A 139,338-nucleotide genomic window follows, 5' to 3' on the forward strand; every position below is an offset into this window, starting at 1 on the left:
CCTAGGAGGCCTTTGGTTGCTGGCACAATGGGACATGGGCACAGGATGGTCAGTGTCTCACTGAACCCAGGAGCCTGGCGATGAGATCACTGCTTCTCTGGCAGTGATGCCTTTGACCTGGATCTGTTTTTAATCTACACTTGGACAGCAGCAGTTGTATTCACACTGAAGATCCGAATGGGGCTGATGCTCTTCGTGTCATAGCCATCTCAATGTAGTTCCATTCCCACTCATCTGATGCAGCATTACAGCACAACATGCAGGTGGAATTGGACTGCAACTACCATGGGCTGGCATAGACTTTCATTTCAGAGATTTTGTTGGTTTTTAAGGAGATGCATGCCAAACGTGTGGTCTTACCCCCTCCCCCCATGATTTGTAATATACATTTTATGACTGGAAACTTTTGTACAACACTCCCAATAAACATTTTGATTTTAAGTTTATCTCCAACGAGTTCTTATGTCCAGTGCAGCCTCCTGAGTGCGTGACGTGACCAGTTCCGCCCGACTCGTCTGACTACAGGGCGGGCTGTAGGCATACCTGGCTCTTTGTGCGCATGCGCTGAAGGGCCTGCAGGACGAGCCAAGAACCGCCACAGTGAGCTGATCACTGTCTGTCCCCGGCAAGCCACACGGTAAACAAGCTTCTGGCGGCAACTGGCTCGTCTGCGCACGAGTCGGGGCTGCGCGCACGGCCTTGTGGGAGTTGCGGTTCGGCTGCCTGGATTACGTTTCCCGTAGTGCTTCGGTAGGCTTGCTTCCGGTGCAGCTACGGGTCGGTGCGCGTGGCCTTGGCACTGTTGACTTTGCGGAGCCATGGAGGGCAGCTTCGGCTCGGATTTCGGGGGCTCCGGCAGCGGGAAGCTGGACCCGGGGCTCATCATGGAGCAGGTGAAGGTGCAGATTGCCGTGGCCAACGCGCAGGAGCTGCTGCAGGTGCGGGGCGGGGCTGGCCGGGCCGGGGGCGCCCCTGTGGGCAGGCGGGCATCGTGGCTGAGGCCTTGCGTGTCTCCACAGAGAATGACGGACAAGTGTTTCCGGAAGTGCATCGGAAAGCCAGGGGGCTCCCTGGACAACTCTGAACAGGTGAGTCCCGCGGGGGTCAGGGCCGTGGGGTCTCGCGGGCTGCGGTTTGGGGCGTCTGCGCGTGCGCAGACTAACGGGACGTCGGGGCGTTGGGGAGATGGCCGCTGTGCGAGCGCTGTCTGCAGCCCGGAGGGCGCGAACTGGGTACACCGGTGGGCGTAGGGGGTTTGGGGGCATGGTGGGCCTTAGCTGAACCGTCCGTGCCCCCTCCCTGCCCCCAGAAGTGTATCGCCATGTGCATGGACCGCTACATGGACGCCTGGAACACCGTGTCCCGTGCCTACAACTCTCGGCTGCAGCGGGAGCGGGCCAACATGTGAGTGGGAGACGGTGCTACCGCCGGGCCGCTCCCACTTCACTGCGTTTAAGTGGACGTGCCTGGTGGGGCGGGGCCCACGCGCGCGTACTGTCTGCCTGTGGTGACACCATGGGGGTGGAACCGCTGCCTCTGCTGGGACAGATGGGACTGTGTCCTCCTACCCACCCACCCACCCCGGCCTCTGCCAGCGAGTGCAGTCTGGGTCTTGAGGCGTCTGTGCCTTTCCAAAATACTGGCCGCCCGGTGACACCTCCTTCAGACCTGATGGGCCCAGGTCAGTCTCATGTCCTAGGCAGACCTTGTTTGGACCTTGGAGTGGGGAGTGGTCAGACCCTACTTGAGCTGTGACCTCCTGAGGACCGACAAATAAATTGCTGGGGGAAGGGCAGAAAGAGCCCTGTGCTTTTTCCTTCCTGGGAGGAGGTGCAGTGTGTTCCTAAACCCCAGCCCAGACTGGGCCTCAGCCTCCCCTGGGTGGAGAGTCCATCTTTCACCTTTGTGGTTCTGAGTCAGGGGTATTGTCTTCTTCAGCACGGAAGGGGGCCTTGAAGGTGAGGCTGATGAGACCCTCCCCCAGAGATTAAGGAGAACAGCCCTACCCCTGAGGTAGGGGCTTGTTTTTCCCCATCTTCCTTATATCTTTGCCCCGGAGGAAGGACAGGTAAGTGGTCTTTGTGGGGCCATGGAGCTCCTGAGGCAACCAGCAAGCTAGGGTGCAGGGCTGTTTATTGGAAGAAAGTTTGCAGTCAAACCACAGTTTGTTGCCCACAGCCCCCCACCCTCCCACTGCCTGCCACCTGGATGCTCCTCCTTGAATTGGGTAGCCTGTGTTTCGTGCTGCCTTCAGTCTGGCATCTGGGCCAGGGCAGGCACATGGCAGTCACTCCTGGATGTTCTGCCCTATCCAGCCTCTCACAGCCGATACCCGAGTGTAGACACCAGGGAAGTGGGGCCGGCCACAGCCATAGCCCCAGCTGGTGACCCCAGTTAGCACCCACCGTCCAGAGGGCTCCCTGCAGGCCAGGGGTCCCCCAGCATCACCCTAAGATGGGAGGGAAAAAAGGGCACTCAGAGAAGGCCAATGCCTGTCCCACAGCAGCCCTTGGGCCTGAGGGGGAGAGGCTGGCCTGACCTTTGCACCCCAGGTCCCAGGCCACTACGGGGGTGACCTCTGTGAATGGCTTTCCTTGTGGGCCTCACTTTTATTATCTGGGAAATGAGTTCATTCATGCTGCTGTCAGACATTTATGGAAACCCCCCATGTGTTCTCCAGGGTTCAGGGGTAGAGTGCAGCTTTCTGGGAACTGGCTTATGGGTGCCCAGTAAACAGTTGTGGATTGAAAATTCCTCCAGAACCTGGTGGCGCCCATGCTCAGTGGGTAGGACGCCAGCCACATACACCAAGGCTAGCAGGTTCAAACCTGACCCAGGCCAGCTAAACAACAATGACAACTGCAACAAAAAAATAGCTGGGTGCTGTGGCGGGCGCCTATTGTCCCAGCTACTTGGGAGGCTGAGGCAAGAGAATTGCTTAAGCCTAAGAGTTTGAGCTTGCTGTGAGCTGTGACACCATGGCACTACCCATGGTGACAGCTTGAGACTCTTGTCTCAAAAAAAGAGTGATAATTTGAGAGATGTTTCAAATTCGGCCTGGGAAGTGTGCGCCTGTGGGTTAGTACCTGGCCAGAGGGGTTCAGAATCCCATTTCTTGTCCTGGGGCTGGGGGGTTGGGGCTCACCGAGCAGCTGTCCACACCACCCTGCGGGAAGCCCGCACACAGCATACGGCTGCTGATTTGCACAGGGTAGAAGCGGCGGCATGTCTGTTCGCTGAGGAGGCGCACTGCCGCCTTCTGTAGCTGCCGCGCCATGGAGCCTGCAGGTGAGACCAGCCATTGGGGCTGTGCCCCTGTCCTATGCCTGGGGACCCTGGCCTGAAGGTCTGTCTCACCACCCCTCCCGTGGCACTGGGCGTGCCTACCTCCTTCTCGCACAGAGCCCCAGCCAGTGATAACACAGTGTGCCCCATCCGGAGGCCGTGGCGCTGGCTCAGGCAGGCAGATGGGCCGCACCAGATGGCTACGGTGCACGGGCCCGGCCAGCTCGAGCAGTGCCACGTCGTAGTCCAGCGTGTAGAGGTTGTAGAACGGGTGCTTGTATATACGTGTCACACGCTCCAGCTGCCCCTCAGCAATGCTCAGGAATGGTGTGCCCAGGAAGGCTGCCCACTGCTTGGGGTCCCCGTAGCTGTGGGGAGGTGGAGGGAGACAGGTGTCAGTAGAATCCACATGGCTTCTGCCTGCTGGGACTTCCCTGGCCCCTGACCTTGGGACCTTGGGCAGAGATCTTGACCTCTCAGCCTTGGGCTGTTGATTTGGAAATGGTCTAGGAGTTACCCCTTTTCTCCAACCGCAGGGAAGGTGAACCACGGGGCACTGAGATTACACCACAGGCTGTATTTGCACTTACTATCAGTGCTCTACAAAAGGAGGCTCTTGTGGCCATGAGGGTCCCTGCTGCCTCCTGCCTATACCCTCTGACTCTGAGCCCTGCCAGGCTTTGGGGTATGCACCCAGAGCAAGGTGTCTGCAGGTCCTCTGGCCTGGTCCAGCTTCTTGAGTGCCCTATCAGGCTGTGGGGAGAGGGCTGGAGCCAAGTCCTAGCAGAGAGGGTTGGTGTGACTCCATGTACCCTGAGGGTCTGCCCAAGAACTGGGAGAGGCTTCAGCCCAGGGTTAGACCCTCCCCAGCCCTAGGCAGTGTGGGGAGGGCTGCCTAAAGAAGGGGCGACCTGGGGCAGTGGGAGCTGGTGGCTGTGGAGGACATTCCTGTAAAGGAGGGGAGGTACAATGAGTTTTCGAGAAACATTTCAGATCTAGATCAACTATAGACATGGGATGGGGCATTGGGGGACTCACATGTCGAAGCAGTGCGCTGCTGACAGCAGCCACTTCTCTGCTACCAGCACAGCCCCACAACGGTGCTCCCGGCGCCGTAGCCACAGGCTCACTTGCCATGGCCATTCCCCGAGGCTTGCGGCACTGCCACCCACGATCCTGGTCAGTGCCATGGCCGGCGCTAGGCCACAGTCTGTGGGGACCCAGGCAGGTGGACAAGTTGACCAGGGGCACTTCCACAGAACCCACCAGGCATCACACTCTGTGTATCCCCGCATAGGAACTCAGAAGATGGATGGGGGAACCTGACCCTGAAAACTGCAGAAAAGGACATTGGGCCTGGCGCTCGGCCCTGCAAATAAGCTCTCTGGGATTTCTGCAGTTCATTTGTTTCCTGTGACCTCAGCCTGGGGGCTGTACCTCCTCCCCTGCTAGTGACAAGGCCACCATCCCCTCCTACATCACCACCCCTGGGCATCTCTCAGTCTTCCAGGAGCTGAGTCTGGCCCGTTGTAGAGCCTCTGGACATGGGTGCCTTCCCTGGCCCTCTTTATCTAGATTCTTTTTGTTTTTTGAGACAGTCTCACTCCTGGTCTAGCCTAGAGTGCCATTGTGTCAGCCTAGCTTACAGCAACCTCAGCTCAAGTGATCCTCCTGCCTCAGCCTCCCAAGTAGCTGGGACTACAGGCACTTGCCACCACACCTGGCTAATTTTATTTTTAGTAGAGATGAGGTCTTGAACTCTTGTGCTCAAATGATCCTCCTGCTTTTGCCTTGCAAAGTGTTAGGATTACAGGCGTGAGGCACTGAACCTGGCCTGATCCTTTTTTTTTTTTCTAATTTTTCTATTTTCTATTTTAGAGACAGGGTCTTGCTCTGTCATCTAACATAGTTCACTGTAGCCTACACCTTCTGGATTCAAATGATCCTCCTGCCTCTGCTTCCCAAGGTGCTGGGGTCATAGGCATGAGTCTCCCCCCACTTGCCTAGATCCTTTCCTGTTACTGCCTCTAGGCAAGTTCTCAACCTTCCTAATGCCGAGATGTATTTTCATTGTTACAAAGGGGTCACGACCCACAGGTTGAGAACTGCTGCTGTAGGCTATGATGCCTCCCCTAAAGCAGGTCACTCCCCAAGTGATGCCCCACTCAAAGCACTTCTTAGAACACAGTTGGAGAAAGATAAGTGGTTTCCAGAGGTGCTTCAGGGCCCACTTGTACCCCCCATGGAGGAGGCTCTGGTAACTCTTGAGGGGCATTTTCCTCCTTGAGAGTTTGGGAGATGCCCCCCTGCCCAGGACCTCAGCTACAGAGGTTTCAAGGAAAAGAAGGGGCTCAGTGTCTCATACAGGAGAGGAGGGGAAGGTCCCAGAGGCTGCTGCTACATTCCCACCAGCCCTGCTGTGCCCAGAGCCTAGCACCCCTGAACAGACGGGGGCCTCGTGGCACCATCTGACCCTCAAGTCCAGGTGGCCTTAGTGAATCCGACAGAAGCTATAGACCCTGTTCTTGGAAACACTAGCTGCCTCCACGCATATCCCTGCCTGTGTCTCAGGGGCCTTCGCCACCTGTTTTGGGCCTCAAGTTTAGAGCTTCCAGGGCATAGCTGGTGAAAAGTAAAAATCAACTCAGCCTGGGAAAGTAAGCATGGAGTCATGTAACTCACTCTGGGAGGCCAGACCTGGTGAGTCCAGATACAGGAAACACTCTCCCAGGACACCACCTTCTCTGTGCTGTCACTGATTTCTACCTTACTAAGAAACCAGACTGTCAGAAACTTTACTGTTAGAAGTCATATATCAGTTTGAAATGTTACTCTGGCCTGGAGGGTGGCAGGCACGGAGCATCTGTCTCTGTTTTCCTGCTGGCTGCAGAGCTTCCTATAAGAGGTTTCTGGACTGGTGCTCCACAGCTTCCTGTGTGTGTGTGTAGCTGATTGCAAGCGAAGGGGTGAGGCTACAGGAGGAACCAGCCCTGAGGGCACCTTGATCCCAGACTTCTGGCCTCCAGGAAAATAAACACCTTTTGTTTAGGTCACCTGGTCCATTGTGTTTGGCACAGGTAGCATGAGCAGACTAGCAACACACACGTGGGTCCTCCATTTCTCACAATACCTGGTAGCTGAGAGTGCATGGTGGTCTCAGGGGCATCTGGCCGTGGCGTGTGTTCCCTAGCAGTGGCGCTCATGGTGGATACAGTCACATTGGCAGGTTGGCTGGTGGTAACCACTGGGACTGTGAAGCCAGCCACTGTTCTGGAGGGATGGCTGGAGGGGACTGGTGCCCTTGTGGTCAAGGGAAGAGACACAGGGAAGGGACGGGAAGACATAGTTTCCAGGATCCAGCCCTTCAGCCTAGTGATCCGCACGTACACACCAGGTTTCTTGGCCTGTGCACAGCCAATCCCCCAGCTCACGATCCCCGCCAGGTAGAACACGCCAGGGGTCTCCTCGCAGGCCAGGGGGCCCCCAGAGTCACCCTGGAAAAGGACAGAGTACTGGTTGACTATCTGGATGCCTTTTCCACAGGGCAGTGCCAGGCCCTCCCGAGTTCCCACTAGTGGGTGAGATCGGACAGGGGAGCAGGATATAGCTCAGGGACTTGGGAGACCTGGCTTCACACCCATGCTTGGTTGTGTGACCTCGAGCAAGTCACTTCTCTCTGAGCCTCCGTCGTTCTCACTTTTGTTTTGGAGGTGTAAAACAGTGCAGAAAACTCTAAAGAAAAAAATAACAGTCATGGATAGTCCCATGACCTGGAATGAATGACTGCTTATTAGTTGCCAGTCATTGGGCTGTATTTCAAGAGAATTACACCATAACATACTACTTTTTAAAAAATTCTCGAATGTTACAAATAAAGCATAGGCTATGTAGCAGATAGTGTTTTCCAAAGATGGCTATAACAGTATCTCAGATACTCTTTGATGAAATGAGCCCTTGACACTCCCATTGAATGTGGGGGTGTCTGTGTCCTTCCCTATGCCTGCCTTCACCAACAGAGTTTGGGAACAGAGGTTCAAGGTAATTTCCAGTTAGGTCATAAAAATGCCCTGTGTTTCCTCCTTTAATAGGGCTGCTATTTTCTTTTTCTTTTCTTTTTTTTTAGAGACAGTCTCACTTTATCATCCTCGGTAGAGTGCTGTGGTATCACAGTTCACAGCAACCTCAAACTCTTGGGCCTAGACGATTCTCTTGCTTCAGCCTCCCGAGCAACTGGGACTACAGGCGCCCGCCACAATGCTTGGCTATTTTTTTGTTGCAGTTTGGCCGGAGCCGGGCTCAAACCCACCACCCTTGGTATATGGTGCTGGCACCCTACCCACTGAGCCACAGGTGCTGCCCTTTTTTTTTTTTTTTTGAGACAGAGTCTCAAGCTGTCACCCAGGATAGAGTGCTATGGTATCATAGCTCACAGCAACCTCCAACTCTTAGGGTCAGCCATCCTCTTGCCTCAGTTTTTGAGGTGTGAGCTACCTTGCCTGGCCAGGGCTGCTACTTCTTAGGAATCAGCTGCCATATTGTAAGGAAGCCCAAACTAGCCCAGGTGGACCCCTGGAGAGGCCATGTATAGCAAGTAGCTGAAATCCTCCAAAAGCCAACACCAGGCATGCCAGTGAGATGCCTCCTTGCCCACCGGTCTTTGATTTACTCCCTGCCTTTCATTCTTCTCAGCTGTGGCCTCAGACATTATGTGGCACAGACAAGTCAGCCCCACTGTGCCCTGCCTGAATTCTCATCCCATGAAATCTGTGATCTGAATAAAATTGTGGTTTACTCACTGGTAAGCATTGAGGTGTTTTGTGACAGCAGTAGGGACTGATTCAGCCCTATCTCTGATCCCAATCCCTCACCTTCCCAGGAGTAAACAGTTTAGGGATTTGGTGTGCTTTCTTCTAGGCCTTTCCCCCCACTATGTCTTTACATTTATATTTTTAGAAAATACAATATATAATGTTATCTTAAATTGATATAAATGTGTCACATGTAACATTTTGGAACTTTATTCACTCAACATTGTTTCAGGATAACAAGCTAACTATTGTCTCGGCACCTTAGCACGGTGGTTACAGCGCCAACCACATACAGTGAAGTTGGCAGGTTTGAACTCAGCCCGGGCCAGCTTAAACAATGACAACTGCAACAAAAAAAAATAGTTGGGCATTGTGGCGGGTGTCTGTAGTCGCAGCTACTTGGAAGGCTGAGGCAAGAGAATTGCTTAAGCCCAAGAGTTTGAGGTTGCTGTGAACTGTGATGCCACGGTACTCTACCAAGGGTGACATAGTGGGACTCTTGTCTCAAAAAAAGAAAAAAAAAAAGCTAACTATTATGAATTGGCCATTTATATATAGAGTAAACAAAAAGAATAATAGCTATTTGTATTTGTCTTTATTGTTAGATATACAGAATAAATATAATTAAAATGTAGGAAAAAAAGAATCTGCAAGGCGCCATTCCCACAGCAGTCTTAGAAGATATGTATTGCTGTAGTTTCCACTTTACATAAGAGGATCAGAGGCCCAGAGAGGTTGAGTAACTTGCCTGAGTTTACACAGCCAGGATTTGAATCCAGGAATCTGGTTCCAGAAATAGAGCTGGTTAGTTAAATTCCCATTGTATTTTCTTTTTCTTTCTTTCTTTCTTTTTTTTTTTTTTTGTTTTTAGAGACAGGTTTCTGCTATGTTGCTCAGGCTTGTCACCAACTCTTGGCCTCAAGTGATCTCCTGCCTCAGCCTCCCAGAGTGCTGGGATTACAGGCATGAGCCACTGCACCTGGCCAACTTTTCAGTTAATGTATACTATACATCTTTTAAAATTCGTATATGTGTATTTTGTATAGATCTACTACATACTTTTTTTTTGGGGGGGTGGGGAGACAGAGTCTCAAGCTGTTACCCTGGGTAGAGTGTCGTGGCACCATACCTCACAGCAATCTCCAACTCAGGCTGAAGCAATCCTCTTGCCTCAGTTTTTCTATTTTTAGTAGAGATGGGGTTTTGCTTTTGCTCAGGCTGATTTTGAACCCATGATTTCAAGCAATCCACCCACCTTGGCCTCCCGGAGTGCTAGCATTACAGGCGTGAGCCACCGTGCCTGGCCCTGTGGCATACTTTCTAACTCCTATCTAATCTGTTTAGACATAGGATCCTTTAAGATGTCTTCCAATCATGGGCATTCCAGGTTTTCCTTTCTCAAATTCTGCTGCTCTGAAAATTCATTTACTTCTGTCTTTGCATATAGGTTGAGTACTCCAGAAATCTAGACCCATATGTAGGCTTGCCAGGGGAAAGGATGTTTTATTTCACCTAAAACCACCCAATTTCCTCCTTTGAATACTTACCTGGCAGGAGTCAATTCTGCCTTCCAGAAACCCAGCACAGATCATCCGGTCTGTGAGGGAGAAGTTGTAGAGCACACTGCACATCTTCTGGTCAATGATTCCCACAGACGCCTTCTGCAGAAGGTCAGGCTTAGTAGCTGCCAGGAAAGGAGAGCCCCAAAGGGCACTTACAGAGTGATCATCACCAAACTATGTTCCATTTAGCTCTGCTAAATACCCTGACAGTGAGGCCTATCCCTGTCCTGCAGATGAAGACATGGAGGCTCACAGAGTTGCAGGAAAGCTGCAAGGGCAAGGAGTCCAACCCCATGCGGGCTCACAGCTTCCCAACTCGGAGCCAGTGTCCCCACAGGGCTGCTGCCCAGCATCTAGGTGCCCTGGAGGAAGGTTATTCTGAGGTTTTGAAGGAAATGTTAACTGTTGGGGTGGGAAGGAATCTCTGGACAGCAGAGCATGAGGGTCAGCAAACATTTTCTATGAAGAGCCACAGAGTACATATTTTCAGGTTTCTAGCCCTGATGGTCTCTATCGTGACTGTTCAATTCTGCTGTTGTAGCAGGAAGGCAGCCATGATCAGTAAATGAATAAGTAAGTGAGTGTGGCATGTGCCAATAAAACTTTATTTATATACACAGGCCACATTGCATCCCCTGGTGTAAGGAAGAGAGGAGTGGTTTGCAGGACCAAAGACAACCAGGTCTGCAGCAGAGGTTCCCGGCCTAGCTAAGAACCCTGGAGGATGAGGCCACTTCTCCCCTTGATGGGACTCACCATTTCCTTCTTGTGTGTTACCCCACCCGGAGATCATGCACTTGCGGCCCACAGGGAACTTCTGAATGGCCAGGGGCAGGCAGAGCGGCTGGATGTACTTGTTGAAGACCACAGGGCTGGCCAGCTCCAGCACAGCCAGGTCGAAGTCCAGGGTGCTGGGGTTGTACAGTGGGTGCAGCACCACCCTCTGCAGCCCAAGCTTCACTGGGCTGCCTCCCAGGCCCAGGAGGGACGCTGTGCCCAGGTGAGCCTGCACCAGCTCCACCTTGGTGCTGTGAGACAGGGGCCCTCAGACATGCCACCTGCTACCCCTTAGGGGTGGGCCACCCTTCAGACCCAGACTCCAGGGAGGGGCAGCAGGACTGCTCCTGAGAAGGGTCCCAACTGGGTGACTGTGGGCAAGTCAGAAAACCTGTGTGGCTTCATTATCTATATCTATGACAAAGATCCGTCTGTTCAGCTTTGTGAATCTTTTTTTTTTTTTTTTTTTTATAGAGACAGTCTCATTTTATCACCCTCGGTAGAGTGCCGTGGCATCACACAGCTCACAGCAACCTCCAACTCCTGGGCTTAGGTGATTCTCTTGCCTTAGCCTCCCAAATAGCTGGAACTACAGGCATCCGCCACAACGCCCAGCTATTTTTTTTGTTGTTGCAGTTCGGCAGGGCTGGGTTTGAACCTACTACCCTCGGTATATGGGGCCGGCGCCCTACAAACTGAGCCACAGGCACCGCCCCCAGCTTTGTGACGGATGCAGCCCAGGTATCAGGCAATGACAATGCGCCTCCCCCTTCTCTGGCCAGGCGCCAGCTCTCAGGGACCCCTGCTTCTCCTTGGCAGCCCCAGCGCGGTGTGACTGACAGAGCAGGAGGAGGGGAGGCTGGGCAGCCCTCTTTGGGGAGGCGGGCCTTACTGGTTGAAGCAGTGGGCAGCAGACAGCAGCCAGCGGTCCCCCACCACAGTGGCTCCACAGAAGTGCCGGGAACTCTCCTTCAAGCTGACCTGCCAGGGCACCTCCCCAGAAGCAGCTCCGAACCCACCCACGATCCGAGTGGGCTTCTCCATCGCGGGTCTGGCCCCGCAGTCTGTGAAGGGACAAGTGGGAAGGGTCTGGGCATTGTGGTTTGCTCAGTAGTCAAGCATCCTGGACCCCAGAAGTGGTCTGAGAATGAGGGAATGAATCTCCTGGCTCCATCCCGGCCCAGGTATGCAGAAAATCTGCCTCAATTTACAGCCCGGTGCAGAGCTTTGAGAAGGGGCTTCTGGACGCAATACTGTACATCTTTTTTTTTTTTTTTTGAGTCAGTCTCACTTGGTCACCCTTGGTAGAGTATGAAGGCGTCTTAGCTCACAGCAGCCTCAAACTCTTGGGTTCAAGTGATCCTCTTTCCTCTTGCCTCAGCCTCCCAAGCAGCTGGGACTACAGGCACTAGCCACAACGCCTGGTTATTTTTTAGAGACGAGGTCTTGCTCTGGCTAAAGCTGGTCTTGAACCTGTGAGCTCAGGCAATCCACCCGCCTCCGCCTCCCAAGTGCTGGGATTACAGGCATGAGCCACTGTGCCTGGACCCCCTGTTTTTTTGTTGTTGTTGTTGTTTTGAGATAGAGTCTCACTTTGTTGCGCTTGGTAGAGTGCTGTGCCATCGTAGCTCACAGCAATCTCAAACTCTTGGGCTCACGCAATTCTCTTGCCTCAGCCTCCAAAGTAGCTGTAACTACTGGCACTCACCACAATGCCCAGCTATTTTTTAGAGACAAGAGTCTTGCTCAGGCTGGTTTTGGACTCCTAAGCTCAAGCAATCCACCCTGCCTTGGCCTCCCAGAGTGCTAAGATTACAGGCGTGAGCCACCATGCCCTGCCAATACTATACATCTTAACTTTGTGGTTCAGATGTGCAGTCCAGACCTGATGTTGACCCCTTCACAGGAGGCTCTGCTTGGCTTTAATCCAATGGACCATGCTTCATTTCAATTTTACCTTTGTCCCACCCTGTCCCCAAATTCAATAGCCCAACTCTTTCTTCTCTGTGAGCCATGCCATAGGTGCTTCACAGGACATCTTTGAGAAAGTGAAAAGAAGCTGGGCTCGATGGCTCAAACCTGAAATCTCAGCACTTTAGGAGGCTGAGGCAGGTAGATCACCCAAGCACAGGAGTTCAAGACCAGCCTGGGCAATATAGCAAGACCCACTTAAAATTAAAAAATTAGCTGGATGTGGTGTCATACACCTGGAGTCACAGCTACTCAAAAGCCTGAAGCAGGGCGGGTGGCACCTGTGGCTCAGTGAGTAGGGCACTGGCCCCATATTCTGAGGGTGGCGGTTCGAACCCAGCCCCAGCCAAACTGCTACAAAAAAATAACTGGGCATTGTGGTGGGCGCCTGTAGTCCCAGCTACTCGGGAGGCTGAGGCAAGAGAATCATCGAAGCCCACAGCACTCTACTGAGGGCAATAAGGTAAGACTCCATCTCTAAAAAAAAAAAAAAAGAGGTTGAAGCAGGAGGAATTGCTTAAGTCCAGAAGTTGGAGAATACAGTAAGCTATGATGACACTATTGCACTCCAGGCTGGGTGACAGAGTGAGACACAAAGTGTCTCACAAAAAAAAAAAAAAAAACTAAACTAAAAAATATAAACCTGAAGGATGGCTAATCTGTGACCTTCCTCTATACCTACGCTCTAGGAAGACATTGCTTAATCAATCATCAGTCTCTTTCCTACTGAGTGCTTTGGAAAACCAGTACCAATCAATTTGGCCCTGTATGGGGTTGTAGGAGGGGCACCTATTCTTACCTGTCTGCCTGGAAAATACCTTGTGGCTTAGGAGCAGTGACTGGATCTAAAGGCACAGTGCTAGGGGTCAGTGTGGGTTTGGTGGGGGTGTTGACCACAGGGCTTTCCGGGCTGGTGGGCCCACTAGGGGTGACAGGAGCAAGAGCCACTGTGGGGGCCAGAGGCAGCCTTGTCATGGTAGTCGCCTCCAGGATCCAGTCCCGCAGCTGAGTGACTCGGGCATAGACCCCTGGACGCCGGGCTTCTGCACAGCCGATTCCCCAGCTCACGATGCCAGCCAGAAAGAACCTGCCGGAGGGCTCCTCACAGACCAGGGGGCCTCCTGAGTCACCCTAGGGAGCAAAAGCACAGCCTTAGGATGGGCTGGGGCTCTGCAGCAGCAGCCAGTACAAAAGCCAACAAGAGCTGCAAAGCCAAAAAAGGAGCCCCAGATGGGGACTGCTGAGATCTCTCTCCACATGAGCTTGCAGTGCAAAGGCAGGCTGATAATTCCCATAAGAACCTCAGTTTCTCCGTCTTTTGAGGGAAAAAGAGAACCTGAGACAGTTGGACAGTGGAGTCTGTAAAGCTCTCTTTCAGATTGATGACTGGCAGTCTAAAACCTGACCCAAATAAACAACATCTCCTTCCCTCCCTAACCCAGTAGATCTTTGATGATGTCACCACTTGCTTAGGCTGACGACAGTGCAGCTGCCTTGCTAGTAGACACCTCACTGGTAACTGCAGCATTTCTCCCAAAGTGTTTGATCTGCTCTCTCATCCTGTATTCTCACTATCCTTTGCCTCTCTTGGTTTTCAGCTCACCTTGGCTCTTACATTCTTTTTTTCTTTTTTTGAGACAGTCTCACTCTGTTGCCCTTGGTAGAGAAACTCTTGGGTTCAAGCAATTCTCTTGCCTCAGCCTCCCAAGTAGCTGGGACTATAGGCGTCTACCGCAAAGCGCAGCTAAGGATTACAGCCATGAGCCACAACACCCGGCCTACTACTCTTACATTTTTTTTTTTTTTAAGACAGAGTCTCATTATGTCGCCCTCCGTAGAGTGCTGTGGCATCACAGCTCACAGCAACCTCAAACTCTTGGGCTTAAATGATTCTCTTGCCTCAGCCTCCCAAAAAGCTGGGACTACAGGCACCTGCCACAACACTCAGCTATTTTTTTGTTGCAGTTGTCATTGTTTAGCTGGCCTGGGCTGGGTTTGAACCTGCCAGCCTGGGTGTATGTGGCTGGCGCCCTACCCACTGAGCTACAGTATGGGCGCCATACCCTACTCTTACATTCTTTTTTTTTTTTTGTAGAGACAGAGTCTCACTTTACCACCCTCGGGTAGAGTGCCATGACATCATAGGACTCACAGCAACCTCCAGCTCTTGGGCTTTCGCGATTCTCCTGCCTCAGCCTCCTGAGCAGCTGGGACTACAGGTGCCCGCCACAACGCCTGGCTGTTTTTTGGTTGCAGTTCAGCCAGGGCTGGGTTTGAACCCGCCACCCTTGGTATATGGGGCCGGCGCCCTACTCACTGAGCCACAGGTGCCACCCTACTCTTACATTCTTAAACGCAAGCTCCCTCTTATTTCCCAACATTTTCTCCATGTTCTGGTTTTAGTATGGTAACCTAAGCCAATGTAATCATGTCTCCTTGCCTTTTCCTCACACGCCTGGCCTTAGAAATGAGAGCAAAGATTTAAATGAAAAACAAGGGACTCAAGAGACGTGCTTCTTAGTGATGGACCAAAAACCATAAGACTCATGAGAGGCCAACAGAAGGAAGTGGCAGCCCAACTTGTATATTGATGCCCAAGAGAGAAGAGAAAGCTTTCTCGAGAGGACTGGTGTTGGCTGGCATAGAAAAAGGGATTTGGGCAACAGCAAAGGGTCAGGGAGATAGGGAGGTCTTTGATTCCTGGAAAAGAAACATCCAATCCTGGAACACAAACTGCCAGTGTCCCCATCCAGAGAAAATGGACAGCAAACATGAGATCACATCAAGAATTAAGCAATAGGGCGGCGCCTGTGGCTCAGTCCGTAAGGCGCCGGCCCCATATACCGAGGGTGGAGGGTTCAAACCCGGCCCCAGCTGAACTGCAACCAAAAAATAGCTGGGCGTCATGGCGGGCGCCTGTAGTCCCAGCTACACGGGAGGCTGAGGCAAGAGAATCACTTAAGCCCAGGAGTTGGAGGTTGCTGTGAGCTGTGTGATGCCATGGCACTCTACCGAGGGCCATAAAGTGAGACTGTCTCTACAACAACAACAACAACAAAAAAGAATCAAGCAACACTTGAGGGACATCAATATCCATGTGATAAAGAATAACTGTGTTTGCCTGAAATATAGTTAACCACAAGTATAGAGTCTGGAATGACCACCACATGATTAAATTGTGGTCCTCTGAGAAAAAAGAAGTGGTATCCACACAACAAGAATAGGAAATGGCAAAACAAGAACAAAGAGCAGTGAGCCTTCTTTTTTTTTTGTGAGACAGAGTCTCACTTTGTCACCCTCAGTAGAGTGCTGTGACGTCATAGCTCACAGCAACCTCAAACTCTTGGGCCCAAGTAGTTCTCTTGCCTCAGCCTCCTGAGTAGCTGGGACTACTGGTGCCTGCCACAATGCCAAGCTATTTTTTTTTTTTTAGAGATGGGGTCTCGCTCTATCTCAGGCAGGTCTCGAACTTGTGAGCTCAGGGTGATCCACCCACCTTGGCCTCCCAAGTGCTGGGACTACACGTGTGAGCCACCTTGCCTGGCCCAAGACTTCTTGAAAACAAAAATTATAATTGTTGATATAAAATCCAAACGGGAGCTGAATAGCAGAATAGATATCACTAAAGAGTTAGAAGATGTTAGAGGGGAAAAAAGAGGTCTTACCCTCAACAGTGACAAAAAGCTATGAAGCACCTAGAAATAAACCCAACAATTTCTCTTTCTTTGTTTAGTCTCTGAAGACTATGTTTTGAAATGTGGTTCCAGACACTTGAGGTCAAGTGTTTGGGTTTGGGGTTTCTCCGCTCTGTGTTGGTTTTCTTTACAGTTCTATAAAACCAAGATTGTTCTTTAAAGAAAGGGGCACATTCATCTCAAATTCATGTCAGGACCACTGCTGTCCTCTGAATCGGTGCTACCTACTCTATGATGAAGTCACTCACTCTCCTGCCTGTCACTGGAGTTCTGGAGTTGGCCATGTTACATAGTCATGGTCATGCTCTGAAAAGGGGGAGAAGAGAGTAGGCACAGTGGCTCACGCCTGTAATCCTAGCACTCTGGGAGGCCTAGGTGGGTGGATTGCTTGAGCTCCAGAGTTCAAGACCAGCCTGAACAAGAGTGAGACACTGCCTATACTAAAAATATAAAAACTAGGCTCCACACCCATAGCACAGTGGTTATGTGCTATGGCACCAGCCACATGCACCAAGGGTTACGGGTTTGAACCCAGCCCAGACCAGCTAAACAACAATAACAACTGCAACAAAAAAAATAGCTGGGCGTTGTGGTGGGCACCTGTAGTCCCGACTACATGGGAGGCTGAGGCAAGAGAATTGCTTAAGCCCAAGAGTTTGAGGTTGCTGTGAGCTGTGATGCAATGGCACTCTACTGAGGGCAACATAGTGAGACTCTTGTCTCAAAAAAAAAAAAAAAGAAAGAAAAGAAAAACTAGCCAGGCATTGTGGCAGGACCTTGTAGGCCCAGCTACTCAGGAGGCTGAGGCAGGAGGATCACTTGAGCCCAAGAGTTGGAAGTCATTGTAAGCTCTGATGATGGCACAGCATTCTATCCAGGGAGACAGAGTGAGACTGTTTCAAAAAAAGGGGAGGAAGCAGAAGCAAAGTGCATCAGTTTTGCATCAGTTTCCTATCACTGCTGTAAAAAAGCATCACAAAGTTAATGGCTTAAAAAAACATAAATTTATTTTGCAACAGTTCTGGAAGGCAGAAGCCTAAAATCAAGGTGTGGCAGTGCATGGCCCTCCTGAGGAGGGAAAAGGGGAGGACCCATCTCCCGCCTTTTCCAGAGTCTAGACGTCTCAGGGGTCTTCAAACTGTGGCCCGTGGGCCACATGAGGTGGTGTGATTGTATTTGTTCCCATTTTGTTTTTTTACTTCAAAATAAGATATGTGCATGTGCATAGGAATTTGTTCATAGTTTTTTTTTTTTTAAACTATAGTCTGGCCTTCCAGCGGTCTGAGGGACAGTGAACTGGTCCCCTGTTTAAAAAGTTTGAGGACCCCTGGTAGAGGCTGCCCACATCCCTTGGCTTGGGGCCCCTTCCTTTACCTTTAGAGCCAGCAGCACAGCATCTTCCAATCTCTCTCTGCCTTTGACCCTCCTGCCTCTTCATATGAGGACCCTGTGAGGACACTGGGCCCCCTGTATCATCCATTGTGACCTTTCTGTCTTAAAATCAGCTGCTTTGATACTTTAATTCCACCTGCAACCTTAATTCTCCTCTGCCATGCAATCTGATGTAGTCACAGGCTCCAAGGATGAAGTCATGGACATCTTTGTGGGGGGCTGTTAATCTGTCCACCATAACTAGGCAAGATGGACTCAAAGAAGCACCTCAGGTCTGGAGTCTGGGAGAATCAGCAACACCGTCTTTGAAAATCGGGGTCACTTCAAAAGGACACCTCCTTTCTCCTGCTGCAGCTAGTCCAAGCTGCCTCTGTTGGATGTCTGGAACCTTCCCAAGATGAGCCAACTGCTCACTCATGGCTGACTGATTGTCAGGGCTAAGAGACTATAGACCAACCAGCCATTTCCCCCAACAGATGGGGAATCTGTGGCCCAGACATTGGGTCCCTTGGTGGCAGTGTCCCTGCCCTTACACAGGTCCTGGATTAGAGAGGGAGTTATGCAGTAACCCCATCTTAGGCTGTCTTTGTGGCACCTGGGGCCTATGGAGACAGAACAGGGAGGCCCATCACAGAGTGGCACTTATTTGGAGCTTTTGTAAGACCATCAAGGCACCACCTGGTGCTCAGTCTTAACTGCTTTAAAATCCCCCCAGGACAGGGGTCCAAACATCTGTGCATCCCTCAGCATCTGAACATTCTTGTGTCCATTCACGCATTTTTCTAGGGAGAGAGGCCATGGGGGGAGGGATGGGGAAGAAACCCAGGAGCCATCCCCAGTTGGTCTTGGGCACCACAGGCTCACCTGGCAGGAATCCACCTTCCCGTCCAGATAGCCGGCACACACCATCCTGTCCGTGAGTGAGTGACCGTACAGGTCAGCACATAGGGTCTGGTCCAGCAGCTCCACAGTGGCTTTCTGCAGCACCTCTGGCTTGACCACTGCCCCAGTAGGGAGAGAGGAGCAGAGTAAGAGTGCCAGAGCCCTGGCAGCCACCCTGAGCCAGAAGGCTAAAGAGTGCATTCTCTCTGAGCCTCAGTTTCCCCAGCTGCAAGCCTGGCTGCTAGCAGCACCTGTCTGAGAAACCAGCAAAAGGTAAATACCCCACAGATGCCTCTGATAACATCTCAGGGGGTCCCAGATGCTTCCACCCAGGGGCTCAGACCCCAAACTCCAAGACAGCCTCAAGTCTTCTCTCCATCCCAACCTCCCTCTCTGAGTCATTCTTCTTGGCTCAACTATATCTAATACCTGCCCCCATCTCTCCCATCAGTCCTGCCTGGGTCATCCCATTCATTTCTTACCCACTTCTGCAGCTAGTCTGGTGCAGCCCTGCCAGATCCCTTCCTAACCAAGTAGTTGAATCAGATCTTGTCAACTCCAGCCTCCCCAGGGCCTTTGCACTTCTGCCCCACAGAATGTGCCCTACTTCCTCCTTTGTCTCTTCTCTCTGTGGACCCCTGTCGCTGCCTGAGAACCCCTTACTGGGTTCCTCCCCCTCTGATGCTTTATTGTGGATCATCTTATGCAATGCAGTAGCCACCAGCCACATGTGACTATTCAGGTGTAGATTGGAATGTATTAAAATGAAATACACATTAAAACTCAGTTTCTCGGGGCAGTGCCTGGCTCAGTGAGTAGGGTACCGGCCCCATATACCAAGGGGGGTAGGTTCAAACCCGGCCCCAGCCAAACTGCAACAAAAAAAATAGCCAGGTGTTGTGACTGGCGCCTGTTGTCCCAGCTACTTGGGAGGCTGAGGCAAGAGAATCGCCTAAGCCAAAGAGCTGGAGGTTGCTGAGAGCTGTGTGACGCCACAACACTCTCCCGAGGGCAGCAAAGTAAAACTCTGTCTCTAAAAAATAAATAAATAAAAATAAAACTCAGTTTCTCTAGGCTGAGCACGGTGGCTCACGCCTGTAATCCTAGCACTCTGGGAGGCTGAAGTAGTTTGATAGCCTGAGCTACAGCAAGATCCCCTCTCTAAAAATAGCCGGGTGGTGTGGCAGGTGTCTGTTGTCACAGCTACTTGAGAGGCTGAGGCAGGAGGATCGCTTGAGCCCAAGAATTCGAGGTAGCTGTGAGCTATGATGTCACAGCACTACTGAGGGTGACAAAGTGAGACTCTGTCTCAAAAAAAAAAATTGTACCCCATGATTGCATTAACGTACACAGCTATGATTTAATAAAAAAAAAAAAAAACTCAGTTTCTCTAACTGGCCACATCCCAAATGCATAGTAGCCAGCTGTGGCCAGGGTTTCCACTGTAAATTTCTGTCCGTTTTACTTTCTGCTCACCCCCTGAAATAGTGGGGGTGGCCCAGAGGAGCTCCAGTGGTTATTGATCAACTAGAATCATCATCAACTTTCTTTCCTCATTAGATCCTGCTGGAAAATATGTTTCATTCTTGCAAGGTGGAAACATTTTTTCTCAGGCACAGACCTGAGAAAACCTGAAGCAAAGCCCAACAGGACCTGCTAGGGAGTCGCAGACCCTGACAGAGTCATGACAGGTACCATGTATGAAAACCTGTAGATCGGCTGAGATAGCCTGTGCTTCATGGCTACTATATTGGATACAGTATTGGAGCCCTGGAATGTTCTAGACCAGGGCTTCCCAGTAGCAATCCCTGTGATAGTGGGAATGTTTTATTCCGTGTTGTCCACTCTTTCTAGAATGTGCCAGGCCCTCGCTGCCTCTCTGAGCTCACCCTTCCTGCCCTCATTGCAGGATGCCCTCCCCACCCCATGACGCCTTGTACATCTACCTGCCAGCCTCGCCTTCCAAGAACCCTGTCCTGCGTGCTGTTCCCCCAACTCATTTTTCTTGCAGCATCATGTGGATTTCCTTCCCAGAGTTAAAACCATCAAAGCACAGTCGATTCCCATTATTCACAGCAGTTCTGTTCCATAAACTCTCTGCGAACACTGAGTCAGTGAGTAATGAGTGAGTCCTGAGCCTCTGCTCCTAGAGGAAGCACAGGGGTAGGTTTCTGCCAGCCTGTGGTCATGTTTTATCAACTGATCAGTACAGAACCTCGCCTTATGTGTGTTTCTATTTAAAGATGCCTCATTGGGCCAGGTGGAGTGACTCACACCTATAATTCATAGCATTTTGGGAGGCCAAGACAGGAGGATCACTTGAGGCCAGGAGTTTGAAATCAGCCTGGGCAATATAGCAAGATGCCATCTCTACAAAAAAAAAAAAAAAAACAAAATTGAAAATTAGCCAGGCAGCCAGGCACAGTGGCTCACAGCTATAATCCTAGTACTTTGGGAAGCTGAGGCAGGTGGATTGCTTGAGCTCAGGAGTTCAAGACAGCCCGAGCAAGAGCAAGACCCTCTCTCTACTAAAAATAGAAAAGCTGGGTGAGGGGCTCTTCTACAAATGGAACTTTGTCCTCGAAGTGAGAACAATGTAACCTAAATATTGTACCCTGATATTAATTTGAATAAAAATTTTAAAAAACAAACAAAAAAATAAAAATAGAAAAACTAACCAAGTATGGTGGTGGGTGCCTATAGTCCCAGCTACTTGGGAGGCTGAGGCAAGAGGATTTCTTGAGCTCAAGAATTTGAGATTGCTGTGAGCTATGATGCCACTGCACTCTGCCCAGGGCAACAAAGTGAGGCTTTGTCTAAAAAAAAAAAAATTTAGCCAGCCATGGTGGCACATGCCTGTAGTCCTAGCTACTCAGGAGGATGAGGTGGGAGGAAGGCTTGACCCTTAGGAGTTAGAGGCTACAGTAAGCTGTGACTGTACTACTGCACTTTGGCCTGGGAAACAAAGTGAGACTCTGTCTCTAAAAAATTTTAAAAGGCACCTTATTCAATATAGAAAGGATGCCAAAAAAAGTATACACATTTTGAGAAAGAAAAAACTATATTAAAATTATAATAATAGGCCAGCAAGGTGGCTCACACCTGTAATCCTAGCACTCTGGGAGGCCAAGGCAGGAGGATTGCTTGAGCTCATGGATTCGAGACCAGCCTGAGCTAGACCAAGACCCCATCTCCATAAAAATAGAAAAACTGGGTGGTTTCTTTGGCTCAAAGGAGTAGGGCACCGGCCCCATATACCAGAGGTGGCGGGTTCAAACCCAGCCCCGGCCAAAAAAAGAAAAACTGAGGCAAGAAGATCATTTGAGCCAAGAGTTGGAGGTTGCTGTGAGCTATGATGCTATAGCACTCTACCCAGGGCATTAGCTTAAGAGTCTATCTCAAAAAAATAAATAAAATTCTAATAATATATACCAATAACAAAAGATAAATAATACAAGTCATGTTGAGCACCTCTTGTAATTGCAGAAATCAAATATAACTTGAGTATGACAAATTTAGTACAGTTTTTTCCTTTCTTAAAATGTGTATGCATTTTTGGCACCTTCTGTATATACAGTTGATTTATTAATAGAAGGCACTATCACTCCTGCTTGAGGGAAGCGTCTCTGACACATGGATTTTCTCATCAAGGCTCAGCACAGCCTCTTTGCACTGAGGACTGCCACCCGGCACTTCAGTACACTCCGTAGACATTCTAAACAATGACAGGCCAACAATAAAAAAAACAAAAACGCAAAAAAACATGGCTCTCAGAAGCCCTCAAAGACACTGTTCACAGAATGAGCTAAAACAAGAAGGTGAAATGTGGCCTCGTCTGAGTTCAGCTGGGACTGTGCCCATCGGGCAACTCAAATTGTCCACTGTTTTGTGTGTGTCTACGAAAGACCACAAAAGTCCCATGTGTCTCAATGCTGAGTTACAAATAAATCTCAGCAAGTAGTCAAATTCAAGAACACAGAATCAGAGACTAATGAGGATCGACTGTGCATTGCTTGCCACCTTCTTTGGCCACTGCCTGCCTGGGGTGGGGGAAGATGCTTACGGAAGTCCTCCTTGAGGTAGCCCCAGCCCGAGATCAGACACTTCTTGCTGGGTGGGAAGATGTGCGTGGCCGCGGGGAGGCACACGGGCTGGATGTACCTGCCCAAAGGCAGAGGGCGGCTCAGCTCCAGCACCGCCACGTCGAAGTCAGCCGTGTCTGAGTTGTAGAGAGGGTGCTTGATGATCCGCGCCACCCGGGCCCTCACGGTGCTGGCCTCAGAGCCACTGAGGTAGGTCGTGCCCGCATAGGCAACCCACTCCCTTGGGTCTTGAAATCTGCAGGGGCAAACCCCAGCTCAGAGGCCACCCGGCAGCACACTCACCTTGGGCAAAAAAATTTAAGGCAGTGCCAAAAATCTCAGTTGTCAAGATAAAGAATATTGTGATGTAGTATTTTGAAAAATCAAAAATGGATGCCAGAAATACCCACGGTGAACAAAACATCAATTATTAGTAGTCATCAGAGAAACTGCAAATCAAAGCCACCATGAAATACCGCTTCACACTCATTAGGGTGGCTGTCCTCAAAAGAATAAAAAATAATGAGTGTCAACAGGATATGGAGAAATTGGAACACCCGTACATTGCGGTGAGGATGTAAAATGGTGCAGACATTATGGAAAATAGTCTGGTGTCGTCCCCCAAAATTAAAGACAAAGTTACCATGTAAACCAGCAATTCCAATCCTGGATATCTACCCAAAGGAACTTGGGTAGATACTTGCACAGATACTGGCATATAAGATTTGAACAGATATTTGTACACCCATGTTCACAGCATCACTCTTCATGACAGTCAAAATGTGGGAGCAACCCAAATGTTCATAGACAGATCATGGATAAACACAATGTGGTCCATCCAAATGGTGGAACATGATTCAGCCTTAAAAAGGAAGGAGATTATTGGTTTTGGTTTTTGATTTATTTTGAGACAGTCTCATTCTGTCACTCTGGGTAGAGTGCTGTGGCATCATAGCTCACAGCAACCTCAAACTCCTGGGCTTAAGCGATTCATTTGCCTCAGCCTCCCAAGTAGCTGGGACTACAGGCACCTGTCATAATGTCTCTGTTTTTTAGAGATGGGGTCTCGCTCTTGATCAGGCTGATCTTGAACCTGTGGGCTCAAGCAATCTACCTGGCTCGGCCTCCCAGAGTGCTAGGATTACAGGTATGAGCCACCCACCTGGCCCTAGTTTTTCTATTTTTAATAGAGACGGGGTCTCACTCTTGCTCACTTGCTCAGTCTGGTCTCAAACTCGTGAGCTAAAGCAGTCCACCTACCTTGGCCTCCCAGAGTGCTGAGATTACAGGAGTAAGCCACTACACCCAGCCCAAAAGGAAGATTTTGACACAGGCTCCAACATGGATGAACCTCGGACATTATGCTCAGTGAAATAAGCCAGTTGCAAAAGGACAAATCTGTATGACTCCACTCATGAAGTCCCAAGAGCCATCAGATTCAAAGACAAAAAGTAGAATGGTGGGTGCCAGGGGCTGCAGAGGGGATGGAAGTTAGTGTTTCACAGGGACAGAGTTCAGTCTGGGAAGTTGAGAAAGTTCTGGTGGCTCAGTGCCTGTGGCTCAAGCAGCTAAGACGCCAGCCACATACATCTGAGCTGGCGGATTCGAATCCAGCCCAGGCCCGCCAAACAACAATGATGACTGCAACCAAAAAATAGCCAGGTGTTGTGGCAGGCACCTGTAATCCCAGCTACTTGGGAGGCGGAGGCAGGAGAATTGCTTGAGCCCAGGAAATGGAGGTGGTTGTGAGCTGTGATGCCATGGCAGTCTACCCAGGGTGACAGCTTAAGGCTCTGTCTCAAAAAAAAAAAAAAAAAAGAAAGTTCTGGAGATAGAGGGTAGTGATGGCTATATTGTGAATGTGCTTAATATTGCTGAACTATAATGGTTAAATGGTAAATTATGTCATATATAACTTACCACAATTAAAAAAATAAATTAGGCTTGGCACCCATAGCACAGTGGTTACCACGGCAGCCACATACACCAAGACTGGCAGGTTCAAAGCCAGCCTGGGCTAGCTAAACAACAATGACAACTGCAACAAAAAAATTATCAAGGGGTTGTGGCCGGCACCTGTAGGCCCAGCTACTTGGGAGGCTGAGGCAAGAGAATTGCTTAAGCCCAAGAGTTTTAGGTTGGGGCGGTGCTTGTGGCTCAAGGAGTAGGGTGCCAGTCCCATATGCCGGAGGTGGTGGGTTCAAACCCAGCCCTGGCCAAGAAACCACAAAAGAAAAAAAAAAAAAAAGAGTTTTAGGTTGCTATGAGCTGTGACACCACAGCACTCTACCAAGTGTGACAGTGAGACTCTATCTTAAATAATAATAATAAAATTTAAAATTAATTAATTAAAACAATAATATGTTCAGATTCAGCAAGAAAGCAGAAAGCACAGGAGAGAGAGAGAAAGAAAATAAAAAAGAGGGCCAGGTTTGGTGGTTCATGCTGTAATCCTAGCACTCTGGAAGGCCAAAGCAGGTGGATCATTTGAGCTTAGGAGTTCAAGACCAGCCTGAGCAAGAGTGTCTCTGCTAAAAAAAAAAAGAAAAGAAAAGAAATAGCCGGGCATCATGGCAGGTGCCTATCCTAGCTACTCAGGAGGCTGAGGAAAGAGGACCTCGTGAGCCCTAGAGTTTAAGGTTGCTATAATCTACAACATCATGGCACTCTACCTAGGGCAAGAGGGTGAGACTCTGTCTCAAACAAAAACAAAGTTTCAAGGGAAATGCTTTGAGGAATCTCAGGAGCCATGTGACCTCCAGAGCAGGAGGGAGATGGGGGAAAGACAGAAGTATCAGGTTTGGATCTGAGCCCACAGGAACACGGGGTTACAGGCCATGGGTGGGACTTACTCATTGAAGCAGTGGGCGGCAGACACCAGCCATTGGGCACTGATGATGGTGGCCCCACAGAAGTGCTCCTTATTTTCTCGAAGGCTGACTTGCCAAGGGAACTCCCCTGGGGATGCTTCCACACCGCCCACAATCCTGCCGGCTGTCTTCCAGGCAGGCTGCAAACCACAGTCTGCAAGATAGAAGGTTACCAGCCAGGACCCCAAGAAAGTAGGACCTCAGGCCAATCTCCCCAGAACATCTGCTCCAAGTCTCTCATCTACGGCCCCCAGTTCAAAGAGATGCTCAGGTGTCCCCCCTCCCTCCCCACCACACATACTCCTTTGGGGTCTCCCCATTCCTCCCGCCTCAGCATCTCCATCTGGCCTATCCTGGCACACAGGTCAAATGCCCAAAGTCACATGCACCAACTAGGGGCTGAGAAAGGTCTCTATCCAGGGATCTTTTCTCTGCCCCAATGCAAAAGCCATGCAGCCTTCCCTCTGCCACATCGCACGTTGTCATACTGTTGACATACTGTTGACAGGTACAGGGTGGGAACTTCACAAACACTTCTGAATTGAATGTGGGCCGTACTGACTCATAAACCAGAGTTGAGTCCTTGCTTGCTTTCATTTCTATCTGCCTGGTGGACAATTTCTTCCTCTTCCTCCCTTCACTGAACCTTCCTTCTGACCTCCCAACTTCCACTAACATTGCTGTGCAGTATGGGTTAACTCAGCAGGCCTGCATTGTCCAAATCCTACACATCTCAAAGAAAGGTCTGGTCCTTGATCAACTTCTTGAGGGGAGGTAATCTTTTTTTTTTTTCTTTTCTGAGACAGTCTCACTATGTTGCCCTCAGTAGAGTGCTGTGGCATCACAGCTCACAGCAACCTCAAACTCTTGGGCTTAAGCAGTTCTCTTGCCTCAGCCTCCCCAAGTAGCTGGGACTACAGGCGCCCACCACAACAGTTGGCCTATTTTTTTTTTTTTTATTGTTGCAGTTGTCATTGTTATTTTAGCTGGCCCAGGCGGGGTTCTAACCTGCCACTCTCAGTGTATGTGGCTGGCACTCCACCCACTGAGCTACGGGTGCTGCCGGGAGGTAATATTTAAGACCTTAAATTATCTAGCCTGAAAATAGTGTTTTGTTTACCTGGGGTCTTGGACCACTCCAGAGAGTTCGAAGTTTATGGTGACCATCTGACTTATAATGGGGACCTTGGGCTGTGTTGGCATCCAGAGGGGTTGGGAAACTAAATGTTCTGTTTTTTGTTTTATTTTGGTTTTTTTTTTGAGACAGATTCTCACTCAGTAGCCTTGAGTAGAGTGCCATGGCATTATCTGAGCTCACAGCAACCTCAAATTCTTGGTCGCAAGTCATCCCCTTGTCTCAGCCTCCTGAGTGGCTGGGACTACAGATGCCTGCCACAACACCTGGCTAGTTTTTCTATTTTTAGTAGAGATGAGGTCTCTCACTTTGCTCAGGCTTGTGTCAAACTCCTGAGCTCAGACAATCCACCTACCTCAGCCTCTCAGAGTGCTAAGATTAAAGGCATGAGCCATCATGCCTGGCCGAATGTCATGGATTGAATTTTATCTCTCCCCCTAAATCCTAACCCCCAGAACTTGTGAATGTGACCTTGTTTGGAAATAGGATCATTGCAGATATAATTAGTTTAGATGAGGTCCTACTGAAGTAGAGTGGGCCCTGATCCAATGGCTGGTGTCCTTACAAAAAGGGAATATTTGGACACAGACATGCACACAGGGAGAAGGCCAAAGAATGCTGAAGATAGCCAATGACCACCAGAAGCCACGAGAGACCTGGGATAGATCCTCCCTCACAGACTCAGGAAGAACCAGTCCTGCTGACACTTTAGTCTTAGACTTCTGGCCTCCAGAACTGGCAGTCAATAAATGTCATTTATTTAAGCCACCCCATCTTTGTATTTTTTTTTTTTGAGACAGAGTCTCATTATGTCACCCTCAGTAGAGTGTTGTGCTGTCACAGCTCACAGTAACCTCCAACTCTTGGGCTCAAGCGATTCTCTTCCCTCAGCCTCCCAAGTAGCTGGGACTACAGGCATCTGCCACAATGCCTGGCTATTTTTTGGTAGCAGTTGTCATTATTGTTTAGCAGGTCCGGGCTGGGCTTGAACCTGCCAGCCTTGGTGTATGTGGCCCTACTCATTGAGCGCTATGGCGCTGAGCCCCATCTTTGTATTTTGTCACAGCAGCCCTAGCAAGCACATACCCTGAAGGGGTCTCTGCAAGCACTAGGTGCCCCAGTAAAAACTCTGGACACTGAGGCTCAGATGAGCTCTCTAGTGAGCAGCTTTGTGTATGTTGTCAGGTTGTCACCAGGATAACTAAGTGCTGTCCATGCTGGGAGAGGATGCCCGGAAGTCCCTGCCTGGTTTCTCCAAGACTTTGCCTGATGTTTCTTTTTTCCTTTGCTGACTTTCCTTTCTTTTCCTTTCACTGGTATTTCACTATTCCTGGTATTCGTGATGTCCCTTTCAATGTAAGAAGCTAGAAGCATGAGTATAACAGCTTTTCTGAATTCCATGAGTACTTTTAGTGAATCACTGAACCTGAGGGTGGTCTTTGGGATTCCCCAGCCGTAGTGGCCAATTTCAGTTAGCCTCATGAAGTTTGGACACCTGTATGTCTCCTTGCCATAGTCATCCTCCACTTCCAAGTACTAGATTCTATAAGTGTTCCTTTCACCGTTTTGCAAGTTTCAAAATTATTATTTATTTTTATTTTTATTTTTATTTTTTGCAGTTTTTGGCCGGGGCTGGGTTTGAACCCGCCACCTCCAGCATATGGAGCCGGTGCCCTACCCTTCTGAGCCACAGGCGCCGCCCAAGTTTCAAAATTATTATACAGGAGTCCGCCTTATCCTGGAGGAGTATGTTCCAAAACCCTCAAAGGATGCCTCAGACTGTGTATAATATGAAGCCCTATATATACTGTTTTCTCCTGTACTACACAGCTACGATAAAATTATACATTTGGCATAGTAAGACATTAACAACGATAACTAATTTAAAAAGAGGACAATTACAGCTGAGCATGGTGGTGCATGTCTATAGTCACAGATACTCAGGAGGCTGAGGTGGGAGGATCTGTTGAGTCCAGAAGTTTAAGACCAGCTGGGGCAATATAGGGAGATCCTGTCTCATTAAAAAACTGAGGAGATGCAGGTGGCACTTGTAGTTCAAGGAGTAGGGCACTGGCCCCATGTACCAGAGGTGGCAGGTTCAAACCTGGCCCCAGCCAAAAACTGGAAAAAAAAAAAAAAAGAAGAAGAATTTTATATATATATATATATATATGTCTTATATATATATATATAAGTCTGAGGAAATGCTCAGTGCCCGTAGCACAGTGGTTATGGCACCAGCCATATACACCGAGGGTGGTGGGTTCGAACCCGGCCTGGACCAGCTGAACAACTGCAACCAAAAAATAGCCAGGCATTGTGGTGAGCGCCTATAGTCCCAGCTACTTGGGAGGCTGAGGTGAGGGAATCACTTAAGCCCAAGAGTTGGAGGTTGCTGTGAGCTGTGATGCCATGGCACTCTACCAAGGGTGACAAAGTGAGACTCTGTCTCAAAAAAATAAAAAATAAATAAATAAATACTATATAAAACAGTAGCTTATTTTTGTATTGATATATATCTTATCTTCCCCTCCTGATTATTGACTACGTGTGTGTGTGACAGGATCTTGTTCTGTGGCCCTAGGAAGAGAGCAGTGGCTCACTGCACCCATCAACTCCTGGGTTCAAGAGACCCTCTTGCCTCAGCCTCCTGTGTAGCTGGCACACGTCACCATGCCCAGCTAAATTTTTCTACTTTGAGTACAGACGGGATCTCACTCTGGTCTTGAACTCCTGAACTTAACCAATCTACCCACCCCAACCTCCCAGAGTGCTAGGTTTACAGGCACGAGCCACTGCGCCCAGCCTTCTTACAGCATTTTACCTGTTAACATCTGTTCTTTACATCCCTCTGGTAACCCCTGCACTGCTGACAGGACAGAGCTCCAGTTCTTGATATTCAAGACTTCTCACGGTCTGGCTGGAGACTATCTTTTCAGGCTGATACCTTCTCCTTGCTCACCCCAGGAGTCTCCACTTCACACACTTGGGTTTTTCCTTTTCTGTGCCTTTTGCTCATGTCTTGCCCTGTACCGTGGTAGCCCCTCCCTTTTCTCTCCTCAGCTCCTATGGATGCCAGGCCCGTGTGCCCATGTGTGCAGTGAGCCAGGGAGCAAAGCCGATAGCTGACCATGGAAGGGGACGTGGCCCAGAGAGCAGGCCAGATAAGCAGACTGACCACAGTGCGCCTCATCAGATCCATCGGCGCAGTCTACTCTGTCATCACACTCTGGGTTCACTTGGGTCACACACTGGCTATTCTGGCAGGAAAAGGAGCTCCCTGGACAGAGGCCTGAGGACAGAGAAGAGGCAAGTTCCTGACCTCGCTCTACTTCTGACTCCAGCGAGGTACCGCTGTCCACATGGAAACTCCAGAGTGTGGAAAACATCTCTTATCCGTTCATACATCTCTAAATATTTCAGAAATAATTATCTTGGAATAAGTACAGAGAATAATAACAGAAGAACACCAGTCAGTGCCAAGGCTGGGGCTGCATAGCAGAAACATATGTGAGCCTCATGTGAACGCTCAGATTTTCTAGTAGCTACAAATTTAAAAAAGTAAGAAACAGGTTAAATTCAAATTTCAAAAACCGTGGGAAAGTACATATCACATAAAAGATGTCTAACCAAAAAGACATGCATTTAACCAAAGATGTGAGATGAGCATGTTTCGGATCTGGCAATTCAACTTTCAGTACTTTATAATTGAGGATTTTTCTAAATTGATTTTTCTTTTTTAACAACAAGCTTCCACCTCTTTTTTAAAAACAGACAAACCAATATTTTTTTCTCATTACCATGAATGGCCATATACAATTCAAAGTGCCTCCTCTTTAAACACTTTGCTCACACAGGGCCATGAATCTGTCTCCTCCATAGGAAGCTGGGAAACCAGCCCCAAACCAGCATTTACAATGTTCCAGGAGCTTATTTTGCTTACTTTTTTTTTTTTTGAGACAGAGCCCCAAGCTATCGCCCTGGGTAGAGTGCTATGGCATCACAGCTCACAGCAGCCTCAAACTCCTGGACTTAAGCGATTCTCTTGCCTTAGCCTCCCAAGTAGCTGGGACTACAGGCGCCTGCCACAACACCCAGCTAATTTTGTTGTTGTTGTCATGGTTGTTTGGTGGGCCCAGGCTGGATTCGAACCTGCCAGCTCTGGTGTATGTGGCTGGCGCCTTAGCTGCTTGAGCTACAGGCACTACCGTTATTTTGTTTACTTGAAAGAAGTCTTAGGAAAGCTCTGCAGGTACCTGCAAACAGAGGAAATGACAGAGAAAAAAATATACCTGATTTTAGGTCTTTTTCTGCCAGTGGCCTCTCATGGCTTCCTGTAGCAAACAGAGCAGATATAAGCTCATTCAGTGAACGGTGAAATTCTGTGAAAACATCTAACTGTAGATGGCTCAATAAGACCTCAACCAGCATGTGGGGTTTGGTAGGGAAGGAACCATAAATGGGGCAAATCATAAAGCTGTACCTTCTCCCATCGGGGTCACTTAATGACTTCAATAAATGGAGATTTTTTTTTTTTTTTTGTAGAGACAGAGTCTCACTTTATGGCCCTCGGTAGAGTGCCGTGGCATCACACAGCTCACAGCAACCTCCAACTCCTGGGCTTAAGGGATTTTCTTGCCTCAGCCTCCCGAGCAGCTGGGACTACAGGCGCCCGCCACAACGCCCGGCTATTTTTTGGTTGCAGTTTGGCCGGGGCTGGGCTTGAACCCGCCACCCTCGGTATATGGGGCCGGCGCCTTACCGACTAAGCCACAGGCGCCGCCCGAGATTTTTTTTTTTTTTGAGACTGAGTCTCACTTTATGGCCCTCGGTAGAGTGCCGTGGCATCACACAGCTCACAGCAACCTCCAACTCCTGGGCTTTAAGCGATTCTCTTGCCTCAGCCTCCCGAGTAGCTGGGACTACAGGCACCCGCCACAACACCAGGCTAGATTTTTTTTTTTTTTTTAAACAGAGCCTCAAGCTGTCACCCTGGATAGAGTATGTGGCGTCACAGCTGACAGCAACTTCTAACTCCTGGGCTTAAGCAATTCTCTTGCCTCAGACTCCCAAGTGGCTGGGACTACAGGCGCTCGCCACACTGCCTGGCTATTTTTTGGTTGTAGTTGTTATTGTTGTTTGGCAGGCCCAGGCTGGATTGGAACCCGCCCACTCTGGTGCATGTGGCTGGTGCCTTAGCTGCTTGAGCTACAGGTGCCAAGCCAATCAATGGAGATTTAATAAAACCTACTATTTCTCAGTCTCATAGCACTCAGTAGCCACAATAGCTGGTGGTCCCCACATCAGGAGGCACAGACAGGGAACATTTCCATGACCAAGGGAAGTTCTTTCTATGAGATAGCCCTGGGGCAGAGGTCACTAGTACCTCAATCAGCATGTCAGGCTTGGTGGGGAGGGAACCATAAACGTCCTGCACAGAAAGGTGAAAGGGACAAATCTGTAAACCTAACAACACTCTGGTGTCTGGCTCTCCAGTTGCGACCTGCTGCACTGGACAATTTTAGAGCATAGCATTTGCTCTTATTTCTGTAGCAAGAGTTGGCCAACTACTGCGATGGGCCAAATCCGGCCCACTGCTTGTTATTATAAATAAAGTTTTATCAGCACACAGCCACACTCATTGTTTTATGTATTGTCACAGGCTGTGCTTGTGCTACAATATAGAATTGGGTAGTTGTCACAGTACCCAAATAATTACACCCTGGTCCTTTACAGAAAGAGGTTGCTGACTCCTGGTCTATACCACTGAGGCGAAAGCAAGGTGGGTGTGTTTTGTTTTCATGGGATGGGGTGATGATTAAAAAGCTAAAATGGCATGCAATTTGCTATGGCTTCCCTCCCACAGCAGCCAACACCAGCCTTCTCCTGATGGTGTCTGGTCTTTATTGCCTGCTTACCCATGAGCTCTGCTGACACAATGGTGCCATAGGCAGCCAGGGGGATGTCCTGTTCTTGCAGCCTCGCCTGGATCCCCTGCTGTAGTAGCTCTTCCTCCACACCCCTGCTCAGGGGCAGGAGGACTCGTAGCTGGAAGTGCAGCTGGAAATGCACGAGGACACTGGTGTTCCCGTCCCTACAGGGAGGAGAAGAGGCCCTTGGAGAGAGAGGGACTCCTCCCTGCTGGGATCTTCTAGAATCTTCTGAAATTCTCCAGAATCTCCCAGAAGTCCAGTAAGTTTCCTTCACTAAGTAGAGGCTCCAACTCACCTGTAACCCAGCACTGTGCAGCCCACGCAGCTCGACTCTAACTCTGTCTTCTGAAAGCTACTTACAAACTGCAATGGAGACACCAGCAAATGTTGAGTCCCATGGCACCAGCACCCTGCCACCAGGGAGCCTGTCATGCTCAAGGAACCTGGAGAGGCGGTCAGTTCCATGGGAAAGTATCTCCTTCTAAACTCGGTAAATGGAGAAGGTTGGCAGAGCCATGTGAATGACAGGAAGGGGCATTCTGAAGTTATTCACATAAAAATATTGCTCCATTAACAGACAGATGGTTAATACAATGGGATACAGTCAGTCATAAAAAAGGAATAAATTCCACTTCTGGGGACAGATCCAAAAGAAATGAAGGCAGGATTGAAGAGACACCCGCACACCAATGTTCACAATGGCAAAGGTGGAAACAACACAAGCAGGTCTATCAAGAAATAAATGAATAAAAACAATATGGTCCAGCCACGGTTGGTCTGAAGGTACTGACTTATCTCACATGATTGTTCCAATGTGAACCATCCACTGGAATAACACTCAGCCATGAAAAGGAAGGAGGCTCTGACAGGCTACAGCGTGGATGGACCTTGAGGACATCGTGCTCAGTGAGAGAAGCAGACACAGAAGGACACACAGTGTGAGATTCTATTTATGTGAAATGTCCAGAACAGGAAGATCTACAGAGTTGGGAAATGGATTCATGGTTGTCAAGGGTTGGGGGAGGAGATGGAGGTGGTGAGTGACTGCTGCTGAGGATGGGACTTCCTTTTGGGGTGATGAGAATGTTCTGGAATTAGAGGTGATGACTGCACAACATTGTGAATATATTAAATGCCACTGAATTGTATCCTTTTTTGTGTGTGATGAAGTCTCACTATAAGAGTGCAGTGGCATCACAGCTCACAGCAACCTCCAACTCTTGGGCTTTAGCGATTCTCTTGCCTCAGCTTCCCAAGTAGCTGGGACTGTAAGTGCCCATCACAATGTCTGGCTATTTTTTTTTGTTGCAGTTGCCATTGTTGTTTAGCAGGCCCAGGCTGGGTTCGAACCTGCCAGCCTTGGTGTATGTGGCCAATGCTGTAACCACTGTGCTACAGGCACTGAGCCTGAATTGTATACTTAAAAAAAAATTAATTTTATGTTATATGAATTTTATACTTTAATAAAATCTTGTGGCTGAGCCAACCCTGTTAACACAAGTGCAAACAAAGGCTCTTAGGAATCTTCTTGTCCTTCCTATGCTATGTGAGCAACCAACTGCCCAGCATTCCTGAGATGATCCAAGTTCTAATACAGATAGTCCTAGGAACCCCAGCAGTCGTAGGCAAACTGGGCAGTTTTCACTCTAGATGTTATCCCCAGCACAGCCCGGCACTCAGGTCCCACAGCCCCACTCCTGTACCTGGGCCTGCTGTCCTTGGCCGATTCTTTCTCGCCTCTTCCCTGCTGAGTTTGGCAGCCACCCCTTGTGGGATAAATGAGGACCCTGGAAGTCACGTCTACCTGGCACCGCAGAAGAGGACCTTACTTAGAAACAGGATCTTTGAGGGTGTAATTAGTCAAGGAGTAGGGCGGGCCCTGAGGCAATGGCTGGTGTCCTAAGAAGACAGAGAGAGACACAGAGCCCCACAGAGACAGAGAGAGGTGGCCACCTGATGGGGGGGGGGGCGAGGGGGCAGAGACTGGAGAGATGCAGCCACAGCTGGGGACTGCTGGCCAGCACCAGGACTGGGGAGAGGAGGGAAGGTCCCCTGACTGGTGCCTTCCGAGGGAGCATGGCCCTGCCCACACCTTGACTTTAGGCTCCTGGAACTCCAGGAGTGGGGGACCATAAATTCCTACTGGTGTGAGTCACACAGTTTCTGATAATTTGTCACAGCAGCCCCAGGAAACCAAGAAGGCAGACAGCCAGATGGCCAGTGTCCCAGGTTACCTGCCCTCCCAATGTCATTACTAATAGTGTCCCTTTAGCTGTAAGAAGTGTCCTCACTTAGGCCCTAAGTTCTATGGTCACCACGAACATGTGTGATAAATCATATGCCATGAACACATGTGACACACTACCATGCCATGAATACACGTAATACATGATCATGCCTGTATTCCACCTCCTACAACCCCCTCGCCAATCTGCTTCTCCTAATCCCACCCCCCAAATCCATGGTACATAGAACTCCCTGTAAATTTCTAGTATACTTCTACATCTGTTTTGTCCATATGATGGCCACCAGCCAACACAGGGGGTGGTGAAATATCACTGCTGCCAACAAAGAACTGATTCTTTTTTTTTGAGACAGAGTCTTACTTTGTCACCCTCGGTAGAGTGCCGTGGCATCATAGCTCACAGCAACCTCAAACTCTTGGGCTCAAGTCATTCTCTTGCCTTAGCCTCCCAGGTAGCTGGAACTACAGGCACCTGCCACAACACCTGGCTATTTTTAGAGACGAGTTCTCGCTCTGGCTCAGACTGATGTCAAACCTGTAAGCTCAGGCACTCCACCCACCTCGGACTTCCAGAGTGTTAGGATTACAGGCGTGAGCCACTGCGCCTGCCCAAGAAACTGATTCTTAATTAATTTATGTTTAAAATTTTAAACTGGCACTCTGGGAGGCTGAGGCAGGTAGAACGCCTGAGTTCAGGAGTTCGAGAACAGTCTGAGCAAGAGTAAAAACCCCTCTCTACCAAAAATACAAAAACTAGCCAAGTGTTGTGGCAGACACCTGTAGTCCCAGCTACTCGGGAGGCTAAAGCAAGAGAATCTCTTGAGCCCAAGAATTTGAGGTTGCTGTGAGCTGTGACACCAGGGCATTCAACCCAGGGGAACAGAGTGAGACTTTGTGTTTAAATAAATAAATGAATAGAAATTAAAAAAATAAAATTAAAAACTGATACTCCATTTGGTTACTGAAAAACTCTTAGGTTTTCTGTTTGGAACAATCTGGATATGTAAATGTTATGGAATATAAATATGGACCAAATATTCCTGATGAAAATTCAGCATCCAAACTGAGATGTGTTGCAACTGTAAAATACATACTGGGTTTGGAAGAGTCAATAGAAAGAGAAGATTGTAAAATATCTCATTATACTCATTTTATATTGATGATGTTGCAGTGGTAGTATTTTGGATATCCTGGGTTCAATAAAATAAGATTACTAAAATTAATTCTACCTATTTCTTGTTAATTAAAAAAAATATGATTACCAAATGGGCAGTGCCTGTAGCTCAGTGGGTAGGGCACCGGCCATATACACCAGCCTGGGCCAGCTAAAACAACAATGACAACTGCAACAACAACAACAAAAATAGCCAGGCATTGTGGCAGGCGCCTATACTTGGGAGGCTGAGGCAAGAGAATCACTTAAGCCCAAGAGTTTGAGGTTGCTGTGAGCTGGGACACCATGGCACTTTACCCAGGGGAACAACTTGAGACTCTGTCTCAAAAAAAAAAAAGTATGACTACCAGAAAATTGACATTTTTGGGCTTTCATTATAGTTCCACTGGACAGAGCTACATTAGGGTTCAGGTTTGAGCTTAGCAAACTACCAACTGCAGGCCACGTTAGAACCATTGCCTGATTTTGTACAATTCACAAACTAAAATTGCTTTTTACATTTGTTTGATGGTTGGAGAAAATCAGAAGATAATATTTCATAATGCATGAAAGTTTATGAATTGCAAATGTCAGTATCTATAAATAAAGTTTTATTGGCACATGGCTACTCTCATTCACTTACGTGTTGTGTATGGCAGCTTTTGAGCATAGTAGTCATGACAGACATGTCTGAAAATATTGGCTCTCTCTTCATAGGAGAACTTTGCTGACCCCTGGTCTAGATGCTGCTGACTCATAATTTGTCCCTTTTTTCTCTAAGGTCTTCTCAACACTCTCCATGAGGCAGGCAGAGTACTTTTCTCAAAACATGGATTCTGATGTGGTCTCCCTTCCATTTCGCTTAGAATAAAGTGGAAAACTTTTTTCATTGAGATGTAATCTACCTATTTACCTTGTAAAAGTATACAATTGAATGGATTTTAGTAGATTCATAGCTTGGCATCACCACAATCAATGTTAAAACATTCCTTCATCCCCAAAAGAAGCCCTGTCCCCATCAGAAGTTGCTCCCCAGCCCCTGACCCCCACACAAATCCACATCCCATCCCTATGGATCTGCCTTGCCTGTTCTGGACATTTCATATAAATGGAATCTCACATCCTTCTGTGTCTGACTTCCCTCACTGAGCATGATGTCCTCAAGATCCGTCCATGCTGTAGCCTGTGTCAGAGCCTCGTTCCTTTTCCTGGCTGAGTGACATTCCAATGTGTGGATGGGCCCTATGTACTTATGGCCTTATGTACTTGCTTACTGATGAATATTTGGGTTTCCACCTGTTGGCTGGTACTGCATATGAATCAACTATAGGAACATTTATGCAGAAGTTACTGTGTGGACAGATGTGTTCATTTCTCTTGAACGGATCCCTAGGAGTGGAATGTGGATCATATATTTAGCTTTCTGAGGAACCACCAGCTTGTTATCACAGCAACTATACCATTTTATGCTCCTACCAGCTCAAGTCAGTCCTGATTCTTCCACTAGAATAAGATACACAGTGGTCTACATGGCCTGCAGGAGTTGGCTCCCACTGGGTGCAGCTCTGCCCCCCATGCTTGGCCCCCCCACCCTGCCTCGTCCCATGCACACCAGGGGCCTGGCCACCACCTTGCCTCCAGGCCCTGGAGGCAGGCCACCCTCACCAGTGCTTCCAGTGCGGGTGTCAGTGCACGGTAGTAATCCGAGGCCTCCTGCTGCAAGCTCCTGGCCCAGCGGATGCCCTGTAGCCTGGCCGTGTGGTCCATGTGGACACTCTGCATGGAGAGGAAGGCTGGGGACAAGACCAGGGTCCGTAAGAGAGCCCAGTTCAAATGAGCCCACCACCACAGACTTTGCCTGCTCTGCCCCTGCACTACCTAGGAAGGTCACTCCTGACACAGAGGATGGCTGGTGCCCTGTGGTTGTCCTGAACAGCAATCCACTGTGCAGAGCATCTGGTCTGGTGACAAATTCTATAGCCACCCAACCAAAGGTCCAAAGGCACAGCTGCCCCAGGTGTCCCCAGGTTTTCCTGAAGAACAGGAATTGTTTGGCTCATGCTTATCTCCCCTGAAGTGTCCAGCCCAGGCCTGATGACCTCAGGACATAATGGCAGAAAGGTGCTCAGTAGACCTTGGTACAACAGTCCTCCCTCCTCCCCAGGAAGAGGAACCCCAAATACGCAGGGCTCCGAGCACAACAGAGGGACATCAGCATCCTCAGGCCATAATCCTGTGCAGATACTGTCCAAAAAGACACAGGACATTGTGCCCAGAGTAGATGGTGGCCAAGAATAATAATCATAAGACATTTCTTTTGCAGTTTTTGACCGGGGCTGGGTTTGAACCCGCCACCTCTAGCATATGGGGCTGGTGCCCTACTCCTTTGAGCTATAGGTGCTGCCCAATCATAAGACATTTCTAAATAAAGCCTATGACAGACACCACATAAACCATGAAAACAAGAGTATGATTATGGAAAGTGCATAGTAACAAAAAAAAAGTTTGTAATCATGAAATTTAAAAAATGAAAATGGCAACCACATAAACCATGAAAGCTGGGCCCTAGTTCTATTTCTCCTAAATGGATAGATATTCTAGACAAGATGTTCATCTATTCAACAGATAGAATAAATATTCTTTTTATTTATTTATTTATTTTGAGACAGAGTCTCACTATGTCACCCTTGGTAGAGTGCCATGGCATCACAGCTCACAGCAACCTTAAACTCTTGGGTTTAAATGATTCTCATGCCTCAGCCTCCCAAGTAGCTGGGACTACAGGTGCCCGCCACAACGCCTGGCTATTTTTTTGTTGTAGTTGTCATTGTTCGGGTTCAAACCCTCCAGCCCCGGGTGTACATGGCCAGCGCCCTAACCACTGAGCTACAGGTGCTAAGTCAGAATAAATATTCTAAACCAATCCTAAGAACAGTTTGTTTTCTTCAAGAAACAAAAAATAAAGAAAACAAGCACACTGGTGTGTAGAATAAACATCCCAGGCTCTGTATCCCAACTAATTCTTTACATTTTTATTTTAAAATAACTATAGACTCACAGGGAGTTGTGGAAATAATCCAGAGAGGTCCTTCCCCTATCCTCTCCCATCACCCTCCACCTAAAGTTTTGAGCTATGAAGGGGTTGAAATTTCACTTTCATTAATTTTTTTTTAATTTTAAGTGCTGTTTAACACTTCCCGTGGTTTCTGGGGATCCTTCTGGAGGTTATATTTGTCTGTTGTTCCCAAAATGTATCTGTGTTTCTAAAATGCAGGTGTGAAACTGCCCTGGTCCTGCCTCTCATTAGTGCAAGGTTGCACGTGACAAGCACACAGGGAGCCCAAATCGTTTTGTATTTGGCATCTGTTGCCACTAGAGGGCACTAGTCAAATGTGTCAGGCTATGGGATGTTCCAGAAGTTCACAGAAATTAAAAAAAAAAAAAAAAAGGCTGGGCGTGGTGGCTCATGCCTGTAGTCCCAGCGCTATGGGAAGCCGAAGCGGGTGGATTGCCTGAGCTCAGAGGTTCGAGACCAGTATGAGCAGCAGTGAGCCAAAGTAAGACTCCATATCTACTAACATCAAAAACAGCTGGACGTTGTGGTGGGCATCTGTAATCCCAGCTACTGGGGAGGCAACAGGAAAGAGAATCGCCAAAGGAAGAACATTAAAAAAAAAGAAGAAAATGGGGCGGCGCCTGTGGCTCAATGGAGTAGAGCACTGGCCCCATGTGCTGGAGGTGGCAGGTTCAAACCCAGCCCCAGCCAAAAACTGCAAAAAAAAAAAAAAAAAAAAAAAAAAGAAGAAGAAGAAGAAAATGAACAACAAAAAAAAGTACTTCAAACGAAGAAGAATGAACAAGCAAGCTGAAATTAAAAAAAGGACCCATAGGGCGGTGCCTGTGGCTCAAGGAGTAGGGCACCGGTCCCATATGCCGGAGGTGGCGGGTTCAAACCCAGCCCCAGCCAAAAAAAAAAAAAGGACCCATATAGGATTTCCAGCTTACTGTTTTGCTGCATAAGAGCATTTCCCCCCACAATGTTATTTACTATCAAAATTTCATAGAAGAAAGGTGACTTTAAGATCCCCAAATAAGACCACAGGCAGCCTATCATTGCAGAGTGAGCCAGATGGGATTTCCACTGTCCAAGAGAAATGTTCTGCAATGATAGAATGTTCTAGATAGCACTGTCTAATGCAGTCCTCACGAGCAAGCTGCATTTGGTGCTGGGCAGCTGGAATGTGGCTGCTGGGGCTGAGAAATTGATTTTTAGATGCAATTTAGTTTTACTAATGATTTCAATCTAAATGGCTACACAGGCCGGGGGCTGCCATCCTGGACAGCACCATTGCAGGCTGACACTGGAGGAATATTCTGGAGAATCCCCACTTCCACCACTAATCATGATGGCTAAAATTGGAAATTGCTGTGTCTCTCAAGAGGAATTCCTATGTTCTCTATATTAACATTCAGAGGATGCTAAGACAAATGGTGGAATGAAAAAAGGTAAATTTTCCACAAAGAACGTATGCTCTACCATTCGTGTAATAATGAGTCTGTGCAAAACAGTACTAAATATTTTTTATGGAAGCATACATGTCTACATGTATGTAAACATGTATATGTATTTTAAAACCACTTATGTCTGAGTTTGGTGGTTCATACCTATATAGTCACAGCACTTTGGGAGGCTGAGGCGGGAGGATTACTTGGGGTGAGGAGTTTGAGATCAGCCTGGGCAATATATCAAGACCCCATTTCTACAAAAAATAGAAAAAATAGCCAGGCCTGGCAGCATTTGTAGTCCCATCTACTCAGGAGAATAAGGCAGGAAGATCACCTCAGAGAAAAGAATGAAATGTAGGTTATGCTCACCTATAATGGTTGCTTATATACTTTTTATTTTTATTTTATTTTTTTGAGACAGAGTCTCATTTTGTTGCCCTCGGTAGAGTGCCGTGGCATCATAGCTCATAGCAACCTCAAACTCCTGGTCTCAAGCGATTCTCTTGCCTCAGCCTCCCAGGTAGCTGGACTACAGGCGCCCACCACAATGCCAGTCTATTTTTTGTTGTAGTTGTTGTTTAGAAGGCCCGGGTCGGGTTCAGACCTGCCAGCCTCGGTGTATGTGGCTGGTGCCCTCGCCACTGAGTTACGGGCACCAAGTCACACCCAGCTACTTTTTGTTGCAGTTGTTGTTGTTGTTTAGCTGGCCCAGGTCGGGTTCAAACCCACCAGCCGTGGTGTATATGGGTGGTGCCATAACCACTGTGCTACAGGCTCTGAACCAGTGTGCTCTCCCATTTTTATCTTGTAAATCATTCTATTCAAATGGAATAGAATACTTGTGTTTTTGTTTTGAGACAGTGTCACTATGTCACCCTTGGTAAAGTGCCACGGCATCACAGCTCACAGCAACCTCAAACTCTTGGGCTTTAGAGATTCTCTTGGGCGGTGCCTGTGGCTCAAAGGGGTAGGGCGCCGGCCCCATATGCCGGAGGTGGCGGGTTCAAACCCAGCCCTGGCCAAAAACTGCAAAAAAAAAAAAAAAAAATTCTCTTCCCTCAGCCTCCCAAGTAGCTGGGACTACAGGTGCCTACCACAACGCCCATGTATTTTTGGTTGCAGTTGTCATTGTTGTTTAGCAGCCCGGGCCAGTCTTGAACCCACCAGCCTCAGTGTATGAGGCTGGGTGCTGAGCCAGAATACTTGTTTTTATAACTGGAGCCCTTACACTGTACAGATATGTCAAAACTCTGCAGGTTTTAATATGCAATGCTATTAATGATTCAGCATAAAAAAAACTGGAAACGAATAGGAAATGTGAGCAACTGTGAATTTTGAGTGGTGGGAATATAAGCGATTGCTCATTTAAAAATACTATTTAGTACTTTTCCAGTTTCTTGACATTTAAAGCAAGTTCATTTTGCTGTCTTTATTTCTATCCATCTCACCATGAAAACTTCCTTGGGTAATCCCTTCAGTTGGGAAAACTGAAATATGCAGAAATAGCCCTACCTGTCCCCACATCCACACTGAGGGTATGACTCCTGTGTCCCAGGCACCTGACCTAGGATCAGCCTTTACTGCAAGATGAGCACACAGACATCATGGACCCACTTTCGGTGTCTTTGTGCATGTCACCTGGTTGTGTGAACCCAGCTAATCTCATGGCCACTTACCCAAAAAGACTCCCAAGGTGAGGATGACCAGGCTGGTGACCACCAGTCCAGTGATGGCTGCTCGGCAGCACATGGCATCCGGGGCAGGGACTCCCTTGGTTGCCGGGGGCACGAGCTGCAAGTCAGCTACAGTGGGTTCCATGGCTTGGAGACACCCAGTCAACAAACTAGATGCAGAAAAACAGGGCAGAAACGCAGTGTGAGAGATTGCAGGCACCCCTGAGCAAGGGTCACAATAGTGCCCTTAAATATGGATTGAACATAATTGACCACCAAGCTCTGATGCATGTCTCTCCATAGGTCTCTGGGGTCCAGGGCTAGGAGTGTGTGCTTCCTGCAGATGCTGTGACAAATGACCACAAAGTCAGTAGCTTAAAGGAAGATAGATTTATTTTTTATTTTATTTATTTATTTATTTGAGACAGAGTCTCACTATGTCACCCTCAGTAGAATGCCGTGGCATCACAGCTCATAGTAACCTCAAATTCTTGTGCTTAAGAGATTCTCTTGCCTCAGCCTCCCAAGTAGCTGGCTGGGACTACAGGCACCTACCAAAATACCCAGCTATTTTTTGTTACAGTTGTCATTATTGTTTAGCTGGCCTGGGCCAAGTTCGAACCCGCCCACCCTCAGTGTATGTGGCTGGCGCCATAACCACTGTGCTACAGGCGCCGAGCCAGAAGATAGATTTATTTCTTACAGGTTAGAAGTCAAAAAACAGAGGGCTGGTCTCTCCTGGGGACTCTAGGGGACAACGTGTCTCCCACCTTTTTCAGCGCCTAGAGGCCACCCACATCCCTTGGCTCAGGGCCCCTTCCTCTCCATTCAGAGAAAGCAGTGCAGCATATTTCAGCCTCCTGCCTCCTTGTATGAGGACTCTCTGGTGACACTGGGCTACCTGGGTCATCCAGGATGACCTCCCATCTGAAGGTCCTTAACTTAATCCCATCCGTAAAGTCCCTTTTGCCATGTAAAGTAACACAAGTTCTAGAATTTACAGCATAGACATCTTTGGTGGCCATTAGGCAGCCCATCACAGAATAGAATAAAATGATATAGGGAGAACAGGCTGGAGCCTGACCTATTTTCATGCTTACATTGTCCATGTGGCCCTAGACTCTCTACATGACCATCTCACAGGGCTGCTTGAGCACCCTCACAACATGGCAGCTAAATTCCCTCAGGGGGCATGATCCAAGGGAGAATCTGGTGGAAGGCACAGAGTGAGTGTCTCTTATGACCTAGTCCCAGAGTCAGCTGCTATGATTTCCACCCCATCTGACTCATTAGAAAGAAGTCACTAGCCCAGCCTGTGCTCCAGGGGAGGGGTGTCTTGGACCACCTTCCCAAGGGAGTTGCAGCAAAGATTTTGTAGTCACATACTCCTTTTCTGTCACACTGTTGGCTCAACACTCAAAATAGATTCCAAATCCTGCCATTTCTCCCTATCTCCACAGACACTGCTCTGGACAGGCCACTAGTATCCTTTCTGGAGGGACAGATGTCTGTACCCCCTTTCTTGCCTCTCTGAGAGGGCAACTGTTCCTCCAATTTTATCTTCTATTTGACTAGAACCCTCTCCCTCCCCACCCCAGCAGGGCTTCCCCGCTCACAAAGGTCTCTGCTCAAAGATCACCTCCTTAGGGATGCGACCTTCCCCCAAAGCCCATCCTTCCATGCTCTTGCCTTGCTCTGTCTATAATCATACCTGTTGTTACTGCTGACAGTATTGCCTGGATCTGTTTTCACTAGAAGCTGACCTCTAGCAATATGTTGTTGGTACACGTTCTCCAACTAGTCCACTGGCAGAGGGAAGGAGCCTGACTTGTAGCATCTGCCTATGTCTGTGGTGTAAATATTCCTGTTGTGGCTGATTTCAAGCCATTCACATGATACCACTGAACAGCAATGGGATAAAATGCATGGTGTGAATAACTGTATAGTTTTCCACAACACAGAGTTGATAGATATAGACAACCTGAAGACCAAAGAGAGACCAAGGGTCAGCAAACATTTTCTATGAAAGGAACAGACAGTAAATATCTTCATCTTCTTGAGCCACACAGCCTCTATCTTGTTTATCAATTCTTCCATTGTTGTGCTAACGCAGCCCACTACACATAAACAATCAGAGGACAGCTGGGTTCCAATAATGCTTTATCTGTGAACACTGAAATTCAAATCCCATGTCATTTTCATATGTCACATCATATTTCATTTTGTGTCTCCTTTGACCATTTAAAAAATGTTTTATTTTTAAACTGCATTTATTTATTTGTTTTTTTAGCGACAGAGTCTCACTCTATTGCCCAGGCTGGAGTGCGATGGTGTCATTATAGCTCACTGCAGCCTTGAACTCCTGACCTCGAACAATCTTCCTGCCTCAGCCACCTGAGTAGCTGGGATGTATTTGAGTGAGCCACTGCACCTGGCTTCTTTGACCATTTAGAATGCAAAAAATAGGACCAGGTATGCAGTGGCTCACATCTGTAATCCTAGCACTCTGGAGACCAAGGTGGGTAAATCCCTTGAGCTCAGGAGTTTGAGACCAGCCTGAGCAAGAGCAAGACCCCCTTCTCTAAAAATAATCAGGTGTTGCAGCAGGCACCTGTAGTCCCAGCTACTCAGGAGACTGAGGCAAGGGGATCACATCAGCCTCTCACCATGCTAGGGTTACAGGTGTGAACTAGCAGCTCATTGGCATCACTTTTAAAAGCCAACAAAATCTGGCCAGGTGTGGTGGCTCACACCTGCAATCCCAGCACTTTGGGAAGATAAGGCAGGAGGATTGTGTAAGGGCAGGAGTTCAAGACCAGCCTGGGCAACATAACAAGATCCCATCTCTACAAAAATTAGCCAGGCTAATGACTACAGTTAATGCCTGTAATGCCTCAATCCTAGGAGGTTGAGGCAGGAGGATTGCTTGAGCCAAAGAGTTTGAAGCTGCAGTGACCTATGATGACACACTCCAGGCTTGTCGACAGAGGAAGACCTTGTCTCAAAAAAATAGTCTGCTAAACCTGAGCTATTAAGCTGTTTCTCTGTCATGATAGTAACGCTTTTTTTTTTTTTTGTAGAGACAGAGTCTCACTTTATCACCCTCAGTAGAGTGCCGTGGCCTCACACAGCTCACAGCAACCTCCAACTCCTGGGCTTAGGCCTCAGCCTCCCAAGTAGCTGGGACTACAGGCGCCCGCCACAACACCCGGCTATTTTTTGTTGCAGTTTGGCAGGAGCCGGGTTTGAACCCGCCACTCTCGGTATATGGGGCCAACGCCCTACCCACTGAGCCACAGGCACCTCCTAATAGTAAGATAGTAATGCTTTTATAAAAAGATTTCTTAGGCTTGACACCCATAGCTCAGTGGTTAGGGAGCTGGCCACATACACCAAGGTTGGCAGGTTCAAACCTGGCCAGAGCCTGCTAAACAACAATGACAACTGCAACAACAATCACACCATTCTGTGCTCTGGAACCCGAGCAGACCTTAACCCCAAACTCTGCATATTCTCGCCCTTTTTCTCCAGAGTGGGCAGCTCACCTGCACCCTCTCTGCCTTCCTGGGGACACTGCCTCTGCCATGTGGGTGGAGAATGATTCATCCCTGGTCTCTGACACATTTTTCCACATTAGAAACGCACAGAAAAGGAAACCAGAGAACAATCCCATTCTGTTCCCCTTGATAGAGCTCCATGAGGTGCCCCCGTGGGAGGGGGCTTCCCTGGAGGGAGTGGGGTTGCTCTGGGGGGACCCATGGGTTAAAAAATAGGACTGAGGTAAGAAAAAACCTGGGATGCCAAGTTAAGCTTGAACATCAGATAAACCAAACATACTTTTGCAGCCTAACTATGTCCCTATGATGTTAATTTTATGTCACCATGGCCAGGCTTATGGTGCCAGTTGTTTGGTCCAATGTTATCACAGATATTCTGTGAAGTAATTTTAAAAATATAATTAACATTTAAATCAGTAAACATTGAGTAATGTATGTGAGTGTCCAAAACCTGGGTGGGCCTCATCCAGTCAGTTGAAGGTCCTTTACGGGGAGACAGAGTCTCTGTCACTGAGACTGGAGTGCAGTGGGGTCATCACAGTTCATTGCAACCTCCAACTCCAAGGCTCAAGTGATCCTCTTGCCTCAGCCTCCTGAGTAGCTGGGACCATAGGTGCACACCACAATGCCCAGGTAATTTTTCTATTTTTTTACAGAGATAGGGCCTCGCTCTTGCTCAGGCTGTCAGAAAAGATGGGCATTCCCCAGGAAGAGGGAATTCTGCCTCTAGATGGCCACAAGCTGAAGCTGCAGTCGTAGGTTTTCCATGGGGCACCAGCCTACAGGCTTGCCCTGCGGATTTGGACCTGCCAGCTCCACAATTTTGTAAGCCAATTCCTTAAAATAAATCTCCATCTTTGTGTGTGTGTGTGTGTCCATCTGATGGGTCCTGTTTCTCTGGAGGACTCTGTATAAGTATGTCTCTCTTGAGTAATATTTGGGAAATATTCATACTAAAAACGAAAAGTTTTATTTTTTTTCCCCTGAGACAGAGACTTACTTTGTCACTCTCAGTAAAGTGCCAAGGAGTCATAGCTCACAGCAACCTCAAACTCTTGGGTTCAAAAGATCTTCTTGCCTCAGCCTGTCAAGTAGCTGGGACTAGAGGTGCCTACCACAAGGCCCAGCTATTTTTAGAGATGAGGTCTTGCTCTAGCTCAGGCTGGTCTCAAACCGTGAGCTCAGGCAATCCACTTGCTTCGGCCTCCCAGAGTGCTAGGATTACAGGCATGAACCCCCACTCCATGCGTAAAAATAAAAAGTTCTTGTTGTTTATCTGAAATTCAAATATATCTGAGTGTGCTACGTGTTCATTGTGCAGTCTGACAACGCTGTGCTGGGCCCCAGCTGGACGTTTTCTCTTAGGGGAGCCTGTGTCCCTGCTGGGAGCAGCCACTCCACACCCAGCCACCACTGTCTGGAGCCAGAGGGAAAGGGGAGACGTGCAGGGTGGTGGGGAACGAGGCTGCACAACACTCACCTCTTTATTCTTCCACTTCAACTAAATTGCCTTCTGAGGAGCCAGAGAATCTCTAAGAATCACTTGATGAAATGTTTAGGAACAAAAGACACCAAGATTCACTTCCGCGATTAGAGCTGAATTTAGTGTATGAGCTCATGGACACACACACACAGACACAGCATGTTCGTTCAGCCAGGCAGCCTCTACTAGCCCCACCCTGAGGGGTTTCTAAGGATTTCTGTGTTATCTAAATTGTTCTGTCATCACCATCAGCAGTTCACAGAAAGGACTCTAGTGCTACTTAGCATCGAATATAGAAGCACTATTCATTTGGCTTTCCCTCCAGCCAATATTTATATGACAAGCCAGGTCTGGCTGCAGACCTGCAGGTGTGGGTCCATGGCCCTGAATGAGGCAGATATGGTTCCTTGAGCTCAGGACAAGAGACCCAAATAAATTAGAATTATGCCACAATAAGGGCTCAAGACTAGTGGTGTATCCATAAAGCTTGGATTCTGTATAAATGGGCCTTTGATTTAGACAGGGAGTCAGGACAGGGTTTTCCGAGGGAGTGGTGAGTTATCTGAGTTCTGAAGGAGAAAGAAAAATTCAGTAAGTGTCCAGCAGAAGTAAGAGATTCCAAATAGTAAGGATAAAATATCTGAAAGATCCTGTAATCCTAGCACTTTGGAAGGCTGAGGTGGGAGGATTGCCTGAAGAGTTCAAGACCTCATCTCTACAAAAATGAAAAAGCTGAGTTTGGGGATGGCGACTGTAGTCCCAGCTACTCTGGGGACTATGGCAGGAGGATCCAGGAGTTGGAGGTAGCAATGAGCTGTGATGATGCCACTGCACTCCAGCCTGAGTGACACAGCGGGACCCGGCCTCTAACAACAACAACAAAAATGGCTAATGGCTCGGCGCGCATAGTACAGTGGTTACGGCACCAGCCACATGAAACCGAGGGGTGGCGGCTTCAAACCCAGCCTGGGACAGCTAAACAACTGCAACAAAAAAATAGCTGGGCTTTGCGACGGCTGCCTGTAGTCTCAGCTACTTGGAAGGCTGAGGCAAGAGAATTGCTCAAGCCCAAGAGTTTGAGGTTGCTGTGAGCTGTGAAACCACAGCACTCTACCAAGGGCGACATAGTGAGACTCTGTCTCAAAAAAAAAAAGAAATGGTGGGTGGCGCCTATGGCTCAAAGGAGTAGGGCCCGGCCCCATATGCCGGAGATGGCGGGTTCAAACCCAGCCCTGGCCAGAAACTGCAAAAAAAAAAAAAGGCTAAGATTAAAGTACACTTTTATATTAAGTGTATTTAAACACAAGAAGGAAAGCAAGAAATAATTGAAAGACGAGGTACTGACATATCATTCTGGGGACAGCAATTTGAGAAGGAAAAACTGGTGGCCAGTGACGATAAGCCCAAGAGCCATCAGGATGACAGCCACCCCACTGTGGGGCACACTTGGACTGTCTCCATACAGAAATATCTGGAATGTGGAGAACCAGGAGTGGGTATCTATGAACAAACAATGAAATTTAAGAGAAGCCAGGGCAAGGCAGCTGCCCACATGAGATGCCTCGCCCCGCCAGACATACGCTGGTGTATCTCTGCCCCGGCACGACCCCAGTGGGGCCCTCCTCAGAGGCCAGAGAAACTGCATCCTGGCAGTTGGTAGGCCTGGTAGAGGGCACACAGAAATCAGGCCACAAAATCTCCCTTTGAACTAAGTGAAGCTCAGAAAGAACCATGATTTTTCAGTCCAAAGACTCTGACAGTGTCTCTGAGTACTTTCCTAGAAATGGCACTTTGCTGGGGTCCTACAGCCCTAGAATGATGTCGTCCCCATCCCACTCCCTAGAACCTGTACATAGGTCACCTCACATGGCAGAAGAGACTCAGCAGATGGGACTAAGTTAGGGCCCCAAGATGGGGAGAACATTCTGGATTACTTCAGGGGCAGCCCTCTAGGTCCTGGCCTGACCTTAGAAAGAGCCAGTCAAGTTCCAGGAAGAGGGGCATAGTGTCATCTGGGGTGGTGGGGGCCCCCCTTGGCCCTGTATGCTGCCTCTCCAGCTGCTCTCAGCCTTCACTTTCCTTCTCTCATAAAGGCATATTGAGGGGAGGGCTGGGCCATGGCTCACTGTAAAGTCCTGTCTAACACAGAGAGCATACAGGTGCCAGCAAGGGTCTCATGGCCCTTGAGATCCAGTCACCAGAGAGCACCTGAGCTGACTGTTCTGTAATGTTTGCTTCTCTGCCTGTATAGATGCAGTGGGCTGAATGATGGGCCCCCAAGAGGTCCCCATCCTTCCTGATCCCTGTAACCTGTGAGTGTGGCCCTCACATGGCAAAAAAGGCTCTGCAGATGGGATTGAGTTAAAGACCTTGAGATGAGAGATCATCTGGATGATCTGAGAGGCCCAGTGTCCCCACAGTGTCCTCATACAAGGAGGCAGAAGGGTCAGAGGCAGAGAGAGACTGGAAGATGCTGCACTGCTAGCTCTAAAGGGAGAGGAAGTGTGCCCAACCTGAGGGGTGTGGGTGGCCTCTAGACGCTGGAAAAGGCAGGAGATGGGTGTCCCCCCCTCTCCAGCCCAAGGAGGGACCAGTCCTGCCACACACTGATGTTAGACCAGTAAGGCCTAACTGTTACCACAGCAGCAAGAAGCTCATATGTGCCCTTTGTGGGCAGAGCAGCTGATGCTCGTCTAGAGGGGAGAGCTGAGGGAGCAACTGGGCATTTGGTGACTTTTGGGAGGAGCCCTTCGACTGGAGGCTGCCCTCCTCCATCCCCATCAGTGGTTGATCCCCACTGGACCCAGGGCATCATAGCAACCTCTCTTCCATCTCCATCAGTTATTGGTCTACCCAGGGCCCAGACCTGCCAATCACAGCACCCACCCCCCTCTAACCCCATCATCAGTGATTGGTCCACAGTGGACCCTGACATGCCAATCACAGTACTTATCCTTCCCTCCCCATCAGTTATTGGTCTACCCTGGATCCAGATCTGCCAATCACAGTACCCATCCCTTCATCCCCATCAGTGATTGGTTTGCACTGGACCCAAACCTGCCAATCACAGCACACACCCCTCCCTCTTCATTAAGGGTTGCACATGACGGAAACAGGGTACCAATTTCTTTGGGAACCTTGAATTTCAACTGTATAAAATTGCCACTTTTAAGACCAAAAACTATAGACCAAAATTTATTTCATACAATTCAACTAACAGAAGCAGGGAAGAAGCCTTTTGGAGGGGGCCTCCTACACTACCCTATGTGGCCTTGGGGCCATGGGCCACAACCTTGGCTGCCAGCAGTGGTAGAGGATGAGGTCGGTAACCTGAAGGGAGGCCAGGTGCGCTGGGGTGTGAGGCAGGAGCTCCTCCAGGGAAGGGGCCTGCAGACACCCCAGAACCCCTCAACACCTCTCTACCCAAAGCCGGATCCTCCACGGGGCTCTGCTTAATTATAGGAGCCAATATTTGTTTGAGCCAGTCCAAGTTGAAGATCTGTTTCCTACAAGATCAATATTTATAGTTCCTGGATACACTGAAGCAGGGCACAGTAAATTCTACAAGAACAGACACTAAAGAAGAAAAAAAAAAAGCAAGTGTTGGTCAGAATGTTAAAAAATTGGAACCCTGGGGGTGGCTCCTGTGGTTCAAAGGAGTAGGGCGCCAGCCCCATATGCTGGAGGTGGTGCGTTCAAACACAGCCCCAGCCAAAAAAAAAAAAAAATTGGAACCCTAGTGGGAATACAGCATTGTGCAGTGTTGTGGACTATCAGCCATGAAAAGGAAGGAGCCTCTGACACAGGGTATGACATGGATGGACCTTGAGGACATGATGGTCAGTGAGAGAAGCCAGACGCAGAAGAACAAATCAGTGTGATCCCACTCACAGGAGGTCCCAAGAGTCGTCAGACTTACAGAGACAGAGGTGGAATGGTGGTGTCTGTCTGGGCACAGTGGCTGTGATCCTAGCACTCTGGGAGGCTAAGGTGGGTGGATTGCTTGAGCTCACGGGTTTGAGATCAGCCTGAGCAAAAGCAAGACCCCATCTCTACTAAAAATAGAAAAACTGAAGCAAGAGGATCACTTGAGCCCAAGAGTTGAAGGTTGCTGTGAGCTATGACACCATGGCACTCTACCCAGGGCTACAGCTTGAGACTGTCTCAAAAAAAAAAAAAAATGGTGGGTGTCAGGGGCTGGGGTGAGGGTAGGACTTAAGTGTTTCATGGGAACAGAGTTTCAGTTTAGGAGGAAGAAAAGGTTCTGGAAATGGAGGGTGGTAGTGGTTGCGCAACACTGTGAATGTGCTGGAAGCCACTGAAGCTTACGTCTAGAAATGCATAGGATGACAAATTTTATGTTGTGTATATTTTACCACAATAAAAAAATTGTTGAGAAAGATCAGCACCAACTGGATGAAGAGGTGTTTTGTACTTCTACTTATCACCATGAATACAAGAAAAACGAATATTTGGTGTTGATAGGCCAGGTGCATTGGCTCATGCCTGTAATCCCAGCACTTCTGGAGGCCGAGGTAGGAGAATTGCTTGAGGCCAGGAGTTTAAGACCAGCCTGGGCAACATAAAGACTCCTTCTACAAAAAAGTACAAAAATTAGCTGAGCACTTGGCACCTGTAGTCCCAGCTACTCAGAAGGCTGAGGAGGGAAGATCACTTGAGCCCAGGAGTTCAGGCTGCAGTAAGCTATGATCACGCCGCTGCACTCCAGCATAGGCAACAGAGTGAGAAGCTATATCAAAAAGAAAAAAAAAAAAGGTTCTGCGCCTGTGGTCAAGTGGCTAAGGCGCCAGCCACATACACCTGAGCTGGCGGGTTCGAATCCATCCAGGGCCCTCCAAACAACAATGATGGATGCAACCAAAAAATAGCCAGGCATTGTGGCGAGCGCCTGTAGTCCCAGAGGCAGGAGAATCGCTTGAGCCCAGGAGTTGGAGGTTGCTGTGAGCTGTGATGCCACGACACTCTACCCAGGGTGACAGCTTGAGGCTCTGTTTCAAAAAAAAAAAAAAAAAATTGGTGTTGATGCAATAATTTGAGAAGAAAACAGTGATGCCAGGGAGATGTCAGAGCTTCCTGGCTCTGGAAGATATTATAAAGTACTTTATAGATGTGCTCAGCGTAGAGAAACTTCTAGACTCCTGTTAACTCCTTGAGGATAGACACAAGCTTCTTCACCTTCACTTTGCTTGACTGTCCCCATAAAGTCTTTTGCAAACAGTTGACACTGAAAAAGCATTTCTTGGTTGAATGAAAAGATGACAATTTTAACCAAAAGGTACGTGGTCCTGTGCTTATTATTTTTGTAAAAAGTCAACTAAAGGGCGGCGCCTGTGGCTCAAAGGAGTAGGGTACTGGCCCCACATGCCAGAGGTGGCAGGTTCAAACCCAGCCCCAGCCAAAAAATGAAAAAAAGGAAAGAAGTCAACTAAAAACTTCTAAGCAGCAGTTTCCTGGGTCATTGTAAGGCAAAGAGAACAAAGCCTGGAGCCAGTTACCAGGTGCGTTGGCTCATGCTTAGAATCCTAGCATTCTGAGGGGCTGAGGCAGGTGGATCACTTGAGCTCAGGAGTTGGAGACCAGTCTGAATAAGAGCGAGATGCCCCCACACCAAAGACAGAATAAGTATTAGGGTGTGGGGCACAGCTCTTGGGGGTGAGACACAATTATAAGAGGGATTCTACCTAACCAATACAAACATTATAACCTAATTCTTTGTACCCTCAAATTAACCTGAAACAATAAATAAATTTTTTTCAAAATAAAAAGGCAAGAAAAACTAGGTGGGCATTGTAGCAGGCACCTATAGTTCCAGCTATCAGGGAGGCTGAGGAAAGAGGATCACTTGAGCCCAAGTGTCTGAGGTTGCTGTGAATTATGATGACCCCATGGCACTCTACTCAGGGTGACAGAGTGAGACTCTGTCTAAAAAAAAAAAGAAAAGAAAAGAAAAAGCTCAGAGGCTCTGGTCATGACATAATGTTGGTATGGTTGGTTTAAAATCCACCTCTTTCAGAACATTCGTATTTTAAATAGAAATAAAGTTCTGACCAAAATGTAAAGTCGATGTAGGGTTAAATAAAAAAGGATCAGCTCAAGCAAATTATTTGGGTAGCCCACAGAACAAACCTGTACAGATGAATCTTTCTCTTATCACCAGGATGCCATGGAGACAGTCTGTGGCAGACAAGCGGGCACTTTAGTTCAAGAGAGGGGCAAAGGGAAAGAAGGTTCTGGAAGGTCCTTCACATCACTAATCTCAGACTACAAAATACCTTCTAGAGTTTGTTTTATTCTTATTTTTTGCAAAGATTGGGGGTGGGAGAGGGTGAAATACAAAGGCTGAGTAGGAAGAGGGAAGATAGCTGATTAAATGAAATAAGAGTGGACACAGAAGGCAATCACTGGCTCCGAAGGTGACTTTGAGGGGAGAGAAAGCCCTTGACGAGATGAGGCGACAGAGGATAAATTACCACCTGAGTTTGAGAGATACATGAGAATACCCCAGACAAACCAGAAAGATGAATGTGTAGCTGGAAAACAACAGGAACAGTGCATAAAAGCTTCAAGAAGCTTCCACACTGAACGTGCGCCAAGTTACAGGGGAGAGAAAAGAAGGGTCTTTAGAACACATGACAGATGCCTACAGCACCCAGGGCTAAATCATGAATGGCTGCGCTAACATCTCCACATCTAACCTGAGGCTTAACCAGCCTCCAGCCCCCCAGACACAGCCACCCTGGCACCTTCTGTCCCAGGTGGGCAAGCGGGGGGCTGACACCCCTCCCAACTCAACAGTGATGGACTGACACTGAGTAATTGATTCCCTTCCCGGGTGACCCTTTGTCGTGGTTCAATCAGGACTGCTCCAGTTTTCACCTGGAAACTGGGACATCTGATGAATCTACTCCCTTTCCAATTTCACCCATCAAGAAGGGTCTGCAGCCATTCAGGGGTCCCTAGGAGGCACTGCCCAAGGACTCTGTGAGCAGAGCCGCATCACCGGGAATGAGGCAGGAGCAACGTTTCTTTCCAGCCTCCTGAGGAGGCCAGCCAGGGACAGTCTCAGTTTAGCGCCAACATGTCCTTAATGCCACCCTGTGGTTTGCCAGAGCCTCATTTGTTTTTAAAAAAGAGAGTGTGGGCTGGGTGCCCATAGCACAGTGGTTACGGTGCCAACCACATGCACCAAGGCTAGCAGGTTCAAGCCCGGCCCAGGCCAGCTAAGCAACAATGACTACAACCAAAAAATAGCCAGGCATTATGGAAGGCATCTGTAGTTCCCAGCTACTTGGGAGGCTGAGGCAAGAGAATCACTTAAGCCCAAGAGTTAGAGGTGGCTGTGAGCTGTGACGTCACAGCACTCTACTGAGGGGGATATAGTGAGACTCTGTCTCAAAAAAAGAAAAGTGTGCATGTGAGCCTTCATTCAGAGCCTAAGTGGAGGAAACCCAGGGACAAGGGATAGGGTGAGGTGAGGGGGACACTGCCATGAGGGCAAAATTGAAGGGAGCGCCAAAATCTTCAGTCATCAAGATACGTCATATTGTTATACAACTCACCAAAAGATCCATGACCAGCAGAATGTTGACATTTGACTTAAAGACAGGATCCAACCTTGCACCTGTCCAACCCATATCTCACTGACTTACCCTTAACCCTAGACCTGCTGGCACAGTGGCCTCTTTGATTAAAATGTTGATCTTGGCCAGGTGCAGAGGCTTATACTTGTGATCCCAGCACATTAGGAGGCTGAGGCAGGAGGATCACTTGAGGCCAGAATTTGACAACAGCCTGGACAACATAACAAGCTCCCCATCTCTACAAAAAAACAGAAAAATTAGCCAGGGATAGCGGTGCATGCCTGTAGTCCCAGCTACTTGGGAGGCCAAGCCAGGAGGATCACTTGAGCCCAGTTTAAGGTTGAAGTGAGCTATGATGATGCCACTGCACTCCGGCCTAGGGCAACAAGAGCAAGACCCTGTCTCAAAACTTTTTTTAAATGAAGTGAAAAAAAATATGACTCCACCTTAGCCAAATTGGAGCTGTAGACCCTGCTTGTTGGCATCGTAAAGTAGGTGGCCATCCTAGAGAAGCCTGGTGTGCCAAGGAACTGCAGGCAGCCTCTAGGAGCTGAAAGTAGCCACTATCCCTGACAGCCAGCCAGAAGCCCAGCCTTTGGTCATCTCCTAGAGACCAAATGAGCTCAGAGGTGGCTCCTCCCCCATTTGCACCTTCCAATGAGAACACAGCCTGGCCATCACTCTGATTGTCTCCTGAGTGGAGAACCCAGCCAAGCTATGTCCTGCTCCCCTCTAACCTACAGAAAACCATGAGACGACAAATAGGAGATGTTTCTAGATGCTAAATTTGTGGTAATTTGTAGAAAATGAATACAATAACCAACAGGCTTTTTAAATCTGTCACACACCAAACTAGCAGGCCGCTTCAATCTCCCCCAAAATACCCATTCCTGCCTTAATCTTCTCCAGCTCAGATAGCAGCTCCATTTTCATGGTGGCTCAGATCAAAACCCCTGGGGTCATCCTTGGTGTCTCTGGCATAGCCTCCATCCAGTCCATCCAAAAACATTGTCAGGCCACCTGCCAGACATCTCCAAAATTAGGCCACTACCCCCATCACTAGCCTAGCCTAAACATGGCATCATCCAGGCTCACAAAACTTGCCACTTTTACCCTCTCCTCCCTGAGCCAATATTGGACTGCCATCCTTAACGTTAGATTAAAGAATGGAGAGAAATAGCCTAATGTTTACTAAAAAAGCAAGTTATTCTCCTCTGCCCCCACAATTGCAGTTTATTATTTGATAACAATAGTTGGTGCATCATTCCTCAGGAGCCATGACCCTGGGAAAGAACACCTTTAATAAAAATAAGTAGATTAGAATTTTCTACATGATAGCCATTGCACTAAATAATATTTATACACATTATGTCATTTATTACCGCAACTCTCCTATGAGACCAGCTGCATTTTAACTGAAGAGGAAATAGAGACCCAGAAAAGTTAGGCAACTTCCCTGAGGAAGTGGTGGTTTTTAAAATATGTCCACGAGGGCGGCGCCTGTAGCTCAGTCGGTAGGGCGCCGGCCCCATATACCGAGGGTGGCGGGTTCAAACCCGGCCCCGGCCAAACTGCAACCAAAAAAATAGCCGGGCGTTGTGGCGGGCCCCTGTAGTCCCAGCTACTTGGGAGGCTGAGGCAAGAGAATCACTTAAGCCCAGGAGTTGGAGGTTGCTGTGAGCTGTCTGATGCCACGGCACTCTACGGAGGGCCATAAAGTGAGACTCTGTCTCTACAAAAAAAAAAAAAAAATATGTCCACGAATTCTTTGCTCTCCTCCCTTAGTGGAGCATATTTCACCTCCCTTTGAGTGTAGACTTCCTGACTTGCTTTCTGACTTGCTTCTAATGAGCTCGATGTACCGGAAGTGATGGAGTAAGACTTCTGAGGGTGGGCCATAGAAAAACAGTGGTTTTCTCCTTTGGATCTCTCTGGGAGAAGCCAGCTGCCATGTTGTGAGGAAACACAAGCAGTGCTATGGAGAGGTCCAGGGGGTGAGGAACTGAGGTCTCCCACTAACAGCCATATGAGGTTGTCAGCTCAGAAGTGGCTACTTCAACTGCAGTTGAGCCTTCCGATGAGGCAGCCCCTGGCCAACATCTAACTGCAACTTCATGAGACAGCCATGGTGTCTGGGTGGTCTAAACCACCCAGATAAATCAGTCCCAAATCCCTGTTTTACAGGAAACTATGAGAAGATAAATCTTCTCATTTAATCTGCTAATTTAATGGTAATTTATTACTTAGCAACCAGTGACTAATACATAGGACTCCAGGCCCCATGATCCCGTTTGGTTTTGTTTTCCTTCCCCTAAACCACTCACTCTTTTCTTGGTAGCCCATCCTGTTCCAATCTCCCCATTCTCCTCTTCAGTTCCTCATAGACTTTCCTGTCTGCTGTGAATCTTCTCTTTGCCTTTAATGGCTGATGTCATCTGGTTGGTTAAAACTGTGGTTTAACCTCTCAAAGGGCGATATAGCCTTTAGGTTCCTTTTTTCCAAGCAGGGTCAACTTTAATGATACTCAAAGGTTTACCTAGTTCCATCCCTAAGCTTATAAATTTCTTCTCCTTTTCAATCTCAACTCTTTAGCTGTCATGCCCACCTTTTGATGTAGTTTTCCCCTCCTAATTCAAGATGCTCACAGTTTTCAGAAACTCCCATCCCATTAGGCAGCCAAATCCTGTCTATGGAACAGACAGCTCTTGTCTGCACTGTGGGCTCTCTTATTTCTCCCTGTCCCCCCTCCTCAGGCCCCAATCTAGCTGGAAAAACCTCCCCCTCCTCTATGGCCCCAACTTCATGAAATAAATCACTCAGCAAGCCTAAAGGAAATTTAATAAGCTTGGTCTTTTTTTTTTCCTTTTTGTCTATGGACTTTTTGTTAGGTTTTCATGGGAAGAGGTGTTTGTGAGAAAAGTATTTGCAGCAGTGATATCTTGTGCTCTTTTAGCTTTATAATGTGCAAAGAGGAAAAGGGAGTTGGCGATCTCGTAGGAGGGAAAACACTGATAAACATGAGTGATACCAAGGAAAACAGATACAAATGTATAAATTAAAAAAATTAGTAAACTTCCAATCACTTATGACTTGTATCATTTAAAATTAACACAGCTCCTAAATGCAACATGGGGGCCAATAACGAAGACAGAACAGAAACATCAGTGGGGAAAATGGGGAAATTTGGGTAAAGTCTGCTACGGGAGTTGTACTCACAGTAATTCTCTAGTGTACTATGGGTTACGTGAGATGTTAACATCTGGGGACTCTCTCTACTATCTTTGCGACTTAAAATATTCTGAAAACTTTTTTTTTTTTAACTAGTCAAGGTCATATGTAAAAAACAACAAAGTGGCCTTACGTGGATATCAGCCAGTCACCCAGAGTGTGTCATCCTGAGTTCATCTCAGAGCCATATGAAAGAAATGGCTTGGAGTGGGCTGTAGGGTACAGGTGACACAGGCAAGGATCACAGGCAGAAAGTCAATGCTTCACATGTATATGGGGCTCATGGGCTGCAAGCAGGTCATTCAGCCCTCCCAGAAACCCCAGTGAACGAGGGGTCCTGCATGAGTGTACCAAATTTACAGATGAGGAAACTGAGGCTTGGAGAAGCTATCTTCTTTCCTTCTGTCTTACACATGGAGACACATGTAAGTTCTTCGATCCCCCCAACTTTGGTGGCTTCTCTACTATGAGACATGCCGGGTAAGGCAGGTGAGCTGAGAGGGGTCTGGGGGGAGAAGGGATGCTGAGAGCTCTAGTCCCTGCCCTGGGCGGGAATGATGGCATCTGTTCCTCGGGTTGCCTCCTGTTGAGAGTTGCACACAGATAATCACAGAATCAGGTGACTCCACCCACCCGTGGCCACCTGTCTCTCTGCCTGCGTCTCTGCTTCCTTCACCTTCATGGAAAAGAAGAGAAACCTAGGCCTATGAATTGTGATGCTCCTACTTCAGTTTTCCTCCTTGTTTAGAATTGCACAACTCAATTGGCCAAGACGAACAGGTAAACGATGAACAGGGAAACACTCGCCTTCACCAGCTCATTCTGCCTCACTCACATGGTGTATTTTACCAGGCCTCCAAAGCTCTTCATCGATGGTCGTGATGACAGGATTCTGGGAAGCCTGAGCACTGCAGATGAATCCCAAGCCTTGATGAAAGGCCATACCAACAGCTGTTGCCTAAGGATTCTGTGATCTCTGTATTTTACATACTAAACATTCAGAATTCTGCAAAGTGGACTTTGAACAACACACAAATGTCCTTTAAGGATGGACGCTATTCCCCAGCTCAAATCTACACTCTGTTGTTGGAGGAACACAAATGTGTTTGCTGTCCCTTTGGCAGGAACAGGAGGGTCTCATGCTGTCTCACAGTCAGAGCAGGCTAAGTAGCTAAGACTCTCATCCTCATTTTCCAGATGGGAAAAGTAGGAAGAGCGGAGTTAACACACTACTATCCACAAAGTCATGCATGATCCCATAATGCAGCTGAACACATGCTGTAACAATACACCCACACAAATCTTGCACACAACAATCATACACAGTCCCACACATATAGTCACACACTCATATCCTTAGTCACACATGCAGCCACACATGATCTCACACAACCACACACAGTCACACACAAACACAATGACACGATCATAAGCAGCCACATGTGACCAGCACCAGGCCCTGCATGGGCATCACAGATCTGCCAGGAGGCAGCCATCACCACTGATCCCTAGGTCCCCACAGCCCAGTGCTCTTAGAACCTCAAGGCAGCTCACTGCCGGGGATGGAAGCTGCTCCTCCTCAGGTGGCAACAGGCAAGCCCTGGAGAGGAGGGTCCCCTGGCCTGCAGAGGACCCTCCGGAGCCATATGAGAGAGAAGGTGAGGATATCCTGCAGTGTGGACAGCCCACTTCTTCCTGGCTTTCCTGCCACATTTAATAGAAGTCAGGTGCCATCTCCAGCCCCAATTTCAGGCCCTCTGATTTCACCCTCTTCAAACTGTCACCCCCGCCTCAAATCCTTGCCATGTGTTTACTCACAAGCAGGTCCAAGTTTAAAACCTCCCAGTGGTGGAGAGAAGCGCTGGGGAGGGAGGCTTCTTAACCAGGTGCCTGAGTCCCACTCTACCCCACCCTGCTCCTACAGAGGCTCCAGGCAGATGCTCTGGGCTTGATTTTAGCTAAGTTCACAGGTAGAAAAGAGTGGAAGACTGCAGATAGGGACAGAGAGGGGGGCCCTCCAGGTGCTCCAGCCACCTCTACACATAGTGGCTGCACCCACACAACTCACCCAAGTCTACATGTCTACATGCTGGGCAGCGTCTACACAGCCCCAGCTCCAGTGTAGGATGTGGGGGCTGCTCCGAGGAGAGGCCAAGCCCACGGGAGCCCCAACTCACCGTACTCTGCTCCAAGAGAAGAGGCTGTTCCAAGGATCCTGCCTGACCCTGAGTGGAGCTGCAGCCACAGGGGAAGGGGGCAGGGCTGGGCGGAGCGCTGCCCTCCTTCGTCCCTCCCCCATCATCCGCCCCCGCAGGGCCAGGCAACCTCTGGTTGCCCCCATAGGGCCCCCCAACCCGACCTCTGACCCAGACCCCCACCTCAGGATGAGGCAGCCCAGGGCGGAAGGCAGGTGGGCGGTGCTGCAGGCAAGTGAGCCCACCTGGACAGGAGACGGGACAGTCCTGGGAGCAGGCGCTCAGTGCTGTTTTCTCCGAAGCAGGAAGGGAACTGGGCAGAGGAGGGGCATGAATAACCACAATATTTTTTATTTTATTTATTTATTTTTGAGACAGAGTCTCATTATGTCGCCCTCGGTAGAGTGCTTTGGCATCACAGCTCACAGCAACCTCAAACTCTTAGGCTTAAGCCTTTCTCTTGCCTCAGCCTCCCAAGTAATTGGGACTACAGGCACCTGCCACAATGCCTGGCTATTCTTTTGTTGTAGTTGTCATTGTTGTTTAGCAGGCCTGGGTCGGGTTCCAACCTGCCAGCCCTGGTGTATGTGGCCAGTGCCCTAACCACTGAGCTACAGGTGCTGAGCCTACATCTTTTAAACAAATGTCTTATTTAGGACAGCTTTCAAGTTACAGAAAAGTTGGGAAGGTGGCCCAGATTTTCCTACACCATGCTGTCTCCCTAATGGTGCAGGAGAGTGTCAGGACCAATGCACCAACACTGACCCATTTTTATTAGGGATTGGGCCCACACATGAATTGGGATTCCTCAGTTTCCCTTCAACCCCTCTCCTGTCCCTGACCCTGGCCGGGACCCCACAGGATACTCAGTCTTCATGTCTCCTCGGGCCCCTTTGGGCTCTGACAGTTCTCTGATGCCCTGGACAGGCCTGGGTAGGGTGGGTCATGTGTCTTCAGGACATCTTGGATGAATCAGTCTGTCTGGCATCTTCCTCATGGTCATGCTGGGTGGCCTCAGTTCTGCCACACTGCCCACTGTCACTCTGGTCACTCTCAGCCTTGCCCTTCTGCTTCGGTCATGGTAAACAGTATACATTGTTAGAACCACGCAGGGCCAGTCTGTTATTCCGTGTCTGAGTGTTTTCGGTGGCTGCTGACCGTAGGGCAAGTGTGGAGGGGGCACAGTCCTGCAGGGTATGTCTCCAAGTACTTCATGCTTGAGACACCCCCCCCCAGGACTTAATCCTGCAAGGTAGCCATCACCCCCGTACGGCAGAAGAGGTGGCCGCAGCCCTGTAAGCCCGAGGTCATGCTGGCTCCAAGCCCATTTCTCCCATTGGTGCCTCCTGCCTATCCTCCTGCCAGCCTTAGTCAGTCTGTCCCCAAGGAGCTATTTCTGCCATGCTTGGAGCTGTGTGGGGAGGAGCCTATGACCCCTTGAGGCCACCCTCTCCTCTTCCTCAGGGGCTGGTGGGCTCTTTCCAGAAGCTCATGCCAAACCTTCTGACAACCTCTCCACATAGCTAGTGACCATGCCCTCTCAAGCTGGTCCCAGGCCCTCCTTCCTCCAACTTGGGGCACCAGGATTCTTACCACCCCACTCCTGGGCCCAGAACAATTGCCTTCTACAGGCAGCCTTCCCTGATACCTGCCTACCCAGGCCGCAGCTGGGGGACTGTCCTGTGTGTCTAAAGTCCCCTGAGTGGACCTGTATCCTGTCCTTCCTCACTGGACAGAGACAGGTCTGGGACTCACATATCACCCATTATGGCCTTTAGTGGGAGTGTCTGGGACACAGGTCCCAGTGAAGACTGGTGGGTTGATGGACATATAGATTATGGATGGGTGAGTGAGATGCCATGTGGGTGGGTGGAGGGATGACCAAGTGTGTCATTGATAGAATGGTAAAGACTGTGTCTTAGAGCTATGTTAGGGGCTGATCTCTTGGCATCATGGCCACTGTGCCCTATGGCAGGAGAATTTACAAAGGACACAGGGATAGCAGTTGATCAACTTATCCAAGACTACTCCGGTGGCAAATGCCTGTAGGTCCCAGCTACTTGAGAGGCTGAGGCAACAGGATCACTTGAGCCCAAGAGTCTGAGATTGCTGTGAGCTATGACGCTAGAGCACTCTACTGAGGGCAACAAAATGAGACTGTCTCAAAAAAAAAAAAAATCATTAATTAAATTATTTTTCAAAGAAGTTCAAAGCACAGTTAAGTATATTCTTTTCTTTATATATATTTCCCCCCACCTTTTTTTTTTTGAGACAGAGTTTCACTTTGTCACCCTCGGTAGAGTGCCGCAGCATCATGGCTCACAGCAACCTCAAACTCTTGGGCTCAAGCAATTCTCTTGCCACAGTCTCCCAAGTAGCTGGGACTACAGGTGCCCCACCACAATGCCTGGCTATTTTGTTTGTTTATTTTTATGTATTTATTTATTTTTTTGAGACAGAGTTTCACTTATTAACCCTTGGTAGAGTGATGTGCTGTCACAGCTCACGGCAACCTCCAAATCCTCGGGCTGAGGCGATTCTCTTGCCTCAGCCTCCTGAGTAGGTGGGATTACAGGCGCCCTCCATGAGGCCCAGCTATTTTTTTGTTGCCATTTGGCCGGGGCTGGGTTTGAACCCACCACCCTCAGTATATGGGGCCAGCACCTTACCCACTGAGCCACAGGGGCCACCCTTTTTTTGTTTAGCAGGCCCAGGCAGGGTTCAAACCCACCAGCTCTGGAGCATGTGGCTGGCGCCCTAACCACTGAGCTATGGGCACCCAGCCTTTATATATATATTTTTTGACCAACATAATTTAAGTGTGCCATGGAAGTTTAACTATAGGTTCAAGTGTGCTACAAGATAAGAAAAGTTGAAAAACACTGGTCTAAGGCATCAACACCTTTCTGGTCCCTTATTAATCAGGCAGCCTCACTATCTTCCATGGGAAGGAGGAATGTGTGAGAGCCGAGTGACACATGCAAGGTGCAGGGCATGCACCTTTTTGTCTTATTAAGAGAAAGGTCTCACTATGTTGCCCAGACTGGTCTCAAACTCCTAGGCACAAGGACTCTAAGGATTCTCCTGCCTTGGCCTCTCAAAGTGCCAGGACTACAAATGTGAGCCAGGAGGGCGTTAACTTTTTTTTTTTTTTTTTGAGGCAGTCTCACTACATTGCCCTTGGTAGAGTGCCATAGTGTCACAGCTCATAGCAACCTCCAACTCTTGGGCTCAAGAGATTCTCTTGCCTCAGCCCAAGTAGCTGAGATTATAGAACCTGCCACAACACCCAGCTATTTTTTGTAGTTGTCATTGTTGTTTGGCAGGCCCGGGCTGGGTTAAAACCCACCAGCTCGGGCGGCGCCTGTGGCTCAGTGAGTAGGGCGCAGGCCCCATATGCTGAGGGTGGCGGGTTCAAACCCAGCCCCGGCCAAACTGCAACAAAAAAATAGCCGGGCGTTGTGGTGGGCGCCTGTAGTCCCAGCTGCTCAGGAGGCTGAGGCAAGAGAATCGCGTAAGCTCAAGAGTTAGAGGTTGCTGTGAGCCGTGTGACGCCACGGCACTCTACCCAAGGGCGGTACAGTGAGACTCTGTCTCTACAAAAAAAAAAAAAAACCCACCAGCTCCAATGTATGTGGCTGGCACCCTAGCCGCTGAGCTACAGGGGCCAAGCCAGTGTTAAAATTTTTAAAGGGTTGAGAAATATCAAAAGACAACTATTTTGAGACACGTGAAAATGCTATAAAATCCCAATTTCAGAATCTGCCAATTCTGGCCAAGCCATGCCTAATCTTACATGTGGTCTACAGTGCTTTCCAGTGACAAGGGCAGAGTTGAGAAGCATGACAGGGACTATGTGGCCCAAGGAGCCCACAGTCCAAGTAGCCCTACTGACACCCCAGTTGCTATCGTCCCCCCAAACCACATACCCACAGAGGAGGTAAAGGGAGAGGCCAAGCCAGATATCAAAAGCTGTGTTTAATCATTAGACTCAAAAGGAAGCGAGGCAAAACATACAAACAGAAACTTCAGGAACAACCACCTCTGGTTCCTTGACATTGGCCAAACATCCAAGACCAAAATGAGAAATCTCCACGCTCATCCCGACTATGAAATGGCTTAAATTAAGGCGCAGTCTGATCAGCAGACACGGGGTCACCCAGCCCCTAGCCTGTCCTCACAGTGGCTGGAGGGAAGGTCCACTCACTCCCGTCCCAGCTCATCCAGCGCTTTTTAAGAAACACACAGAAAGAGTTAAAGGAGACATTTACCTTTCTCTTTTTTCTAAAGAAAAACCCATCATTTTTCCCTGGAAAAATGGGGCTGAAGTCTTGGTGCTGGTATTTTTCTGAACGATTCACAGCTGGCCCCCAATGCTCCTGCCCAGAACAGACCAGGGGGACGGCAGCATGGGGCTGTCTGTGCAGATGGGGGCCTCAGCCATCATTTCACGTAAACAGAAACACCTTTCTGGACTTGGGTCTGGAAGTTTCATGGACAGGGAGGGCGGTACAAGGGCGCTGGGGGCCTGGAGCCAGACAGTCCTAGTGCCTGTGCAGGTAGCCACTGCTTCACAAGCGACTTACACGTGGCGACAGAGAAGGGCACTGGGCCTGCACACTGGCCGCGTCCTGGTTGGTTCCACCACAGGCATCTGTGCTGTGGGCTCCAAAGAACCCCGCCAGTGAGGTAGAGACCAAATGCCAGCTCCACAACTCGCCAGCACATTCCAGGGCTCCTGGGTTGTTCAGTGAAGAGCATGTGGCTTCTAGATGTGGGGCTGGGCTAGCAGTGTCCCGCAGGAGGGCCAAGAAGCTACACACAAATGCCTGGGATGAGGAAGGACCCAGAGCAAGATGAAGCTGATGTGGAAACAAAGTTGAGTGGCAGGTGTGGCTAGGTCTTCCCTCCTGGGCTCTAGGGACCCCCAGGGCCCAACTCATCAGAAGGGCAGCCTGAGACTCACACCCCTTGAGGCAACACTACCAGAAGTAGCAGTCGTGACTGTTTATTAAAACCGGGAACAGTGCACACACGGCACCTCCAGTCCCGGAAGGAGCAGCCTGTCCACTCCCTGCTGCCCCATCCTCGCCACCCACTCTGCAGGCCCTGTCTTGGCCCAGTCTATGCCTCGAAATGAGGGTGGCTGCTGCCAATCTCTGGGTCTTGGGTCTGCACCAGCTGATATGAGCAAGGAACCAGCTCAGCAGGGAGGCAAAGGCTTCTCCCCACCCACCCTACAAACAGCAAAAACAGGGCATAGTGTGGAACAGGTTGGAGGAGGTGGCAGAAGCGGCAGGGAAGCACCAGACGTGCACGCGTCTGCAGCCCGGCCAAGCCCGCCACAGCATAGGGACCAGGAAGGGCCAGGCAACAAACACACTGGCCATCCAGGGCTTGTGGCAGCCACACGAGCTGGGAGCAGGGCGTGAGGGGCCAGCAAGAACCTCTGAGGACTTGAGCACCATGGGGGAGGGTGGCCAGCCCAGGCTCAGTCCACGGACATCTTGCATCTGTCCTTGGCCTTCAGGCACCAGGGGCTGGCATCTCAGCGTGGCAGGCCGAGTCCCCTAGGCCAAGGCACTAGACTGAGCCTCAGGGTCAGGATAGGCCAGGTCCTGACCTGTGGGTTCGGGGGTGCTGTCAGCTGGGTCCCCAGGCTTCTGGGTGGGGGCTGTGGGCCCCATCTCCTCAGGAGCAGCCAGTTCCGAGGGCTGCTCAGTGGGTGGGGGAGACCCGGCCGGGTCTTTGCTGGGAGGCTGTGAGGAGAGGGGTGCATCCAAGTCCTTTGGGGGCTGTAGACCATCGGCTGGAGCTGGGGCCCAAGGAGCCTGAGGTAGATCTTTCTGTAAGAGGAAAGCCAGTGAGGGACAGTAGGATGCATAACACCCCCAGCCCCCAAGGGGGCAAAAAGAAGCCCTGTCCCCAAAGGGCTGGGATCCAGGCTCAGGACAGGCAGAACTCATCCAGGGGAGGGGGCTGGTGCATGGCCACAGCGCTGAAGAGCAAAAGCCGAGGCCTCCTAAGGCCAGAACCGACAGGCCACAAAGAAAGCTCAGGTCTTTTTTTTTTTTTGTAGAGACAGAGTCTCACTTTATCACCCTCGGTAGAGTGCCGTGGCATCACACAGCTCACAGCAACCTCCAAGTCCTGGGCTTAGGTGATTCTCTTGCCTCAGCCTCCCGAGTAGCTGGGACTACACGTGCCCACCACAATGCCCGGCTATTTTTTTGTCGCAGTTTGGCCAGGGCTGGGTTTGAACCCACCACCCTCGGTATATGGGGCCAGCGCCCTACTCACTGAGCCACAGGCGCCGCCTGAAAGCTCAGGTCTTAATACTCCTCAGCCCTTGGGGCTTGGCCTGCCACTCTATCTAGTCCCCTGGCTTCTTCTCAACTGACCCCCTCGTTCTTTCTTTTTTCTTTTTTCATTTTGAGACAGAATCTCAAGCTATTTCCCTTGGTAGAGTACTGTGATGCCACAGCTCACAGCAACCTCAAACTCTTGGGCTTAAGCAATTCTCTTGCCTCAGCCTCCCGAGTAGCTGGGACTACAGGCGCCCGCCACAACGCCCGGCTATTTTTTGTTGTTGCAGCAGTTGTTATTGTTTTAGCTGGCCTGGGCTGGGTCGAACCTGCCAGCCCATTGTTATGTGGCCAGCGCCCTACCCACTGAGCTATGTTTGGCACCCTCCTAGTTCTTATGGCCAAGGCAATGCTGACCAGAAAGGATACCCTGGGTCTTGGTGGCCACTGAGGGCCAGAGGCCCAACTGCAGTGTCTGCCAGTCCCAGTTCAGCCCTGGGGCCACTGCCTGCCCCAATACTAACCCTAGCACAGAAGGAACAGGCTTCACCCTAGGGAGCACAGCACAGTAACCCATGGCGGGGTGGAGGGGGAGGCTGCTGAAAGAGGAAGAATTTACCATGGAGAGAGGCTGCTTTAGTGGGATAATTTATCCAGATACCACAGGGTCTAAACAGGTCCCTGTTCCTGCCATGGCTGCTTGCAGTATCCAAGGGGCAGCAGCAAGTAGGGCACAGCCACAAGTAGGGCACAGCATGCTTAAGAGTTCTGGAAATCTGCAGCATCACCCCTCTTAGACAAGCTCTGTATCACACAGAAGGGGCCCAACCCTTCCCTCTTGTGATTTTTTGCTTGTTTGTTTTTTGGAGACAGAGTCTCACTTTGTTGCCCTCAGTAGAGTGCCATGGTGTCACAGCTCACAGCAACCTCTAACTCTTGGGCTTATGTGATTCTCTTGCTTCAGCCTCCCAAGTAGCTGGGATTACAGATGCCCACCACAACACCTGGCTATTTTTTTTAGAGATGGGGTCTCGCTCTGGCTTAGGCTAGTCTTGAACTCTTGAGCTCAGGCAACCCACCCGCCTCAGTCTTCCCCCTCTCATGTTTTAAAAGATGGGAAAGCAAAAGTGACACAGCCCTAAGCCCCTCCCTGCATGAGGGCATTTCATTCTTAGCACCCATTAGGGGGACACGGTTTCTAAAATGAGGTCCAGCTGCATTCTCAATGGCAACAACTGGGAGCCTCGTGTCCACGCAAATGAGTGTTACTGTGCATGAGGGTAGCAAACCCACACCAACCAGGAGTTCATGTGTATCCTTGGGTCACCCCCAGCACAGAACCACACATGCACAACACCCAAAGCAGGACCTTCCAGACACGGGGAGACCCAGACCCCAGGACCCGCCAGGTGCGGGGTTAGTTAAATACTAGGAGGTCTTACTCAACTTTATCTCTAGTTAGGGCTTATTAGGCTATTATTTCTCGCAGTCATAGCAAACTGGTATTCACCGCAAAACCGCTGCCCGTCCAGAACACGCCCAACTCCCGGCGCCAAAGCGCCACAGCGAAGCTCGTCACCAGTGTGCAAGGCACCAGGTAGAGGAGGGCAGGCTGGCCTCGCTGCATAAGGGCCAGGGCCAGAAACGTCACCAGGAGGCCGATGCCATAGGCTGGGGGGAGAGAGGGATGTTACCTCAGGTAGCTGAGGCCACAGGAATACCCTAAGCTGGGGAAGGAGGAAACGGGGGACAGTGGAGGACAGAGGGAGACCTGAAGACGGGAGGGGTGGTCAGTGGGGTCACACATGTCCCCACAGGTACATGGATCCTTCCGGCACCTCCTGGGACACACACCTACTCCACTTCCACCTCAGCAGGTGAGAGGGGTCGGGGTTCCCTGAGGTGACAAAAGGGCTGAAGAAAGACTATGGTGTGAGGAAGAAGATGGGGAGAAGGCGGGCGCCAAGTCAGTACCCAGTAGTTGTAGGAAGTCTAGAATCTCAGTAGTCAGAGAAGGAGCTAGGAGTTGTGGCCAAGGATCTGGGGTTTTTTAAATGTATCTTTAATTAGAAAAATAATATTAAGATAGCACAGCTACATAATTAGGAACCTCTGACAACTGAACTGTGGTCACATAAAAGGATGTCCTCGTTCTTGGTCATATAAAAGGAAACGCCCAATGAAGCATTTAGGAGACAGGGGCATAGTGTCTACAAGCGACCCAGTCCAGAAAAATGCTACTATTTACATACAATTTATGTGCATGTACACCAATGTGCACACAACCAGTGTTCTAGGACCCCGCCGTATATCAAATTCCACAGACGTTCAAGTCCCTGATAAAAAGTGGCAGTGTTTTCATACAACCTGCACATATCCACCTGTACAATGTAAGTCACCACTAAGTTATTTGTAAGACCTAATACGAAGCCGATGCTGTGTAAATAGTTGTTAGACCGTTAGACAAGAGATCTGTATATGCTCAGTACACATATAGTTCAGACTCAAATTTTTTTTCTGCGTGTTTTTGATCTATGGTTGGTTGACTCTGTGGATGCAGAGGGCCAAAGATATATACACATGAAAAGAGTGAGAATATAATAAAGGAAATGTGATGGAAATGCTAACAGTCAATAAATCTGAGAGCAGGACGAATAGGGGTTCTTCGTACAGATCTTACAAGTGTCAGTTTGAAATTACAGTAGAACCTCTATAAGTGGAACACGCAGGGGAAGGTAGCAAAATGGTCAACATAAGAACGAGGCCTGCTGCACAGACATATACATGTGGCCCATGTCTGAGCTATGAGAATTAGGTCAACTTAAAGAGGTAGTCAGTGTAGGAAGATGGCTCAGCTATGGACATTTTATTGTATTTTAAAATAAAAAGTTATAAGAAAACAAATTTTCTAGTAGAACACTTTCTCCTAGAAAAAGAGAAAAAAGAGATGCTGTCTCCAGCAACTTTTTTTTTTTTGGAGACAGAGTCTCACTATGGTACTCGGTAGAGTACCATGGCATCACAGCTCATAACAACCTCAAACTCTTAGGCCCCAACCCAAGTGATTCTCTTGCCTCAGCCTCCCAAGTAGCTGGGACTACAGGCGCCCGGCTATTTTTTTGTTGCCGTTGTTTAGGTGGCCCAGGCTGGGTTTGAACCCAGCACCCTTGGTGTTATGTGGCCGGCGCCGTAACCACTGTGCTACGGGTGTCGAGCCCACCAACTATGTTTTATCTAATAATATCTCACATTTCTGATTAATTATATAGGGAATATTCCTATTACTTATTTACATTTATCTATTTTATTCTTGAGGTAGGGTCACACTCTGTCACCCAGGCTGGAGTGCAGTGGGTGTTGTCACAGCTCACAGCAACCTCAAACTCTTGGGCTTGAGCAATCCTCTTCTCTTAGCTTCCCAAGTAGCTGAGACTACTGGCACCCACCAAAATGCCCAACTAATTTTTCTAATTTTTGTAGAGACAGGATCTTTCTCTTGCTCAGGCTGGTCTTGACCTCCTGGCCTGCAGCAATCCTCCCAGCTTGGCCTCCCAGAGTCAGAGGACTAGGAATACAGATATGAACCACTGGGCCTGGCCTATTGATCAATTTGGTTTGTTATCTATAGATCTACATGGTTTCAGTTATAAGAATCATAAGAGGGTGGCACCTGTAGCTCAAGGAGTAGGGCACCAGCCCCATATACCAGAGATGGCGAGTTCAAACCTGGCCCCGGATTAAAAAAAAAAAGAATCATAACAGTGCGGTGCCCATGGCTCAGTGGGTAGGGTGCGGCCCTATATACCGAAGGTGGCAGGTTCAAACCCAGCCCTGGTCAAAGTGCAACAAAAAATGGTTGGGCATTGTGGTGGGTGCCTATAGTCCTAGCTACTTGGGAGGCTGAGGCAAGAGAATCACCTAAGCCCAGGAGTTGGAGGTTTCTATGAACTGTGACACCACGGCACTCTACCGAGGGTGATAAAGTGATAAAAAAAAAGAAAGAAAGAAAAGAATCATAAGAACAATTTGACAAACTATGGCTCAGCAGAGAGGAAAATCTTTGGACTTACATGTTTAAAGCTAAATAAAGACTGTGAAACCACAAGACTGAGGTTTGTAAAATAGGGCAAGGGAAAAACCAAGAGGTGTGTGAGCAGTTGTAGGAACACAGGAATGAGGGGCAGTCTGTAAGGGCTAGAGATGCACCGGAAGGATTGATGGAGTTGCCATCTGCACCCACAGGCCTGGCTCTCCTGCAAAGGAAGGCAGGCACGTGTGTATGTGTGTGCACACGCATGCCCAGAGAGCATAAGAGGGTGACCATTTCTCCTTGAGAGCCAGTTGGGGCAGCAGCAATCAAACTGGCTCCACAGAAAATATCAGTTTTGTGCAAATGGTTTGGGTAACAAAAGAAACGCATGGAAGACAAGACAAAGAAGAGGAAGACAAAAAGAAAAGCAGAAAAAGAAAGGGAAAAGAACAGAAGCCATGGAAAGTAAGAAAAAGGGTGGCGATGCCAGCACAGGCTGGCACCTCCAGAAAGCCCAGCTTCTGGAACAGTTAGGGTTAGTGTTAGGGCTAAGGGCTAGAGTCAGGGTCAAGGTTGTGGCTAAAGTTAGTTAGAGGTAGGGTAGGAGAGAGACTGAGTGTGGGGTATGGGAGTTAGGTTTAGGGCAAGGGTCAGGGTCAGGGCTAGGGCCAGGGTTAGGGTATGACAGAGGTTGAGTATGGTATGTGGGGAGTGCAGCTGGAACTGACAGCCCTTGGGCACAGCCTGGCTCCACAGGCATGTATGCCTTACGTACCGATGGTGCAGGCCACGAAGTACACCCGGGAAGATTGCACCTGGATGTCAAACCTGTGGCAGTAGGCTACAAGCAACCCTGAGGGAGGAGGGCAGAGACTTACCGAAGTTGCCTAAGGCACCTAGTCTGTCCCCACAGCCTCACAGGGGGTGTTTCTGGGAAGAACCAGGCTGCCTCTGAACATCTACCAGGTACACGGCTGTCACTGTCCTTTCACAGAAGGCCACACCACCAGCTTAAGTGAATCTGTGGCAGTGCCACTCCAATATTCTCAGTGGGTAAACTAAAGCAGTAAGTAAGTGGGCACGAACCTCACAGTGATCCTGGGGGGGCAAAAACTGACAAGGGCACACTCTCTGCCTTCTGCAGCAAGGAATCCCCACAGGCAATAGTGCAGCCACGACCAGGATGGCCAGTGAGGAGACTGTCCTTAACTCCTTGGGCTACCCAATCCTGAGGAACCCACCACTGCCCCCCACACACCAAGACAGCAGCCCCTGCCACCCATCCCTGCCAGGTCCTGAGCCCTGGGCTTCACCTCCACTCTGGCCATCACTCCCAAAGGTAGACCTGGCCAGCCAGAGGCCAGGGCTCAGGCTCAAGTAGGCCCTGCCGCACAGGAAGGCTGGTTCAGTACTCACTGGGGCCCATCTGAAGCACTGACCCCGGTACCCCACCAGCCTTGATACCTGGCACTAAAATGTCTCCAAAGCCCAGCAGGGAAAAGGGCCGGTCACACAAGGCCAGTGGTGAGGAGTTCAGTCTAGGCACCTTCAGGACCATTGGCAACTGCAGAGAAAGGAGATGCCTCCTCAGGACAAGTCATGCCAAGGAACTCCCCACCCCATGCGGCCAGGGGACTTACCTTCTCATGGGTAGCCGAGTCTGAGGGCCCAGTGGCCACCTCCACCATGATGCTGTTACCACTCTGCATAAAACAGGTTTCAGGGAGGGAAGGGGGCAAAGGAGAGGGAAGGGGTGAGGACACATGGGCAGGGCAGGGTGGCAGAGCACCTACCTTGGTCAGGAAAGGTGTGATGAACACAAAAAAGATGTCATAGAGGAAGAGCACCAGGAGCAGCAACGTGCAGGCCTAGGGAAGCAGAAGGCCTGAGGGGTAATGCCCACCCGGGATGTTCCCCTCACACTCACACACTCCTAGTAGGGACATGTCCCGCTCCCCATCCAGGACACCACTCCATGTGCCACCCAGGACAAAGCTCTGCTGGGGGCACACCTCCAATGCAACACCTAGGACACACCTCCACACTCAAGACATGCCCCTCCTAGGGATACACTCCCATGCCAACCCCAGGCCCCTGCCTAGGACATGTTCCTATCCCCTCCCTCATTTTTCTTTTGTTTCTCCTTAAAAGGCATTCCTTGGGCCAGACACGGTGGCTCATGCCTATAATCCTAGTACTCTGGAAGGCCAAGGTGGGTGGATTGCCTGAGCTCATGAGTTTGAGACCACCCTGAGCCAGAGTGAGACCTGGTCTCTAAACATAGCTAGGCATTGTAGCAGGTGCCTGTAGTCCCAGCAACTTGGGAGGTTGAGGCAAGAGAATTGCTTGAGCCCAAGAGTTTGAGGTTGCTATGGGCTGTGATACCATAGCACTCTACTGAGGGTGACAAAGTGAGACTGTCTCAAAAAAAAAAGCATTTCTTGGGTTAGAGGGGCCTTTACGAGAAAGTCTATGCAAAGCTTGCTCAGTCACTGGGGCAAAGGGAAAGTGCTTTGGAAGCAACTTAGGTCACAGTTCAAGAACCGAACAACAGTAAAGGCAGGGCCTCCATGGAGAGCCTGCAGGAGGGTTTCGTTTGGTTGGTTTTTATTTTTTGTTTTTTTTTTTTTTTTTAGACAGTCTTAATCTGTCACCCTGAGTTGAGTACCATGGCATCATCATCGCTCACAACAACCTCAAACTTTTAGGCTTAGGCAATCCTCCTGCCTCAGCCTCTCTAAGTAGCTGGGACTACAGGCACCTGCCACAACACTTGGCTAGTTTTTTCTACTTTTAGTAGAGACGGGGTCTCGCTCAGGTTGGTCTCGAATTCCTGAGCTCAAGCAATCCACTTGCTTTGGCATCTCAGAGTGCTAGAATTACAGGCATGAGACACCACACCTGGTGAGGCTACGGGTTTTAAGAACACCCCAGTCACTAATCCAAGCTCCACTGAGCTGCACAGTATGGCCCGTGGTCAAGCTGTTCTTCCTGTCACTTCATCCTAATTCTAAGTACCACTGCTAGAAATGGTGTCCTTCAGCACCCACCCAGGCCAAACCAGGAGATTCTAGACCTGATCCTGAGTCATGGCTCTACTTCTGACTCAGTGGGCCATCCCAAGGGAGGTCAGTAGAGGGATAGAGACTTGTAAATACCACATGAAACCCCTCACCTTGAATGTAGGGAGGCGTATGGTTTTCAGCATGTAGAGGCAGAAGGCAATGCCCAGGGCGTCCTGGAGCACCCAGGCCCACCTGGAAGACAAAGCTGTGTCACCACTGGAGTAGGGGCTCCCCCAATGACCGAGGACTCTGCACCTTGGCCTCATCCTCCACCAACCCGTAATAATCCTCAGGGTCCCTTGTTTCTGGGCCATCTTAGCCACCAAGTTGTCCAAGCTATCATCCCACCCTAGCCAGAAGAGGACACTGAGGAAGGCAGGGAAGGGTCCCCAAGATGCTGGAACAGAGCCAGGCTGCTGAGACTCTACACCAAGGGGCAGAATATGGGACTGGGACAGCTGTGGTTTCACAATGAGTCACAGAGCACAGACTGAGCAGGGCAGGGAGATACATGTGCCGGAGGGACTGGGCATCCATTTGGTCCAAGCTATCTGTTCAAATGACATCTGCACTCAGATGGCTGTCACACAGAATCTCTAGGTGGGCCCTGTGCAGCCAGGTGCCCAGAGGCAAAACATGAAAATGCTTCCTTAAGAGGTTGTAGCCCCACAGCCTCCCTCAACCTTCATGAGCTCTCCTCGCTCACACAGGTCTGCCATCCCCCTTCCCACCAGCCCCAGCACCCTGGGTATGGGCTCTGTTGCCACTTGCTGGGCAAATCACCCCTGAGGTTCCTCCAAGTCTCAAAGCACTAAATGCTTCATTTGAAAATGTGATAAAAATATCTCCCGGGCAGCACAGCGGCAAAGAACAAAGAGGTTTCCCAAAGCCAATTTCAGTTGGTTGTGCAATGCAGGCACCCAGATGCGGCGGGAAACTGTGGCCTGTTCTAATTTCATGCAATGCATTGAGTTTCCTGGCTCGGATTTAACTGAAAGAGTTCATTTTCTCTTTGTGTACAAAGAACTCAAAATATTTTCACGTTTCCCTTCTGCCACTCAAGTCTACTGTGGCTCCGATCGGAGCTGAAGCCAAGAGCATTTGGCTGCCTAAGTAAGGCTTGGAGAAGGCGCCAGATGGTGTCAGCGATAGCAACAGAGCTGAGCAGGGACAGGCCAGCTCTGTCCTCTGCAGCCACAGTGCCAGGAGCTTTCCCTCACATGGGAGGCTAGTAGAGGCAACCACAAGTCCGTGACACATGGCGAGCGAGCCTGGGGGGAGAAGCGCCTGCCCCTCACCCTGCCACTGCTCAATGGCCATGGGCAGGCAGGACCAGGAGGACCAGAATCATCAGAGCCCATGCCCCAGTCCTCTCATCCTGTAGTGTGGACAGTGTGGGTACAGTGGCTCTGCACAGTGTTGTCCAGCCCTGCCCCAGATCCTACCCAGGCATGGAGGATGGGGCACCGGTCAGGAGGTTTCACAGCCTCTCCTGTCCAGATTCTTATCGAGGCCCACATAGCACTCAGACAAACCCAGATGAAACCGGATGCAGGTGGCAGGCAGGGAACCCTTCATCTTGCTCCAGGCGGCCCTGAGTGGCCTCCAGGAGGGCAGGGGAGTCAGGGTTTCCTGGAGCATCTGAGGACAGGCACGGGAGTGAGTGGTGAGCCCAGGAAGGGCCTACACTTACTGGTCCTCATTACGGAAGATGCCCCACACCACGCTGACAGTGATGCAGAAGAGTGCCAGGAGTAGCATGCGGGCCTGGGGGCGCTTGTGGAAGTAGGGCAGGCTGTTGTCTGGGACCCTGGAGGACAGGGAGGGGGCTGCAGGTCAGAGAGCTAACCACCACCACCCTCACCCTACCACTGCTTTTTTGAGGCCTCCTTGGCCTCCAGAGCCACCCCACAGCCTCACTGTCTTCCATTAGACTCAATATCCCCCATGTGACAGAGCAGACCCCTGCACTGGACAGGCACTGGACTCTTGGGGTGGTTATGCCCACTAAGCCCCAGATCCTCATGGCATCTCCTCTCCCAGGTCCTGCCAGCTTGGGTACGCCCCTCGCCATTCATGCAGGACATCCCAAACGCTATCTGCCCATTTACCCGGTGAGGGTCAAACCAAGCATCTGGGCTGCAGGGAATCTTCTGGCCCATGTAGCCAGCTGGGGTGCCCTGAGTGGGGCTGGCCCAGACATCCCTCAGAGCCCAGCTGGGTTGGGCCCCTCATCCAAACAGGGCATCCCACGTATCCTCTACTGATTCTGGCTCCACAGAGGAGTTGGGGGGCTCCACTCCATTAACAGCTTCATCAAGCAAGATGTGAGGAAGGGAGGGTGAACCCAGGCAGGGTGAGAGCTTTGGGGGTGGAGAGGCTGGTGCTAGGAGGGCAGGGACTGACTGGGCCAGGGGCTCACCTGCACTTGCAGAACGGCAGCCTCCGGACGAAGGGCGCCAGGCAGTTGTACAGGCCTGTGGAGGAGGCCAGGCAGAAGATCCCAATGACGACATAGACTGTGGGGATGTTGCTGTGAGACTGGAGTCCCCAGCTGCCTCCTGCCCCAACTCCCACTTGATCCGCCCACTGCCGGCCGCTTGTGGGACCCACCGAGCTGGTCATAGAAGTAGTAGAGCAGCACCAGCATGGAGCAGCACATGACCACGAACACGCAGGTCATGACCGGTGTCACATCTACCGCCTCGTCCTCCTGCTTCTCGAGCCCATCATCTCGCTTGTGCTTCATGTACCTTCTTGGGTACACCACAGAGTCAGGGGGTGCCTAGGTGGGCATAGTTCCAGGGGACAGGACAGAAACCCAGGACCAGGAGGGGACCCAGGAAGGGACGGAAGTGCATAGAACCACTCCCCAAACGTCCTCAGGGCAGAAGAAGAGATCACACTGCTGAGGGCACAAAGGCCAATATCCACAGGGACAGCTTAGCAGGGGGTCATTTGGCCAGGCCAGAGGCTAGTGTGACCCTCAGGCTCTGCAGGAGTGACTTTATCCTGTGTCTGCCACCAAGGTCCCAAACACAGAGCAGGCATGTCAGGACATGACCAGAGCAACCGTCACATTGCCACTCGCCACCTTGGTCAAATCATTCCAATCCTACCATGTGTCCCATGTGCCCCATGATGGGGGTATCCAGAGCCAGGTCCTGCTCCAGACCTCTTGAAGATGAAGGGGCCACAGGAGTCCAGGGAAGGAACTCAGAGATGGGTTCCCCAAACCACCGAGGGGTGAAGCTTTGATGATTGTTTCCAATGGGAAAAATGTGGAATATCCTCCCAGCTCCAGCTCCCCACTCCACCTTTATGGCAGACACCGAGTGCCACCAGCCCTCAACTATGGTCAGGATCCCTGCTGGGCCCCTTACACTCTCCAGCTGCCCTGGTTCCAGAGTCAGAGCTGCTCACCCATCCACCACATGTGTACACAAAGCATGCAGCACTCACTTCTTCACATCCCGGCTCCCAGCCCAGTGGCCCCCGATGGCGACAGTGCCCACAGCCATGATGAAGATAACGACCATGTTGTAGTCCAGCACTGGCTCATTAGGGGCATACAGTGCCCCCCTCACCACTCGGCCAAAACGCTGCCTCAAGAAACACCAGGGCTACATGTCAGGGCAAGAGCAGGAGTCATGGGGCTGGGAATTAGGGACTCCTTCCTGCACAGGCCATGCCCTCACCAGCTACTCCTGATTGTGCTGACTTGGGCAAGGACCACCCAGCAGCCATCCCAAAGACCCTTCCCACTCTGTCCTGGGAACCCAGGGCTGAAAGGGTGGCAGAGCCTACCCTGAAGATGTCCAGCATGTCTTTGTAGCTGAGTAGGGCAACAGGAATCCCAATCTCGTCATACTGTGTCTTGTTGCCCCCTGGGGGGACCTGGGCCAAGAGGGAGGGAAGGACAGTTAGCTCAGAGCAGCAGAGTGGGCTGACCTGCTCACAGGCAGTGGATGGGGCTCCAAGCCCCTGACCCCATCTGCATCCTCTCTGGGAACTGGCGCTTGGAGTTTGGGTCCAGGCAAGCTGAGCCCACACATCCCACCACCGTACCTGACAGCCTCCAGCCCCCTGTGAGGACTGCAGGGCATGTAGACCAGTGTTTTTAAACCTTTTTATCTCATAACACACTTGAACCTATAAACTTCTACAGCACACTTAAATTATGTTGATCAAAAGTAAAAAAACACTTATTATGCTTTGACAACTTCTTTTAAATATAATTTAAGTGATTATCTTTAAAATTTTCAAGGCACACTTAAGATCTTTTCACAGCACACTGGTTGAAAATCATTGACCCTTCCCTATTTAATGAAAGGGCCCCAGTCTTAAAAAGAACCTCTAGCCACTGGCCACTCAGACAAATCCTATGATATTCGCCCCATAGAGGACCTGTGGATCCCAGGCATGGCCCAGTCTTTCTGCCATCTAATACCCATCCACAAAGACACTTTGAGCCCAGTGCCTGCCAAAGGCTTCTCTCCTAATCATGCTGGCAGCCATGCAGGTGGAGAAGGCAACTGTTCTCCCAGGCCTACGCTGCCATTGAGCTTCTACTGCCCCTATGCCAGGCCCCCCAGGACACCCAGGCCCAAGCTGAGGCATCAGCAGGGGCCAGTGAAGCCACAGGCAGGGCTATAAGGGAATTCCCAAGCCCTACCACTTCCTACCCACCAATTGCACTTCATGGGAGGCCGTGCACTTGCCCAGCCCAACATGGTAAGACCCTGGCTTTCAACCACAGTCCCACTTTGCAGAAGAATTAAAGCTGTGCTTCAGGCCACCTGGCCAAAAGCACAGATGTGAGTCCCCTGTCAGGCCTGGGGTTGGCCAGCTCCATGGGCCAGGCTGCCAGAGCCCTAGGGGAAAGGCCAACTTGGAAGCCATGCCATCCACTCCTCAGAGTTCTAAGGCCCTGCTGAAGAGTGGGTTGCTAGCCGCCCTCCAGGATAAGCCTCCTCTAAGATCATATCTGAGGGTCCATGGCCCCAGCCAGTAACACCAGCCATGAACTTTGGGCCCATTGCCCACTGCCTGCCCATCCCACCCAAATCTGCTCCAGGGTCTCTACAGCCAGCTTCGCCAGGCTCCTTCCCACGGAAGGCCTGCCCCAGCCAGACACCAGAGAGCAGCCCCTCACCCAGCCTTGGAAAGGTGGAGCAGGACCCACAGTACACAGGGGCAGCCGTACCAGCTTCTCCTTGCTGACAACAAGCAGCCCGCGTGCCCCACTGCCCTGGGCCAGCCGCACTTTCTCGTAGAAGGTGCAGTTGCCCCGGGCCACCAGTGGGATCTGGTTGCTGAAGCCATTGATGGGCAGGTCAGTGGAAGAGCAGAGCAGAGACGCTGTCCAGTTGCGCAGCTGCAGGAGAGACTGGGGGTGGGGGGCATGACTTCTAGAAGAGCTGGAGCGCGGTGTTATCTCCTAGAGCTGCACTGTCAGGGAAAACTGCCCAGGCCACACACAGCTCTTCCATGACCCAAAGCACTTCAACAATTACCCCCTGATGCCGCCCCAACTCCCCATGTGGCCTCAGCCCTACCCACAACAGCAAGCCTCAGGACTGGAGGGGGCTGAACGGGGGCTGGGTGGAGCTTCTCTGAGCTGCTTCCCACCAGCAGGACACTGTGGGGGCTCATCTGAGAGGGCCTTGGGGGCTCTCCAGGGCCACTGAGGAGGACACTAATGGCCCAAGGATCGGTGTCTGAGAGAACAACCTCAGCTCTCCCCATCTGCCAAGTGATCCTTCAGCAGGAAGCTCTGGCAGCCTCAGAAGGTTCTCACACATCTGTCTAGTCATAGGCCAAAAGGCCACAGATCTAGCAGCTCCCCCGGGAATAAGCCAGGTCAAGGCCAGGTCTGCCATCCCAAGCCTGGGGCCCCACACTCTGGGCCTACAACCTGCCACTCCCCAGAACGTGCCCAGTCGCTACCCTTCCCACTCCAGCTGGGGAAGCAGGGGTAGTTACAGCACAGTTGGGCTTGGGATATGTCTGCCCCTCTGCTTTCTTCTCTTTTGAGACCCACACGACATGTACTGACAGGGAACCCACTATGTCCCAAGCTTCACAAAGTCCTCACCAGACTCAGAGCTGTCTTCCAAGTATCTGAGACACCCAACTATGGTGGTGTCACAGTTCATTCAGCAAGACCAACGTGGTCCCCACCTTCTGCTAGGGATAGGTCCCTGAGTGCTGAAATCAAGGCCCCAGTTCCCACAGTCCCCAGCTAGGGGGACATGGAGACACACAGCACACATAACAGACAAGCACATGCATGTACACAGGCGCAAACATGATCATACACAGCCCCTGTGCATAATACACCCGTTCCCAGCACACATAACAGACAGGTACATAACAGGCACACGTGCACACACGCACACACACACATGCAGGCAGTCACACTGACATATGCAAGCATGCACGTGCATTAACACAGCCTCATATATCTGCACCACCCCACACAAGACATACATGGCACACAGGCACTCACAGGAGCTCACACGCACGCACACTACACAGGGAAGACAGGGAGGGAGGGACAGGCCTTGGGCCTCAGTATGGGAAGGGAAGGTGAGGTCAGAGAGGAAGCAGCAGCCTCTGAGTTAAGACTTGCTCCCCTAGCCAGAGTTTCCCCAGTGCTCTGTGGGTTGAGGAATGGAGGCCATGCCTCAGAGGGAAGTGGGGAGGAAGGTGGCCTCATCTCCAGGGCCCCAACTCCCCTCTGCTGTGGCTCTTCCTAGGACCCCTCAGTCTTGGCTCACTCCACACAAATCCCAGCACAGAGCAGCAGAAACCCTTGCCCGACATATGGGGGCTCAGCAGCATCTCTAGAGGGCTCCTGCCCAGTTCCCCCTCTGGACAGCTTTCATTTATGACCAGAAAATCTGAGGCTGCAGGGCTGGGGTCCCTCTGAGGACACCCAGATCTCAGCAGTGCCAGTGGCAAGTGGCCACCAAACTGGGGACTGCCTCTTTCCTCTGACAAGATAACACCTGTTTCCTAACTGAAGTCCTTCCTCCAGCTAGCTCCTGCAAAGTCCTAGAGAGCCCTGAGCAGGGGCAGAGCCAGAGACACTCACCGCTTTGCTGAGGTCGTGCGGCAGGTGAGCCCACTGAGGGTTGTACTGGATGCAGTAGTCTCTGCCTTTGGGGCCCCCGTATTCAGAGATCACGTGCACCATGCCGTACTCACAGGCCACCTGTAGTGACAAAGTGGCAGTCACTTTGGGCAGTCAGTGCCCACTTCGCCAGGTCTGTAGAGACACAGGGGCTGGATGGCCATGCTCACAAAGTGGTCTGGGATGTTCCCTCCCTTCTACAGGACAGCAGGGTATGACTGCACACATCATATGGCAAGAATACAGACGAGTGTGGCTTCCCCAGAACACCAGGGCTGGTAACCACAGGCAGTATCAGGTCTCTGTGGCTCCAGAGTTTTTGCATCAATAAACTGGGATTGCACCACCCTGTGGGCCTCCAAGGGTGGATGGGGACAGCCCGGGAGGAACCTTGGAGGAGGTGCAGAGCAAGCCAGCAGATCTGTCCTCAGGCCTGGGTGGTCACATGCAGCCAAGGAACCACGGCCTAGACCATGGGGCAACAAAAGAGGCCTGAACAAGCTTCTAGAGCCCCAGCAGATTTGGGGATACCCACAGGCCCATGTGAAAATTGACTGTTGGTGCCCCAGGAGACATCAGGGCCCCACATGACCAATCCAACAGGGCACTAGCCAGGGGGATGTCCCGTCAGCACCCCTCAGCTCCACTCTGAAGCATAGTAATTAGTGGACAGGCAGAAAGGACCACAGGGCATTCAGGTCCTAAGTGGGCTGGGGTCAGGAGCTGCACCTCCTCCAGGTGGGCTGAAGTTTCACAACAGGTCAGGCTAATACCAGCAGAACACAGACAACTATCCCCATACCTGCTCTCTGCGGGACCCACCTTTGCAGAAAGGGGGAGAAGGCGCCATCTCAGGGACACCTGTTACCAGTGGGCCTCACAGGGTGGGGCCCAGGTCTTGGTGCCTCTGCCACACTGCACACCCCAGGCCTGCAGAGGGAGGAGGGGTCTTGGGAGAGAAACCTTGTGCAGGGAAGAGGAGGCCTATCCCACCCAGCTGCCATCTACCCACATGCACTGGGCCCTCTAGCCCCAGCATCTATCTGCATACTTCAGGCTCCTCTGGCCTGTCACTCCTACTGCCTGGCCTATAAACTTACTAGGGCAGAGACAGAACCATAACCTCTCAGTCCCCCTGTGTCCCTGCCAGGGAAATGAACATGTTACAGCCCTGAGGACACATATGTGGTGGGGACAGACACTAACATGCACCTACTTGTCAAGGCTAGCATTGTAGGGTCCACACCACAATAGCTGGGCCTGCATGCAGCTGTGGCTTTGCCAAGTCAGGGGCTGGGGAGGACAGCCGTGACTTGGCCCAGGGTCAGGTGAGAGCCCAGGGTGCCCTATCCCCACAGCCTAGGGCTAACACACCAGGACCTGCACATGCCACCTGGCATGACAAGCCCCAGCCCTGTGCCCTTGCCACTCAGCACCCACTCTGGGGCTCTGTTGGCTGCATTATCTCAAGTGAGGGCCAGGTCCTGGGTCCTGCTGTCTAATCAGACAACGACCATCCCTTCCTACCCAGATGCAAGGTATGCTGAGGGAAATAGGTTCACAGGGCACCAAGCCAGAGCCTTGTGAATAGAGCCCATGTCACCAGTGCTTTTGAAAGGCAAAGGCAGGAGGGGCCTGAGGTCAACCGGAGTCTCAAAGTATGTGGCTGAAACCATTTCCTTCCCCTACTCAAAGCAAAGATTGAAACCACTTCTTCCAGACTGCCCACCCCTGAGGTACCCCTCAGTCTGGTGCTGGGCCCAAGGAGCACCCCTTCCAACATGGCCATCCAATGTTCAAAGCCCCCAGCACCTGTCCAGGAGGGAGCTTATGGGTCACAGCAAGGCAAGGAACCTACCTCCAAGAGACGGAACTGGCCCATCGCCTCCATCTGTAGATAAAGTTTTACTAGAATGGTGCTGGGTGAGGGGCCTCCAGCTCTGGAGCTCAATAACAGCAACAGAGACCCGTAAAGCTGAAAGTATTTACTGCCTGTCCCTTTCCAGAAAATACTTAACAGGCTGTCCTCTACAGGATCAGGGTTTTTGTTGAAAAGTGTCTTTTGTGTAAAACAGAAACTGGTAGAACTTCTCTTTTAAAAAGTCACTTAAGAGCATAAAAGCACATTCATGGATTTTCCTTCCCATGATTTGCAAAACTGGTTTTCTGCTCAAAAATCGGTCAGTGCCTTTATTAAAGTCCAGATAAGCACAGTCTAACTTTGAATAGTTTCCTCACCAGATGAGTTAAAGGAACTGGGAAAAATTCTTCAAGTCAATACAGTTCTAAAGAGCTCTAATTTCTATTAGGGTCCGCTGACGTTTGGAGGACCAGGACAGATGGAGGACTGCCATGGATGGGCCCTGCACCCAGGCATTTATCTTGGAACCGCCCACAAATATAGACCAGATGCTTCTCAATTACAAAGCAAATTTAGAAGCTTCTAGGGAAACAATGCTTCAGAATTGCCACAAAAGGCTCAGCAGCTAGGGTGCCAGCCATATATACCAAGACTAGCAGGTTTGAACGGAGCCTGGGCCTGCCAAACAACAACAAAATAGCCGGGCGTTGTGGCAGACACCTATAGTCTCAGCTACTTGGGAGGCTGAGGCAAGAGAATCGCTTAAGCCCAAGAGTTTGAGGTTGCTGTGAGCAGTGATGCCACATGGCACCCTACCAAGGGTGACATAGTGAGATCTGTCTCAAAAAAAAAAAAAAAAAAAAAAAGGGGGTTTTAAAACAAACAAGGAAGTCCAGGCTAGAGAACAGTCTTCTTTCTAAAAAGATGGCAGAATGAAGGCCCAGGAAGCCTGGGAAGAGGAGAGGGTAAGGTAGGGGCACTAATATTTGTTCAGATCTGCCAATTGACCGCTCCACAGGGCCTTTATCAAGGGTAGTAACTGGGGGTGATGCATGCCCCTAGGGAGGTTAGATCCCTCCCCCAGGATTACAAAATGGTAGCAAGTGAGCTCAGAATTGTCACCAAGCAGCCTCCTGCCCAGAGAAAAGCAAGTCTCACTCTTGGGTGCACAGACTCAAACTTTCACCTCCATGAACCCCACTGAGGGGAGTGGTTGTTTACCACCAAGGCTCTGGGAAGGGCAGGTGTACCTGCTCTTCTCAAGTCCCTCAGATACTTTCCTGGGCTCCCTAGGAAACTCCTCAGCCTGCCCAGGATAAAGTCCAAGCACTCCAGTGCCATAAGCCTTCCACAACCTGGCTTAGACCTGCCTAGCCTGTCCCTGCCCACGGGGCCACAGGTCTGCTGCACATCCTTTACCTGGAGCCATTCTCGTTGTCCCCTGCCTGTGCCCTCCAGCTCTAAGGGGGAAACCTCAGTCTCCCTCCAAGGCCCACCTGACATCTTTCTTGAAAGTAAACTCCTCCCTGCCCAAGTATCATGCCACCCTACATGCCAGCCACACCCATCCCCCCCCACCCCTACCGGATGGCCAGCTCTCACACCTCCCAGCCCCAGCTCTGGCTAGTCAAGTTGCCTCTAACACCCTTCCTCTTCTGCCTGCCCTGGTAAATTTCTACCCATCCTTCAGAACACCTCTAGGCCTCACTGCTTCTGAAGAGCATTCTAGGCAAACTGAGACATCACCTTCCATGGGGTTCTTAATAGTCCTCCTTCTACCTCTTGGTTTCCCCACTTTCATAACTTCATAATGTCTGGACAGCTCAGACTCCCTGCCCTTAGAGTGCTCACTGATGGTGAGTAAACAGGGAGGTCCCTACACCAACAGAGGCAGTAGGGTGGGGGCACTGGTGAAGGGGCTGGGGAGAGGAACTACCTTGGCAGAGGGCATTTCACAGAGTGAAGCGCCTACAGCGAGTCATGTCTGTCCCAAGAAGCCAGAAATGGGGAGGGGGGGAGGCAGCTTCCCAAGCAACCAGGTCACACAGAATTCATCTGGATTCAACAAGCTCTGACACACTTTGAAAAAGGTCAGTCCTGCTGTGTTGAGAATGAACTGGGGATGTTGAGGACAAAAGCAGCCACAGGCAGAGGGACCGCAACGGGATTGGAGAGCTCTACAGGTAGGAGTCAAGGTTAAGGGGACACATTTTAGGGCTGCTAAGGACATCATTTCCTGAGCTAAGAAACTCAGGAGAGAGGGAAGATTTGGAAATAAAAGATGCTCTTATGTCTGTACAGGTTGGCTGTCTCATGGACTGTCTCCTACTGGGATCCGATATCCTCGATATTACATGACACACAATTAACATACTGAGCGCGCGTTGGTCTCAACCTCAACACTCTGTGCATCACCTCCTGTATTCACACCACACTCTTAGCTCTTATTCTGCAGATGAGCAACTGACGCTCAAAGCAAGGAACTCCCTCACCCAAGGTCACGGAGTAAAATCCAGTGGGGAATTCACCCTGCTCCCGGGGTGGGCTCTTGGCCACTCCTCGACACTGCCAGGCACCCAAGGACGGGCGGGATGCCTCCCGGACCCTTACCGCAACCCCAGGAGTGGGGGCTAGCTAGTTCCGCGCCACTCCTTTAAGGGGAAAGGGAAACTCGGAGAGGAACGGACAATCACCTACCCAAGGCCACAGAGCCAAAGAGGGGCGTCCCCGGCGGCGGTTGGAGACCCCGAAACGAACGAGCAGAACTCAGGGAGGAAGGGGTCCACAAACGTAAGACTCGGTCAGAAGGAAGTGGCGCTGCAGCAGGGAAGGGTTTCCGAGGCAGGGAAGGGAGAGGAACTGGGGACAAACCCGCAAGGTCACGGCTGTGCACTGGCCGCGCGAGGACCGCGGATCCCCGAGGCTGGCCCCCTAGCCGGACCGGCAGGATCCTGCACGGGACACGGGGGCCGAGGGCCTGGGAACCCGCAGGCTGCAGGACCGGCGCGGCCGGCGGAGCGCTCACCTGGGCTACGAGAAGCAGAAAGGCCGCCGCGAGCCGCGCCAGCGCCGCCGCAGCCGCCACCGCCATGTCGGCCGGTCCCCGCCGCAGCGGTCGGCAGATGTTTCCCAGCAACACCCCGGGGCACCGAGCCGCGCGAGCGCTGCGCATGCGCCGGGAGTGGGTCAAACGTCGGGGAGTAGGGCCTGCGCAGAGTGACGCGGCCGGGCAAGATGGCGGTGAGCGCGCGGCAGGGCCGGGAGCCGGCGGTGTGGGGTCAGGCCGCCGCAACATGCCTCACGCGCTCTGCTTTCCCCACAGGACAAAGAGAAGAAAAAGAAAGAGAGCATTTTGGACTTGTCAAAGTACATCGACAAGACTATCCGCGTGAAGTTCCAGGGAGGCCGCGAAGGTGAGGTCCCTGCCGCCAGCACTTTCTCTTAATAACTGGAAATAAGTAATTAATGGCAGCAGCGATGATGGGCCCAGATACGGAGGCGCTGCTTTACGCACTTGACACGGACTACCACGTGCAGCTTCCCTAATAACGCCGGGAGATAGGCTTTAGTATGCCCATTTCACAGGTGGGGAAACTGAGGCACGGAACGAGAAACAAACGTAACCCAAAGTCACAATGGGGCAGCTTGGGGTTGGGATTCACGGCTTTGCCTCCCATGAAGTCCTGTCTCTTCAGCTTCCACCCACCTTATCAGTGTCTGGGCTTCTATTCCTTCTTCCTATAAGCCACGGTCTAGCCCCACTGCAGTGTGAACATCTGGGTTGGGGCCGTTCTGGGCACTGTAGGGTACTGAGCCTCCACTCTGTCCACCAGGAGCACCCCCAAGTGGGACAACCAAGACTGTCACTGGGGGCAGAATTGCACCTGTTGGGAACCACAGCCCCGTGAATCTGTTAAATGGGGTTCCTTGCTCCAAACTTTCCAAGGCTCCCAGTTTTTCCAGGGTAAAGTCCAAACCTCTGAGTAAGGCATCAAGCTCTCAGCTGCCAGAAGGTTGCAAAGGCACATGCTTCTCTCTGCCTGCAGTGTAATTTTGCCAGGTGAACTTGGCAGATGAACTTCCAGAGTCACTTTTCTGTTCATCTCCAGGTACTTGCTCTGGGAAGCCTTCCTTAACCTTCCACCCCAGCTCAGGGCCCTTTATTGTAACCTCCTGCTAGAACTTGTCACAGTCTGCAATTTCGTTTAACATGATGCCTAACTCTGCGTCTGCCTCTTCCACAGAATCTAGTGAGGAGAGGGTGAACTCTCAGAGGGCAGGAACCACCAGGTTAGTGCTGGCTTGTTCATGTGGGCAGTGCATTCTGATGATGAGAGTAGCGAACAGCCTGACCCTTGGGTTGTAGCTCTGGACAGCTTGTATTAGAACCTAGAACCTCAGCTCTACCATTTTTGATTTTGGGCAAGTAATTATTCCCACTGAGCCTCAGTTTCCTCATTTGCCAAATGAGGCTGCTAACTACACCTGCTTCACCAGGTGGTGGTGAGAGTTAAAGGATTAAGGGCATGTAAAATAATTGAGGCAGTTTCTACCACATAGTCAGCACTTGATCAACATTTCTTTCACTTAACAGCCTCTTTAATCTTGTTTCTTTTTTTCATAAGATGGAGATCCAAACTCCGTTCTGAGATGTGGACAGTTGGGTGGCATCAGAATTGTTGAAAGCATAGTGCACAAAAGTTCAGATATCTGGCATGAGAATTTAAATCCAAACAAATATTTATTCAGTCTGTGTCATGCTGGCTCTTGGACAGACGAATAAGAAGCATCCTTGCTCTTGAAGGTGCTTGCATTTGTCTTTTTACTCTGTGTAGCAAATTACCACCAGTTTTGCTGCTTAAACAACACTATTATCTTTTAGAATTTATGGGTCAGGCACCAGGGTACCTCAAGCTCAAGGTCTCTTGTGAAGTTGTGAGAGAGGAGTATCTCCTGGGGCCTATCATGTCAGGCTCAGAGTCTTCCACACCCACTGGCTTTTAGCAGAACTCAGTTTTTTGTGGGTGTAGGATGTAAGACCAGAGTCCCCATTTTGTCGCTAGTGTTGTCTGGGATGCTGCTGGATCCTAAAGGCTGCCTGCCTTAGGGCGTTCTTCACAGCAGGGCTGTTTGCTCCTACAGCAGTGCAGGATGAACAAACATTTATCAGGTTCAAATTTTGGGGACAAGTGGGAGAATCTCTTCTTTCAGAAAGTGTTCCATCCTTTCAGGGCCCACTGATTAGGTCAGGCTCACCCAGGATTAGCTCCAAGCCAGCTGATTCAAGCACCTTCATCTTTGTCACATAACCTAAGCATGGAGGTGATACTGCATCCAAGTCACAGGTCTCATCCCACACTCAAGGGGAGAAGAGTACATACCTGGCTCACCAGGTTAGAGGAACACTTCCTCCATCTTAAGAGACCTGCCTGTCTGCCTCGGTGCTTACCTCCCCTTGAGGATGGCAGACTCACATTACCAGCAGGCCTGTGCCGAGGGCTCGAATGCATTACTGCATCTGACTCTTATAGACCATGATCTTCATTTTGCAAGGGAGAGACCTGAGCACATAACAAAGAAACCACAGAACCAGGAACCCAAACCTAGGCAGCCAGAATCTACACAGGGGTACCAGACTTTATCTGGAAAGAACCAAACAGTGAATATTTTCAGCATTGCAGCCCAGATGGTCTCTGTAGCAGCTACTCAGCTCTGCCACTGCAGCAGGAAAGCAGCCACAAACACGAGCCAATAAAACTTTATTTACAGGGCGGTGCCTGTGGCTCAGTGAGTAGGGCACTGGCCCCATATGCCGAGGGTGGCGGGTTCAAACCCAGCCCCGGCCAAACTGCAACAAAAAAATAGCCGGGCATTGTGGCGGGCGCCTGTAGTCCCAGCTACTCAGGAGGCTGAGGCAAGAGAATCGCGTAAGCCCAAGAGTTAGAGGTTGCTGTGAGCCATGTAACGCCACGGCACTCTACCGAGGGCGGTACAGTGAGACTCTGTCTATACAAGAAAAACAAACAAACAAAAAAAAAACTATTTACAAAACTCTGATGGTGCTAGCTCAGCAGCTAGAGCGCCAGCCACATATACCGGAGCTGGCGGGTTTGAATCCAAACAGTGACAACTATAACCAAAAAAAATAGCTGGGTATTGTGGTGGGTGCTTGTAGTCCCAGCTACTTGGGATGCTGAGGCAAGAGAATCCCTTAAGCCCAAGAGTTGGAGGTTGCTGTGAGCAGTGATGGCACGGTACTCTACTGAGGGTGACATAGTAAGACTCTTATCTCAAAAAAAAACTCTGTTGGTGGACCAGATTTGACCCAAGGCCCATAGTTTACAACCCCTCCGCCCCCAGCCCCACCCACCCTACACCACTGCACAGGGCTGCCCTTGATGGTGCTATAGCTGCAGATAGGTACCCACTCTCTGCCTTTTGGTGAGACAGGTGGCTGGAATAATGACCATTTCTGTGGGTGAGACTGGAGGGAAGAAAACTAGGCCAGAGGGCTGAAAGATGAGAAGAGTTAGGAGGGACAGAGGCAGATTATTTCAGAAAAAGCATCAGGGAGTACAGAGGCAGCTACTGCCCCCTTGGGGAGCCATGGCTGAGATAAACCTGCAAAGGAGGCATAGAGATATCCAGGCAGAGAGGATATGCAGACCTATTGGGGGCACTCAGTTCACCAGACATGGCAAAGCAAAAAGATGGCAAAGGTCAGGCACCATGCAGTGTAATCATCCCCTCTAATTCTAATTTTAGAACATTTCTATATCTTAAAAGCAGCCCTGTCCCCATCAGAAGTCACTTCCCATCCCAGCCCCTGGCCACGAATCCACTTCCCCATCTCTCAATCTGCCTGTTCTGGGCATTTCATATAAATGGAATCTCAACACTGTGTGTCCTTTTGTGTCTGGCTGCTCACTGAGCACTATGTCCTCAAGGTCCATCCTCGTAGCCTGTGTCAAAGGCTCGTTCCTTTACGTAGCTGAGTGATATCCCAGTGTATAGAGGAACCACTGCCTATTGTGCTGCTCACGAGTTCAAAATGGTTTAATATTTCGAAAAGAATCAAAAGAAGAATAGTTCAAGATGTGAAAATTATGTGAAATTGACATTTCAGAGCCATAAATAAAATTTCCCAGCCCCCTGACACTTGGGCTGTTCCATGTTGCCTGCAGCTACTTCCAAGCCAGGCAGAGCTGAGCAGTTGTGACCGATCCCATGTGGCCTGTGTGGTCTCAACATAGCTGCCACCCCTCTGTAGAATATTTGCTGAGCGTGCTGTGGTGGGGACCGTCTGGAGCCAGCTGTCATCAGGCTCCTCCCGTACCTGGAGAGGTTGGCTCTCACACCTGTGTTGTGCTGGGGCGGGCACGTGTCCTCAGAACAAACCTCACACTTTCCTCTTTCTCCTCCTTGTGATTTCTCCAAGCCAGTGGAATCCTGAAAGGGTTCGATCCACTCCTCAACCTTGTGCTCGATGGGACCATTGAATACATGAGAGGTGAGCTGGGCCAATAGGTGCTGGGGCATCATGCAAGACTTTTTGTTTGTTTGCTTATCTTAAATCTCTTCCTCAAACCTCTGATAGCCACCTGAGCTGAGGGCACAAAGCCCTGTGGGTTAGACAGCTGATGGGTGTGTTTGGTTATCCACTGATCTGGGTGTTCTGGCATCGCCTTAGGTACTTGAGAGATGTGGGGGCATTTTGCCTGTCCGATCTCTGGTTCCTAAATATCTGCCAGGTGCTTAACATATACCCACGTGGTTCCAGAGAGGACAAGTCAGGGATAAGAAGCAAACATGTTTTGGGCGTCTCTTCTATTCACACCCAGCCCATTCTCCCTCTCTGGAGAGCCATCCCTCAGGTCCCCTGGTCTTTACTTCCAGTGATGCCCCCGGTCCCTCCTGGCCAAGCACTCCCTGCCTATCAGCCAGCAAGCCCTGGCTTAGCCCAACTGAGACATTTGGGGGATGCCGAGACTTGGGGTGCGGAGTCTTGCCCTTTGGGGGCCCATTGGCGAGACTGAGACAACATTTACTCTCGAGAAAAGATAAACAGTTTAACCCACTGTGGCAGCATCCCTGGGCTGTGTGGATAGGGAGGGGGCTGCTTTTACCTCCCTTTGTTTATTTCTGGGAAGGGGCTTTCCTGGCTTATGGAAGGACAGCCCCTGGCTCAGATAGTGTCAGGGAAATGCATAGCAGCTCAGCACCAAGTGCCTCAGGAGTGGTGGCCGCTGTTCTGCCCTCTGTTCCAGAGCCTGTTTGGTCTGTGGTTTCATCCCCAGAACAACCTGGGAGTTGTTATGCAGCAACTAGAACCATTCATCTGTCCCAGGCCAGGGAGGGAAGGGTAGGCCCAGAGCAGTTATCCCCAAGAGATCTGGTTGTGGCAGAGCCAGGTCTTGGACTAGGTCTCTGACTTCCAAAGCTGGGCCCCTGGGTCCTCTTCTCTCCCACGCCTCAGGATAGCAGGAATGAGGATTTTTGGTTTCCTGTGACCAAGAGCTCACAGTCACTCCCTGGGCATCTTCTTGCCATACCATTAACAGCCTCATTATTCAGGCCACATAGGAACTAGGGAGCTGGTGTACTTGGTCCCAGCTGCACAGTTGATGGCTGGTCCTGGACCCTAGTTCTAGGATCCATGGGCCCAGTTAGCTCCCAGATCAGGGTGACTGCCACCCTCTAGGCCTCTCTGTTCCTGGCATTTGCGGGAAGGAGCAACTGTGGCTGCTGTTTCTGCAACAGCTGCTGGGCTTGATGGTCTGCGGCTCCTCCCCAAGAGAAAGGCCATATATCTGGAATTGGGGAGGCTGGTAGCTGGCAGGGTGGAGTTTGTCCCTTTTGAGGTCTTAAGCTGCTGCCAGCACCCATGGGATACAGGTTGGAGATGTGGCTGTGAGACCCTTTGGCTGGGGTCTTTGGGGCCAACTCAGCCTCTGTCTGTTCTCTCCAGACCCTGATGACCAGTACAAGCTCACGGAGGACACGCGCCAGCTGGGCCTGGTGGTGTGCAGGGGCACATCTGTGGTGCTCATCTGCCCACAGGACGGCATGGAGGCCATTCCCAACCCCTTCGTCCAGCAGCATGATGCCTAGCAGCCAGCACAGTCTCCACAGCACCCACCAGCACTGGAACAGAAGGTCTTTTCCTTTTTGTATAGGTTAAACTTTTGTTTTCTTAATAAAACTGCAAACCTCAAGTGCCCAGCCTGAGGTTTTACTTTTCCAGCCATGACCTTCCAGGGAAATCTGGGGCCCTAAGATCTATCTGCTTTCAGGCCCTGAGGTTTGTTGAGCACTGGTCATGGTCCCAGCAGGGCACAGCAGCATTTTGGAGGTGACCAAGTCAGGCCCAGGCCAGGAGATTGGAGCAAGTGAGTTGGGAGCCATACTCTTTGTAGGTGCTTTTCAGAGTGCCCAGTCTAGCCCTCCCCCCAGGTTCCTTCCCCAAGGAAGATGTGTCCTGGTAGGGCACACAAACCAGTCTGGGCATTGGCTTCTCACCCAGCTCCCATGGTCCTGCCAGGCTTGGCCACCTTTCCATATTGCACAGCCATCTTGTCCTCGGCCTCACCAATAGCTTTCCCCACCTGCACCAAGACCCCTGCACACTCTATAGCTGGCCAGCTTGGGGTCATCCCGGGCATCTTCATGACAGACAGTCGTCCTCCCAGGCTCTGTTCCCTCTATCCTTGTCCTTGTCAGGATTCTGTCCCCCCACACAGAGGGCTGGGTGTATGTGTCTAGTCATTACTCAGGTGGCTGAGAATGAGAGGACCAGGACATCCCTGGTTGACTTGGCCAGGGATGTGAGCTTGCGAGGGTCATCCTGGCAGGAATGCGGACCCCTTCACTCTAGCTGCAGGTGTGGGAAGCCACCACAGGAGGGGCAGGGCTCACCTCCCTACCCCACTAGCTGGCTTCTGGGCTTAAAGTAGGGATCTGGTCCCACAGACACAGCTTTACTGTGGCCCAAGCAGTATTAGCCCCTGCAGCTGGGGAATTAGTTATTAGTTCTGTAGCCAAGTCCCATGTCCCTCCCACCCACCCACCATCTGGCTCAGCCCTACCTCCACCTTATCAGAGGCCTCTACAGGCTCAGCCTGAGGCCTAGCCAGGAGGGCAGGAGCTACAGAGTCACAGGCTTCCAGGAAGGGCAGCTAGAAGGTATGCTCAGTGTGCTGACATTGAACCTGCCAGCCCGTTTGACAATTAGGGGGGCCAGAACTCAGAGGTCACAGGGTGGAGAAACCTAGAACCCGGGTACCAGAGCCCCAAAAATCCACATTCTGTTCACATGGTACATCCAGCCTGCCCTGTCTGAGGCCAGACATAAAGGCAGAAACGGAGTCCCAGGTGGCATGAGGTCTGAGCCCAGCTGGAACCCCCAAGGCCTTAGAGGCTAAGGAGGGGAGTCAAAGGAGGAAGTCTGTTATCCCACCCCCCTGGTTTCCCCTAAAGAGAAAGCAAGGCTTGTCCTGTACCCCGGCCCCACTGTTGCACCCCTCAAAACAGCCTCCCATGCTCCAGACTGTTCTCTACCTACTCTGTCACCTCCCCATGAGCTGATAAAGACAGAAGCCACCTTGTGTGGCCACAGAGTCCTGGTCTCAAATCTCATACCACTTAAACTTACGGTAAGTGTCCCAACCTCTCTGAAACTCCTCTCCTAGGTTTAGGAAAAACCCTTAAGCAGTGCCGTGGGAGCCCAGGAGAACAGCTTGAACTGACCATGAGAATATGGGAAAAGTGACATGTGGATTTAGAGCATTGTTCACAAAGGGAGGGATCTTGTGGCTTCCACATTGGCCCTCTTGGAACACTTCCCTGGGATAACCATGACATGTGGGAGCTGGATCAGCCTACTGGAGGCTGAGCTGCTACCAACCAGCTGTCCATGGTCATGGAAGGCCTTGGACTTGCAGACCAGGCCACACTGCAGGTGTCTGAGGGCTCATGAGGTAGCCCAGGTGAGGCCAGTCTGGGATCTTTGTAGCTGACCCACAGGGATCATGAGAAATAACTGTTTTGTGCCTCTAAATCTTGGGTTTGACGGTGTTTGCTATACAACAATAGGAAACTGACAGAAAACTGGCAAATCACAGCATGATGCCACTTACTTGAGATAACCATTTTTTTGTCTCTGTACATTTAAAGGCAGGGCATGGTGGCTCATGTCTATAATCCTAGCAAGGTTACCAAGGCATGAGGATCAGTTGAGCTCAGAAGTTCAAGACCCACCTGAGCAAAGAGCAAGACTCTGTCTCTACTAAAAATAGAAAGATTAATCAGACATTGTGGCAGGTGCCTGTAGTCCCAGCTACCCCGGCAGCTGAAGCAGGAAGATCACTTGAGTGCAGGAGTTGGAGGCTGCAGTGAGCTGTGATCACATCATTGCACTCCAACCTGGGCAACAGTGAGACCCTGTCTCAAAAAAAAGAAAGAAAGGACCTGGGATTATATATGGTGGTCTGCTCACAATGTTTTAATATTTTAAAAGGAGAAATTTAATATTTAATATCTTACATTTAGTATCATGTTGAAAATTTAATATTTTACAAAGCCAGAAACAGGGAGACTCAGAGATTTAGAGAGACAAGGAGAGGGAGAAACAGGCAGCAACTTAAAGAAGGAAGCAAGAGAGAAATGAAGACACTATATGGACACTGGATGCCCCAGTCCCTACCTACTCCCCAGCATAATTATATCCCTGGCCCCAGCCATCTGGAGGCTGCCCACTGATCCCAGCTAGGATCCACTGTTTGAAGTCCTTGTTGTAGCCAACTCAGGTCTTGGGTCCCAGTGTAGGGGCTGTGGCCCTTGGACCAGGCACCCACCCTGTTGCATGTGCCCCTGGTCACAACGGCCCGCGGCTTCCAGCTGCTGGTCAAGTGGCCTTAAGCCTTACCCTTGGTGGCCCCACCAGACAGGGTAGGCCCAAGCTTGACCCCAGACCAGCCAGGGACCCCCAGGATACCACCTCATAGCAGGTTCTGGAAGCTTCTGGAAGTGAATAAGACCTTGACCTTGCAGATGGTCAGTCCTGCTCCTCCCTCTCCCCAGATGTCTGTGATTCACATGAGCCTCCCCAAGACCCTCTGGTAAGTCCTTATATTATCCCTCTTTGCTAGTGAGGCAGCTACTACACAGCCAACCTAGTGTCACATGGCCAAGATTCTAACCAGGTGGCACCATCTTCCCACATGTCCTTCCCCTGCCCCCAAGTCCTCAGGTTCCTAACCTACTTGTGAGTGCAGAAACCAAGCCCCAAAGCCTGTGAGAGGAACAAAGAGAAGACGGAATAGCCCAAATAACCCAGACAGCACGGCCACTTTTTAGGCCTCATACCACAGGTCTCTCCCTGCTCCCTACAGCCCCCCAGCCTCCCAAGTCCCAGCGCCAGTGCAGGGACTTGGATGAGACTATGAAGAATGGGAAGTCCCTGTACCTCAGCCACTTGGCCACACGTTTTGGGGGCTCAGATTCCTGCCTGGACTCAAGACAAGCATGTGGGTATGGAAGGAAGGAGGTTTATAAACAGGCAATCTGTGCAAGTAAGGAGGGGTCCTAGGATTTGGGGAGACTGCCCAGGGTAACAGCAGGGACACCCCTGGGGATCCAGCCCAACTGTTCTGGCTCAAGCCACTGGGATCTCCCCACATACCTTCCAGCTCCACACCACCCAGAGTGTCCACTGCCTCTGGGTGTCCTGCCACCCCACCCTACTTGTCTGTTAGATCCAGGGCTTCATGGGGGCGGCCTGGGTCTGTCAGGAAGTATTTGCCTTGAATGACAACTCAGGCCCTTCTACCTGTGGGTTTTCATGCTTTCTGCCTCCCTCCAGGACTCAGGTTAGCAAACCTCTACCCACTGCCTGCCCACCCTACCCACAGTTGTCCAAGCTCACAGAGCCAGCAGGTATCAGGATTCACCCAGGGACAAGGGCCCTATGGCCACCAGGCTTCCTGTGCCAAGAGAAGATGGGCATACCAGGCTATAAGCAGAGACAGCAAATGCACAGGAGCAGGTCTGGTGACAGGGAACCAGGCAGGTGGCAGGCAGAGGTCCAGGAAGCAGAGCCTGAGACGCAGGTGGCCTTGTCTCACCACTATTGCTGAAAAAATGTGTCTGAGTTCACCCCTACTTCCCCCAGCTCTGTCCCCGTACCAGAGAGGAGCCCCAAAGTTAATGTGCCCCAGATGCTGCTTTCTTATCCACTAAGTGTCTCCCCAGCTTCCCACATCTAAGAAAGCAGCCCTATAATTCATGCCCCAAACCTTAGGATTACCTTTCCTCCGCACCCCGACATCCCATCCATCAGCAAATGCTGACAACTCCACCTGCATGATGCCGAAGCTATTAAGGAATACACAGCATCAATCCTCCCCCAAACACTTTCAGAAAGTAGAAGAGAGGCTCAGCTCCTGAAGCTTAAGTGGCTAAGGCGCCAGTCACATACACCAGAGCTGGGGGGTTTGAATCCAGCCCGGGCCTGCCAAACAACAATGACAACTACAACCAAAAAATAGCCAGGCATTGTGGTGGGCGCCTATAGTCCCAGCTACTTGGGAGGCTGAGGCAAGAGAATCACTTAAGCCCAGAGTTAGAGGTTGCTGTGAGCTGTGATGCCATGGCACTCTACCTAGGATGACAGCTTGAGGCTCTGTCTCAAAAAAGAAGAAAGTAGGAGAGGAAGGATCATTTCCTAGGTCATTTTATGAAGCCCACATAACCAAACACTAATAAAGATATTACAGAAAGGGTGGTGCCTGTGGCTCAAAGGAGTAGGGTGCCAGCCCCACATGCCAGAGGTGGTGGGTTCAAACCCAGCCCTGGCCAAACTGCAAAAACAAAAAAGAAAAAATTAAAACCACAAACATAAAAAAAGAAAAAAAGATATTACAGAAAAAGAAAAATCACTGACCAATATCCCTCATGAATATGGCTGCGAAAATTCTTAATAAAATAGTAATGAAGTGAATGTGGCCATCTGTAAAAAGCATGATACATCATAACCACCAAGTGGGGTTTATCCTAGGAATGCAAGTTTGGTATAATATCCAAAACCCAATGTGATTAGCTACAATCACAGCATAAAGGAGGGAAACAACATGACCGTCTCAGGAGATGTGGAAAATTCAACACTCCCTTAGACAAAAATTCAGTACTCATTCAGATTAAAAACTCAGTGCCAGGTGCCGTGGCTCATGCCTACAATCTCAGCACTTTGGGAGACCAAGGAGATTGCCTGAAGCCCCATCTCTACAAGTGAAAAAATTATGTGGTGTTATGGTCCCATAGTCCCAGCTGCTTGGAAGGCTAGGCAGGAGGATCTCTTGAGGCCAGGAGTTCAAGGCTGCACTAAACTAGATTGAGTAAAATCCACGAGAGCATGCCCACTGCCCTCTGCACAGGGAGTGTGAACTGTAGGCTTCAGTATCCCTCCCCTGGATCAGGACTATACCTGCCTCCCATCTCCCTCCCCAAATTCCTACAGCCTAGCAGCAAAGCAGATCCTGTCACTCCCTGCAGACCCTTGGGAGCCACTGGGCTATTCCTGCCTCACAGCTTTTACATGTGCTTCTGAGACATTTTCCTCCCACATACAAATCTCATCTGTGGTTTCCTGCGGGCCATTGCTTCCCAAACCATCCTCCTAAAGCAGCCCTCTTACCTGGTCACTGCCTACCCAGAATCTATACCATTGTCTGCAGTCACCATCCATCTGTTTCAGGGTTCCTCATCCAAATCTCCTATCCATCTAGAACAGTGTTTTTCAACCTTTTTATCTCATGGCACACATGTGCCTGTGGCTCAGTGGGCAGGGCACTGGCCCCACATACTAATGGTGGCAGGTTCGAACTCAGCCCTGGCCAAACTGCAACAAAAAAATAGCCTGGCGTTGTGGCGGGCCCCTGTAGTCCCAGCTCCTCTGGAGGCGAAGGCAAGAGAATTGCCTAAGCCCAGGAGTTGGAGGTTGCTGTGAGCTGTGACGCTATGGCACTCTCCCAAGGGCGATAAAGTGAAACTCTATATCAAAAAAAAAAAAACACTTCTGCAGCATACTTAAATTATGTTCATCAGGGGCAGTGCCTGTGGCTCAGTTGGTAAGGCACCGGCCCCATATACCTTTGTATCCCGAACCTGTCACAGTGGGGACTGTTGGGAATGCTCAGTGTCCTTAGCACCTTGTTCTATGCACAGCACTGAGTAAATGTTGACTCAGTAAATAATAATGCCTCATGCTTCATGGCTGCCAACTGGACCAGGCAGACTCATAAACCTGCTCTGCCCTGGCGGTACCTATAGCTCAGTGCATAGGGCTCTGGCCACATACACCCAGGCTGGTGGGTTCAAACCCAGCCTCAGCCAGCTAAAACAACAATGACAACTGCAACAAAAATAGCTGGGCATTCTGGTGGGCGCATGTGGTCCCAGCTACTTGAGAGGCTGAGGCAGGAGAATTGCTTAAGCCCAAGAGTTTGAGGTTACTGTGAGCTGTGAGGCCATGGCACTCTACTGGGGGTGACTTGGTGAGACTGTCTCAAAAAAAAAAAAAATGCTCTAACCATTTAATCCTCGCCAAAGCAATAAGGAGTTGTTCTTTGTTTTGTTTGTTTGTTTGTTTGAAAGAGTCTCACTATGTTGCCCTCGGTAGAGTACTGTGGCATCACAGCTCACAGCAACTTCAAACTTTTGGGCGTAAGTGATTCTCTGGCCTCCGCCTCCCAAGTAGCTGGGACTACAGGTGCCCACCACAAAGCCTGGCCAATTTTTTTGTTGTTGCAGTTGTCATTGTTGTTTTTTTTTCTGACCCTGGTCGGATTCGAACCCACCAGCTTCATTGTATGTGAGCTATGGGCACCGCCAGGAGTTGGTTATTATTATTCTCGCTTTATGAATGAGGATATTGGGGCTCAGAGAGGTTAGGTCACTAGCCTCCTGTCACACAGGCAAACCTGGGGCTGGACCCCAGGCCTCTGGAGTTCAAGGCTTCAATTACTCCCAGCATTTTCCTCCCAGAAACTGATGACTATACCCCCACTTACAGAGAGGGAACCCCTGTCTGGGGCCACACCTGAGGCTCACCAGCTACCTGCCCCCACAGCCTGTCACCACAGGCCTGTGACCACCACACCTGATCCCTTGCATCATGCTGGAGAGAGAGGGCAAGAGGAGGAGGATTTTTAATTTTAGAAATAATTCCTGCCATGTAAGTCCTCCTGCTGGCGTTCCCTGGGAAGAGCCCCTCCTTAGAAGCCCCCTAGGCAGGCAGCCGCCTCCCTGCCCACTTGCAAGGCTTTTTGTGTGGGAGGGGCCGCCCTTTCCGCCCAGGTGGTCCGTCTCCATGGCAACATTCCCATCCCAGGTGGTCGTAACCTTGGCAACCAGGTACTACCACCCCAGTGCCTGGGAGGCTCTAACTTGGGCCGTGTCCCCCTCCCCTGCCCCCCACACCCACCCAGGGCAATTCTTAGGCAGGAAGGGGGGACACCCACCTGGAATGATGGGTCCAGAGAGAGCAAGGGCTGCTCCAAGGTTATCCAGCAGCCAAGAGCAGCCCAGCCTGGGATATTCCACCAGACTTCAAACCCACCTTCTTTATCCTATAACCTGCATATTCTCCTCATTTGCTGAGCATCTACTATGTGGCCAGGTCCATACTGGGCCCAGGCATGGTTCCCTGCCTCTAGCAGGCACTGGCCAAGGAAAGAAAGAGAGAAATAAGGCAGTGATTCCTGGGAGCAGTGAGCACTTCTAGGGAAACTGCTCAGACCCCCAGAAACCCTGATCCTGGGAACAAACTCTATCCCCTTCAATGTCTGTGGATCATTCATGCATTTAACCAGCTTTTATCGGACACCTGCTCTGTGTGTTAGGTGCCAGAGACACAACAATGAAGGAGGAGGGCAGAAACACACAGCATAATTTACAAAATTACAGAATATCTTTTTTTTTTTTTGAGACACAGTCTCACTTTGTTGCCCTCCGTAGGGTGCCATGGTTCACACCTCCATAGAGTGTCATAGTTCATAGCAACCTCCAACTCTTGGGCTCAAGCGATTCTCTTGCCTCAGCCTCCCAAGTAGCTGGGACTACATGTGCCCACCACAACAACTAGTTAGTTTTAGAGATTGGGTCTTGCTCTTGCTCAGGCTGGTTTCAAACCCATGAGCTCAGGCAATCCACCCACCTCGGCCTCCCAGAGTGCTAGGATTATAGGCGTGAGCCACCGCACCTGGCCCAATTACAGAATATCTTAACAGGAAGGTCCAGGAGGCTGGGAAAGACAGAGACTTGCATGAGTTGAGAGGTAGATGGGGGTGGCAGAGCAGACATCTGTCTCCACCCTGAGGTCTCAACCCAGCCCTTCAGCCACAGCCATGTTCCTGGACCCAGCAAGCTCCCTGGTGTGCCCCTCTATCACTGGGGACCCTGGAGGATGAGAACTGCTCCTGTCCCCATTGTACAGGGAACAGGCTGGAAGGAAGTCCTCTGTAATCACACAGCCAGGGTATGGCAGGACCTAGACTTGAACAAAGGCAGTTGGCTAATGTCCTTCACCCTCCAGGACTCAAAGCAAGTGTCCTCTCTTGGGGAGCCACCCTAAACCTGGCTGAGGTTGGGCATTAGATACCTCTGCTGTCTTTCCCATCCCCTTTTTGTGATTATTTTGTGCATCTGCTCCCCTTGTTCCTTGATGTGTTTTCTCCCTCCAGAGCTTCGCCTGGTACACAGTAGATGCTCAATGAATGCCTTCCTCCAAGAGCCCCAAGAGGCAGAGATCAGGAAGTTATTTTTCAGAGGGAGAAACTGAAGACCAGAGAGAGGAAGCAACCCTGAGGTCACACAGCACAGTGGCACCACCATGTACCTTCTCTAGGCTGGCCAGTGGGGGAGGAGGTGCAGGAGGGGGTCATGTGGTCCTTCCAAGCCTCTCCAGAGCCAAAAAGGGAACTGCTCTCCCTGCAGCATCCCATAGGAGCACTGGCCTGCAGCCTCCCAGGATGTGGTTTCTGGGACTCCAGCCAACGCGACAGTCTGGGATCCAAGCCTGCTTGAGTCACAGGTGGCTGAGTGGATGCCAAGCCACGACCAAAGCCACTGGGAGGATGCAGAGGGTGGGGAGGACTGCAGGGCAGGCAGGGTGAAGGAGTTACATGGCCAGGCTCTGGAAGTAGCCAGCCTTCCAACCCCTTGCTTGGGACAAATGGCATCTCTGAGCCTTGGTCTATTCATCTGAGAAATGGGAATAATAAAAGTGTCCACCTGTGACAGTTAAGATGCAGCAAGGATCAAACCCCCATGCTGAGAAAATGGTGATTCTCAGCTGATGTTTTTAATATAATGGAGGGCAGATTATACTAAAATCTGACCTTGTACCACCACGCCCACCATGGAACATCCTACCTCCCAAGCCAGACTCTGCAGTGTGAGCCCCTACATGGTCTGCTGGGCAGATACTGGGGCAGATACTGTCCTGGGGATTAGGATGCCCCACTCCTGATCCCACTCCTGCCCTAACTTGCTCCCCCTCAGGCCCCACAGTATCCCAGTTTGGGGGTGGGAATAGGAACAATTCATCTTGACATTCAGTGGTTCTTGGCATTTCCTTTGAAAGGATGCCTGTCATCAGATGAGACTGGGCCCCCACTCTTGTTGAAGTTCCCAAGTATGGGGGTACCCATGGCTCCCCAAACCTGTGGCTGACTATAAAAACTCATTCTTTCTACAAACACTAAGCACTTCGTGTTTGTCCATCTGAATGGGGCGGGTGGTGGTGGTGGTGGTGACAAGCCAGATTAGACAAATACAGTGATTGGCAATCAGGTTAAGGAACAGCAAGTCCAAAGGCCCTGAAACCAGTGGAACATGACCCCAAGGAAATAGGGCACCAACCAGGGGACCTTGAGGACCAGAATGGGAGGAGGTGGAATGGGCAGATCCAAAGGCATATGTGCAATATAGACAGGATCCCAGAGCAATAGGGAGCCACACAAGGTTCTGGAGCCTAGTGGCTAAGCTTCCTCTTATGAGTGAACCCCAAGGCTGATCTGGGACAGGTGTCCAGGTGCAAGTATTGAAGGCCTGGAGTGAGAGAGGAATAGAGGAGGTGGTGACAGGTTCCAGAAGGGACACCCTGCGGCACATGGGGAGCCTCTGGGTCTCTTGCAGGGCAGTGCTGGCAGACCCGCCAAGGCCACAAGGACAGAGGGTTCTCTGACAGAGTACCGGCAGTGCACATGCTGAGTCTGCCCACAGACCCCTACGAGCAGCCCTGGCATGCGTCCTGGCTGCGGGCTGGGCCGGTACCCCAGGCACCTGCGCCCCACGTGTCACCGCACACCTGCGGCCAACACAGCCGCGCGCGCGCCCCGGAGCAGCCCCCGCGCGCTCCCGCCATGCGTGCAGGGGAGGCCAGCTGAGGGAGCGCGCAGCGGGCGCGCGCACGGCGGAACCCAGGAGGAGGCGGCGGCGGCGGCGGTGGTGGCGGTGGCGGCTTGAGTCGGCTCCGGGCGGCCCCCGCGTCGCAGCCCGCGCCGTGTCCGCGGCGGAGCTGCCCAGGTGAGTAGCCGCACGCGGGGCCCGAGCAGGGCGCACCGGCAGGCCGGAGACACCACTCCTTGTACCCCGCGCCTCTGTAGCCCGTAGCCCCTCTTCTGCGCCCCCATCCTGGGCCGAGGAGACTCGCACCGCGCGTCCCTTCCCGGCGCATCGCTCCTCGCCAGGCCCCCGACGCTTCCCCTGGAAACTTTGGGGTCCAACTCCCCACGCTGGGGTACCCCCGCACCTGCCCTGGGGCGCCAAGGAGCGGGGAACCGGGTGGGCATTTCCCCTGAGCAGTGGTGATACCGGGAGGACGCGTCTTCTTTCAGAGCGGATGAGGGGTACCTGCTTGGGTCTGGGGTGTGAGGGCCGTCTGGATGGAGCCTCAGCCCTGCACCTTCCTTTCTCCCTCAGGCGGATCTGGTCTAGTCTCGGGGTGCTGGAGCAGGAAGGCCAACAGGCTGTTTGGGGTCCACACCAGAACCTGCCCCATCCCCAGAGCTGAGACAGCTCAGTCTGGCTGGGAGGGATTTGGAGGCACAAGGCTGAGCCCCCTGTTCAATGGGCCTGTATCCAGGCAGTGCCAAGCCATGGTAGGGGCTTCTCTCCATCCCCTAAGGCTGGGCCTGGGTGCCCCTGGGCCTCTGGGATCTGGCCAGTGAAGGCACCTGGACGCCATTCAACAAGTTTGGGGCTACAGCACATTGTGCCTCCATCTGGACACAAGACAACACTTGAGTCCTTAATTTGGAGACCACATTGTGGCTTGGTTTTTGCACATGTGCCTTGGGCACTAAAGATGCAGATGTCCCAGACCCATTTCTGAGGAATCAGAACTTCTTGAGAGGATGGGCCCCAGTACCTGCATTTGTAGCAAATGGTCCCTGATGAACGCATATGCACACAGCTATGCTTGAGAACGTCTTGCTTCTGGCAGGGGTGGGAAGGAGGCATCTAGCAGGCGGAGGGCTGCTCTGAGGGTGGGGGCACCTTTTAGGGCTGGGCAGGACCTTTGGAAACACCAGAGCTGTGAGACCAGAGCAACCTAGGAGGGCTTCCTGGAAGAGGTGCGGAGCATGGGAAGGGTTTGATGGTGTGTGAAGGAAGAGTGAGGGATTGTCTGTCATGAGGCTGGGCCATGACTTTGGGCAAATGACTTCTCTTCTCTTGGATTTACCTGACAAAGGATTAAATGAGACATGCCCCTTAAGCCCCTAGCCAGGTGCTGCCAGAAAACAGGTGCTCGACAGACATGGGGCAGTCCTAAGGGTCATGCTGGTTATGACACCAGCCCTGCCATACCTGGTGAGTCTCAGTGTTCTCGTCTGTATAGTGGGGGTGGCCACTGCTGTCCACCCCCAGCTTAAGCCCATGATCTATAGGTTCCTTGGTGAGTGCAAATAGAAAGGAGATCTGAAGTGGCAGTTTGATGTCTCTTCCCACCATGCTGTCATTCCCTGGTGTCCCTGAGTCACCACCTAGTCACCAGGTAGAGAGCCTCCCAGAGAACTTCCTAGCAAAGTTTGTCCCAGGTGGGCCTCATCAACCCACCCACCACCACATGTCAAGCCTCGGGGAGCTGGGATTTTGTGGGTAGGAGGTGGCATCAGATTTAGGTTCAAATGCTGACTGTCTCCAGCTGGGGCCCCCTCTGACCCTTAGTCTCCTTTTCTCCAGAATGAGTTTCATTATCTCCACCCTCAGGGCTGAACCAGTGGGTGAAGTGGCCAGAGTATACAGTGGGCGCTCCAAAAGTGTTTCCAGATCTGGGGGCCCTGCCTGTAGAGGGTAGTCTGTAGCTCCCATACACAGGCTGACAAGGAAAGTGGGTTGAGAGCTCCATCTCCCAGAGGGGTTGACAGGGACTAACAGCAGATGGAAGCTAATTAGGGCTTAATGAATTTCATGGATGAAGCCCCGGGAGGACCCAGATCTAGGACATAGATTGCACCAATCCTGGGGGACCTACAATGTGTCCCCAAAAGTATACCTCAGAGGTCCGGGCACTGCCAGGGGCTGGGCCCCCTCCTCTTACTTCTGTCTTAGAAGCTCAAATGGGGGAAACTTCCAGACTACACTCTCCATATTCCCACTGCCCCGATTATAGTGGAGGGCCTGAGGACAGAAGGGCCAGCTGTTAAGCTTCTGTCTCCCTGACCTCCTATAGGTTCAGTCTTTCTTGAGGGAGGTGTCAGCATCCCCTGCCCTGAGTGGGATCAGAGGGAGGATATGTCTAACATAACTTTGGTGGGGACCAGCCCAGGGGAGCAAGGTCTGCTTGGAACAGAGGAGACAGACAGAAAGGGCTAGGGCTTGACCAGGGCGGATGGAGGGAGCTGCCCCCCAGCCAGGCATCAAGGAGGTTCAAGGAGAGGAACCCGGGTGCCCCTAGCCACACTCTGCCACCACTTGGGCTAAGAGCTTCCTGGCAAATCAGTCCAGGATCAATATTGGAGGCAGCTCGGGGCATAAGGAAGCACATAAGATCTGCCTTCCTTATGCCTTGGGCAGATCTGGGTGATGTCCTAGGCAGGTGCCTGCACTGCAGCTAATGCAGGTGGCAGACACCAAGGGAGATCAGCACCTCCCACCTTCCAAGGTCCAGGAAGCAGGTGCACATCTCTAGGAGGCCCGTGCCCCCTCCATATTCATGACACATGACCTTGTACGCATAAGCTTCCCTTCGTTGCTGTAGCAGTCACCACAAATGATTGGAACTACACACCTTTGTTATCTCACACTTCTGGAGGTCAGAGTCCTATCTGGGCTTTACTGGGCTAATGTCAAGGTGTGGCAGGGCTGGTCCCTCCTGGGGGCTCCAGGGGAGAGCCCTTCTCCCACTTTTCCAGCATCAGAGGCTGCCACATCCCTTGGCTCAGGGCCCCTTCCTTCCCCTTCAGAGCCAGCAAGATAGCATCTTCCAGTCTCTCTCTGCCTCTGACCCTCCTGCCTTCTGAGGACCCTGTGGGGATACTCCCCCCCTCCCCCAGTAATCCAGAATGATCTTCCATCTCAGAGTTCCCACCTGCCTCTTCTGCCATATGAGGTGATATATCCGGGGATTAGGACGGTGATGTCCATGAGGAGGCCATAGTTCAAAATCCCTGTAGACAGAATGGTGGGGTTTTGTCTGTTTTGTTCATTGCTATTTCCTTTAATAGCAAGAACAGTGCCTGGCATACAACCGGCGCCCGTTAAATGCTTATTGAATGAATGAGATGAGGACTTGGCCAGGATCAGCACAGGGCCTAGAACTCAGCGTTCCTGACCCCAGCCAATACCCAAGGGAGACTTGTCCAGAAAGTGTCAATCCATCAGAACCTTCTTAGATGACTTCTCTCTTGTTCCTGTGTCAGCCCAGGGAGGCAGTTGTGCAGACAAGGAAACTGAGGCTCAGAGAGTTAACTGCCTCTGCCCAAGGCAGTCAGTGGCTAGCTCAGGTAGAGACCTGAGTCCCGGAGTCCTAAAGTGGAATGGATACTGGGTTTGCAATTCCGCCTCCCCTGATCCCATGCTTCAGTCACCCGATATCACTGAGCCCTGCATATACAACAGCTCTGCGTGGAGAGGGGTATAGTGAGGGCTCTAGTCAGGAAACAAGGTGAGGTAAGGTGACCTAGGGTCACACCACATGGATTTTGACATATCTTTACACTGCAGCTCATATCATGTCATGCTCTTTCTTAGCATCCTCCATGGCTCCCCATTGCTCATAGAATCAAGTCTGAACACCTTACCATGGCTTCAGTTCCCTGTGAGATTTTACCCTTTACCCAACACCCACCCCCTAAACTCAGACACATCCCCACCTCCAGCCTCCCTATGGATCTGCCTGCACCTGAACACTGTTCCCTCCACCTAGAATGCTGTTCCCTGCACCTTGCCAGACTGGTTCCTGCTCACTGTCCAGGTCTCAGCTCAGACTGCCCTTCCCTGGCCACACTGAACAAAGTGACAGACCAGAATAGACCCTCAACTCCCTGAAGTGTTTCCTCCTCAGCACTTTCCCAAATGATCTACTTTATTTGTTGGGGTGATTCTTTTTTTTTTTTTTTGTGGTTTTTGGCCGGGGTTGGGTTTGAACCCGCCACCTCCGGCATATGGGACCGGCGCCCTACTCTTTGAGCCACAGGCGCTGCCCTGTTGGGGTGATTCTTATCTGTCCACACAACATTCTACTCAGTAAGAGAAGAAGACACAGAAGGACACGGGGTTTGAGATTCCACTTATGTGAATGTCCAGAACAGGCAGATCCACAGAGACAGGACATGAATTCATGGTCACCAGGGGCTGGGTGAGGGTGACTGCTGATAGGGATGGGGCTTCTTGTGCGGGTGATGAGAATGTTCTGGAATTAGATAGTGGTGATAGTTGCACAACTCTAAATGTGCTAAAAAGCACTGAATGGAGTACTTGGAATGAGGGGGACATGCACTTCACACAGGCTGGAGGCCATGGTCTGCATGTACTGCCCTGTGCTCCCCGCACCAGCCCAGGACGGTGCACATACTGGAGTTCAGAAGGATTCGAGTCCTGGAATGTGATCAGTGTCGGGGCAGGCCCCTGACTCCTGCCCACAACCACCAAGGGCATTCCTGGCACTCAGCCTGGCCCCCCTGCCAAAGGCCTTTGCGGCCTCTGCTGCAGCTTGTCGTGCATGGTAATGAGGCTTTGTCCTTGAAACATGCATAGTCTGTCCATAGGGGCCGATACTGCATCACCTGGACCCCTAAGCCCAAGCAATGGACTCTCCCTAAGGTGAAGGCCTGAGCAAGACTCTATGGGGACAGATGGGCAGCCTGGCCCTTTTGGGGTATGCCCCTTGGTGGGGAGGGCAGGCAGGAAGGTCCTCAGCCACTGGCCCCAGCTCTAGCTTGATGCCTGTGAATGGCGGGGCACAGAGCTGAGGAGCTGACATCACCCAGGGACACAGCTGTCCCCTCCTGCCATAGCATTTATTAGCAACTGATATGCCATATGTTTTCGTCGTCTTCTTTTTTTTTTCCTTTTAAGAGAGTCAGGGTCTCTCTCTGTTGCCCAGGCTGGAGTGCTTTGGTGTCATCACAGCTCACTGCAACCTCAAACTCCTGGGCTCAAGTGATCCTCCTGCCTCAGCCTCCAAGTAACTGGGACTACAGCCACCTGCCACTATGCTTGGCTAATTTTTCTATTTCTTTTGTAGAGACAAGGTCTTTCTATGTTGCTCAGGCTGGTCTTAAACTCCTGGCCTCAAGCAATCCTTCTCCCATCTCAGCCTCCCAAAATGTTGGGGCAAAAGGCACGCCACTGTGTCCAGCTTTGATGCACCATATACTTATTTCATTGTGTATCACTGTGACACAACCTAAGCTCCTTAAGGACAGGGATTTTCTGCACTTCCCTGTCCCCCATTGTATTCCCAGCTCGTGGAAGAGAGATGAATGAACCCCAGGACCTGGCATATAGGAAGTTGTTTTTTTTTTTTTTTTTTTTGAGACAGAGCCTCAGGCTGTCGCCCTGGGTAGAGTGCTGAGGCATCATAGCTCACAGCAACCTCCAAATCCTTGGCTTAAGCGATTCTCTTGCCTCAGCCTCCCAAATAGCTGGGACTACAGGTGCCCACCACAATGCTCGGCTACTTTTTGGTTGTAGTTGTCATTGTTGTTTGGCAGGCCTGGCCTGGGTTCAAACACACCACCTTTGGTATATGTGGTTGGTGCCTTAGCTGCTTCAGCTACAGGTGCCAAGCCAGGAAGTTCTTGATAAACATTTGGTAGTGGCTTGGGCGAGTCTCTTGTTTATCTGGGAGCCTCAGTTTCTTCATCTGGAAAGTGGGAGTTGTTGAGGGCCCCAGACCTAGGGGTGAGGGCCTAACGCATTCAGGGGGTCTGGTATGTAGCATACTTAGCACAGGCCTGGGATTCTGGAAATGTTCAATCCACATGCTTGAGGACTTTTCTTTGGTGGCACTAGCCATAGAGCAGGACCCCTGTGGGTCATGGGCTCAACCCCAACACGGACCCCACCCTCAGCCGAGGGAGGAGGGTACCCAGGGCTGGAACTGAGGAAACATGGGTATAGACCAGCTCCAGAGGCTCCTTGGCCCCCAGTTATGTCACCGAACATCTGCTGAGCTGGCCCTTGGGCTCACTGGCCCTGATGCTTTTGTGGTGGGGCCATAAAAGGCCACGAGGCCAGCACAAGAGAAAGGAGCCTCGCTTAGCCAGGGCAGCTCCTGCGGGCTTCATGGCTCTGCCAGACGGGGGCCTTAGTGCAGAGTGCAGAGAAGTCAGGGTCCCATAGAGGGTGGAGTCGCCCCAGCCCTGGGAGAGCCATTGGAGGAGCATGGGGCATGTGGTCTTTGTCACCATGGTAGAGTGCTGTGGCATCATAGTTCACAGCAAGCTCAAACTCCTGGGCATAAGCAATTCTCTTGCCTCAGCCTCCTGAGTAGCTGGGACTACAGGCAGGGCCTGGCTATTTTTAGAGATGGGCAATCCACCTGCCTTGACCTCCCAGAGTCAAGGATTACAGGCATCAGCCACTGAGCCTGGCCCTTCCTGCAGCTTCTTCTTTTTTTTTTTTTTGTAGAGACAGACTCTCACTTTACCACCCTCGGTAGAGTGCCATGATGTCACACGGCTCACAGCAACCTCCAGCTCTTGGACTTAAGCGATTCTCTTGCCTCAGCCTCCTGAGCAGCTGGGACTACAGGCGCCTGCCACAACGCCCGGCTATTTTTTTGTTGCAGTTTGGCCAGGGCTGGGTTTGAACCCACCACCCTCGGTACATGGGGCTGGCACCCTACTCACTGAGCCCCAGGTGTCGCCCAGCTTCTTTTTTTTTTTTTTTGAGACAGAGTCTCACTACGTCCCCCTTGGTAGAGTGCTGTTGCATCACTGCTCACAGCAACCTTAAACTCTTGGGCTTTAAGCAATTCTCTCACCTCAAGTAGCTGGGACTACAGGCGCCCACCATAACCCTGGCTATTTTTGTTGTTGTTGTTGTCATTGTTTGGCAGGCCCGGGTCAGGCTCGAACCCGCCAGCCCCAGTGTATGTAGCTGGCACCCTAGCTGCTGAGCCACAGGCACCGAGCCTGCAGCTTCTTGAATATTGTGTGTCCTTGGGCACATTGCTTGCCTTCTCTGAGCCTCAGCTTTCCCATCTGTAACAGGCTGAATCGTAATTTCTTCTTTGGGTGCCCACGAGATGCCTGCTCTGTGCTGCATCAACAACAGCAGGGCTCTTGCTCAGGGCGATTGTCCCCCTGACATGGGACCCATTTTCATGGGTCTCATCCAATCCTTCTGTGACCCCCAGTCCCATTCTGCAGGTGGAAACAGTGAATCTGGAAGTAGGAGGAGCAACTCCTTCTGCTGGGGTGTGGGGTCTGGGTTGTGTTTGGAGGTTGAGCTGCAAGTAACAGATAGGCCAGAGTGTAGGCAAGGATTCTGGTCTGTTTATGAGGGAGCATGGGACTGGGGTTGGCACAGTGTAGCTACCAGGTATGAGGCTGGGACACAGTGGGTTGTCTTGGGAGAGGTTGGGGATGTGGCTAGGTCCCTAGGGCCAGAGCTCAGGGGACATGTGGTTGCCAAGACACACCAGGAAGAGTCATCAGTGAACAGATGGTGATTGTATCCTAGGAGGACAGGAGATGCCCCAGGCATCCTGGGAGGGGGTGGCCTGGGGAACAGAGAGAGACAGCCCTCCGGTGTCACCTCTCCCAGGGCCACAACCTGAGGTAAAAGGAAAGGCAGAGAAACATAAAGAATCAAAGTCAGCCTCTTGCTGTTCAGCAGGGTCCTGCCTTGAGGCCTGTGCCTTATGATGCCCCTGCCCAGTCTACATCACAGATAGCCAACTTTCTTAGCTCTTTCTGGTCTTTGCACAGTAACCTAGAAACATCCTAAAACTTGGGGTCCCAGTTTTATAACTCCACTTTACATGAAGACAGGGCTCCAGGACAGAAGCCCAGAGAGTCACCCAGCCTCTTCCTCATCTGATAGTGGCCAGAATTGAGGGGTACTCAGGCATCTTGGCTAAAGCCCCAGGCAAACCTCCCCCCAAGTCCACCATCCTGCTGCTGGCCAGCCTCCTAGGCAATGAATGTCTGGGGAAGAAAGACCAAAGAGGCTGATGCAGGTCCCTCAGGCCACAGGGGAAGCAAACTCAGGCCCTGTAGGCGAAGTCCAGCTTCCCACTGTCCTTGCTGCAAGTACCAGCCTTTCCTCCCAAGTTGGGGGGACCAGACTCTTAAGGGGAGATGTCAGAGGCTTCAGTTCCAGCTACAGCTTCCTCCCCCCTCACCCTTCTGGCACCCTGCAGAGTTAATGATAGAGCTTGGCCTGAAGGGAGAGGTGAGGGTTGAGAAACTAGGTCACAGCTCAAGTGGCCTCAGCCAGGCACAAGGGATCAGCTATCCCCTCAGCCCAGGAGTAATTATAGAGCGAGAGCTCTGCCGACGCCCTGGAGGGTTCTTGTGCCTGGGTTTTGACAGGTAAGGTCCAGAGAGGGTATGTTTTTCACTGGAGGTCACACAGCCATCAGAACTGAGGTCTCCCACTGGTGCTTCTGCTGCCGGATCTCAGTCATCATGACCTAGCGATTCCTGACCTTTGGTTACTTGAGTACTTCCTGATTTTGTCCTTATCTACATCCTAAGGGAACTACTTTGTAAAAAATTCTTATGAGTGTGAAAAAAAAGTCAGCTGGGCTCAGTGCCTGTAGCTCAGCAGTTAGGCACATACAAATACCAGCCACACACGCTGGAGCTGGCGGATTCGAATCCAGCCTGAGGCTGCCAAACAATGACAACTACAACCAAAAAAAAAAAAAAAATAGCTGGGCATTGTGGCAGGCGCCTGTAGTCTCAGCTACTTGGGAGGCTGCGGCAAGAGAATCGCTTAAAGCCCAAGAGTTTGAGGTCGCTGTGAGCTGTAACGCCACAGCACTCTACCGAGGCAACATAGTGAGACTCTGTCTCAGAAAAAAAAAAACCAGAAATGAAAAAGCTCCTTTTCATCTCTAAGACCACAACTGCACTTTAATAACTAGGTCCCTCATCCTTTACTTGCCCCACCTCTTTTCTCACCTCCTTTCAATCTTAGCACTTTCTGAGTAAATTACGTAATTGTTATTCCCTCAAGACTGACCATAGCCCTTCCTGGATCTATTTTTCTCAGCTTATCACCACCCAAAGCACGGGAGGGTATATGTATTTATCTTATTTATTAGCTGTGTACTCCAAGAAAGCTGATCTCTTTTCTTTTTCCCCTGAGACAGAGTCTCACTTTGTCACCCTTGGTAGGGTGCTGTAGTGTCATAGCTCACAGCAACCTCAAACTCTTGGACTCAAGTGATTCTCTTGCCTCAGCCTCCTGAGTAGCTGGGACTATAGGCACCCACCACAACACCCGGCTGTTTTTTAGAGACAGGGTCTCGCTCTTGCTCAAGCTGGTCTTAAACCTGTGAACTCAGACAATCCACCTGCCTCGGCCTCCCAGAATGCTAGGATTACAGGCATGAACCACCTCGCCCTGCCGGATCTCTTTGTCTTAATGTCTGTTGTGTCCTCCACACCTGGAAAAAGCTTGGCATGCTGTAGGTGTTTGTTGACTGACTGACTGATTGACTGCATCAGTAAGTGAGGGAAAACCGCTTTATGGTATCTTGGAAGGTGATAAATATCAGCTCAGCAAAAACACAGCCATGTTTTAAGTTCTAAATGGAGGAGCTGCCAGGACTTTGTCCTTACTCTGTTTAAAAAACAAGATTAACAAGTGTCCTAGGGGTATCAGAGTACAAGGACCACTGAGTTATACACCAAAGTTTCCCCTGCCCCTGATAGGAAGGATTCACTGGTGTCCAAGAAGGGAGTGGCTATCTCCCTACAGAGGTTCATGATATTAGATGCCTCAACTCTGAACTCCCAAAGTTGCCCCTCAAACCAGATGTAAGGAGCATAGCACAGCATTGTACAGGGTTGGGCAGGGTCTGTTCAAAGGAGGAGAAATGGGAGGGAGGTGTGTGCAAAGGTCCTGGGGCAGTAGGCAGCAGGGTGATGAAGGTCTGCTGAGGGGTGGGAGTTCACAGTGGCCAGGATTAGGCCAGGGATGTGGGCAAGGGCTCTGAATGCCATCATTTGTGCTATCCAGGAAGAGATGCTCACATTTGACAAGGGTTTTAATGGCATTTCAAGAAGACTCAGGTGGAGACCTTGTTAGAGCAACCAGGGAAGTGACATTTGAGGTTAGACCAAAATGAAGTTGGGGAGAGAGCCTTGTGGGGAAGGCTCACTTCCAGGCAGAGGGGACAGCCCATGCAAAGGCCCTGGGGCAGAACTGCACCTGGCCTGTTGGGAGCACAGCCAGGAGGCCCATTCTGTGGCTAGACCAGAGTGAGGGGGGGAGAGAGGGAAGAAGGGAGGGGTGGGAGTGGGGCCAGGGTCCACCTGGGTCTGTAGGCTGCTAGTAAGACTTTAAATGTTATCTAATGGTGGTGAAATTCTCCCCCAGCAAAGGACAAACCAAACAACTGTTTTGGGGGCTGAAAGAAATCCCCTTCAGGGCACCAACCCCTCTGAAGTCGGCCACTGTGTCTCTATCCTGCATTCCTGGGTAAGGGTACAGTTCCCTCTTTTCTTTTTCTTTTTTTCTTTTTTTTTTTTTTTTGAGACAGAGTCTCACTTTGTCACTCTCGGTAGAGTGTCGTGGCATCATAGCTCACAACAACCTCAAACACTTGGGCACAAGTGATCCTCTTGCCTCAGTCTCCCAGCTAGTTGGGACTACAGGCGTCCACCACAAAGCCCAGCTAGTTTTTTAGAGACGGGGTCTTGCTCTGGCTCAGGCTGGTCTCAAACCCATGAGTTCAGGCCATCCACCCATCTCAGCCTCCCAGAGTGCTAGCAGTTCCCTCTTGAACACAGGGAGAAGCACAGGGCAGAGCAGGGACTTGAGGGTGGCCAGAGGACCCAGGACAGGCTTAAGGTAGGAAGTTGCCAAAGGTGTGAGATAGGGGCTGAAATAGGGGACCCGTCAGTGGTTCTGGCTCTCCTGTCCTCTCCCAGGACACAGCCTTTGCGTGTGCTGTCCAGGAGCAAAAACTCGGGAGAGAATGACCTAGAAAAACAGCCTGAGGCAGGAGTTTGATGTGTGAAAAGATTACATTTTCTGCAATGTCCAGGTCAGGATTAAGGACAGTTCCAGTGGGAGGACTCCGTGCAGTCCTCATCCCCCCTCCCTCTGTGTCCCCAAGCTGGTTACCTGCAGGAGTCCTTCAATTTTCTCAGCTACAGTAACTTGCTTCCCGCCATCACAGTGCTACTCCATGTGGTGTGTGAATTCCCAGACATTTTTTGGACATCTGCACATAAACACGTGTCCACCCAAATCTAGAACTCAGTTTGGCATTTCATTTTATTTTGCCATGAATGGGATTCCACCATCTGTAATTGTCTGGCAACCTTCCTATTTTTTCTCCCATATAAAGATATCTCAGCCTTCTTTCCCCTTGATACATATGGCCCAGTGTGTCACAAGTAACCATAGATCATGGCTTATTTGAGCGATCCCTTAGGTTAGGTCGGTCCCCTCCCTAAATACACAGACAGTTATTTCTCAGCTGGATGTCTCTGTTGGTATGTATGAATCTCCCCTCATTCCATGGCAAGTTTGGATCTATTTATTTTACTGATCTCCTAAAGATGAAAACTGAGGTTAGTTCCATTTCCCCCAATGTTTGCACTTCAGCCACCTTTCCCTAGCAGCATCTACACTCCCTGCATCTGCCTAGCGTGGGCTGCACTTGGTCTGCCTACTCCCCTATTGGTGGGCACAGAGGGTAGTTTCAGGTTTTTTCAGTGTTTCAAACAACACTGAGGAAAACCTCCTTGTTCATCCTGCTCTGGTCCTACATGTGAATTTTTCTCAAGACTGCATCAATACTCACTCAAGTCTATTGACTTAAAACAATAGAAATTGATTCTCTCGAAGTTCTGGAGATCAGAAGTCCAAAATCAAGGCTCAGGGGTCCTCAAACTATGGCCCGTGGGCCACAGGAGGTGGTGTGATTATATTTGTTCCTGTTTTGTTTTTTTACTTCAAATTAAGATATGTACAAGTGTGCATAGGAATTTGTTCATAGTTTTTTTTTTTTTTTTTTGTAGAGACAGAGTCTCACTGTACCGCCCTCGGTAGAGTGCCGTGGCGTCACATGGCTCACAGCAACCTCCAGCTCTTGGGCATACGCAATTCTCTTGCCTCAGCCTCCGAGCAGCTGGGACTACAGGCGCCCGCCACAATGCCTGGCTATTTTTTTGTTGCAGTTTTGACTGGGGCTGGGTTTGAACCCTCCAGCTCTTGGGCATACGCAATTCTCTTGCCTCAGCCTCTGAGCAGCTGGGACTACAGGCGCCCGCCACAATGCCTGGCTATTTTTTTGTTGCAGTTTTGACTGGGGCTGGGTTTGAACCCACCACCCTCGGCATATGGGGCTGGCGCCCTACTCACTGAGCCACAGGTGCCGCCCCATAGTTTTTTTTTTTTTTTAACTATAGTCCAGCCCTCCAACAGTCTGAGGGACAGTGAACTGGCCCACTGTTTAAAAAGTTTGACTTCCTCTTGCAGGGAAAGATCTTTCCTTGACCTTTCTGGCTTCTGGTAGCTGCTGGCAATCCTTGGTGTACCTTGGCTTGTAGACAAGTCTCTGCCTCTGTTGTCGCATAGCCATCTCCTTGTGTCTCTGTGTCCATATTTCTTTATTCTTTTTTTTGTTGCAGTTGTCATTGTTGTTTTAGGTGGCCCAGCCCAAACCCACCACACTCGGTGCATGTGGCCAGTGCCCTACCCACTTAGCTACAGGCACCACCCTGTGTCTATATTTCTGTTGTATATGGATCCCAGTCACTGGATCAAAGCCCACCCTAATCTGCTGTGACTTCATCTTAACTAATTACATCTGCATAATACAAACCATCTCCCCTGTTACATACATGTCATCTCTAGCATTAAGCAAGAGGTCAGTCACTCAGAGCTCTGCACCTGTTGGCTCTCACCTTAAATTTGAGGAAGGGCCAGGGAAGGCAGGAGCTGCCCTCTCAGGGGTTTGTATAGCAGATGAGGATGGTAGAGCCTGGGTCCAGCAGGCCGGGACTGTGGGAACTGTGAAGAAACAAGCAGCCTGGCATGGGCTGAGGGGTGCTGGGGGGATCCCTAGGGATTTCAGCTGCTAGGATGCTGAAAATAGCTGCCTACCTAATGGGGAAATGGCCAAGCAGAAGAGGCTGTGCTGTGCTGTCTAGCTGCCATCTGGCTGCTCCCTCCCCACCCTGACCCCACCTCTGACCACCCCCCCTTCCCAGGAGCTGGGCTTTGGCCAAGCAGAGTGAGGGGTAGGGATGGAGGCCATCAGGCTGCTGGGAGAGATGGAAGCAGCTGGGAAGTCACAGCTGGGACCAAGGGCATGTTGGCATAATCTGTTCCTTCACTCACCATGGCTCCACACCATCTCCCCCTTACCGCCCAACTCACCTCCTCCTCTGCCCCCCATGAACTCCCTTTACAGTTTTCCCAGCCACCTACTCTGCCTCAGGACCTTTGCACTGAGTGTTCCCCCAGCCTTGAATGCCCTTCCTTCCACAAACACCCACAGGGCACGTTTCTGCTCATCCCTTGGATCCAAGTTTACTGGGGGTGCTATCAAAGCACCACAAACTGGGGGCCTTCAAACAACAGAAATGTGTCTTTTCACCATTCTGGAGGGCAGTGTCCAAAATCAAGATGTCTGTAGGACAGTGCTCCTTCTGAAGGCTCCAGGGGAGGGTCCTTGTCTCTTCCACCTTCTGGGAACTCCAGGCAAAACTTGGCTTGTGGCTGCATCACTCACTACAGTCTCTGCTTCTGTGTACATGTCTACATGCATCCAAATATCTCCCCTGCCATGAGGACACCAATCCCTGCACAAAGGCTCCCCTCTAGCTCACCCTCATTGTAACCTGATCTCATCTGCAAATCTAAATAAGGTCCCCATACACAGGTACCAAAGGATAGGAATTGAACATATCTTTTGGAAAGACACAGTCCTGCCCTAACAGGGTCTCAGCTAGAATATCACCTTGCCCAGTCTGAAGTCACATCCTCCTTCCACCCTTATAGGCCTTCAGGAGACTACTTCCCCTCAGGTCTGTTTCCTGTATTTCAGGAACACATAGACACAAGCTACTGTCGTGTGCCACACAGTCTAGGTTCTGAGAGACAAAGACCGTGGAGAGTTGACAATCCATTTGGAAAAGACAATGAGCAGGGCTTTATGATACATCAAAATTTCAGGTGATGGAACACACAGACAAACAGGGCAACACAGAGAGGACAAGATGGGGGAGGCCTTTAGCTGGTGAGGACTCTTGGACTGGGGGCCATTCAAGCTACTTATTTCCCCACCCCACAGATGTGACCCCTAGGAGGGCAGGATCCTTGTCTGATTTATTCACAGGTGTATTTGAGCCTAGTACACAGTAGATGCTCAATTTTTTTTTTTTTTCAGATAGGGTCTCACTCTATGGCCCAGGCTAGAGTGCAGTGGCACAATCACAGCTCAGTGTAGCCTCCAACTCCTTGAATGAATGTTTGGTTTTTCCTGTCTCTCTCTTTTTTATCTCCAGTCATGCTTGGAGTATGAGGAATAAATGTTTTTTAAACAAATAAAAAAAATTGGGACAAAGTCTAATGATCCTCCTGCCTCATTCTCCTACCCTGTTTCCCCGAAAATAAGACATCCTCCGAAAATAAGACCTACTTATTTTCAGGAAAGATAAGACATCCCCTGAAAATAAGACCTAGCACATCTTTGGGAGCACACCTTAAAATAAGACACTGTCTTATTTTCGGGGAAACAGGGTAGCAGCTGGGTCTACAGGCACTACCATGCCCAGCTAACTTTTCCATTTTTTGTAGAGACAGGGTCTCACTCTTGCTCAGGCTGGTCTTGAACACCTGAGCTCAAGCAATCCACCCACCTCAACCTTCCAGAGTACTAGTATTACAGGCATAAACCACCGCACCTGGCCATAAACAAAATTTTTTACACTGTATATCGGTTCCTCTCCAGTAAATCCTTCCTTTTGCAATGTTCTCATTGAGGTAAAATGCATTTAACATAAAAATCATCCTTTTATTTTTGGGTTTTTTTTATTTCATAAAATTAATTAAGGGCTGGGCGTGGTGGCTCACACCTGTAATCCTAGCACTATGGGAGGCCAAGTGGGTGCATAGCTTGAAGTCGTGGGTTCAAGACCAGCCTGAGTAAAAAGCTAGACCCATCTCTACTGTAAATAGAAAAACTGAGGCAAGAGGATCACTTAAGCCCAAGAGTTGGAGGTTGCTGTGAGCTATGATGTCATGTCACCTAGGGTGACAGCTTGAGACTCTGTCTCAAAAAAAAATAATTAAGGGTGTACAAGTATTTTTGTTATATGGATATCTTGTGTAATGCTTAAACCAAGGTTTTTGATGTGCCCATCACCAAACCAGTGTTCATTGTGCCCCCAATGTACCTTTTATTTTTATGTATTTATTTATTTATTTGAGACAGAGTCTCAAGCTGTTGCCCTGGTAGAGTGCTGTGGCATCATAGCTCACAGCAACCTCCAAATCCTGGGCTCAAGCGAGCTTCTTGCTTCAATTTTTTTTCTATTTTTAGTAGAGACGGGGTCTTGCTTTTTGCTCAGGCTGGTCTCCAACTCATGAGCTCAAGCTATCCACCTGCCTTGGCCTCCCAGAATGCTAGGATTACAGGCATGAGCCGCGGTGCCCGGCCCAATGTGCCTTTTAAAACGTACGATTCAGTAGTTTTTAGTAGATTTACAAGGTGCTGCAACCATCACCAACCAGTATCTCAAGCCACAACACTCCATCAGCCCAAAAGAAACCCTGTCTCTATCCCCAACCCCTGACACCACTAATCTACTTCCTGCCTCTGTGGATCTGCCTGTTCTGGACATTTCACATAAATGGAGTCACATACTGTGTGTCCTTCTGTGTCTGGCTTCTCTCACTGAGCACAAGGGATCCTCAAGGTCCATACACGTTGTGGCCCGTGTCAGAGCCTCCTTTTCGTGGCTGAGTGATATTCCCGTGTGTGGATGGATCAGGTTGTGTTGATGGATATGTGAGCTGCTTCCGCTTTCTGCCTATTACAGATGCTGCCGCTGTGAACGTCCTCGCACAGGTTTTTTGTGGCGGTGTATCCAGCTCTCCTGCACGCTGATCCCACCACTACGGGGGCGCGGTGGAGTCGCGCTTCTTGAACCTGCTGGTGTGGGGCGCCGGGAGGACCGGTCGGGGACTGCAGGCGCTGGTGCTAACGCTGCCGCACCCGCCTTTAGGTCCGCAGGAGGATGGTGGCGCGGCCCTAGGCCCAGGCCCCGCACCATGAGCTGCTGGCTGTGCGTCCTGAGCCTGCACCTGCTGCTGCTGCCCGCTGCTCCACCTCCCGCCGGGGGCTGCCCGGCCCGCTGCGAGTGCACGGCCCCGACGCGCGCCGTGGCCTGTGCGCGCCGCCGGCTCACCGCCGTGCCCGACGGCATCCCGGCCGAGACGCGCGTGCTGGAGCTCAGCCGCAACCGCATCCGTTGCCTGAACCCGGGTGACCTGGCTGCACTGCCGGCGCTGGAGGAGCTGGACCTGAGCGAGAACGTGATCGCTCACGTGGAGCCAGGAGCCTTTGCCAACCTGCCGCGCCTGCGCGTCTTGCGTCTCCGCGGCAACCAGCTCAAGCTCATCCCTCCCGGCGTCTTCACACGCCTGGACAACCTCACCCTGTTGGACCTAAGCGAGAATAAGCTGGTCATCCTGCTGGACTACACCTTCCAGGACTTGCGCAGCCTCCGCAGGCTCGAGGTTGGCGACAACGACCTGGTGTTCATCTCACGCCGGGCCTTTGCGGGGCTGCTGGCGCTCGAGGAGCTGACCCTGGAGCGCTGCAACCTCACGGCGCTATCCGGAGAGTCGCTGGGCCACCTGCGGGGCCTTGGCGCCCTGCGGCTGCGGCACTTGGCCATCGCCGCCCTGGAAGACCAGAACTTCCGGAAACTTCCCGGGCTGCTGCACCTGGAGATTGACAACTGGCCGCTGCTGGAGGAGGTGGGCGCGGGCAGCCTGCAGGGCCTCAACCTCACCTCGCTGTCGGTCACCCACACCAATATCACCGCCGTGCCGGCCGCCGCGCTTCGCCACCAGGCACACCTGACCTGCCTCAACTTGTCACACAACCCCATCAGCACGGTGCCGCGCGGGTCCTTCCGCGACCTGGTCCGCCTTCGCGAGCTGCATCTGGCTGGAGCCCTGCTGGCTGTGGTCGAGCCGCAGGCCTTTCTGGGGCTGCGGCAGATTCGCCTGCTCAACCTCTCCAACAACCTGCTGTCCACGCTGGAGGAAAGCACGTTCCATTCGGTCAACACGCTGGAGACGCTGCGCGTGGACGGCAACCCGCTGGCCTGCGACTGTCGCTTGCTGTGGATTGTGCAGCGCCGCAAGACCCTCAATTTCGACGGGCGGCTGCCGGCCTGCGCCACCCCCGCCGAGGTTCGCGGCGACGCGCTGCGCAACCTGCCGGATTCGGTGCTGTTCGAATACTTCGTGTGCCGCAAGCCCAAGATCCGTGAACGGCGGCTCCAGCAGGTCACAGCCACCGCGGGCGACGACGTTCGCTTCCTCTGCCGCGCTGAGGGCGAGCCGGCGCCCACCGTGGCCTGGGTGACACCGCAGCACCGGGCGGTGACAGCCAGCAGCATGGGCCGAGCGCGCGTGCTCTCAGGGGGAACGCTGGAGATCAGGGATGCGCGGCCGCAGGACAGCGGCACCTACACCTGCGTGGCCACCAACGCTGGCGGCAACGACACCTACTTTGCCACGCTGACCGTGCAGCCCGAGCCGGCGGCCAACCGGACCCTGGGCGAGGGCCGCAATGATACGCAGGCGGCCGCCCGCGCCCCACTGGACCTCACCACCATCCTGGTGTCCACGGCCATGGGCTGCATCACCTTTCTCGGTGTGGTCCTCTTCTGCTTCCTGCTGCTGTTCGTGTGGAGTCGTGGCCGCGGGCAACACAAGAATAACTTCTCAGTGGAGTACTCCTTCCGCAAGGTGGACGGCCCGGCTGCCGCGGCGGGCCAGGGGGGCGCCCGAAAGTTCAACATGAAAATGATCTGAAGGGTCTGCAGGGGCGGCCCTACCCCTTCCCCACTGGGACTGTTGGCTCTGGCCCTGCCAGGAGGGCCAGGCTGGTTTCCACCTATGCATTTTCTGGAGGGGGAGGCAGTGGCTGCAAGGCAGCTCCTGGAAGAACTTCCCCTTTTTTGTAAACCCATCCACAGGACTGTTTTTCATCAGGATGCGTCTTTTGCAGTTTCTCAAGCATTTTCTAAAGGTTTCAACCCGTCTTCCTGCCCCTGCTGCAGTCACTGAGCTGGTAGGGGTTGAGAGGATGTAAAGGGCTGGGGGGCTGGGCTTCCATTTACCAGCCCAGGATGGCCCAGTGTCCTCAGGCCCCAAAGCCACATACAGGACACACACTGCAGCTGTTCCCAGGACACCCATCCCTTCTCAGCCCTTTTGCACACTTCACACCTGGGGGGATGATCTACATCCAGGACCCACAGAAGGGCTCATGGCCCTAAGGGGACGATGCACGGAAAGTCGGTACTATTACATCTGGGTGGCACACACCCTGAGCACATACATTTTCTCATTCGGGACATAATCAGGCACACAGCCTAGAGGTTAAATATATACTCCCCACACATCCAGCTTATCCCCAAACCAGGCCCTAGGCGCCAGGGCTGACCACAGGGGCATACAGGGCTCTAGTGAGAGCACAGCTCACACGTGGACACACAGTTCATACCCAGGACATAAACAACTCGTTCCTGGGCCATGCTTACCTCACACCCAGGATATGTACAACTTACACAGGGCCACATTCATCTCATACCTAGGATACAGTCATCTCACACTTGGGACAGGCACAGGTTATACCCTGGACACACTCAGCTCACACCTGGGACATAGCTCACACCTGGGACACACTTGTTTCACACTTGGGGCAGGCACAGGTCATTCCCTGGATACACTTATCTCACACCATGGACACACTCAGCTCACACCTGGCACAAGCACAGGTCATGCTGTGGACACACTCAGCTCACATCTGGGACAGGCACAGTTCACACATAGGACACACTCAGCTTACACCTGGAGCAGGCACAGCCCAGACCTGAAGCATAGCTCACACCAAGGACACAGCTCACACCTGGGACAGGCACAGCTCACTCCCAGCTCCTACAGAGCCAACTGTCTCTCAGCAGACATTGGCGACTGGGTTAAAGTCTTTGGAGCAGGTCAGCCACACCCTGAAGGGCCCAGCACACTCCAGGTGGTTCCTATCATGGGGCCCATGCCCTGCCCTTCATCATTCCTTCTGCCAGGGCCCACTGCCCAGCAGGACTGCCCACTAGGAGAAGCCATTTCCCAGCTTCCTCCACCACCCTTCCTGTTGCCACTTGCTTCTTAGCAAGAGGGTGCCCACCCTACACAGGAGAGGCAGATGCCCTGACCCTGAGCCAGCTTCAGACAAGCCCCAAGTGTGACTTCATTATGCCCAGTCCTTGCTGACCCATGGCTTAGATGGGGAATGCGATCAGAGAATATGAGCAGCTATTGGGAGTACCTGTTATGTGCACTGCAAGGGCAGTGATAGGGACAAGACAGAATGAGGACTTCATGCTTGAGAGAGGCCTGGACCCAAGTCCTTCGTCTGCAACTTTTGGGGTGGGACAGTTCTAGGACCAGGGACTCACAGGCAGATTGCAGTTCTGGTTAAGGAAGAGCTTCCCCAAGGTCACTGCCCTGTTGCTCTACAGGTGGTGAGTTTCCCATCACTGGGGCTAATAAGCAGGAGCTGAGGTTTTTCAGGATTCAGACACCCCACAGGGTACAGGGACCATCCTGGAGCCAGCCTCCCCCTACCCAGTGCTTGCCCCCACCCTCCACCTTGACCAAGTGACAGGACATTGTTGGGGGAAAGAGCACAAGAAACATTGGTCCTGACCTTGGCCAAAAAGGGGCTTTGCCTCTGACTGGAAGGTTAGAACAGTGTCCTGAGCAACTTTATAGGAAGGCTCAGTGCCACCTGTGCTCTCACCCAGCTTTTCAATCTCAGTTGGCAACTAAGGACTGCTGAGACCATCAGTGTCCTCATCTGTGAAGTGGGTCTGAGGGTGAAATCCACTGCCCTGTATTCAGAGGCTAGGCCCACAGAAGGGACTGATGGCTTGACTTGAATCCTGGATCCCCCAAGACTGCTCTGATATCACCCAAAGAGAAAGGTGACTCAGCCCCGAAGGCTTTGAAGGAAGGATTCAGATGGAACCTGGAAGGAGACCCCTGTCTGTTCTTCCTGAGCTGTGGCTGGGAGCCTCTGGAGGCCTCTGTCCTGTCCCACAGTTTACAGATGGACTAGCAGGACTGGATATGAGTGAGAGGTGAAGACCCTACAACCCCCAAACTCCACCTCTGAGTTGTGTAGAACTGACTATATTTTTTTTCCTAGCATCCTCCTGATCCTGGTTGCCCCTTAAAATGACATCCAAGTGCCTTTAGTATTATCAAAGACAGGAGGGCATGCATTCTCGGTGGCAGTAGGGTTTACAGAGCATCAGTATATTGGGATTTCCCACCTCCCTTCTCCCTGTCACCATCCCAACATGTACCAAGACCCCTCAGCCCTCCACCTCCCGCCCTGCTGTATTTGGTTAAAATCCAATAAAAATAAAACTGATGGCCGGGCGTGGTGGCTCACGCCTGTAGTCCCAGCGCTGTGGGAGGCCGAGGCGGGTGGATTGCCTGAGCTCAGAGGTTTGAGACCTGTATGTAACAGCATGTGAGCCAGAGTAAGACCCCGTCTCTACTAACATCAAGAACATTGCCAGAGGAAGACAAAAAACAGTACTTCAAACAAAGAATGAACAAGGAAGTTGAAATTAAAAATAAAAAAAATTTAAAAAAATAAATAAAAATAAAACTGATTTAATAACAAACTTGATTTTTTTTTATTTCTGTGGGAGAGGTAGAGGGCAGAAGGCAGGGCTGAGGGATAAGGGGCTGCTGGGGTCCCCAGGGAGGAGCCGATTCTGAGGGAATGGTACCAGTGAGGATGTTAGAGACCACACTTCAGGTATACCCATGCCGTTCCCAGGGCTATTCCAGGCCCTATCCATATTAAATCCTTTCAGGCTGATGACAACACCGAGAGCTAGGTCCTGTTAGAAACCCACTTACAAGGCAGCGCCTGTGGCTCAATATACCGAGGGTGGCAAGTTCAAACCTGGTCCCGACCAAACTGCAACAAAAAAATAGCCGGGCGTTGAGGCGGGCACCTGTAGTCCCAGCTACTCGGGAGGCTGAGGCAAGAGAATCGCTGAAGAGCTGGAGGCTGCTGTAAGCTGTGATGTCACGGCACTTTACCAAGGGCAACGGAGTAAGACTGTCTCCAAAAAAAAAAAAAAAATGAAACCCATTTACAGATGGGCTAATGGAGGGTCAAAGGATGAGGCAATCTGCTCAGAGTCCCCAGCTAGAGACAGATGGAGAGCTGAGAGGGGTGTGGGGCTGGGCTGTCTGCTGGGGAACAAAGGCAAAGGCTGGCCCCTGCTTTGCCTCCTGGAACTGGTCACTTCTTCCCTTGTGCCTAGAGAGAGACTCATTTCTGGGGTGAGGGTCCTGTGCCTATCCCTGCCTGTGTCTGAGGGCTCTGGGGAAAGTTAGGGAGCCCTGAGTCCTGAAGTAATACTAACAAAGTGCTTTATCCCCACACCAACCCTCACCCAGCAGATGGGAAAATTGAGGCACAGAGAGGCCACCCACTCCACCACAAGCTCTTTCTGGAAGGAGGTGGACAGAGATAGGGTCATCCACAAAAGCCACAGCCAAGAAGTGGGGCACATTGCCAGTTCTCCTGTGGGTCTCATTTCTGCTTTTTCTCCTGCAGCCAGGCAGGCGAAACTGTTGCCTTGTGTGCCTTAGTTTCCCCATTCAGAAAGGCTGCCACTCCCTATCCAATGACCCCCGAGTCCCTGGTTTGAACCAGGTGCAATATCCTAGATTTTCCTCAATCCTGTCTCATTCAGGGGTATGAAACCCACATGTGGCATCTGTGCTCCACATGCCAGGTGATGCCAGGTACCCAGAAAGAGCATGGCCTCCACTTCTATGTTGTTCAATCAATGGAAGGAAGACAGCTTCAGGGTCTGGAGAGGGTCTAATGTGACAAGCAGCATGCTCTTTCTCAAGCTGTTGCCTTGGGTAGAGTGCTGTGGCGTCACAGCTCACAGCAACCTCAAACTCTTGGGCTTAAGTAATTCTCTTGCCTGAGCCTCCCTAGTAGCTGGGACTACAGGCATCCACCACAATGCCTAGCTATTTTTTGTTGCAGTTGTCATTGTTGTTCAGCTGACCTGGGCCGGTTTTGAACCCACCAACCTCGGTGTATGTGGTTGGTGCTGTAACCATGGTACTACGGGCGCCAAGCCTTTTTTTTAGACAGAGACTCACTTTGTTGCTCCGGTAGAGTGCCTTGGCATCATAGCTCACAGCAAACTCAAACTCGTAGGCTCAAGCCATTCTCTTCCCTCAGCCTCCCAAGTAGCTGGGACTACAAGTGCCCATCACAACACTCAGCTAGTTTTTTAGAGACTGGGTCTCACTCTTGCTCAGGTTGGTCTCGAACAGGTGAGCTCAGGCAGTCCACCCACCTTAGCCTCCCAGAGTGCTAGGATTATAGGCATGAGCCACCTCACCTGGCCTTAAACTTGGCTAATTTGGCCTAGCACAATGGCTCACGCCTGTAATTCTAGCACTCTGGGAGGCTGAGGTAAGTGGATTGCTTGAGTTCATGAGCTCGCGACCAGTCTGAGCAAGAGGGAGACCCTGTCTCTACTAAAAATGGAAAAACTGGGCGGCGCCTGTGACTCAGTGGGCAGGGCGCCAGCCCCATATACTGAGGGTGGCGGGTTCAAACCCAGCCCCCGCCAAACTGCAACAAAAAAATAGCCAGTCATTGTGGCAGGTGCCTGTAGTCCCAGCTACTTGGGAGGCTGAGGCAAGAGAATCACCTAAGCCCAGGAGTTGGAGGTTGCTGTGAGCAGTGTGACGCCACCGCACTCTACTGAGGGCGATAAAGTGAAACTCTGTCTCTACAAAAAAACAAAAACAAAAACGGAAAAACTGAAGCAAGAGGATCGCTTGAGCCCAGGAGTTGGAGGTTGTTGTGAGCTATGACACCATAGCACTCTCTGTCTCACCCACTCTGTCTCAAAAACAAAATTTGGCTAAATTTTGTTTTTGAGATGGGGTCTTGCCATATTGCCCAGGCTAATCTCAGACTCTTGGGTTCAAGCAGTCTTCCTGCCTTGGCCTCCTGAGTAGCTATAATTACAGACATGTGCCACCATGGCACACATCCTGCTTAGGTTTTAACCATTCTTGATTTTCCACTTCTGGTGATTATAAAATGTCCTTTCTAAAAAAAAAATGCATTAAGGCAATGGAGGAGATGAAGGCGGGAAAGTGAGTTAATTAAATTTTATAAAGAAACATTCAACACAGTGGTGCCTGTGGCTCAGAGGGGTAGGGCGCTGGCCCCGTATGCTGGAGGTGACGGGTTCAAAACCAGCCCCGACCAGAAACTGCAAAAAAAAAAAAGAAAAAAAGAAACATCCAGCAAATGCAGCCGTTATGAGGCAGAATGTGGGAGATGCTTTCCTTGACTCTTAGGAGCACAGAGAGCGGAGACTTGCCCATGGTCACAAAGCTCTTGGAACAGAGCCAGAAGATCCTTGCCCACTGCAAGTACTATAGGGGTATGCTGGGGGCTTCTCAGATGGTGCTGCGGGAGGGGACAAGATTCTCAGGGAAGTGAAAACCACAGAGAAAATAGCACCCTAGTTGCATTTCTCCCTGAACAGCCATTGTTGGAAGTTCTCTGCCCTTAACTAGGGTTGGGGAGCAGAATGTTCCTGCTCCCCAATCTCAGGGGTTCCCCATTGCCTCCAGGAGCATAGCCTGTCTTCCACCTCCCTCCAATCCACCCTCAGCCCTGGAGCTGTTTACTTTGGGGTGTGGCAATGCTGCAGCAGAGCACCCCCCCTCCCTCCCCCCCCCCGCCCTGGCCCAGCCTGCGGTCTAACAGTCACCGGATGGACATTTCCTGTCCCGGGGGTGGGGGCAGAGGTGATCTGGTCAGACCCCTCCTGGGAGGCCAGGCACTGCAGTCATTGGGAGTTTGTCCCCAAGGACCCCTCCTCCCCAAGGTAACACCAGTTCTTGAAGGTAGGGGTCACTGGGAGGGCAGCTGGGCAGAAGCGGCCACTTTCTGAGGGTTGAGGTTGGGGTAGGGCTGGCAGCTGGCTGCTGTCAACAACTGCCTAGCTGAACTTTTGTGGATGGGCCGAGGGTGGGTCCCTGGGTCCCTATGTCTTGTTGCCCATGCCAACGGTGCCCTGATGGTGTATCATCTGGTCTGGACATTGTCCTCATCCCACACACACAGTGGAGACCTTCACACAATGAAGATTGCTGGGGGATACTCCTGTCTCAGGAATGAGGAAATGAGCCCAGAGAGGTGACAAACCCACTCAGGGTCATACAGTGGGGTCATAGGTGGAGCTGCTGGAATCTGGGTGCCCCTGCTCTAGAGAGGGCCCCAGAGCATCCCCGGACAGACCAACAGAGAGTACTCACAACCCTAAACCTGTACCCACCTCTGCATGCACATGGGTCACCCCACATGGGCCCCCCTCTGACCTTTCCCCACAGCATGAGCAGCTCCAAGCCAGCCCCTGAGACCCAAGAGGCCGACAGCCCCACCTGGCCCACTCAGCCCACGTACTGCAACCTCGGTGAGCAGCACCTTGCAGAGCCCAGCTGGGGGAAGAGCAGAAACAATGGCTTATGAAAATGAGTGACCTGCCCAGAGCCACACAGGGAAACAGGGTCACCTGGATGGCACAACTCTTTCCAACTGCCCTTTCCCTCCTCTGAGCCTCAGTTTCCTCTTCTGTACATTGGGGTTGGCATCTTATCATATAGGGTACAGGGCAGTTGAGTATTATTGCCATTTTAGAAATGGAGAAATTGGGTTTGGCATCTGTAGCTCAAGTGGCCAGGGTGCCAGCCACATACACCGAGAGGTGGCGGGTTCGACCCCAGCCCGGGCCTGCCAAACAGCAATGACAACTACAGCCAAAAAAATAGCCAGACGTTGTGGCAGGTGCCTGTAGTCCCAGCTACTTGGGAGCCTGAGGCAGGAGAATCGCTTAAGCCCAAAAGTTTGTGGGCTTAAGCTGTGATGCTATAGCTCTCTACAGAGGGCGACATAGTTGAGACTCCCGTGTCAAAAAAAAAAAAAAAGAAAGAAAGAAAGAAAGAGGGCGGCGCCGGTGGCTCAGTCGGTAAGGCGCCAGCCCCATATACCAAGGGTGGCGGGTTCAAACCCGGCCCCAGCCAAACTGCAACCAAAAAATAGCTGGGCGTTGTGGCAGGCGCCTGTAGTCCCAGCTACTTGGGAGGCTGAGGCAAGAGAATCGCTTAAGCCCAGGAGTTGGAGGTTGCTGTGAGCTCTGTGATGCCACAGCATTCTACCGAGGGCCATTACAAAAAAAAAAGAAAGAAAGAAATGGAGAAATTGGGCGGTGCCCGTAGCTCAGTGGGTAGGGTACCAGCCACATACACGCAGGCTGGTGGGCTCAAACCCAACCTGGGCCAGCTAAAACAATAATGACAACTGCAACAAAAAATAGCCAGGCATTGTGGTGGCACCTGTAGTCCCAGCTACTTGGAAGGCTGAGGCAAAAGAATCGCTTAAGCAGCTAGGCGCCTGTAGCTCAAGCAGCTAAGGCACCAGCCACATATACCTGAGCTGGTGGGTTCGAATCCAGCCCGAGCCCGCCAAACAACAATGACAGCTGCAACCAAAAAATAGCTGGGCATTGTGGCAGGCGCCTGTAGTCCCCGCTACTTGGGAGGCGGAGGCAAGAGAATCTCTTGAGCCCGGGAGTTGGAGGTTGCTGTGATGCCATGGCACTCTACCCAGGGTGACAGTTTGAGGCTTGTCTCAAAAAAAACAAAAAAAAGAGAATCACTTAAGCCCAAGAGTTTGAGGTTGCTGTGTTGCTGTGAGCTGTGAGGCCACGCACTCTACCCAGGACAACAGCTTGAGACTCTGTCACCAAAAAAAAAAAAAAAAAAAATAGAAATGGAGAAATTGAGGCTGAGGGGCAGAGTCACATGTCCAGAGCCTGCCTGTCCTCAGCCTCTCACTCTCTTGGCCCACAGGTGAGGTCCGTGCTCACCTACTGCCCTCCAAGGCCTGCTGCCCCCGAACACCTGGAACCATCTCTACAGAACCACAGCCTCTGCCCCCACCCCTGCCCAAGAAGACTTTAACTCGGACCCAGTCTCTGCCCACTCATGGGGCCCTCATCCCCAGCCCTGCCAGAACAGGGCAGCCTTGGAGGCCCTTTCTGGGGTCCCACAGTATAGATGAGAGTCAGGCTGAGGCCAGGCCAGCCTGTACCCCCACAGAGCAGACCTTCAGCAGGCCTCATGCCACACTGGGCCTCCTCCTCCGAGACCTGCACAGCCCAGAAGCTATGCATACTGCATTGGCTGCCCAGCAGCTTGAGGGCCTCCACACCATCCAAGCCCGGCTCCGAGCCCGGCTCATGGGGGGCCGCCCTGGCCCCTGTGGTCCTGGCCACAGCTTCAGCCTACTGGACAGCTCACCCTGCATGGAGAGCGGAGATGCCCTGTACTATCGAGTGGTTCGGAGGAATGAGGATGCCTGGCACATCTTGGCTGCCAAGGTGAGCCCTATGCCATCTCATCTTCATGAAGGTCTCCTGATTTTCTGTCTTAGACATAACCTAGGGCTTATTCACTTGGGCTTAATCACTATTTTGCAACTAACATGGGAATCAACAGTTCACCCTTAGAACCAAAGTTCTAAAGTGTGAGGTCATCTACATTTGAATCACGCGGGAATCTTGTGAAAATCCCTCCCCACACCTTGCCAGAAAGGTACTTCTTTTTTTTCTTAGAGAAGAGTTTCACTTTATCACCCTCAGTAGAGTGCTATGACATCACAGCTCACAGCAACCTCCAACTCCTGGGTTTAGGTGATTCTCTTGCCTCAGCCTCCCCTGTAGCTGGGACTACAAGTGCCTGCCACAACGCCCAGCTATTTTTTTTGTTGTTGCAGTTTGGCTGGGGCTGGGTTTGAACCTACCACCATGGGTATATGGGGCTGCCGCCCTGATCACTGAGCCACAGGCGCCGCCCACTACTTCATTATTTTTATCATTCAAAATTTTTTTTCTGCCGGGCATGGTGTCTCACGCCTGTAATCCTAGCACTCTGAAAGGCTAAGGTGGGTGGATAGCTTGAGCTCATGACTTTGAGACCAGTCTGAGCAAAAGCGAGACCCCCATCTCTACTGAAAATAGAAAAACTGAGGCAAGTGGATTGCTTGAGCCAACAAGTTAGAGGATGCTGTGAGCTATGATGCCATAGCACTCTATCCAGGGCAACAGCTTGAGACTCTGTCTCAAAAAAATAAATAAAAATAATTTTTCTGTAGAGACAAGGTCTTCCTGTATTGCCCAGTCTGGTTTCAACTCTTAGCTTCAAGCAATCCTTCCAAATTGCTGGGATTACAGGCCTGAACCACCTGGCCTGAGATCTCTATCCTGGCAACTATCATTTGTAATCACACCACTAACAACCCAGGTGATTCTAATGTAATGCCCAGCGATGACTTCTAGAAAGAACTTTGCTGTCCAGTATTGCAGCCTCTGGGCCCGTGTGACTTCTGAGCACTTGAAATGTGGCTAGTCCTGATTGAGATATGTTGTCTGTCAAATACACTGGTCTGGAAGATTTCGTATCCAAAAATGATAATAGTAATGATAACGCAAAATCTCAATATTATTTAAGGAAGATTTCATATCCAAAATGATAATAGTAACGATAATGCAAAATCTCAATATTATTTAAGGACCCCTTAAAATGATATTTTTTAATCTACTGGGTTAAATAAAATATATTATGAAAATTACTTTTATGGGTGTTCTTTTCACTTGTTCCTACCAGTGTGGCTATGGGAAAATTTTACATTTCATTCATGGCCTGTGTTGTGTTTCTCTCGGACAGCCCAGCCTAGCCCTTTAGCTGACATCTGCCTCTTTACCAAGTGGTCAGGAAGAACCAGCCCTTGGGCAAACAAACTTTAAGCCTCGAACACCATCCACCCTAGTTTAATTTTCCTGAAAGTAGTTATCTGTGATTAACATCAGAATTAATATTGACTCTGCCTTCTGCAGGTGATGTAGCCAGCCCCTAACCCCAGCCATGGCCAAGGCAATTTGCGGATAGGCCAGGAAGGCTTCAGGGCAGGTTGAGCAGTAGGACAGCCAGTTCTGGTTTGTGGCCTTAGCGGTCCAGGCATTGACGCACCCTCTGCCCTGCAGGTACCCAAGACCAGAACGGAGGTCCCACAGCCGTGGGGCCTGGAGCTGCAGGCCTCCCTGCCTCCACACTTCAACCTGCAAGGGCTGTGTGGTCTGGTACCAGAGGGCACACTGCTCGCAGCACCCTGGAGAGGCCCTGTGGTGCTAGTGGCTGAGGTGCCAGAGCGCAGTGTGACCCAGTGGCTGGCGGAAATCGGCGCGCAGCGGTCAGAGGAATTCGCGCGGGCTACCGCTCTCCTGCTGCTGCAACTGAGCGCGGCCCTGGAGTGTTTGGAGGCGCAGGGCGCGATCCTGGTCGAGCTGCGGCCTGAGAACCTACTGCTAGCGGCACCGCGGGGCTGTGCGGCCACGGGGACCCCGCGCTTGCTGCTGGCGGACTTCGGCTGCGTCTGCCGGCGCCCTCTGGAAGCCCCGGGGACTCACGCGCCTCAGCTGGTCCGCCTCCTCCGCGGGCTGCTGGGCCCTGCCGCGCCTTTGGCCTCGCCGTTGGCGGTGGGCTTGGAGCGCCTGGCCGCCCGGCTGCTCCATTCGCGGCCTTCAGCGGCCCGGACGCGTGGCGCACTGCAGGCGCTGCTCTGGGGTCCTGGGCCAGAGCTGTGTGGCCGCCCAGCCTCGCTGGGGCCCTGGTTGGGGGCCCGCCGTGCGCTACTGATCCTGCACCTGGCTGAACAGACCGCTGGTGGAGAGGCGCCAGGCCTCGAGGACTGGCTGTGCTGTGAGTACTTGGCTGAAGCCACCGAGTCCTTGCTGGGCCAGGCCCTGGTGCTGCTGTGGGACTGACCCCAACCTGGAGAGGACACACCTGGTCAGGGCTGGAGGCTGATGGGCGGCGTCTCCAATGTCTGTCCCCAAGCTTATGCCCTGGGCTTCCCAAAAGTGCAGCAGCCCAGCCCTGGCCAGGGCACCCCTGTGATGCCAGGGCAACCACCCTCTTCCAAGGGTACACACCCTCTGCCAATCAATGTCTATCTGAATATGTTCTGCCTTCCACCAGAAGCCACAACGCTAAGTCACTGTCTCTGAGAGTGCAGATGTTGTCCTTCCAGTGCTCAGAGGCATTTTTTTTTTTGTTTGTTTTATTTTTGGTTTAGCAAGCCTAGGCCAGGTTCAAACCTGTGGCTGGCACCCTAACCACTGAGCTGCGGGTTCCTCAGGCCTCTCAGAGGCACTTCTGTCTCTGGAGCAACTCCTCATGCTGAAGACAGCATGACTATTCCAGGCCCTCCTGCAGAACTGCTTGGTGCTCATGGGTGGTGATGGAGCTCCCTGGAATCTTAGACAACCCAGTCCACCCAGTGGAAGTCTGGACTCACTGTCACCTCCCCGCTTTCTCCCCACTCACCCTGGGGCCTCCCTGTTCCTCTGTGACACACTAAGCCTCCAAGTCTTCGTATAGGCTGTTTCCTCTACCAGATTGTTCCACTCCTACTTCCTCTGAGCAAATAAAGTCATCCCTCCTGGGCCCTCCATGGCTCCTTGCTCTGTTCGGGATCCCAATCCCCCAATAGCATGTTATCACCACCTGGACGTATTTATTCAATTCTGTATCTGTTACCTTCCATGAAGCTGTGAGGCCCTTGAGGGTAAGGGCCAGACTTGGTACACAGTAGGTGTTCAATTAACAGTACGATAGAATAAGCAAGCAGGCAGAGATAAGACTCCTTAAGGGTCTGTGTTCATGTCTCTGAAATATGGACCCAGAAACCTTGAGGGGTCCCACTGTCTTTGCTCCAGGCCTCCTCCCTGGAGGTGCCCCCTCCAGCCAATCCCCCATGGGCAATCCTGGGGGAATCTAACCCCCAGATATGACCAGGTCCCTCTTATGCTCTATGGCTCACAAGTGCCATCAGAATACACACAGGGCACCCCAAAGGCTCTGCACTATCTCTAGCCAATCCTTCCTGCCCTGCCACATTGCTCATCCGTGGAAATACTTTCTGGTTGCCAGGCCTTTACCCATGGTGTGAAGAACCCTTCCCTTTACTCTGGAGTTCAGACTCCCAATTCATCTTTCTTTTTTTTTTTTTGGCCGGGGCTGGGTTTGAACCACCACCTCCGGCATATGAGACCAGCGCCCTACCCCTTTGAGCCACAGGTGCCGCCCCCCAATTCATTTCAACATCTTGGTTCCAAGCCCTTTGCATTGCTCAAGAGGGCTCTAAGTGTCTATGTCCAGCTCTATCCTCCCAGCCGACCCCACCATCGTTCAGATAGCTCCTTCCAGGTCTGTCCCTTCTCTCCGTCCCTAAAAAAGGTGGCCCATTTTCCGGCCTTTCCCGGCCAAAGCCAGGCCGCGAATGGTGATGCTCCCGGATGCGGCCGGCAGGTGGCGCTGCAGCCACTCGGCTCGCGGAGGAATCGGGACCGGAACTGTCCAGGCGGCCTCTCGCCGGTGCCCGGAGCCCGGTCCCCAACCTAGACGACCCAGGTAGCCTTTAGCTTCTGCGCTGCTTCGGGCCTGCAGCACCCTTGCTCAGATGACTCCCCACTAGGGCTCCGGCCCCCAGACGAGCGCTGCAAGGACCCCCAGGAAAGACTGGAGGACCCAAGAGTTCCAGATCAGGCACAACCCCCTGGACCCCTGGCTCCCACATGCAGACGCCAGCTGGGAATGTCCCAACTGGGCTCCAGGACTAATTTACAGGAGGCAGGGCCTAAGAGTCAGCAGGGAGCTGAGCAGGCCAGGCCACCCTACCCACCCCCACACAGAGGGGTGATGGGGTCAGGGAGACGGAAGGTGAGGCATAAAGGTGGCAGAAAATGAGAAGGGCAGGCCTTACCCCAGAACACCCTGAGTATGGGTAGAGGTAGTCAAGCCCTTAACTTAAACTTAGGGCTGTAGGCCCACTTCCAGGGACCCACAGAGACGTTAAGACCCTCACATCACCAGCCAACACAGGTCTTGGAGGTGTAATCGCTTTTATTCGAATTTTTTTGAGAGCAAAAGAAGGGTACATTAATACCTATCTTTCCCAGTTGAGACCTATGACTGTTTCCAAAAGACTTCAAATAAGAAACTTCTCCTCAAATACAAGGATAATCTGAGTCATCTTAAACCAGCAATAAAAAAGTAAAATATAAATTTTTATTTAGAATTAAAGCAAATACTTCAGTATCACAAACACAATATTAAACTTCAAGAAATATACCGCTAATTTGGAGTGAGCATTTATTTGCACAATTACAACATGCGGACAAACCCAGAAGAGATAACAAGTCTGACATTTCCACCCCAGCACAGCAGTGGCCCTCCAACCCACAGCAACAGCAGGGACTGCCAAGGAGGGGGCTCCGACCTCCAGCCCCATCTCCCCAGGAGCGAAAGGCCAGCAGGCCACTGCCATTACTATTCTTCCTCACCAGAAGACTCTCTCTCAAAAGTGTAGGCCATGAAGCAAGCGTCGGGTCTCTTGGGGACGAGGGGATGCCCTGGTCTCACAATCTCAAAGCCCAAAAAGCTGAAGGTGCGGAGCAAGGCAGCTGTAGGGTAAAGGCTGTCAGGGCCCACAGGGCTTGGGCGGGCTCTGTCAAGCCCCCAGGGGCACACCAGACCCAGAGATCAGGCAGGGAAGAGGGGGCAGGGGGCAACCCCCCTCACCTAGTAGATGATGGGTGTCACTTACCTCTGTCATCTCGGTTCTTGTGGAAGCAGATGAAGACATGGTCGGATTGGAGCTGCTCCTCTGCAAACTCGAGAAGAACTGCAAAACTACAGCACAGGGCCCTCAGCACCAGCCCCTCTGCCAAGGCCCTGTCATCATACCTCCCATCTGGTGCCAGATTTTGGGCCTTATTTAATGAGAGTGCCTGGCCTGTTCTCTAAGGAGGGTATCCTGGGCACTGCAGAGTGCTGAGCAGTGCCCTTGGCCCCACCAACACCCCATCATGATACCAATGTGCTGGGGGCACATCATGAGTAACACTATTTAAAAAGCCCCCTCCCAACAAAATGCTGGTGACAATGTCCTCACCTGTCTTTACTCCCCTCGGGCAGCGCACCGCCCGGGATCTCGATGTATAGGCTGCGGCCACTCAGCACTGCTCTCCAGGTAATGTGTTTGGCATCTGTGAGCCTGGACTGGACATTAAGAATCCTCGTCTTGTTGTTAGACGTTAATTCCTCTGTTACATTCAGCCGATTATCCTGTTTAAGGACAGAGACAGTCATGTTGGGAATGTTAGAAACTCCCCTCTGGCAGTGGGGGTGAGCCCCTCTCAAAAGGTTAAAAGCAAACACAGGCTGGTGGCAATTTAGAAAAGGCAGTAAAAGACAGAAAAAAAGCACCAAGACAACCCAGCAGTGCCACGATTAGGGCCTGAATGAGGGAGGCTGGGGTGCAGGGCAGGTGGGGACCCCCGTTTGAGGCTCAAATGGAAGCTTACATGGCTACTGCTGCTGCTGAGGGCAAAACAGGTGCACAGAGACACTATGGACAGTATTGTAGCACAGCAGCAGGTCTGGGGCACTCACTCCACCCCCCCCCCCCAAGGCAGGGTGCCCTACGAGCCCCAGATACTTACAGAGTACAATAAGTTAGCTGAAAGACTGTGATCCCACTGGCTATTCCCTCGCCCACCTGGGATCTTCAGGGGTGGGTGAGGGACATCAGGAGCACCACCGAGGCCCCGGACCCAGGTTACTACAGCAATTGAGGGAGACCCTGGAACTATAGGAAGTGACCATCAGGACACAGCACCTGCTCTACAGAGAGCCACAGAGGAATTTCCACCCTTCTCAGCCTTGGCCAGCACCCACTGCCCACTGTCCTGGTTGGGACCCAGTACTCCCCATACATCCGGGGACTCCGTGAGGGCAGCTCCTACAAAAAGAGGCAAGCAGCCTTTACAGGGACTCGAGAGTCACACTCTCCTCAGTGAAGGTCTGTTCCCCAGACTACCATCAAGATTCACAGTCTCTCCCAAGCCCAGCCCCCTACTCAAGTTTCACTTCCCATTTCTAACTCCAACCACCAGGGCTTCCCCTTTTGCATTTGGCACAGCAGTAGGCATCTGAAATTCTGGCTTCTCTGGGGCACAGTCACTTTTCTAGAGAAGCCCCTCTGCCACAGACCTCCCGCTGTCTAGACAGAACCAGAGGGGGACTCAGGCCACCGGCACCGAACCCTGCAGAGGACAGCGCGCTAGCCGGCCCCTCCCGCACCCTGGCCCTCGCGGTTGCGTCATCTCGGCAGACGCGGCCCTCGCGCCCCGGGGGAGATTTTCACAATCGCGCAGCCGACGACGCCAGCAGCCATTTGCTGCGCGGCGTAAACAGGCCCCAAAGTCGCCTCCATCTTGCACCGCTCCCACCCGGACCCGAACCACGGCCTCAGGCTCTTGGACCCCGGGGTTCATCAACGCCGACCTTGGCCAGAGAGGCCCCTCGGGGAAACGCGGCTGCGACACTGCGAGCCACACGACCACCACCAACACATTGGGCACCTGCGCCTCGGAAGCGGGGTCGACACCAGGCTGCGAGGGACTGTTCGAACGCCTCGGGCTCCCTGGAGAGCCTAGGCCATTCACACTGACTCGTTTAAAACCGAGCCCACAAGGGCGGTCGCGTCCGGGTACCGCGTCTAAGTTTGTCCACTCAAGAAGAGCTGCGGCCTCTGCAGCCAACGCTCGTCGCCGTTACAAAAAAGTGCAGATTCACGGGACCTGCGGGCCCCACTCGGCCTCGGGCCAGCTCCAAAGCCCGACCCCGCCCCCATCCGATTTCCTCATTCTGCGTCCCCGAGATGCAACTCGGCCACGACCCTGCCCAAAATTCGACTGTTCCCCTCAACCTGACCTCCGACCCCATCCCCAACCCAACTCCCCATCCCGCGCCCCTCAAGCCTAACCCCCAGTCACACACAAGTCCCCCAAATCAGACCTCCCTCCTGTGTAACCCCAAATCCAATTTCCCGAGTGCGCCGCCAGGCAGAGAGACCTCGGGACCGGCTCCACCCCGACCCTGGTCGAGAACCCGCCACGGCGCGACCGTGGCCTTGACAAAAAGGCGGATCTCGTGCTCCTGGGACTTATCTGACACCCCGAGGACGGCCCTCCCACGGGCCTGCACGGCCGGCGCTTCTGGAAGCTTCGAGCGGGGGCGGGGCCCTCACCTCTCGCTGCTGCAGCCGCCCCGGCTATGGAGACTGAGGAGCGGCATGATGAGGCTAGCGTGGATGGTGGCGCTGGCTTTATCCCCTTCCTTCTCTCTGGCGAAGCAGTGGCTGTTGAGGATCCGCTGCAGGGAGGATTTCACCATCCGGCCGCTGGGGTCCGAAACCAGGAAAACCTCCGCTGCGCTCCCCGCGCCGCCGCCGCTATTCGCCGTTCGCAAAATGGCGCCGTCGCCGCCGGCCGCATTTATAGGCGCCGCGCTCAGGCCACGCCCCCCACGCCGCCGAGAACGCGGCCGCACAAGGGGGAGGATCCGCGGAGCAGCCGGAAAAAAACGGGCGATCCCGCCCTTTCCGGCGTCTTATTGGTGAAGGGAAAGAGGGTCGAAATAGGGGTGGCGCAGATGATTGGTCAGTAAGCCTCGCGCTTCACCCCTCCCGCGAGCGCCCTCGGGCGCGGGGGCGGGGCTGACGTGTACTGGGTATGCGCCGCGCACACCCGCCCCGCCCTGCCCCCACAGTTTGGCCCTACGAGTGGGGTGCTGTAAGGGAGGCCTGTTGTGGGGGGGCTCCTCGCGGTGGCCTGGTGTCAGCCATTGTCCCCATTGCCCTAGCTAAAGGTCTTTTCACCCCGCAGGGCCTTCTCCCAGGGGAACTTGGGGCAACAAAGGCATGGGGGGGGGTTCTCCACATCGCCCATCCACCCGTAGGAGAAAATTATTTTCTGCCATAACCTTGTAACAATCGGTAGTAATTATAATTTTGTTGGCTTAGTCTTTCAGTTTTTGTTTTTTTGGTGACAGAGTCTCACTACGTTGCCCTCGGTAAAGTCTTGTGGCGTCACAGCTCACAGCAACCTCCAGCTCTTGGGCTTAAGCTATTCTCTTGCCTCAGCCTCCCCAGTAGCTGGGACCACAGGTGCCCGCCACAACGCCCGGCTATTTTTTGTTGTTGTGTTGTCGTTGTTTAGCTAGCCTAGGCCAGGTTCAAACCCGCCTCTCGGTGCATGTGGCCAGCGCTGAAGCCACTGTGCTTTCAGTTTTAAAACAGCTTATATTTTTTTCCTGAGATAGGGTTAATGAGAAAAACAATTTTTAAAAAAGGAGGAAAAGCCACAGCATACATTTGTTTTAAAAAGAGAACTTTCCATGTTAAAAATACTATCCAGATTTTGGGGCTGGGCGCTGTGGCTCATACCTGTGATCCAAGCACTCTTGGGAGGCCAAGGCAGGTGGATTACTTCAGCTCACAGGTTCAAGACCACCCTGAACCACAGCCAGACCTCATCTCTAAAAATAGCTGGCGGTGTGGTGGGCACCTGTAGTCCCAGCTACTTAGAAGACTGAGGCAAGAGAATCATTTGAGCCCTAGAGTTTGAGGTTGCTGTGAGCTATGACTTCGTGTATGAAGTAGAATTTGCATTTAATAAGCAAAAATATAGCTCTGCAGTTAAATACAGATACATATTTTGTGTGTACACTAAAATTTGGACTTACAGAACAAAATATTCCACTTTGAAATTACATTCAATAAAATAGTTCATATTTCATTCTATGAATTACATTTTGCTTATTCTGAGCAAAAATACTCCTTGCTGGGCGGCGCCCGTGGCTCAGTGGGTAGGGTGCTGGCCACTTAATACCAAGGCTGGCGATTTGAACCGAGACTGGGCCAGCTGAGATCAACAATGACAACTGCAACAAAAAAATGGCTGGGCGTTGTGGTGGGCGCCTATGGTTCCAGCTGCTTGGGAGGCTGAGGCAGGAGAATCCCTTAAACCCAGGAGTTTGGGGTTGCTATAAGCTGTGATGCCTGGGCACTCTACCAAGGGCGACATAGTGAGACTCTGTCTCAAAAAAAAAAAAAAATACTCCTTGCAGATCACATTCAATGTTTTTTTTTCTTTTTTTTTTTATTGTTAAATCATAGCTGTGTACATTTGCAATCAAGGGGTACAATGTGCTGGTTTCATATACAATCTGAAATATTCTCATGAAACTGTTCATTCAATGGTTTTAATTTTTTTTTTTTTTTTTTTTTTCGGTTTTTGGCCAGGGCTGGGCTTGAACCCGCCACCTCCGGCATATGGGGCCAGCACCCTACTCCTTTGAGCCAGAGGCACCACCAAATGGTTTTAATTTTTAAGCACAAATAGAAATTCCAACAAATTAAAGGTAGGATTGAAGTAACTGCTTGACTGCTTGATTCTAGGTCTTTAGAATCTCTGTCTCCCATTTTTATATTGAACCTACTGTGTTTGAGTTAGAGATACAAACTTTTCCTCAAAGGAACCTGGAATGATTAGGAATGATTACAACTCCACAGAAATTTGGCAGGTTGCAGTGGCTCATACCTGCAACCCAAGCACTGTGGCTAGGTCAAGGTGAGAGGATTGCTTGAACTCAGGAGTTCAGAGGCCAGCCGGAACAAAAGGGAGACTCCATCTCTACTGAAAAAAAACATAAATGAAATAGAGAAAGTGGAGAGCGGCTGCGGCGGCGCCGGGCGGCAGTGGGAGGTCACGCGGCCGAGACCATGGCTGGAAAAGACAGTGGGAAGGCTAAGGCTAAGGCCAAGGCCGTATCTGGCTCACAGAGAGCTGGGCTACAGTTTCCTGTGGGCCACAACTACCGACATTTGAAGACTCGCACCACAAGCCACGGAAGGGTGGGCG

At 51.1% G+C, this 139,338-nt stretch overlaps 8 protein-coding genes across 16 annotated transcripts in view; 5 read left to right on the forward strand and 3 right to left on the reverse strand.

The window, feature by feature from the left end:
* Positions 1-683: 683 nt before the first annotated feature.
* Positions 684-1,870, forward strand: TIMM13 (translocase of inner mitochondrial membrane 13). The gene is made up of 3 exons (XM_053580907.1): positions 684-938; positions 1,020-1,088; positions 1,310-1,870. Exons 1-3 carry the CDS (start codon positions 819-821, stop codon positions 1,406-1,408), a joined length of 288 nt encoding a protein of 95 aa, XP_053436882.1. The 5' UTR covers positions 684-818; the 3' UTR covers positions 1,409-1,870.
* Positions 1,871-1,982: 112 nt separating this feature from the next.
* TMPRSS9 (transmembrane serine protease 9) lies at positions 1,983-60,074 on the reverse strand. Its single transcript, XM_053580918.1, has 19 exons — positions 60,016-60,074; positions 41,973-42,139; positions 37,456-37,583; positions 32,688-32,755; positions 32,378-32,553; positions 30,752-30,793; positions 29,638-29,751; positions 25,307-25,478; positions 22,436-22,710; positions 18,355-18,491; positions 13,222-13,534; positions 11,325-11,496; positions 10,412-10,683; positions 9,641-9,777; positions 6,416-6,779; positions 4,324-4,495; positions 3,388-3,653; positions 3,146-3,282; positions 1,983-2,449 (listed from the first exon to the last, which is right to left on the reverse strand). The coding sequence occupies exons 2-19, from the start codon at positions 42,112-42,114 to the stop codon at positions 2,288-2,290; spliced, it is 3,249 nt and encodes a 1,082-aa protein (XP_053436893.1). The 5' UTR covers positions 42,115-42,139; positions 60,016-60,074; the 3' UTR covers positions 1,983-2,287.
* A 4,951-nt stretch (positions 60,075-65,025) lies between these two features.
* SPPL2B (signal peptide peptidase like 2B) lies at positions 65,026-85,586 on the reverse strand. Of its 8 annotated transcripts, none has more exons than XM_053580843.1 (15): positions 85,458-85,586; positions 80,533-80,652; positions 78,640-78,822; positions 77,241-77,330; positions 76,896-77,035; positions 76,047-76,186; positions 75,856-75,952; positions 75,127-75,243; positions 73,544-73,625; positions 72,162-72,236; positions 72,009-72,071; positions 71,833-71,932; positions 71,144-71,221; positions 67,849-68,009; positions 65,026-65,879 (listed from the first exon to the last, which is right to left on the reverse strand). In XM_053580843.1, the coding sequence occupies exons 1-15, from the start codon at positions 85,521-85,523 to the stop codon at positions 65,604-65,606; spliced, it is 1,788 nt and encodes a 595-aa protein (XP_053436818.1). In that variant the 5' UTR covers positions 85,524-85,586; the 3' UTR covers positions 65,026-65,603. The 8 variants fall into 8 exon arrangements, with proteins under 8 accessions (XP_053436818.1, XP_053436814.1, XP_053436805.1 ...); XM_053580839.1 differs by having other exon boundaries at positions 76,047-76,189; XM_053580830.1 differs by having other exon boundaries at positions 76,896-77,056.
* Positions 85,587-85,609: 23 nt separating this feature from the next.
* On the forward strand, positions 85,610-91,647 carry LSM7 (LSM7 homolog, U6 small nuclear RNA and mRNA degradation associated). Of its 2 annotated transcripts, XM_053580888.1 has the most exons (5): positions 85,610-85,672; positions 85,755-85,845; positions 86,677-86,722; positions 89,875-89,942; positions 91,401-91,647. In XM_053580888.1, exons 1-5 carry the CDS (start codon positions 85,667-85,669, stop codon positions 91,541-91,543), a joined length of 354 nt encoding a protein of 117 aa, XP_053436863.1. In that variant the 5' UTR covers positions 85,610-85,666; the 3' UTR covers positions 91,544-91,647. The 2 variants fall into 2 exon arrangements, with proteins under 2 accessions (XP_053436863.1, XP_053436870.1); XM_053580895.1 differs by lacking the exon at positions 86,677-86,722 and having other exon boundaries at positions 85,613-85,672; positions 89,871-89,942.
* Positions 91,648-101,919: 10,272 nt separating this feature from the next.
* Positions 101,920-120,617, forward strand: LINGO3 (leucine rich repeat and Ig domain containing 3). The gene is made up of 2 exons (XM_053580881.1): positions 101,920-102,013; positions 118,174-120,617. The coding sequence occupies exon 2, from the start codon at positions 118,406-118,408 to the stop codon at positions 120,182-120,184; it is 1,779 nt and encodes a 592-aa protein (XP_053436856.1). The 5' UTR covers positions 101,920-102,013; positions 118,174-118,405; the 3' UTR covers positions 120,185-120,617.
* A 6,228-nt stretch (positions 120,618-126,845) lies between these two features.
* PEAK3 (PEAK family member 3) lies at positions 126,846-131,334 on the forward strand. Its single transcript, XM_053580924.1, has 3 exons — positions 126,846-126,927; positions 128,363-128,892; positions 130,555-131,334. The coding sequence occupies exons 1-3, from the start codon at positions 126,846-126,848 to the stop codon at positions 131,332-131,334; spliced, it is 1,392 nt and encodes a 463-aa protein (XP_053436899.1).
* Positions 131,335-133,461: 2,127 nt separating this feature from the next.
* On the reverse strand, positions 133,462-136,895 carry OAZ1 (ornithine decarboxylase antizyme 1). The gene is given in 6 exon segments (XM_053580926.1): positions 133,462-134,034; positions 134,178-134,263; positions 134,526-134,698; positions 135,076-135,162; positions 135,164-135,221; positions 136,665-136,895. Coding segments are annotated over 6 exon segments (684 nt in total). The 5' UTR covers positions 136,811-136,895; the 3' UTR covers positions 133,462-133,900.
* Positions 136,896-139,199: 2,304 nt separating this feature from the next.
* The window catches only part of LOC128569109 (histone H2A.V-like), a 385-nt gene continuing 246 nt past the window's right edge, over positions 139,200-139,338 (forward strand). The window contains exon 1 of the mRNA XM_053567216.1: positions 139,200-139,338. This exon is cut by the window's right edge and continues 246 nt beyond it. Within this exon, the coding sequence (XP_053423191.1) occupies positions 139,200-139,338 (139 nt within the window).

Source organism: Nycticebus coucang, chromosome 2, assembly GCF_027406575.1.
Source record: "Nycticebus coucang isolate mNycCou1 chromosome 2, mNycCou1.pri, whole genome shotgun sequence".
NCBI lineage: Eukaryota > Metazoa > Chordata > Mammalia > Primates > Lorisidae > Nycticebus > Nycticebus coucang.

What these genes read in the sequence shown, in the direction of transcription:
- TIMM13 (XM_053580907.1), top strand. Translation starts at nt 819, where the DNA reads ATGGAGGGCAGCTTCGGCTCGGATTTCGGGGGCTCCGGCAGCGGGAAG. An exon ending in ACGCGCAGGAGCTGCTGCAG is followed by an intron (nt 939 to 1,019) that starts GTGCGGGGCGGG and finishes GTGTCTCCACAG; the next exon opens with AGAATGACGGACAAGTGTTT. An exon ending in CCCTGGACAACTCTGAACAG is followed by an intron (nt 1,089 to 1,309) that starts GTGAGTCCCGCG and finishes CCCTGCCCCCAG; the next exon opens with AAGTGTATCGCCATGTGCAT.
- TMPRSS9 (XM_053580918.1), bottom strand. Translation starts at nt 42,114, where the DNA reads ATGGAACCCACTGTAGCTGACTTGCAGCTCGTGCCCCCGGCAACCAAG. An exon ending in CTACCTCAAGGAGGACTTCC is followed by an intron (nt 18,492 to 22,435) that starts GTAAGCATCTTC and finishes CTACTGGGGCAG; the next exon opens with TGGTCAAGCCAGAGGTGCTG. An exon ending in GCAGCGCACTGCTTCGACAT is followed by an intron (nt 3,654 to 4,323) that starts GTGAGTCCCCCA and finishes ACCTCCCCACAG; the next exon opens with CTACGGGGACCCCAAGCAGT.
- SPPL2B (XM_053580820.1), bottom strand. Translation starts at nt 85,523, where the DNA reads ATGGCGGTGGCGGCTGCGGCGGCGCTGGCGCGGCTCGCGGCGGCCTTT. An exon ending in ACATGCTGGACATCTTCAGG is followed by an intron (nt 77,057 to 77,240) that starts GTAGGCTCTGCC and finishes CCTGACATGTAG; the next exon opens with CCCTGGTGTTTCTTGAGGCA. An exon ending in ATCTTCCGTAATGAGGACCA is followed by an intron (nt 73,626 to 75,126) that starts GTAAGTGTAGGC and finishes TTTGTCTTCCAG; the next exon opens with GTGGGCCTGGGTGCTCCAGG.
- LSM7 (XM_053580888.1), top strand. An exon ending in CAGAGGGCAGGAACCACCAG is followed by an intron (nt 86,723 to 89,874) that starts GTTAGTGCTGGC and finishes TCTCCAAGCCAG; the next exon opens with TGGAATCCTGAAAGGGTTCG. An exon ending in GACCATTGAATACATGAGAG is followed by an intron (nt 89,943 to 91,400) that starts GTGAGCTGGGCC and finishes TGTTCTCTCCAG; the next exon opens with ACCCTGATGACCAGTACAAG.
- LINGO3 (XM_053580881.1), top strand. Translation starts at nt 118,406, where the DNA reads ATGAGCTGCTGGCTGTGCGTCCTGAGCCTGCACCTGCTGCTGCTGCCC.
- PEAK3 (XM_053580924.1), top strand. Translation starts at nt 126,846, where the DNA reads ATGAGCAGCTCCAAGCCAGCCCCTGAGACCCAAGAGGCCGACAGCCCC. An exon ending in GCCCACGTACTGCAACCTCG is followed by an intron (nt 126,928 to 128,362) that starts GTGAGCAGCACC and finishes CTTGGCCCACAG; the next exon opens with GTGAGGTCCGTGCTCACCTA. An exon ending in GGCACATCTTGGCTGCCAAG is followed by an intron (nt 128,893 to 130,554) that starts GTGAGCCCTATG and finishes TCTGCCCTGCAG; the next exon opens with GTACCCAAGACCAGAACGGA.